This window comes from Podarcis erhardii, assembly GCF_964252035.2.
Source record: "Podarcis erhardii genome assembly, chromosome: 7".
NCBI classification, from domain to species: domain Eukaryota; kingdom Metazoa; phylum Chordata; class Lepidosauria; order Squamata; family Lacertidae; genus Podarcis; species Podarcis erhardii.
Window position 1 is genome coordinate 35,803,865 of NC_138511.1, and position 126,774 is coordinate 35,930,638.

The 126,774-nt window shown below is 41.8% G+C and overlaps 4 protein-coding genes and 1 long non-coding RNA gene across 9 annotated transcripts; 3 read left to right on the forward strand and 2 right to left on the reverse strand.

Moving 5' to 3' along the window:
• Window positions 1-16,988: 16,988 nt before the first annotated feature.
• LOC309347573 (uncharacterized protein) lies at window positions 16,989-36,398 on the reverse strand. 3 transcript variants are annotated; one of them, XM_081872237.1, is made up of 11 exons: window positions 36,320-36,398; window positions 31,970-32,036; window positions 29,459-29,491; window positions 28,822-28,902; window positions 27,475-27,557; window positions 27,103-27,229; window positions 23,480-23,679; window positions 22,547-22,822; window positions 21,340-21,552; window positions 20,018-20,155; window positions 16,989-17,318 (listed from the first exon to the last, which is right to left on the reverse strand). In XM_081872237.1, the coding sequence occupies exons 1-11, from the start codon at window positions 36,381-36,383 to the stop codon at window positions 17,269-17,271; spliced, it is 1,332 nt and encodes a 443-aa protein (XP_081728363.1). In that variant the 5' UTR covers window positions 36,384-36,398; the 3' UTR covers window positions 16,989-17,268. The 3 variants fall into 3 exon arrangements, with proteins under 3 accessions (XP_081728363.1, XP_081728365.1, XP_081728364.1); XM_081872239.1 differs by lacking the exon at window positions 36,320-36,398 and adding an exon at window positions 34,711-34,986; XM_081872238.1 differs by lacking the exon at window positions 36,320-36,398 and adding an exon at window positions 34,472-34,571.
• A 73-nt stretch (window positions 36,399-36,471) lies between these two features.
• CNEP1R1 (CTD nuclear envelope phosphatase 1 regulatory subunit 1) lies at window positions 36,472-43,583 on the forward strand. Of its 2 annotated transcripts, XR_014158985.1 has the most exons (7): window positions 36,472-36,628; window positions 38,283-38,354; window positions 39,578-39,651; window positions 40,410-40,519; window positions 41,038-41,092; window positions 41,763-41,862; window positions 41,897-43,583. XR_014158985.1 is itself a non-coding variant. In XM_081872240.1 (6 exons), the coding sequence occupies exons 1-6, from the start codon at window positions 36,604-36,606 to the stop codon at window positions 41,802-41,804; spliced, it is 378 nt and encodes a 125-aa protein (XP_081728366.1). In that variant the 5' UTR covers window positions 36,473-36,603; the 3' UTR covers window positions 41,805-43,583. The 2 variants fall into 2 exon arrangements, 1 of the variants encoding a protein (XP_081728366.1); XM_081872240.1 differs by having other exon boundaries at window positions 36,473-36,628; window positions 41,763-43,583.
• Window positions 43,584-47,344: 3,761 nt separating this feature from the next.
• Window positions 47,345-63,717, forward strand: HEATR3 (HEAT repeat containing 3). Its single transcript, XM_081870218.1, has 15 exons — window positions 47,345-47,575; window positions 48,909-49,081; window positions 50,502-50,589; window positions 51,165-51,277; window positions 51,830-51,939; window positions 52,897-53,037; window positions 53,661-53,941; window positions 55,339-55,429; window positions 55,625-55,776; window positions 56,945-57,027; window positions 58,036-58,172; window positions 59,332-59,420; window positions 59,745-59,888; window positions 59,994-60,170; window positions 62,840-63,717. The coding sequence occupies exons 1-15, from the start codon at window positions 47,459-47,461 to the stop codon at window positions 62,951-62,953; spliced, it is 2,010 nt and encodes a 669-aa protein (XP_081726344.1). The 5' UTR covers window positions 47,345-47,458; the 3' UTR covers window positions 62,954-63,717.
• A 7,645-nt stretch (window positions 63,718-71,362) lies between these two features.
• Window positions 71,363-120,329, forward strand: TENT4B (terminal nucleotidyltransferase 4B). Of its 2 annotated transcripts, XM_081870209.1 has the most exons (12): window positions 71,380-72,922; window positions 98,541-98,664; window positions 102,122-102,168; window positions 103,815-103,935; window positions 105,049-105,156; window positions 107,313-107,441; window positions 108,392-108,605; window positions 109,824-109,950; window positions 110,053-110,156; window positions 112,446-112,627; window positions 115,332-115,496; window positions 117,518-120,329. In XM_081870209.1, the coding sequence occupies exons 1-12, from the start codon at window positions 72,132-72,134 to the stop codon at window positions 117,695-117,697; spliced, it is 2,292 nt and encodes a 763-aa protein (XP_081726335.1). In that variant the 5' UTR covers window positions 71,380-72,131; the 3' UTR covers window positions 117,698-120,329. The 2 variants fall into 2 exon arrangements, with proteins under 2 accessions (XP_081726336.1, XP_081726335.1); XM_081870210.1 differs by lacking the exon at window positions 115,332-115,496 and having other exon boundaries at window positions 71,363-72,922.
• LOC309346516 lies at window positions 99,628-101,802 on the reverse strand. Its single transcript, XR_014158657.1, has 2 exons — window positions 100,674-101,802; window positions 99,628-100,581 (listed from the first exon to the last, which is right to left on the reverse strand). It is a non-coding gene; the product is annotated as an uncharacterized lncRNA (long non-coding RNA).
• Window positions 120,330-126,774: the final 6,445 nt, after the last annotated feature.

Consider the following 126,774-nt stretch of genomic DNA (forward strand, 5'->3'; position numbering starts at 1 on the left):
AACAAGGTAAGGATGGGAAGTTGACTTTTTCCAGGGCTTCGCCGACACTGCCTGAACAAAGTCTGTCTGTTGCTAGCAATTCAAAAGGGAGGAGAGAGAGAATGGCAAGTGTCAGATAAACAGGCATTCACATGCACACAGGGTACAAAACTGTCCCCATTCTTTTCCTGCCCTGGCTCCTAGGTCAGTTGAAGGCAATGTGGAAAAATTATAAAGGGATGTACTTGTGGAATTTGAAAATGGCTATCTGAAAGGCAAATGTGAACCCTGAAGGTCCTATTGTGCAACTGAAAGCAATAGATGCAACACCGGCCCTACCATTTGGGAGCATGAAGCAGCTTCCTCAGCCGGCAGGTGCAGAGCAGAGCTGTGTGTGCCAATGGTCCATGGCCAATATCACAAGTTCAGGCAAGATACAACATAACAAGACATGAAGACTAGACTTGGACATTAGAACCCAGGAAGGTTCAAAGAAGAGGCCTCATATACTCAGGCCTCCTAAACTACACCCTAACCACAGCTGCTGGCCATGAAGGAGTATCTTGCTCACGACAGTGGTGGGATTGCTTACTCATGAATAGACTGACAGCTCTGGGTTCACGAATGCATACTGTTCCATCACTCATGGGTAGAAGCTTTTGATATCCGTGCTCAGAAGGGCTGGGCATGGAGATGCTCCACCTCTTCCTCTGACAGTTCCAGGAATTCTTCATTGATAACAACCTATCCTCAGGTGCCTTTTGACCTGTGGCGTATCTGGTTCATCCTGTGAGGACTCTTAAGTCTGGTACCAGGTCAGGGCTGGGCATGACATTGTAATATGAAACTAACTATAGTAGACTTGCAGCTTATGTGGTGTTTATGTTCTGGGGGTGGCACATAAAGCCAAACACACATTTAGTCAAAACTGACACCACATGAGCAATCTTACCTTCCACTGCTTTTAAGCTCTCTGCCTTGCCTACCAGGCTCTGGGAGGCTCCCATGAGATCAGAGCCTTGGTGAGCTAAGTACTGTAGAGAGCTTAAAAGCTCTTTCTGTGCTGGGAAAACCAAGTGCTTAATTTGTACAATTTCAACTGGCCTATCACCAAGCGCATAAAGTTGAAATCACAAAAGTTAAATGCACAATTCATTACACAGCACATGACGTGAAACAGCACTATCCTTTGAAGTTCAGATTTTGCAATGCAGTTCTCCAATCAAAAGATGTTTAGGAATGTGTGAGTATTGGAGGAAAATATGCACACAAATGCATATACTAGTGAAAATACCATGCAAAAGTGCATTATCTTAGCAGAAATTGCTATCATAAATATGTGTGTATTAGGCAAAAATTGTGTATGGAAATCTGTATCAGGAGAAATGCACAGAATATACTGATGAATTTTCATGATGACTTTTTTTTTTCCAATTAAAGCAAACTGATGAAGAAATGTGCCAAACTCTTCTTAAAACTGGAAAAATGAAAAAATTAAATTGACGGATTTGAGTCCTTATTTCTGTAGCTTGTCATTCCACCAACTGACCTCCCTCAATGAGGGTAAAACAGCACTTGCAGAGTTTTCGAAATCTCTTTAGACAACCTCCTGGGAAGGTTAGTATTGCAGCATCAATCATAGCCCTCTTCAAATTTCCAAACCATTTTTCTAATTATTTTGTTATCTTATTTTTTTCCCCCTTTTCCTTTTCCTGTTTCTGAGTTAATTTGATTTCCGCCCTTTTTCCTCTATTATCAGAGCCACGTTTCCCTTAATTAATTTTCTTCTTTCTTTTGTACCCCTACCTACATGGTATTAAATTTGATAGTGATTTACAAGAGATACAGTTTCAAACTCTAATACAACAAATTAAATATTTACCCAAACAATGAAGATTTAATTGCCTTCAAAGCATGTCAGATATATTTATTCATCAGCAAATTAGAAATAAATTTCATATTAAAACACAGGGGCTTATAAGTAGATTTAAAAGCAGTGTATATATTAACAAATTGTTCCGGACATTAGAAATGAATAATATTGTTTTTTATCTTAAAGTCCAATTGTTACTAAGTGCCACAACCCTGGCCTAGGCCTTAAACTCAGAAGAGGAACCTGGGAAGATTAAGTCTCCACCTGCACTCTACATTTAAAGCAATACAGTGGTACCTTGGGTTAAGAACTTAATTTGTTCTGGAGGTCCGTTCTTAACCTGAAACTGTTCTTAACCTGAAGCACCACTTTAGCTAATGGAGCTTCCCACTGCCCCCACACCGCCGCCACATGATTTCTGTTCTCATCCTGAAGTTCTTAACCTGAGGTCCTATTTCTGGGTTAGCGGAGTCTGTAACCTGAAGCGTCTGTAACCTGAAGTGACTGTAACCCAAGGTACCACTGTATTATACATCCTTTGTGGGATCCTGGTTATTGCAGTTTATTAAGGGTGCTGAGAGTTGTTAGGAGACCCCTGTTCTCCTCGCAGAGCTACAGTTCTCAGAGTGGTTTAACTATCGATCCCTCAATGCAGGTAACTCTGGAAATTGCAGCTCTGTGAGGAGAATAAGGTAAAGGGTAAAGGGACCCCTGACCATTAGGTGCAGTCGTAGCCGACTCTGGGGTTGCGGTGCTCATCTCGCTTTATTGGCTGAGGGAGCCAGCGTACAGCTTCCAAGTCATGTGGCCAGCATGACAAAGCCGCTTCTGGTGAAGCAGAGCAGCACACGGAAACACCGTTTACCTTCTCGCTGGAGCAGTACCTATTTATCTACTTGCACTTTGACGTGCTTTCGAATGGCTAGGTTGGCAGGAGCTGGGACCGAGCAACGGGAGCTCACCCCGTCGTGGGGATTCGAACCACCGACCTGCTGATCGGCAAGTCCTAGGCTCTGTGGTTTAGCACACAGCGCCACCTGCGTCCCATGAGGAGAATAGGGATCACCTAATAACTCAGCTTCCCTAACAGAGTTCTTTGGGTTCCCTATCAGAATTCTTTGGGTGGGGGAGCCATAACTATTTAAAGTGATGTGATACTGCTTTAAAATGCATAGTGGAGATAGGGCTCAAGTCTGCCATGCTACTGACTGGGGAAATGAACCAGGCTCCTGATACTGAACCTAAGGCTGGTGATTGAGGCTGTGCAGAACTGGAACCAAGACCATCACAAGCACCTTCCCCTGCCCCCAGGAATCTGAGTCCCTCTTGCACTTCTGCTCCTGTCCAAAAGCATCAACACGATTTCCCTGGGAGAATGTTAGCTAGAGCCAAAAACCTACAAAAGACAGAGCGTTGCTCCTGTGGCCTAACACGGACAGCAACGGAGGTGTTTCGATTTGTTCAGGTTGGGGCAGGTGGCCAGGATTCCTCCTGTGACTTTCTGTCTCAGTAAAGGCAAGGCACACACCAGCCCAGTTCACACATAACAGTGAGTCAGTCTCCTACAATGCAAACAATGCAATGATCCTTAAGAGCATGTGCCCCCCTTCTCATTATCTTTCGTGTGCCAGAGGAGATTGAAATCTTCCCGGTTCTCTTTTAAACAAGGCACAGCTGCTTGTTACATCTCAGCTCAGGGAATTGTGATTTAGTTAAATTTAGCCCAAAGGTAGGGAATCAGTGGCCCTCCAGATGTTGCTGGACTCCATGCCCTAGCCAAAATGGCTGAGGATTATGAAAGCTGTAATCCAAAAATATCTGAAGGACCACAGGTTAAGCTCTAATTCTCTAGCTGTTGAGGAGCTACAACTCCCATCATCCCTGACCTTTGGACATGCTCAAAGAGGCTGATGGGAATTGGAGCCGATCATATCTGGAGGGCACCATGTTGCCTAGCTTTGCTGTAGCTGATGATAGCACATCGGGATCCAGCTCTGGTTCCTGACCATGTTTGCATTCTGGTTTTTTTTTAACTAACTTCTGAGTCACAGTTGAGCAGGGATTTGAACTTAAGGGATCTCAGTCTCTTCTCTCACAGGCATAGCAAACCCTAATGACCTTTGATATTCCTTCCCCTCCTACAGTTCATCTGCCATATTTGTCAGCTATATTAATTATGCCAGTCTGGGAGCTTCCTAGCAAATGCTGCCACTTGGACGTCAGTAGTTCAGTAATAATGATGACTGACAGCAACCAGTTCCACTTCACACAGGCGGCCAAGTTCTCGTAAGCTTCATTTGACAAGAAAGCAGTTAAACAAATCAAAGGCCTTTATAACTGCCCCCCCCCAATGTTCTAAACATCCACCCACCACACATTTATTAAGAATTCACTGCCATGCCATCATTGGATATTCAGGTGAGAATTTAAGTGAACACCCTGAGAGCCTTGACAGTAATTCAGTATTAGTTAAGCATTATTTGACAGCTGTACAAAGCAAAACCATTATCTGTCATATATTCTGCTGGGACCTCCTTTTAAAAAAAACACACCAAAAACACCTAAGACCAGACTATTGTCATTCTCACCCACTGAACTGCATCCCAGCAGGTGATCCAGGCTAGGAGCTGCCAAGAAAACAATTGGTGTCAATTATTCTAGCGTTGTTCTTTCTTCAGAATTTAGGGGTTCAAACTTCCAGGATAATTGTGGGGGGGAATTGCTTGTGTACATGTTTTTTTCCATTTGCCTCTTGGCTTGAATTGTCCACTCTCTCCTCCTCTCTTATCATGTACCGGTATTTATATTTTCAGAACGTAACTCAATCCGGAGCTAAAATACAATCATAAACAAAGTTGTCAGGTATTATTGGCTTTACTAATGCATTACCAGTGGTTTTGTTGTTGTTGTTTCTTCTAGATGGATGTTGTAGAGATAGGTGTATTACATTCAGTCCACTTAAAACCCTAGATTCCAAATCCTTGCTTATGCTCCTTAAACTTCCTCTTTCTTTCTTCCTTTCTTACTTACCTCTTTAATACACCACCTTTTCATCAAATGAGCTCAAGGACCCGTACACATTATGCCCCCTCCTCATTTTATCCTCACAACAAACCTGAGAAGCTGGTTAGGCTGAGAGGCAAGTCATCCAGACAGCATCATATCTGAGTGGGGATTTGAACCACCATCTCCCCCAGGTTCAACACTCTATCCATTAAACCACACTTGCTCACTGGTTGTCGCTTGACTTGCCAGTGCACAAAATAGATTTGTGCCAGTCCACAGAGAATCTGTATGTTTCTTACCTTTTAAGAATGCAATGATTGAGTGAGCTTTTTCATTAAGTGTGATTTGCAAAACTTTGGCACCATCTTGCTTTGCGACTAGGCTACCATGGGTGGAACAGAGTTGCCTGTGCCACTCTAGAAAACAGTAAGTCTGGGAGTGGGCAGTGGTGGTTGGTGCCCTGTGTGTGCGCTTTTTAATATTGCTATTGAAATATGTGTAATAGATTTTCCCATCACAGTGGAATTTGTGTACTAAGGTAAAGCAACACACAGCAGCATTAAGAGATTTCTGCATTGCAGGGGGCTGGACTAGATGACCCTCGTGGTTCCTTCCAACTCTACAGTTCTATGATTCTATGTATGTAATAAATTTATGAAATTCAGCTGCTCCCCACTCAACCCAAAATTTCTTTACTTTGTGGTGCAGTTTTGGGCACCATACAGAAAGGAAATTTTAGAAATGGGGGAAAAAATGCCTTTAATAAACCTTTCTCCAGCTCGCTTGCTCCTTTTTGTTTACTTTTACACACAAACTCAGTGGAACAAGAAAATCAATTAGGCAAAATTAGCTTGCACAGCTAAGCCATAACCATTTATTGAACGGTTATGCTCAGAGACCTGAGTTCAGGGGATGACCTTGAAATTCCCAGTCTGTTGGCTAGTGGAAAGCCAGATAATTTTGGAGTTTAATGTGTTTGATTTCCAGGAGGATTAAAACACAAAGTATTTTCAGATCATTTCCTAGGAGTGTATAACAGTACTGCATGAATGCAGTTCTTAAAGAGGCTGCAACGCCTTTGGACTAGTTAATACTAGAGATGGTGGGGAAATTCTGTTTGGTTTGGTTTTTAACGTGAACCTACCTAATTCACACTTCCTGAAACAATACACAAACCAAAAACACAGCTATCCTTCAAAATCAGCACTTCTCTGAATTGTGTGATGCAGCTCCCCCCTTTAAAAAATGCACAAAAAATTGTATATTAGAGGAAAACGTACATAAAAATAATTTATAAAATAAACTATATTAATTAAAAGTCATTGCAAAAAATCATATATAGGGCAGAAGTGAATGCAAAAATGTTGTATATTAGGAGAAATTTGCACTAAATTCCTGACAAATTTTCAAAAGGACTTTAAAAAAAAAACCAAATTCATAAACTGCTGCAGAAATGTGGAGAACTAAACTCAAGGGTGGAAAAATTATAAACTGGTAGTGTGTCATTGGACTCCGATCATTCCTCTCGCTTGTCTCGATGGAGGCTAGAGAGTGATATGTAGAAACTAGCTGACTGTAGAAAAGTAAAATTTACAAGTGTTGTTTTACCCAGTTTTTCTTCTGCCTCCACCCACCACTGATATATGGCTCTTGGAAGGTTGCTCAGAAGGGAATGTGGCCCTCCGGCTAAAGTGGTGCCTTCGCCCCTGAGCTAAGCTCTGCTTGTATATTTATGAATAAATAAAATACTGTAAAAGACCGGTGTGTCTCTCATGAAGGAAGCCAACTCCTGCTGAGTGCTGGTTCTAGAATTTGCAGGAAAATGGGAAGATGTAACAGTATATAACTATTATGTAACTGATTGTTTAATTATACAGTGGTACCTCGAGTTACATATGCTTCAGGTTACATTACGCTTCAGGTTACAGACTCTGCTAACCCAGAAATAGTGCTTCCAGTAGCACCTTAAAGACCAACTGAGTTAGTTCTAGGTATGAGCTTTCGTGTGCATGCACACTTCTTCAGATACCTGAAGTATCTGAAGAAGTGTATCTGAAGAAGTGTGCATGCACACGAAAGCTCATACCTAGAACTAACTCAGTTGGTCTTTAAGGTGCTACTGGAAGGAATTTTTTTATTTTGTTTTGACCATGGCAGACCAACACGGCTACCTATCTGTAACCAGAAATAGTGCTTCAAGTTAAGAACTTTGCTTCAGGATAAGAACAGAAATCGGGCTCCGGCGGCACGGGGGCAGCAGGAGGCCCCATTAGCTAAAGTGGTGCTTCAGGTTAAGAACAGTTTCAGGTTAAGAACGGACCTCTGGAACAAATTAAGTACTTAACCTGATGTACCACTGTATCGCTTTCTTGCTTCTGATTAGGGACGAGAGAGAAATCTGGTTCCATCTGCATTTTCATGCAAACCTACTTCATTCGTGCTTCCCAAAACTATATGTGAACTAAATCACAACTTATCTTTCAAAGAGCTATAAATTCTGCAGCATCAATTACCATCCCTTTCTGCATTATGCTCAAAACCCATGCCTGTGAGCTGTGTGTGGCATGAGGAGACTTGAAGCACTGTTTTCAGAAAGGCCTGGCTATTTGTTAACAGTGGGGTCTGCACGGGAACTCATTGAGTAGAGGTGCTGCAGTGTCCATTGATGTGTTTTGTTGGGAGGAGACATGAGGCCATCCTGGGGGTATGCCCCTATTATTCTGAGCTCATTGTCTCCCTCTCTCTTGTAGGTGGCATGTGGATGTTGTCACCACACCACAACAGCCCCTGAAATTTGCCTTGATCTGAATATTGCTTCTCCCATCAATGATAAACAACTACCTGACATTCAGAAGACATCTGAAGGCAGCCCTGTTCAGGGAAGTTTTTAATATGTGACATTTTAGTGTACTTTTCATCTTTGTTGGAAGCCGCCCAGAGTGGCTGGGGAAACCCAGCCAGATGGGTGGGGTACAAATAATAAATTATTATTATATTATTATTATTAATGATTACAAAAAAATGCATATAGCAGGGGGCAGTATGCATAAAAATGAAGGTATTATTGAAAGCAATGTGCAAAAAAATGCATTAAATTGCTTGCAAAAATATGCACGTTAGTCAAAACTGCATTGAAAAACGTGTTTGTTTAGGAGCAAGAATGAATTTTCACAAGGAGTTTATTTAAAAAGGAAAAAGAAAAGAAAATTGCTGCAAAATGTGAATAACTAAATTTAAGACTGGAAAAATAATAAACTGAGAGAACCAAAATGGACATATCATTCCATCCCTATTGTGATGGGAGTCAGATGTCCAGCAACAGCTGGCTCTCTCTGCTGGATAGACTTGGGCTGTTGCACTAGTATCATGGTGGCACAATTCTCTCACCCCCTGTAAGACTGCTCATCTGGTGGCAGCATTTTTGCCATCGTCAACCATTGGATTAAATTCACCCACAGCCATTCACCCCACCCCCCACCCCAAGTTATCGCTCCATGAAATAACAACATCCTCTCATCCTAGAAAGAAGATCTCCGGGAACCACAATTTCCTCCTTACCACCATAGCTTAGTAATGTTTTCATGTGGCTCAATTTGCAGCTACAAATGGATAAGGAACTTACACTTGGGATGGGTACGAGTTTTTCTTGTACCGAGACACCGTAATCGCTTGCATCCCAGCGATGCCTCAAATTGTCTAAGTGATGGCGTCTCCGCCAGGCAGATGCTTTGAAGCATAGCAGAAGGTGATTCTAGTAAGATCTTAGCAGGCTTTGGTCTAGGAAAGAGAGGTTTCCAAGGGCAGCCTAAGAGGAGACAGAGTAAGTTATAATGAAGGAACTCCTGCTCTGGAGGGAAGGAGTATTCTGGGAGAAGTGATCCCCGCTGAATACAGAAGGAGTTTCAGACAGCTGTGAGTGCTGAAGGAGAGAACTGATGGTCGTCTCTTCCATGACCACAGGGTCGTCTCGAAGGAAGATGTCGCTCATGGACAACCTGACTCTAAATGAGGCTCTCTCTGCAACAGCTGCAAGATGCCCCCAAAGAAGGGTTCAACTTCTCAAAACTCAAAAAGTGATATTTTCCATTCCCCTTTTCTCACCCACTCCTGCTTGGATTTTCATTAAAGAGGAAAACAGACAGGAGACAGCTTCTTTTCTCCTTTTTATATATTTTCTCCAGCAGCACTTGCCTATCAGCAGCCCCACCCAGGGTTGGCAAATGCAACTGCGTTTGTGTCTTAACTACGGACTTCTGATAACTTTTGGCTAATTATATTCAGTCCGTTAACAAATCCAATGACCGTGATGCTGTCCTGCAGGCATTAGGAAATGTTTTCACAGGGAAGTCCTAACATTTAATTGTGTCAGCTTTTAAGAGAAACTCAAAATGCTCCTTAAAATAGTGGTCATTTTAAAAAAATAAATAAATTGGGTCTTCCATTTGCATTTACAGCATCACCTGCAAGTTTCCACAGGAACATAGAAATCTGACTTATACTGAGTCAGGCCATTGGTCCATCTAGTTCAGGGGTCAACAAGGTTTATCTTGCCTAAGCTGGATCAGTCCCGCGAAGATCCCTCTGTGTCCCTCTGTATCATGTGCATGCGTGAGCACACATGCCCGCAATTTTCAGTGTCTGTGCATGCCGGTTTAGTGCAGCACGCAAGCAGGCAGCTCGGTTTGGGGGCGGCTCGGGGGCCAGTCAAACAACCTCTGTGGGCCAGTTCCGGCCCAGGGGCCTTAGGTTACTGACCCCTGATCTAGCTCAGTACTGTCCACACAAACTGGTAGCATCTCTCCAAGGTTACAGCCTGGGACCTCTCCCAGCCCTACATAAAGATGCTGGAGATTAAACAAGGACCATTGAGCTGTGGTCCATTCCCACGACGACATCACACTAAACCAGGAGGGGGAGCCTGCGACCCTTCATATGCTGCTGGAGGACAGGTCCTACATGTCCTCTCCCAGCCCTACATAAAGATGCTGGAGATTAAACAAGGACCATTGAGCTGTGGTCCATTCCCACGACGACATCACACTAAACCAGGAGGGGGAGCCTGCGACCCTTCATATGCTGCTGGAGGACAGGTCCTACATGTAGGTTGTGTGGAAGGATCTGACACCAGTCTCTCTTCCCCTCCCTGCATCTCCATGAATTTCCTCAAAAGTTCATACAGCCCCTGTGTGTTTTCTTTGAGGTCACCAACCCCATATGCAAACTGTAAACACTTAGGGAACATAAAATCAAGTGAATGTGTGTAGAAGAGAGTTTGCTGCTGACACCCAGGGTCAGGTCACCCATGAAGTGGCCTGAGGCAGCCACCTCAGGTGACAGAATCCCATGGGGAGACAACCCCTTGGGCATCCCCACTGGCCCCAGACGCCGCCAGAGAAGCAGTGGCGATTTCTTGTGAGATCTTGCAGGAGTTCTGCAAGATATTTCCAGAACAGCTGCCATGCTACTCTAGTAAGTGAGAGGCAGGAGAGGCACTTTCTTGTTTTGCCTCAGGCAGTGAAATGGGATGGACCAGCCCTGCTGCCAATCCTTCCCATGTTTACTTCATGTGTTAAGATTCATGTGAGCAGCATCCTTCAACAGGGCTAAGGACATCAGTTACTTGTCTTAGAATAACCTCGTTCAGCATGAGCAGTTTCCCAATACGGGCACATAGGGGTAAATCTCCTAAGAGGAAAAAATCCTATTTTGCCACGGAAGGAGGCAAGTCTATGATGGGAATAGCCAAAGAGTGGCTGGTTCCATCTGAACTGATGAAGATCCCTTGGTGTCTCCTTCTTCTTTGGAAGCATACAGGTGGAACAGCTGCTGATAGTGGCAGTTCTGGGATGGGGGATGTTAAATGGTAGTTGCAGGTGTTTGGTATGGTCAGCATGTTTGCTTGTTCTTTTTGGTATTGCTCCTTTTAAATGTGGTTTTAAGGTGGTCCATTGATCCAACTGGCCAAAATATTGGGAGATTTTGGAACAGGAGGGTGACAAATTGAAACTGCAGAGTTTCGAGAAATTAAAGGATAAAGTGCGAGATTGGCTTCATTATTTTCAAATAAGGGAGGCCTATAATTTAGATTTAAAAAATTGGCTTCCAGGTGGAAAAATCAAAACTAGAAACAGAACTGTTAGAACCCAAAGCTAAGATACTATCAAGAATGTATAACTTGCTGTTGAAATGGAATACTGAGGATGAAACGGTAAAATCTGCTATGATAAAATGGGCACAAGATATCGGACATGACATTATGTTTGCTGACTGGGAACAGTTGTGGACCACAGGTATGAAATTTATGGCATGTAATGCCTTAAGAGAGAATATTATGAAAATGATATACAGGTGGTACATGACTCCAGTCAAGCTAGCAAAAATCTATCATTTGCCCGATAATAAATGTTGGAAATGTAAAGAGACTGAAGGTACATTCTTTCACCTTTGGTGGACGTGCCAAAGGATTAAGGCTTTCTGGGAGATGATCTATAATGAAATGAAAAAGGTATTTAAATATACTTTCTTGAAGAAACCAGAGGCCTTTCTCCTGGGCATGGTCGGCCAATTGGTGCCAAAGAAGGATAGAACTTTCTTTATGTACGCTACAGCAGCAGCAAGAATACTCATTGCAAAGCATTGGAAGACACAAGACCTACCCACCTTGGAAGAATGGCAGATGCAAGTAATGGACTACATGGAATTGGCGGAAATGACCGGCAGAATCCGAGATCAGGGAGAAGAGTTGGTGGAAGAAGATTGGAAGAAATTTAAAATCTATCTACAGAAACACTGTAAAATTATTGAATGTTAATGATGTTGGAATGAAACGAAGTGGTTCTAGCAATAAGGCAAAATAAGGATATGCAAGAATAGATTGATATCAGAGGAAAATTTGAAGTTAGAATATGTGAGGATAAACAATTAAGCGTAAATTAAGAGGGTATGAATTTGCTGAACAAATTTTTAAATGGAATACAAAAAAGGGAGATGCGAGGAAGTCATGAAAATAACTAAATGAGTGGCAAGATATTAGAAAGTGGGATTTTTATTTTTTATTTTTTATTTTTACGTTAAATTTTGGCTTTTGTATTTTCTTTGTGTATTCTTTGTGTATTGTTCATTGTTTTGTAATCCTTTTTTTGTTGTTAAAAACTTAATAAATATTATTTTTAAAAAATAATAATAAGGTGGTCCATTGATATCAGTAAGATTCATACAACGTTTTTGTGCAGTGATCATGTCCATGCGGAACACCAGCATCATGAAATACAGAGGGCATCCAATTCCAGTTGGCAGTTCCAAGGATGTCCCGCACCACCACTCCACACAAAGTCCCTAACAAACTACAGTAAGCCCGCAACTTATGAGGAGATTATGTTCTGGGGATCATGCCTAAAGCCAAAATCGTGTATAGTCAAAGCCCATTGAGTTCAATGGCAGATGGGATTGCCAAAGTCATTTTTCCTTGAACCTCATCCCCTTTTAACCCCTTTTAAGTTGTTGTTGTTGTTGTTTGTTGTTTTGCCAGGTGCATAAAGCTGACTGCACACAAGTTTAAATGAACACAAGTTGCAGCTGTAACTGAACTGTAAACCCTTTATTTGTCTAAATTCTAGAATATTACACCTGCAATCTACTTGGGAGTAACTTTCATTGAACTCAATGTTTTCTTCTGAGTAAACATGTGTAGAGTATTAATACTCTCAATGTGCTGTTTTTCAAAATTTCAGGCTGGTACTCAAAATGGATTTATTTCCTCCTAATGTCTAAATGGATTATTTATGAAATACCTTTTCAGATTGCATATCCGTACACAACAGAAGGGAGGGTGTAACCTGCTTTGTCCATTTTTATTCTATCTTCTATTTAAAAACAAAAAACCTCAATATATTGAAGAGATGTGTGCTTGTGTGTTTCAGGGTTCAATTTTGCAACAAATCTGCATCTGAATAGCCTATTTAATTCTCTCTTATGTCCTCATGATGCACACTGAGTCATCCCAAAGCATCCTCCTCCTTCATGTGAGGATTTGTGCAACATATCTAAGACCCCGGGGAAATAAAGCAGTAAGATCAGGGTGAATCTATGACAGGTTCCCAGGAGCAGATGCAATGCAAAACTGCTAAAAGGCTCTGCCTGAGGCCATCTGCAATGCACAACTCCTACAACATCTAAGCCCATTTGGCAGGAAGCAACTGGAAGCCTATAAACAAGTGAGAGTTTTAATTGACCACCATCTGAATGAAGTGAGCTTCTTAAAAATGCACCTTGGCCATAGTTAGGAATGAAGAAAACTGTCTTCTACTGAGTCCTTAAGTAGGATGTGGACAGACTGGAATGTGCCCAGGGAAGGATGATGTCACGGGCTGGCTGGACACAGAGGAATGGTGGGAGGAACCAGCTGGGGAAGAAGGCTCAGAGCCCAGGGATTGTGGGATGACAATAAGTGGTCAGAGGGAGAAGAGGGAAAAAATCCTGTCAGGTGTCAAAAGAAATAAGCAAATGACTTTTAGAAGACATCTGAAGGCAGCCCTGTGTAGGGAGGTTTTTAATGTCAGGTGTTTTACTGTGCTTAATGTGTTTAATTTGTTGGAAGCCACTCAGAGTGGCTGAGGCAACCCAGTCAGATGGGAGGCATATAAATAAATCATTATCATTGGAGGTGTTGGAAGCTGAAGAGGTAACAGGGTTTAGTGAGCAGGGAGAGTCTGTGGCAGAGATAAGTCTAGCATCAGAATCAGAGGCAGAAGTAGAAGACAGCTCAAGAGGCAGAGTTGGCTCAGGCTGGTGAAGAAGCCAGGTTTCTCCCCTGCGTAGTTTCACTTTGCCGGGGAGGAAATTTAGTCAGCTGTGGACCTTCAGCCTCCACAACTGCCTCATAGAGGCAAGACCAACCAAGAAGAGTTGCAGTACTCATTAGGCCTGGCACTCCTGAGCCAGCCATGCTTCTTCTAATAAAGAGTTAACTTCACTCACCCTGTGTTGCTAACTGGCTCCCTGACAGATGACAAATATGGTGAAGGCCTGGGAGACCAAGTCCTATGAAGAAAGGTTGAAAAAGTTGGGTATGTTTTGCATGGAGATGAGGTATAGGAGAGGTGATGCTAGGCATATTCAAGTAACCGAAGGATGATGGAGGAAAATTGTTCCACAGGGTCCCAACCAACGAGTGAAAAAGACAAGCAATGAGATTTTGGAAAAACATCAGGAATGGTCTGGAACTGATTGCGTCAGAAGGTGGTGGACACTCATTTGTTTGAGGTTCTTAAGTAGGTACCAGATGGCCACCTAGCAGGGATGCCTCTAGTGTTGGGGTTTGATCTAAATGACACAGTACCTTTTGACTGTCTGATTCTGAGTCAGCTCATGATCCATCTCACCCAGTATTGTCTGTAACAAGAAGCAGCAGTTCTGCAACATTTAGGTGAGGGATCTTTCAGAGTCCTACCTGGAGACTGAACCTAAAACTTTTGCACAGAAAGCATGTGCTCTACGAGTTTATGGCCAGGATGAATGATGGTTATATAGAACTTCCAGCTTCAGAGGCAGCATGCCACAGTACCGGTTACCGAGGACCAGCGGAGATTTGAACACAGCCATCTTCAAGTATCTGAAGGGCTGTCACATGGAAGATGGAGCATACTTGTTTTCTCCTGCTCCAGAGGGTAGAACCCAAACCAATGGATTCAAACTGCAAGAAAGGCGATTCTGACTAAACACCAGGAAGAATGTTCTGATGGTAAAAGCCATGTGGCAGTGGAATGGACTCCCTTGGAAGTTGGTGGACTCTCCTTCGCTGGAGATTTTAAAGCAGAGGTTGGCTGACCACCTGCTGTGATTTCTTCATGTGCGATTCCTGCATTGCATGGGGTTGGAAAATACCCTGGGGTGGAGTGAAGGATCCTGGGCTAAACTGGCTTTTTGGGCAGGTTCCTGCCTTATCTTCCCCAGGTAAAGGACAATACACAGATGAGGACACATTAATAAAAGGAGTTGGAAGAATCTCAAGTAAGCTAGCTCGGTGTAAGGTATAGCTCCCCACAATATTATTCTAGGCCCTAGAACAATGTGAGAGAGGAGCAATTTACAAGCTAGGGCAAAGGAAGAGAAAGGCCTTTTACCTGATGACTCTCCTCTGGCCCATCAGCCAGTTTTTCCATAGACTCCTTTCATAGATAGTTGAAAATACTTAGACAGCTGCTTAGAGATTAGCAGAGACTCTATGTGCTGTATAGTTCCACATGTTTATTTCTATTACTTTAGCTAGGTTTCTTTTTCATTTTGCATGGGTTTTTTTAATGTTCTTGTGAAGCAGTGAGAAATATGTATTGTTTGTATTTTAAGACTCTTGCGAACCATCTCTCAAGAGCGTTCTGCTGAAAAGCAGTTTATAAATAGCATGAATAAAGGCAGAAAAAGCATAATTGGTCAGTTTAAGACACCTGATTTTATATACAAATCCCGTGTCTTTGTTGTTACTTGTAAGTGCAAGATTACATATTATTCGTATGATGGTTGCTGGAACAGAAATGTCACCTTTTCCTCTCATGCCTACTACTTTGGCAAATTTGGGGAAAATAGTTTTTTATTTCTTCCAGTTAAAGGATGCCCCCTTCTGGAGAAAAATAAGTGGCCCAGTAAGCTCAGAAATGCAAGAGGAAGAGAACATACCTTGTTTGTGATTAATCTTCAGGATGATTACTTGTATGAACTACAGCTCTTCTGTCAAACTAAACTGGCACAGTTTGACAAAGCTGTACTATGCACAATGGAAACTGTAAAATACAATGCCAGTGATTCTTTAAAATGGAGATTGGCTGAGCTGTAAGTTCTGCTGGAAGGGAATTTCATGAGAAGTGGGGGGGTGGGGGTGGACAGAGATTCTTCTATTGTTATCATATGTAAAATGTAATTGCGAGTCCCTTTGGGATTTACCATTTATTAAAATGGCGGGGCAGTGTGGCACCCTTATTCTTAATCTCTTCTAGGCATCAGCAACAGCGATTGTGCTAGTCGCCTCCATATGTATCACAAACCAGCAAGCCATATGTCAGACTGAATGCATCTGATGTGTGTGTGTACAACAGTAGCAACAATGCAGAACATTAGTGGTGGTAGCTCCTCTGCTCCCCATGGCAACAGATGCGTCTTTTGGGAAGCACTTCCTGCTTCACTTCCAGGTATGTAGCTACCATTGCAAGGGGACATGTAGCAGTCCTTTCAAGTGAGGAAGGGTATGTAGCCAACAATCCAGTTTAAAAGCAGCCAGGTGTCAACCTTAATGCCGTCTGGTGCCCAACTGTATGCACAGAGAGCTCAACAAGACCACTGTCTTCCCCAATAAGCCAGTGCAACATCCAGGGGTTATATTCAGGTTGGAAAGTACTTTATAGGACATTAAAACATCATGATGCATGAAATGTAGTAGGGCTGGGAATTAAGTATGAAACAGAGAAAACTAATAAAGTGTTGACACTTGCAAGTGTCCTGTGAAAATTTACGGTACATTTTGAATGGCAGTTAACACCAATAGTAGTGCATCAGGAATCAGCAGCCTTCAATTTGTTGAGTAGAGGTTTGGAGCAGTTTTTGTAATTTATTTTTTTATTATTTTGTGTTTTTAAGCACTGAATGCATCCTTGAATATTGCAAAAGCAGCCCTAAAGTATTTGTTTGTAACAAACACTGCCTTAAGAAAAAGAAAAAAAACCACTGTTCCAACTGTTACCATTGGCCAAATATGTGATTTGTGTTTAAAGAAGGCAAAATAGCAAGTGGAATTAGAGTATATTATTTCTTGCAATGCTTGAGAGAGCAGTAATGCATGCATATATATATATATTGTAATATAAAGCAAGTTGTGGCAATGTTTAGTTTTGAGAGTCTATGGCTAAATGTCTGTGAGGCAAGTTATTCCATAGTTTTTCTGAATCTTACAATGCCACATCAGACATAGTGGAAACTAATTTATCTGGATCTCCTGGAAAAGCATAATGAGTGGCCCAAAAGCTAGCGAAGTATTCATAACGAGTGTTCAAGTCTGGCTAGGAGCTTACATATACAGAGGAACAAGTTTATCACCAGACAAATTATCTAAGTGGAGCTTAACTCACAAAGAAATTAAATGACAAACTGTGGAAATAAGTCCTTTATTCTGGGATGATATTGGTTTTTTAAAAAAATGTTAGTACTGGGAATCTACAATACTGATAGTTCCACAAACACCTATTTTCACTCTGCCACTTAAGTAAAAAAAAAGAAAGAAAATACCCAGGAAAGTGTACAACAAAAAACAATACACATTTAAGCTTGTCTGGTGTACTAACACACATTTGTCAGGTGCTGCCGTCTTGCAAGAGGGATGATGCAAGCAGGGACTGCCGTGTACTCCATTTAATCCAGGTGTCCAGTCAAGCTAGGAACTTTGGCTTGGGTACCCAATGATGCTGTGCCTTAGCAACTGTGAAATGAAGAAGAGTTAAGTGGTGAAACACTCTTAGATTTTAATTTTTATAGAACATGTTTAATGTTCAAAGTGGCCTTCTACATGCGAGAAAACAGCCTCTTGTCTGGATTAAAATACAATTCAAAAAACAAAAAAAACCAACCATTCCTTTACTTCAGAACTTAGCAGTGCAAACTGGAAAACTGAAACCAGAATAGGGCAGATGTCACTTTCTGCATGCACTCGTTTTTCCTACAAGCCTCTCTTCAACTCTCCCAGAATCCTAAGGGTGCTGAAAATTCACTGTATTTTCTCATTTAAATCAGTGTACTTCTCTCATTTATATTAGCTTGGACTCAGAGACAGAAAAACCAGGACCAATGAACAGTTATGGTTCAGTCACACTTGAGTACAGCCTGGATTGTGAAGGCTTGGGATCTCACAAAAGTTGCCAATGTGGACTTAAATTTGCACAATTTACTCCAAAAGTCATTTTGGGGCACTTCACAGAATTTTGAATGGATCTCTTGGAAAATGAGGTAGCATTGGGGAGGGAGGTGTGGATATGCTCCAAGAGCAGCAATTCCCCGTTTGACCTTTTGAACTTTAACAGACACTGCCGTGATATTTCTTGGCAGTCATGAAGGCTGCAGGCATGGACTGCACACAGTCCTGGCCCACATCCACAGGACTGTACAGTTTGGTGTTCTCATATGCTACTTGATATGAAACATGAACTGCTGTTAGTGCAGTATAAAGAATATATGCATGCAAAAAGAACTGGCTCCTAGCTTAGCTCATAAATGAAGTCTGCTTCAGTTGACAATTACTAAGAGTTCAGAGCTTTGCAAAGCTTTTGGACTCAGGAGAATATCTAGAGAAGCAAGAGCCATAACAAGACTGAATAATATTCATCAAGCCAGGGAACTGTATAACTGGATAAAAAGAATACCATAGTGGCCACAGCAATCCTGGTCTTTGAGGCTCCTTATTTTATTAATCTTAGACAAAAGTCATGAACCCTGAAAGAAGTGCCAAAGTGTGAGAAGGATTGCAAACTATTTGTTTAGCACCTCCCTCCACTGAGCTTCAGAATAAAATTTTCTTCCAGCTTCCAAGTGAGCACAATTCTCTATCCCGTAAATTCAAGGATTTACAGCCCTAGCTCAAGATTCCAATCATTATGAAGAAGTAGGCATGAATGGAAAAAAGAGAGATCTACTTTCTCAAGCACTACCTCTCCCCAGTCCCCGGACCATGCAATCATCCAAGGCCCTTCTTTGTGTGCCCCTACCATGGGAGGTCCAGAGGGTGGCAATATGAGAATGGGCCTTTTCAGTGGTGGCTCCCCAACTGTGGAATGCCATCCCCAAGCACCACTGTTACATAGCTTAAGTGCCAGACAAAAACATTCATCTTTCGTCATGCCTTTGGCTTTTAATTATCTATGGTCCTTTTATATGGATGGAATGTATTAATCTAGTTTTTAAAAACTGACTTGTCTTTTAGATTGTTTTTTATTGCTAGTTTTAATGTGTGTTTGCACTTATATGTTTAAAAGAACTGCAAGTGGTTTTTAGTTGTCTTGGCAAAAAAAGTGATCAATAAATTTAATAATACCACTTTGAAAGTAGTACAGAAGTTTGACTTTAAGGTTTTAAACACACACAAAAATAGTGGAACACCCTCCTTAGTCCCCAACGTGAGCCTCTCCAGATATTGCTGGTCTCTGAACTCCCTTCAACCCCAATCAGTGGACAGAGATTATGGTAATTGTAGTCCAAAACATCTGGAAAGCACCAGAAGACTGTGCTAGAGCATCATGTTTGCAGTTGCTGAATTTTGCACACTTAAATTTTGCACGCATCTTCTGCAAAGGTCACCATTAACCCAGCCAGTCTCATCAACATCTAGAAATGAGACATCTACATTTGAAATCTTACTGAAGTTGTTCCAAATCTATTGGGCAAGGATGGGGAAGCTTTTTTGCTCAGATAAAGGGCCAGATCTTTATCAGAATTGCCCTCAGTCCAAATATGACAAGTGGGTGTGGCTGCCTACCAGTCAACACCCTTATGGTGTTCCCAAACATGCACTACTGCTGTGTGAAGAGCAAGAAAAAAATCTTTCCAGCACTTCACATAGCAGCATCAGGCACTTGGGAACCCCATGAGTTTCCTTCTCACCCTTCCATTGGGGAGGGGCGGGATGACAATGAAGCTTTCTTTCTGTCCTTCAGCTCTGACAAAGGAGGGAAAGCAATCTCTCCCCACACTCCCACAGAAAGGAAAGCAACATAACAAGCTATAACATGTGTATAGCATTATGCACCTCGTATAATGGATGGAACACTTTTAATGACTTGTTCACACATAATGCCAAGTTTGACTTGCGATCCTAGCTCTTGGAAAGGAAGTGCCAACCGTGATTTACCAGTTTTTATGCAACAACATAATACAGTTTGCTCCAAGCAGAAAATAGCAAATTGAATCGAAGAGCCGGGGTGGATGAAGAGAATGGATGCTCAAGGGTAAGGCTCCTTCCTGCAGTACCAAATGTGGGTCACCCAGGAGGTATTTGAACCCTTGGTGAAGTTCACCAGGCTGCCCACTACTCCATACCCCATTTCATGAATTGGGGAAATATTTATTGGAAGTGCAAAATGACCACCTTTCATTCCTGTGCATTCAGCACCAAGCTTACTCAGCTCTCACCTGGTGTTGGCAGCAAGCCCGGTCTGCCACTAAGCAGTGGCCGCTTTGCAGGCAGATGTGGAGATGGAGGTAGGTGGACTGGTCTTTTAGCAGACTTTATCAGAAGTGGCGGAGGGTTGCCCTTTGGGCCAGCCAGCCCTGTTTGGAAAGAGGGAAGAAGAAAGCATGGAATGGGGGGAAATGGCCAACATTTCTTTATTAATTGGTCACTCAAACTAGAAATTATTATTTAATTTCACTATGTTTGTTATCCTGCCTTTCCACAAATATGCACCCCATGCTGCTAACATATATCAATGATTAGTATGTAATAATATACCAAGAAGTTGCACAACTAGCAGCTAAGAAGCAGGGTAAGATAGAAACAGCAGCCGAGTATAAAGCACCTACTATCGCCTACCGGCAGAATATAATCAACTCAACAAGCAGTAGGCCTGTCTTAATAAATGTTTTCACTTAATGGTCAGCGGTCAGAAAAGGCACCAACCAAGGTTCTCTAGGAAAGAAGTTCCAGAGTGTAGGTGCAACCACTGAAAAGGCCCTCTCTCGTGTGCCTGCCCAACTTGCCTCTGGTGCTAGCAGATGCAGAGAACAGCCTCTGCTTATTAACTACAATATCTGGGCATGCTCATATTGAAGGAGATAGTTTTTCATATACAGTGGTACCTCCCAAGACGAATGCCTCGTAAGACGAAAAACTTGCAAGACGAAAGAGTTTTTCGTTTTTTGAAGTGCTTCGCAAGACGAATTTCCCTATGGGCTTGCTTCGCAAGATGAAAACGTCTTGCAAGTTTGTTTCCTTTGTCTTGCAAGTTTGTTTCCTTTTTCTTAAAACCGTGCATTCAGGGGGTGCAGTTGCAACTTGACTTCGAGGAGCAACTCATAGCACGCGGTGTGGTAGCCTTTTTTGAGTTTTTTGAAGACTTTGGTGATTTTTGAAGCTTTTCCAAAATCCGTGCTTCGCAAGACGAAAAAATCGCAAGACGAAAAAACTCGCAGAACGAATTAATTTCGTCTTGCGAGGTACCACTGTAGTTATCTTCCAGTAGGCCTTATCCAAAGGATTTTTTGTTTTTAAATAAATTGATTCAAAGAGTGATATTACACTGCATATGTAGCATGTATGTATGTACAATGCATATTTTAACATTTCTGGTGGACCAATTAAGCTTCACTGTTAGTTACCCTGGGTTTCTCATCTCACCTTAGGTCTTATCCCAGAGTTAACCATCAACCACACCCACCCTTCTATTTCCACTTTCCTCTCCCTGCTTCACTGTAAATTTTAATAAAACATCAATACAGTTAACAGGGTTACCAACCTGGTGTGGGAAGAAGACCTGTCAACGGTCTTTCACCCAACAAAGCTGGCTTAGCTGAAGATACAGATAACACAGAATTCCGGCCAGGAGTTGGAAGAAGGGGCGGGGGTTTACTTAGAGTCTGGGGGAGAGCACTAGTGCTTGGCCGGACACTTGCTGGATACACCGTGTCTTCAGCTGCAACAGCTAAAGGGTCTGTTTCTGCAACAAAGCCTGGTTTAGGAGAACCAAGAGTTAGCAAGCAACACACAATGATTAGTGAACACCCGATTTATTAAAAGCAGACTGTAGTTTGCCTCTGATTTATGGGAATAACACACTCTTTAACTACCTACTTTTCCCCCTCAGGGAAATACCTCAGATCTTTTAAAGACACCTCAAGTTAGATTTACAGACGTAAGTTTAATTTATTTTAAGGACTGAGCTTCTGAACTCTTCAGTTTGCAGAACATAATAAAGGGGTCGAGGTCTGCCATTGTTTTCGCGAATATTAAGGTTTCATATTTTAATTTAATAACTTGTTATAAGTGTAATGTCTTTTTGCCACGTGAAATGTGATGGTTACCAGAGGGTGGCAACGAACAATGGAAGTGCTTGCTCTTTAAGACTGTTTTTCCACACTGGCCTGGGGCTCTTCCATGGAATACTTCTTGTCACCCCATAATGTGGTTGCTGCTCCTTAAGTAGCTTAATTCCTGCCTTCCATCATTAAGAACTTAGCAAGCAACAGTAAAAGCCCTGCCACACGATAAAAACACGCAGTTTCCCCCCGCTAGTGTATGAATGGGACTTTTAAAAACTGTCTTCTTGCACAGCAGTAGCAACATGCTTTGAAGGCCTAGCTGGAAACAAGGGTCACTGTGTAAAGAAGAGCTGTGTGCATGCGTGTCGTGTGATGTACATGTGAGAGTCTGGATTCATTTTAACCACCAACACACACCCAGGCAAGACCTGCTGGAAATATTACCCACCAATACCACATTATAAAACTATGTCTACAAAGCCAAAAAAAGAGCAAGGTAGTTTTAAGAAGTGTTCACATTCCAGTAAGAAGTAAGATTTTATGGCTTGGGGATGGGGTAGGATTAACCTTTACATTTCATATTTTGATTATTATTTTTAATATAAGTTTTAACCAAGAGGCCGTTTTAAAATAGTGGGATTTATAGGGACATTCTTGGGGAACAGGTGGGAAAGTAATGAATACCTTCAAGCTTATTTCTCCTGGTCTTCAGGAAGTCACTTATTGAGTTCAATTCTTCCATATACAAATGTTTTCCCTCACTTAACAGAAAGAGGAGATGTCTAATGCCTAGAGGCACATGGTAACTGTCAAAGAGATCCCGCTCTAGGTAGTCATTCGCCAGATCAGCTGCTTTGTGTGAAATCTCTGTGCGTTCCTGTTGTTCGCGCTCAGCACAAATTTTCTCAAACGCCTTAGCTATCAGAGCCAATGCATCCTCCATGGGCATATTACGGTGTACTATAGAGAAGAGAGATACCTTGCTTTTTAAAAGGTTACATCAAGACAAAACCAAACACAAAACTGCTGTGTTCCTGAACCATTATTCTGAAGTTCAAAGTCAACGTCTGTTTCAATACGAGCAAATTTATATTTTTAACTGAATGTTATATGTTCATGATTCAACACAAACATGCTCAGTTCTATTAAGTGTAATGTGCACATTTAACTATTGAGATCTCATTCGTGTGTTCATTTAAAGTAAGTTAATTTCATGCTTGGAACAATTTTACAAAAACTTTTCTAAATAGAGGAACAGTTCTAAGAAATTAGTGTTGAAGGTGGGTTTGTTTGCTTTTTAAGATCCAGAGAAAATACCCAATCCAATGGTTTACTTTATTGTTTCAGACAGAAGGCGAAATCTGAGAAGTGTACAAAAACACCCTCCAGTAAGATGAAATAAATTTTGCTCAGTGTAGAAAGGGTTTACAACTGTATGAATATTTAATAAATGTAAAAAGTGTTCCTCAGCACATTCAGCAGTTTTGTGAAGCAGTATTAATTTTCAGTTAGAAGTATTATTCCAACTTGTGACATGTTTTAATATTGTATATGTGTTGAGGAGATCTAGATAGCATATTATGAATGGGGACCGTTTCTGAATGAATCTAAACTTACTTTTGATAGACTGATGAAGCATGATTACGGTGCAAGAGGAAAGTGTTACGTTAGATGGTTCAACAAGAACACAGAATGGGGAACCATCATTTTTAACTTCTTGTAGGGCACGTGTAAGACCTGATTCAGATGTAAGGTATATCATTTCCACAACAAGGCCATGATCCTGCAACCGATGGCCTATGGCTGTTGAATATTCCCTTGAAGGAAAAAAAGAAGAAGCAGGTTATTTTACAAATAATTCCTCCCCAAATATTAGTGCCAGTGTTCTAGTCGCTGCCATTATGTGTGCACGGAGAAGACTCAAGAGTACCAGACTTGTTATGTCAACAGTATTCCTTTGGGATTCAGGCAACCCACTGGAACTGGGAAGAGTGAGCAGATCTGGTTTGGATGGTGGACTTAAACAATAACTGAGCAGTTGTTTATGCAAATGGAAGCTTCATTGTGAACAAGGCCTATCCCAACTGCAGGGTATATACAGAGCTTAGGGTTGGAAGCTGTAATTGAATGTTAAGAGTGTCTGACAACATATTATGATTTTCAATTATACTTTTTAACTATATGCTCTATACTGACATACACTTGTTGGTGAGGCAATACTCTTCTTATTTTCATTTAGTTTTCCCTTTTGGGAAACACAGATTTCTTTATCATACCAAACTGAATAGCAAAGCCTTTGGCTGCCTGAGGAATCCATTCAAGCAAGGCTGCATAGAGTCCTGAACTGGGATACATGGGTTCAATTTTCCAGTTACTGTTAAGCTGCAAAACCGCTTGGCGTCAAGGAACATTTGGACAAAATACACTTAAGTGTGGACTCATGAACACCTGTAAAATAGGAATTTGTGGGGTTGGGAAACAGGTGTGTATGGAAATTTGTTTATCACTGTGTGATTAATTGCACCATAATTGATAATGCGTATGTGAAGACATGTCAACTTTATATTCTGTTATTTTAAATGTATTTTTGAATCCAAATTGGTAGGACAGCAAGAATTAAATATCAAAGTAATTAGGAAAATTACCACCTGGTTATGACAGTACATGTATTCTTTGACTTTTACTAGCACTTTATAAACAAAAAACACACCTTTCGTGTTATGAAATCATGGCAATGCAACTAGGTTCTCAATCTGGGTCATTCCGTGCTAAATATGGACAGGAAATCAATTTCAAAGGCTTTAATTTTACAACCAAGATAAAAAGATAAAATCATGTGGGCAAAACACTCAAATTTATCCAGTTAGATGGCACTGAGTGTCAGCCAGGATGATATAATGTGATTAACTATGGGTACCCCAGCCTTTGTAATATATGTTGGTTCACATACCTGGAGCTTCAGCAATATAAAATATAGGTACTATGCACAGAACACGCACTGTGATGTTAAAAGTCTGGGTCCATGAAGTGTAAAATGAATTGCCAATGTTGAAATTAATAGAAAGTACAATATTAGAGAGCTTTAAAGACATGCATTAACCTCAGCTACCTGAGAAAGTATGAACAGTTGCTAACTAACATTTTATTACATTTGGGCAAACATTTTAGTAAGTGTTACTTTGCAATAACTCTTCTGGATTTAAAAAGGGAGGCGGTCATTCAACCAGAAAGGAAGGTGCTCGTGTTCTGAAGATTGTAGGAAGAGGTCTAACGAGAGACCCAAATGATTGATATCTCCAATATATCCCGCTCTATGGACTCTCAAGATCTGCTAGTGATATTAGCGGCCCAATGGATGAAAGGCAGAAATGTATTCAACATTTCCATGTGCTACTGGATGGGAAATTAGAAGAGGTCATGGAAATCGCTTACTAAAGCAAAGCAAAAAATCTAATACAACCACCCTATATTTTTCTTATTAGTATAATATCCAAGGGAAAGTTAACAATATTTAAGGCATGCTTAAACATCATCACACAGATTCAATATACTTTCAGTGAATAAGGTGTTCAAATTATGCTGGTAACTTTTTCAGTGAAAGCCTACAGCTAACTGTGGCACTTTAAAAGAGATGGCCATTACTGTTTTGACTCAAAATATGCTTGACCATTATGTGGAGAATCAGAAAATAATTTTCAGTGGGGTGGTTTCAGAGCAAATTAAGAAGCTCTAGTTAATATTATAACAGACTGAAGAGTCAGGTTGGAATGACAAAGTGAGAAAGACTTGGTTGAAATATCATGGAAATTTCATTGCTTAGAAGCAGAAGCATCATATTTGTCTTGAACTGATAGACACCCTTTGTATTAGAAAATATTCCGGGCAGGGGCCACACCAAAATGTTAAAAACAATGAAAGGTTTTAACAAGTAGTTGAGTACAAGACTATAAATATGTATTTTGTTTTAAGAAGAATATAAAAGAAGTAAAAGCTATTTTAAGAAGCAACCTAGAATGTTAAATATCAGGTGCTGATATGCTTATTGAAGATCCTAGCATTCCAAGTCGGCTTACATAAACACTCAGTACTCAATAACAGTACAATCTAATTGATTAAACAATCTTACAGGCTGCCAGACTACCAACTTTATGAAAACCCACAGTCCTGTAAACCTAGAGTATGCTTCGTGAACAAGATTCATTCAGCTTAGTTTGTCATTCAAACGTTAATCTTAAAAAGTGTTGAAATATTGAGAAAGTGTGTTGCTGTTTTTTAAAGTCTAATTACCAGACTACATTATGGGAACATCAAATTTCTGTTTGGGTGATCAAGGAAAAAGTGGGTTTATAAATGGAAACTTTAAGATTGCAGAATAATCTCTTAATGTAAGCACTTATAGTATTTAATATACAAAAAAAGAGAAACTTCTCTTGGTTCGTATTGTACATTTAAGATTCAGAGAGGAGTATGGGGTGGGATATACGTGGAGAATTGGATTCAAAATTAATTATTAATGTCATAAAATTTATAGACCGCTTGGCTGTAAAAAAGCAAAAAAAGCCTCAAAGCGGTTTACAAAAAGATACAGTAAAATCAAAGGGGGGGAATACATATATGCAACCTGCTAGTTGATGGATAAAGACTGTATTTACCGTGATACAAATTAACAACACTGCAACACTGTTTAAAGTGACCTTCCTTCTAAGTATAAACTGGTAATCAAAAGTAACAGCTTCAAGAAGCACACGAATTAAGCTCCAAACTGCACTGGATCATGGCAGGCCCACATCTTTAAATGAAAGTCTGCCACACTATACAAATCAGTTTTTGGGGGGAGGGGTTGTTTAAAGGGCACAAAGAGTGTGGGTGGTAGGAGCTGACCCCCATTACTTTTATCCCCACTGCCCATGCCACTAAGTGCTTTTCCCAGGGAGGCTCCAATACCAACACAGCTAAGAAGAACCTGAGGGAAAGTTTTGGCATGTCCCTTTAATATCTCTCCTTACATGCAAATAAGGCAAGTCCAACTTTAAAGACACACCCCTGCTGCTATCCCATGTAATACAGGCTTTAGGCTTGCATAACTGTCACAGCTGGTACCATTTCAGGTAAAATTTTGGTATGGAAGCAGAGAAATCCTAAAAAGATTAGCTGTATTTGCTCAAAACCAAATTACACATTAAGATGTTAGTTCACAGCTCAGCTCGAATCCTTAAGTACATCTTTAAAAACAAACTCACGCTTGATCCTTGCTGATGGAAACAATGACACAGTCTGAAGGTCGGTCTTTGTTGTACTCCTTCTTTAACTGCTGGTAAAACTGCAAGTACAGCTTGTCCCGAAGAATGTCCTTTGTGTAGTCGTCATCTAAAGAGATACCCAGACAGGCTGAAGTGGAGTTGCTTAAAGGACTGCAGCCTCTCCTTGCTAAGACAATTGCAATTTCAGGGTAGGCAAGTCAACACATTTTAATAGCTCCCAAGTAAACAGTCAGAATTTAGGAATACATAACAGGCATCTTGGGCCCACAGGACTGAGAAACAGAAGCCAACAATATTTGACATGCCTATCACTGATCATCGGTGCAAGCCGCCAGAGAAACTCTCTCTTACCTTTCTGAGAATATTGGTATCTCTCATAATTATCTTCATTCCCTGTTGATGGATGATATTGCTGCCCAAAGAGTTCTTCAAAGCTAACCATACAAGACACAAAAGTGAATCAAGCAGAGTTAAAATAAAACTTCCTGTTTTTGAAGAGTACTCTCTCTCTTTACCTTCTCATACTGGGGCGTGTGATTAATGTATAAACATTTTTCTTGATGAAGCACGCTGCTGGTCACTTAGTGCAATGCTTATACCAGTGAAACAGAGGACAAGGGCATAGTGGGGTGTCCTGGTAATATTGTTGAGGGAGGCATTTGATTGAACATTTGAATCAATGTTTAATAATATGAAGGTATAAAATAAAGAATAAATAAATCACATGGCAATATATATATATATATATATATATATATATATATATATAAAAAACGTGTGCATGTTATGTGTACCTGTGGCTCTTGGGCTGCTGCCCCCCCCCCCATTTGATTCAATTTGTTTAGGAGATTAACTGCTGGTATTTGCTTCAAACTGAATTGTAAATCACCTTCTAAACTGAAAGTATATAGCATATATCTAGGTGCAATTTTAGAGCACAGGAAATTTGCTTGTAGCAGGCAAGACTCAGGTACTTATTTGTCGGCATCATCTACTTTGATTGGCAGCCACTTTCCAACATCTCAAGACAGCAGTTTTACACACCAACTGCTATCCTTCCTTTTCTTACTGGAGATGTCAGGAAATGCACCTGTGACCTTGTGCATGCTGAGCATGTGCTCTACCACGGAGCTGTGGTCCTCCCAAATTTAGGGTACTCTCATGGCATGAATAACTGTCTGGTCAGTGTGGTGCTGGGCATGCTATGCAAAGGCCACAGCTTCGCATGGAATCAGCGCCTGCCTAAAGCCACCATGTAAGAGCCATATGGGCTGGTTTTAGCAGTTATGCTCAAAGAGAGCTTGAGATCAGCCACTTCTAGGTGTTGGGAATAAATATATTATGGAAATTCAGCCTTTTCTAAAAGCTAAAAATAAAAGTGTATGTATGAACTTCATATGTTATACCCTTAAAGTGAATGCATAAAGAGCCAAGTAAAAAGAAACCATACTTAAATCCTACATTCTAATTGAATACACTGAACTTTCAAAATACTGTTACGTGCTGAATCCATTGGTCTGTATCTGTTTCAAAATAGTATATAGCCCTGTTTTCCTGAAATGTCTCAATATATCTGATGAAAAGAAGAAATTTTAGGACATGAGCTTATTTGTTAACATTGGGTTTCACATCTTCTTTGAGCTTTGGGGATGGGGTCAGGTTATTATTCAAATAAGTACTGAGAAAAACCCCTCTAACCTGTTAGCATCTTCATAGTCCTTCGAATAACCCTCTGGAGACGAGTAAGAGCTCTTCTGAAAGGTTTTGTAAGGATTTATGCTGTAAGGCACAAAAATTGTAACATATTTAAGATGCTGGATTGCCATTGTTTGCACCTCTTCTGGAAAGCTCAGTTCTACTTTTACAATATAGTACAAGATTGCCAGGTTCATCTATGTGCAGTTATTTACCAGAAATCCCACTAGGTGGTTGATTCCTCAGCCAGCTTTGCCTGCTGGCCACTTATGGATACTCATGGAAATACAACCACACTCTGAAAAGAGAAAGTGTGATAGGCTAATGAGCTGCTCCACTGTACTGACTCTTTGCACAACTGGTATTGGCTTCCTATGCTTATTTTTCTACCCAAAAATGTAACTGCCGGAGAAATTGTGTACTCTTTCCCCTCAAAACAGAACCACAAAGTTAAACAACTGACCTAGGATAACAAATGCTAGTAGGGTGAATCAGAGAAGCTAATTCAAAAGAACAACAACAGCACAAGCAATGTCTCCTTTTTATATTTAAATGTAAAAAGACAACATAACCATCAAACTATTTGAAGGTTTTTTTTAAAAAAGTATTTTAAATGATTAAAACATTGAGGATTACTTACTCTAGAAGTCGTGGAATCCATCCAGGTCTATGCCTAGACCCAAAATGGAAAAAGTAGGTTAACTTATGCAGAAGATATGCTGCAAGCATCTGTTATTAATTACATCACTGTAGAAGTAAAAGGTGCAAATTGTCTTAGAATATGAAGACCTTATAAATCCCAAATGCTTTAAGACAGAATGATAAGCTGAAAGGATAAAATATGAAATTATGTATTTTTAAAAATGGGGGAAGAACAGAAGCCAGTATTGCCTGTATTAATATTCTTTTTTATTATTACCTACCATTCACCCTAAAAAAAATATTAAAAACAATTTAAAAAAACTTAAAATCAGAAAAATAAGGTGCATGACTCACATACACATAGAAGTGCACAGAAATTCACCTAGAAGTATATATCATAAATGTAAAATGTAAGAAAAAAATCCCTCAAATAATTATCAATGAAATATTTTGATGCTCTTGGAGGATGGGAGGAATTAAATATACAAGATAATAAAGGTGTAATAGATTGGTCTATGAAAAGTCTGAGAGTATCTTACAAAAAGTTACAACCCAAGACATACTAAATTCTGATCTCTTAACTGAAGAAATACTTAAGTGCATTTTTTTTAACAATGGGACCATCTATTAAAAGAAAAAGGTGAAAACATGATGCATCAGAAACCCAGTTGGAAGCAAGGCATCTTAAGAAATGCTTATTCTGGTTCTGAACAGGAAGGATAATGTTCAACAATCTGATTTCTTGGGAAAGAGGTTGTCTGAACCTAGAGAGGGATAGCTATAGAGCAACTCAAACATAATAGACTTTCAACAGTGTAAAGAAGAAACTATTTAACATCATAAAGCATTAAGAAAAGAAAAATAAGTAAGAGATATGATGATTTAAGGAAGCTGCAGCATGCTACTCATGTCAATGAATTATGTCAATGATTCCCTTGAACCACTACAATGTAGTATTATATTTTAAGTCTACAAGCCATATCACGGGGAACGACACAAATAGTGCAACCACCCTTTCCTGCCCCCTTCCAGATGAACTCAGCAATCCAGCTGTGCTACACATATTTGTTTAAGCTGCTGGATTTGAAGTCTGCACAGGTTGGGTAGAGAAACCCATCCGAAAGAAAAAAGGACAACAGATGTATAGTCTGGAAAGTTATGTCAAGTATCAGAGACAGCATAAGGATGACAGCTGCTTGGTCTTGCCTCATTTGCTGTTAACTATAGCTAAAGGACAGATAAAAACAAATTCAGTTCTGATGAAGAAACTAGCTTAACTTCGAACATAAGAAGCATCGTTCTGAACCCTTTAAGCAGAGCTTCCATCTAAATACACAAACATATAAAGCCCAAGAGGCCAAGAAACTCAGTGTTCATTATACTGCCCAACAATGTAATGGTACTAAATATAGCACACAACTCCAATCTTTTACTCCAAATAAAGTTACTCTTCAAGTAATCCTTGTTGGTACAGAAGTGTCCCACTGTGCAAGAGATTTATTTGGCATGCGCTAGTTGGTGTACTGAAGAAACTAGAAAACAAGGTGGGATAAACCCCCCAGGACAAGCAGTGTTGCCAAGGAATATGTGATAATAACAGCCATTTGCTGGTGCAAAGCAGCAACAGGGAGCTGCTTTTTCACGTAAGAAATATACTTGAGGAAACTACTTATGAGGTTCTATCTTAAAATGTCAAGGTTATCTCATCAGTGCACCAGTTGCTAGCAATGAGCTGAGAAAACTATTATTAGCTTCTAAAACAGAAGGGAGATTGGTAATATTATTCAGTAAACCCAGTACAGCAAATGCTTTTTCTTCTCACCAATAATTTATTTCAACTGCCTCAAATGTTTCTTACTAAGGAAAGAGTCTCATTTTTAAAAATTCCACTTGCTTTCCTCATCTCACTCAATTCTAGAAGAGAGAGTAGTTGCAGAAGGCCAAACACTGTTTGGTGCTTGTTTATAACCTCACTGTGTGGTTACCACTAATCATGGCAACTGATCATGCCATGAGATAAAGGCTTCAAGTGGAAGCCCTTTAAGTGAATCTGGCCTGTAGTTTCTAAAGGTTTTATAATTGCACTCACATTTATGTGCAGATTTCGGAATGACATCAACGGGATTATCTCTTGTATTATTAAATGTCAACTTCAAAGTATCTAGCAGAGCACTTAGAAACATATACTGTGTTGCTTTTAAAAGGAAATGATCATTAAATTGGGAGTAAAGCAGAGGCAGGGAAGTTCTGCCCCTCCAGATGTTGCTAGACCAGCTCTCATCATCCCTGAATATTACTCATGCAGGCTGGGGCTAATGGAAGTTGGCATCCAATAACATCTGGAGTGCCACAGATTTTCCATCCTTCGACTAAATAATTAAGAGCATTTTACTAACTCTGAAGTAGAAGTAGTAGTAAAACAATTTAACTACAGCTTCTGGGATTATTAAATTCCAACCAATCATTTTTAACTGTAGAAAAACAAACAGATAATGCAATTTTATTTTACCTCTTTTCTGGAACAGGTGTTTGTGCTTGATCTGTGGTTACTTTGACCCACGAAGACATTTCAGTTTCTATATGAGGAGAAAAAACTATTATTTTCATCAGGGTGAATTATTTCCAATAAAAATATTTCACAGACCTTCTCTTCACATGACAACCATTACACCAATAAAGATGCAGTTAACCAAATGTTTCCTTCAGACTATCACTTTATTCCTGAAATGAAACAAAGGCCAAATGTTCAAGACATTTTCTTACTCCAAATTAACTTGTTCATTAACCATATACACCTCTTCACTCACAAAAGAGTGAAGGAACTGCAAAAAATATTACCAGGATACTGGGTCAAGTAGACTTGCTTTCTAATGTCATTTATTTTGAGGGAGTCTCCAGGTTCACATTCAAAGTCTATTGATATTTAGTATTAGAAATGTCTTTTCCCAAGTCAGGGTAACTGAAAGGTTTGTGAATTTAGAAATTCCCCCATGGTATGTGACCTTCTTGAAACTATATTTTTATGTGTTTATGTACCACGATAGTCTAGCTTACATGGGATATTCTTTGGGGGTGGGCAGATCCCACCTAAATGAAGAGACAGGTTGTGGACTGAACTTTCTGTTCTTTTCCACTCCCCAAAAAAAAAATTGCTTCTCCAATAAGGAATGATGCCTTATGTTTTTCCATCACAAGAGCACAGGGGAAAAAACACTCTTACCCTCTCTGGGGAACTTCGGTCCACAAAATGCTACATATAATTACAGGCTACCAGTTCAAACACGATTACATACATTGTGCAAAAAAACACACAAAGCAGTGCAAATATAGATTAAGATAGCAGGGAGGGATTTGGAGATTCTTTGATTAAGCAGAAGAAGAGGACATGTAATACAAATTCTGCCAAATATATAAATATTGTTACAAAAGCCGGGTGCCTGCCTCCCTCTCTCTGCCAATGGGTGGCAAGAGCCCATGGCTCACACCTGGGGCAAGAAGTTCTATTATATTTTAATGTCCTTTATTGTTCTCTTGATAGCCTTAGCTCAGCCAGGTAGGTTTGCATAAGCCAGCCCAGGAATTTGCTGTTAACAACTGCAATTAGTCCTACAGGAAAAAGCAAGGGATAGTATGCAGATGATTAGCATATGTAATGAGACAGAAATCCAATATCTCTATTGAGACCAGGTCTCTCCATAGTTTTCAGTTTAGTGATAAGTTGACATTCAGCAACTTCTCTTTCAAGTCCGTTTCTGAAATTATTTTGTAATAAGACAGCTGCTTTAAGATCCTGTATTGAATGTCCTGGGAGAGTGACGTATTCTCCTACTGGCTTCTCTGTCTTGTGATTCCTGATGTCAGATTTATGTCAATTTATCCTTGGATTCCTGTTCACTCGTTAACAGTCATCAACAGTCAAAACAAAATAAAAAAAATCCTTCCAGTAGCACCTTAAAGACCAACTAAGTTAGTTCTTGGTATGAGCTTTAAGCTCATACCAAGAACTAACTTAGTTGGTCTTTAAGGTGCTACTGGAAGGATTTTTTTTATTTTGTTTTGACTATGGCAGACCAACACGGCTACCTATCTGTAACTAGTCGTCAACAGGTTACCTATCTGTAACTAGTCGTCAACAGGTTTACCATACCCATTGAGTCAATCATCCATCTCCTACTACGCTCCTGAGAAAACCCCCACCCCACCCTCTCACTATATATCAGGGTCTGGTGACTTCTGTTTCAGTGTATCTGAAAAAGTGTACATGCACACGAAAGCTTATAACAAGAACAAACTTAGCTGGTCTCTAAGGTGCTACTGAAGAATTTTTTTTATTTTATATATATATTTTGACTGTGTCAGACCAACATGGCTACCTACCTGAATCTAACACCTAGAAAAGGCAGCTTAAAATAAAAGTAGCAATGGGTGGGTGGGTGTTGGGAGGGAGAGCAGGAGTGGAGCACTTCCCACTCTAAAGCCACAAGGGTATTTTTGCCAAAAAATAATTATTTTTTAGCCAATTATTTTTTAATTTTTAGCCAAAAAATTTCAGTATGGGTGTGGAGGAGAAGAATAGGAAATGGTTCACGTTGAGTTTCTTCAAAGGCTCATAGTTGGGAAAGATTTGCAAGAGTCGCATTCTGTTTTGGATTTTTAATGGTAGAGCATCTTAACAGTTTTGCTGTGGATTGTGCGTTTGTGTGCCTCCCCAATACCAAATGTTATTGAGAGCCAGCATGGTTACAGCACTGGACCTGGGAGACCAAGATTTGAATCCTCACGGGGTAACCTCAGCCAGTCACTCCCTTTCAGCCTAACCTACCTAACCTACTTCATGGGGGTAAAAAGGGAAGGAGGAGGAGGCCTAGGTACACCATTTTGAGCTCCTTAGAGGAAAGCTTGGATATAAAGACTAAAACAAACAAATAATGAGCCGATGCACCACTTCAGTTAAGCATGTGAGACTAGGAACAAGAAGACCCAGCTTCAAGTCCCTGTCGCATTCAACTACCTCGTAGGAGTGTTGTGAGAATAACATGGTAGCGAGGAAGGGAGAAGGAGGAGGACCATGTTATGCCACCCTGAGTTCCTGGCATAAAGGACGGATGAAGAAAAACACAATGGTGATTATAAACAACCCAGAGACCCGGGGAGTAATGCGGAACAAATATGCAATCCACTTCCCCACCTCGAATCGCCGTCTTGCTACCCTCTTCCCAGTCGAGCCCCCCCCCCCCCGTCCCAACTCACACGTTCAAGGCTTCACGAATCTTCTTCCGCCGCCGCCGCCCCCCGAAACGGCCTCAACCTTTTCTCTCCCTTCCCGCAGATGAAACACAGTCAGGAGGAAACTGGGAGGGAGCGCGGCCGGGGCGACAACAACAGCGGCGGCGTGAATCAAAGACAAACCCGCTACCGCCCATCCCCGGCTCCTCCTCTTCCGCGGGGCGGAGCATCCTTCGTGCGCCTGCCTGCCAGCCCGAGGGCCGAAAGCGAAGGGCGGCCATCGCGCGCGCACAGCGCCCCCGGCGCCGCGGCTGAGCTAGGTCCCGGCCTGCTTGGTTTCCATGGCAACGGCACGGCAGTCTGCGGCGACTCCCCGGCCTCAAAATGCATCCCTATGTACGCTTAGCTGGCTTGTTGATTCGAAATGTTTCTCAGCCGCCTTTCTTCCAGTGGGGGCTTACAAAGGACAGGAAGGTCATTCAGTCAAGAGTGCGAATACAGTACAATAACAACAAAGGATCTGATCCTGCCTCTTCTTCCCAGTCCTAGTCCAAAACAGTGTTAAGAAACTTATATATGAAAGCTAGGGGCTAAATGACACCTTAAACCTAGGGGGTGGGCGCAACAACGGAATGTCTAGGTGTGTTTTTTTCATAACAAGGATAGAAAGCTGAAAATGAATGAACTGCCCCTAAAATATTATGTTCGTTTTTCACATGGTCTCTAGTCCTTCCCCTGCTCAGCCCCCTAATATTCTTAAGAGGACCTCTTCTCCAGTCTTCAGAGTAGCTGGAAGTGGGGAGGCAGAAAAAGGTCCCCCTTTCCTTCCACTCTGCAGTTTTAATCTGAAATCTTAGGCGCAGTACTACGCCCAGAACTCAGAAGCTGCTCCCGCTAATGAAATTCCATGTGCAAAATCCCCCTAGAACAATGGGAGTTTCAAACACTGGTCCAAAATTATAAGCAACTAGAGGACATGGCTGCATGGCTCCAATCCTGTTTTTGCTTCATCCTGGGGGTATAAGTTCCAGTGAGGTTTATTTCTGAGTTAAAAGTAATTCAGTGTTGGTTTAGCCTGAGTTAGAACTTACTTTAGCCTTAGTTTTCTTTAAAAAAAAATTAAGTTAAATAACAATTAAGCTATCAAATAATTCAGCGTGACACAGCAAACCTCACAAAGGTCAAATCAGAGATCCCTTATTTTATAGTGAAGGCATTTGGTGCTTTTAGTGAAGACTGGCAAGGACTGTCTTAAATTCTTAATTTTTAAATAGTGCCTGGGTTTTTCTTTAACACTGTGGGATAAACAACGGCAGCAAATAATGTGCAGCACCAAGAAATCCAAGCATTGTTGTTCCTGCTGTCTCTTACAGTAGTAGACCTGGCTAATAAGCATTGTAGTGGTGCTGATAGTGGTAATAATACCTTACAGAAGTTTAATGTGATCTTTTAGAATTTGTTTGCACTATTTTGTGAACCACCCTGGAAGTGCAAATATATAACGTTCATCGGTCAATTAACTGTCAGTGAAACCTCTGCAAAGACACAGCAGGAACGTAAGGATCTTTTGCAGCAACTTCTAACAAATTCTAGGGACCAGACGATGGGTGGTCGACGGCACAACGCTACTGACCGTTACGCATGCGTATTCTTCTTTGCCCTTTCCCTTCACCTCCCTTCTTCAGCCTCTTGCCCATACGTAGCCTGTCCAATGAAGATGAGGTTTGTTGGACGGCGGGCGCTTGAGGGAGAAATTGCCCAATAGAAAGAAGCGACGCTTTCATTGAGTTGAAGGAAGTTCGAGAGCTTACGGCGCTACATGAAAGGGAGGAGGTGGAGGAAGAGGAAGGAAACTATAGACTTTGCGTCTGTGAATGGTGGTAGTCTGCGAGTTCTCCTTATTCCCTGGCCCTCACAATGAACTCGCTGGAACAGGCGGAAGGTAATTCGGGGTTCCCCTGAGGCGGGGTAGGGGGCGTCATAAAGGCACCAGCCTCCCTCCAGGGAAAGGACATTTTGCCTGTCCTGTATCCTCCTTTCTTCCTCTCAGTGTCCCCAAACGAGTTTCTGAGGCAGCCGCCGCGGAAGAGAAAGAAAGCGGCTGGACCTGCAAAACTTAGTCTTCCCGATTAAATTGTCCTCCCGCTGCAGGGCTGACAACTATCCAACTGGCCCATGTGGTTGTGCCTTGAAACAGCAGACTGGTCCTCGAGAGACGAGTCGTACCGTGACAGTCTTGTTGCAGCACCTTGGCACTGGGTAAGGATTAACAAATGTTGTTGCTGTGGCATAAGCTTTTGTGAAGTGGATTCAGGTCTGCAGAAGCTTACACCATAATAACATTTTGTTAGTGCTGTACCCATCGAAGCTTGCGGCCAGTTTACCTGTGAGAGCGCCTCACCCCCATATATGCCCACTTGACCAGTCTGTGGAACTGGCACCGTTGCAGGTGCCACATAATACCCGTTCTGCATTTATAAGAAATAGATCTTTTAGTGTAGCAGCACCTACACTTTGGAACTCCCTGCCTATGGATATAAGGCAGGCGCCTTTCCCTATCCAGGCATGTAGAATGTTGATGTATGTTTTAATCTGTTTTTAGTTTATTTGCTTATTTTATTTTGGAATATTTTGCATAGTTGTTTTTAACTGTTTCTACTGATAATTTTATTTATGGTTTTATTCTCTTTCTAAACTGATTTGATTTTTTAAAAAATAAATAAGTGGTATAAATTTTGTGAAATAAATAAAATAAATAATATCTGTTTGGCACCAATTCATGACCTTCCTTTTCCAACAAGCCTCTTGAATTGAGGGTTTTGTTTTTGTTTTTAGATCCCAATCTGTATCCGTAGTGGAATTTAAATTGTTTTTAAATACAATTCCAATGTTAAATGACTTCCGGAGGTTTCATGGAAAATGATAGATAATACTGTCTTATACTGATGTCTAAAAAGGAAAGTGTTTTGTAGCACTTATTTATGTTATCTAAGTGCTACAAAACACTTTCCTTTTTAGACAGTATTATTTTTTTTATCTCCATGCCTTCAAGTTGCTCCTCAATTGCTTTCTGCAAATCAGGTGGTTGTTAAAAGAACACAAGCAAATCGTTTTGAAGCCACTAGTAACTGAACTTTTGTCAAAAAGAAAATTACTGAAGGCAGGGTTTAGGGGATATTTCACAGGTGGTGCAATATGACCTTATTTTAGACCTATTATTGGTACTGTTTATTGTTGTTATAGAGGCAACTATGCCGAGTATTTTGAAAGCCTCTCCTTAATGTCTGCAAAATGTGTATGATGGGGATAGTCAAACCTTTTTTCAATTGTGTGCTGCATTCCCTTTGGGTAAACTGTGGAGAGCTGTATGCTGGTGGTCAAACCTAGTGAATGTGTTGTTGATTAACTAATCTGGAATAAAGTCTGCCCTACTTCATATTTTTCACTAGTGTAAAGTAAATTTAAAACAGTCTAACACCACAATCCAATACTTGTCTACTCAAAAGTAAGCCCCATTTTGTTCAATGATGCTTACTTCCAGTAAGTATAGTATTTCAGCATAAGTCTAATTAGATGGTTGCCTTTCTTTCTTTCAGATCTCAAGGCTTTTGAAAGAAGGCTTACTGAATATATAGCTTGTTTACAACCAGCTACTGGACGCTGGAGAAGTAAGTCAAGCTCTCTAAGAGCAGTACAAATTTGCCTATAAATGCTTCGATCAAATTGTACCTACATAGTGTGGTATTAACATTTCAGTAGCTTTTATGATATATTTGTGATGCAAAATTCTGCATAAGAAAAGAAAATATAGGATAAATAATACTGTCTTACTGCGAAAGAGAACTATAGTACAGTGGTGTCCTGAACTTCTGAAAGCAGTTATTTTTGGAACTAAGATGAGAACAGCAACTTTTTTTTTTAAGCATACCAACAATCCTATAAAGTAGGTTAGGCTTAGAGATACTTACTCAAGACCCTTGTGATTCCTTTACAGCTGAGCAGGGTTTTATTCTGGATTTCCCACACGAAAGATCTCTATTTAAGTGCATCTGCGTCTCCTATGTGTTCACTATGCGTTTGAACACCTCTTAAGATATTGCCACCAAAATTTGCATGATGATTCCTGAGATCAAGGAGCAAACATCTATATTTGAATACAATTGGATTCCATTTTGAACGAAGATGGCAGACTGAACCTTTCAAAACTGCACTGATTTTTTGATTTATTGGAATTCCATGTACAAGGCTGCTAGTTAATGAATACAGTCATGCTAATTCTAGAAAAACAGAAGTCCTCTTCAGACATTACTTGCGTGAAGAGGGGCAAACTGTTTTAGGGCATAACTTCTGTAGCGGAGAGTCTGCTCTTTGAATGGAGGCATTCTGTCTATGGAGCAGCACACAGTGGCAGAAATTGTGCCCCAGGACATTAGGGATGGGGCTAAATGCACAACACTGCAGCCCCCTTTACTGTGCTTCTATTTTTCATGTGAGGAATGCCTGAATACTGCTATAGTTAATGGTTGCCTACTTCTGCTCTGAATACCCATGTGTTGAAGAAGTATTTATTGAACTTGGAAATTTGCAACACATTTAAATTACTAGCTAACCTAACAAAAGACAGTTCTTCTGACTTTTTGTGCCTATTGAATATTGCATAGAATTATCTATTGATGGCTGTTCCTGTGCAGATATATATATTTTTTAAGGATGAATGAGGTACAGGATGTGCTGTTCAATGAACTGCAGGTTCCACTTATTTCAGTGGAACGTAAATCGCCCAATTTAGTACGACTGTCATGTTCTTTGAGAATAACTAAGACCTTTTTTAGAAGTTATCCCTTATATGTTGTGCAAATATATTGCTTCTAACATTTTCCTTTTCCATTAGTAATACTTATAGTCGTATCGGTCTGTACAGCAACTGGTGCCTGGAACTGGTTAATAGATCCTGAAACGCAGAAGGTGGGTAGTAGCATTCTCAAATGTCTTGCTACTGTGTTGCTTTCCTATTTAATCTATTTGAATTTGTGGCATAAATTCATCCGTAATGCTATGCATATATTAACAGGTTTTATAAACTGCTGAAAAGTTCCCCATGGTATCCTATAGCCGAACCTAGACATCGTGTTTAGTGTCAGTGCAGTATTTCTATCCAGGGTGGACTAGAACAATGTTTGTGTCACAACCAGGGATCTGGTTGCATCATGATTTTTGGCTTGTTAGGTTATAGCTTAATCTAGTAGCTATAATGTTCTTAAGATCATATCTATGTGCCTATTCTTTGGGACACTGCTAGCCTTCATAATTGCAAAGGTAGGAAGTTGGGACCTTTATGTCAGTCAGAGCTTATGAAGAGCCCTGCTGGATCAGACCAAAGATCTGCCTTGTCCAGCATCCTGTTTTCACAGTGGTGAATGAGAGAGAAATCAGATCTGTTACTTTATATATTAATTTCTAAATTAATAATTTATACCCCCTCTTATATTAGTGTTAAAATTAGTAACTTGTTTGCCCCTCATTCTCGACTGTATAATATGCTTCTTTTAAAATCAAAACAACTTCTGTAGGTTGAAGCAGACTTGTGGACAGATGCCTTAAAAGTTAGCAGTGGAGATTCTTTAGCTGAGTATTGTGCTCTCCAATGAATATTTTAGTTGTATTAATTTTATTAATTTCAAGCTAATCGTGTATTCATAAAGCGTTGTTTGGTTTTCTCCTAGGTTTCTTTCTTCACATCTCTATGGAATCATCCATTCTTCACAGTTAGCTGTATTACTCTTATAGGTTTGTTTTTTGCTGGTATACATAAAAGAGTGGTGGCACCCTCAATGTATCCTTTATTCAGTACCTGGCATATATTTAACCATGATCACACTGGCAATAATTTCAACTGAAGAAACTTTTAACTACTGTTCTATTCTCTCTGAGAACAGAGTCAAAGAATGGAGAGAGTTTGAACACTTTTCTTGAACGGGGAGTACGGTCGTAAGCTCCTGTATTCCCTCTTTGTGGTCACATGTGAATAAGATAATCTCCTCTCAGGGTGGCGCTTTCCACAACATTGTGTGTGACCCTACAGCCACTCTGCAAAACAACTCTATGGTAATTGTTCCCAGGATATAGCTGGAGTGCAAGGGTAGTCACAGAACTTTGCTACCTATTACTTTACTGATAAAAAAACACCACAGAGAGCATACAACTTGGGTGGGAAACCACCACCCAAGGGCTGAATGCAGCCCGAGACCTCCCCATCTGACCTTTAGTGCCCCTTCTCTCTAGTGCAATCACTTTGCTTTGCTTTGCCATGACTCTAGAGACTGGTATGTTTCTTTGATGTTTTCTGTTCAGCATAGCAGCGCGATGTCGAACAGTCCTGGCAGAATACAACATGTCCTGTGATGATGTAAGTGGCTTTGGTTTCCCTGGCCTAATAATCTTCCAATACACATTGTCTTACATCCTCTATTGTCTTTAAGTTCCCAGTTTACTCAATGTGCTTCTAGTTTCTTCCTCCCATCAGTGTGCTCGAGGTGGTCTATTCTGCATGGGACTAAGACATTAAGGATCTTTTTGCCCTATATCCTTCTATAAGAAGTGGCCTAAATATTCCTTATAATGTTGCTAGTAGACAAACCTGAGTTCCCTCCTTATTTGACATGAAATCCTTACATTATTAAGAAATGAAAGATCAATCAGGGTGCATATTGTGCTATCTTTGATCTGTAGCATGCAAAAAAAAAAAATTCTATAAATTCTGTAGATTCATTGCACAGGGGACTGGGAACCTATTATTGTAGTTCGCATATAAAAAAGAAAAGAATTATTCTACTAATAACTGACTAATTAGATTCATAATCCTTGCAAACAAACTCTGTTCTCAGTTTCCACTCTTTAAGCTAGATCAGCCTTTGTTAACTTGGCTCTCTCCAAATGGCCATGCTGACCGGGCTGATGGGAATTGTAGTTCAAAACATCTGGACAGCAAGTTGGCGTAGGCTTAGCAAGACGACAGAGAAGTAATCCCAACATAGCAGGAGTTGCTGTAATGTGAAAGTGATTTCTTTCTTCCCCAGACTGGAAAACTAATATTGAAACCCCGGCTTCACGTCCAGTAACCCACTATCTCCATTCAACTCTACTCGCTGCTGTGGAAATGTAAGAAAAGAACTTTCTTTGAGAGAGTGAGGCCAAATAGGATTGTGGGGTGTTGAGTTGACAGCAAAAGCGTGAAAACATCTGGTTTATTTATTCATAATTTCCTTGCGTTTTCTTGTCTGTTTTATGCTTTCAATTCCTTCTCTGGCAGCAGGGCGCGAGTAAGCTGTAGCCTTCCAAATGCTGGGGGACTCCGACTCCCATCAGCCCCAGCAAACAGAGGTGTGGGTAAGTGATAATGGGAGCTGTAGTCCAATAGCAGCTGGAGGGACACAGGTTCTCCAACCCTGCCAGACAGTATTAGTATGTCTCTGGGGCTTCATCTTCAGCAAGGTGGGATCCTCTATTTAGAAAAGGACTCAATGGGTTTTATGATGTGCAAATCACTGTAAATAGAAAAGGGAACCAGTATTTGAAGAGATACTTAAACCTGCCATTCACACAGCGTTTTACCATTACATTTGTTCATTAATCATGGCTATCTCCCTCCCCACCCAACGCTGCATTTTATATATAAAAAATTCTTCTGGCAGAACTCTTCTTGGTGCGTATTACTTTGAATTTTGTCACAAAAGCTCCTGTTCTTCAGTTCCTTGCATTAGCAGTAGCCTATTTTCAGCAAATTCTATGTTTAGGCTTTTAATATTTTAAAACCTCTGTGTGTTTGGGGCATACAGTAATGATGTATTGTATCTGAAATTTACACTGTGGTAGTTTTGCCACGAAACTAGTATTGCTTAACTTCAGATTACTTGATAAAAAGAAAGTGCCACCAATGTAACAAAGCTCAAGGTAGATTCAGACTTTCCTTTGGGCCCAGTCTGACATAATGCTGCCTGAGTCCTTAGGCATCATTAGGCAACCTGCAGACCTGTGTGTGCTTTTCCCTCTCAGGTGAAACTTCTTTTCAGTTTCTGAGCTAGCGAAAGTTACTGCTTCCTTGGTGCCAGCGTTTTTGCTAACCACATTTGGTGCCAAGCCAGTTTGCAAGCCTGCTTCGAATCACTGCTGCAAACTGTGGTTTGACATTAGCTAGGGTTGGCAGAAATGTTAGCATAATGCATTAATTCACTATGCAGTGGAGCATAAGCTGCATTATTGATATTGCACGAGAGGGTTAGATGCCCGGAGGAGGAAGAGTATGCGAAGCTGTGGCATGCTATCTGATTATATGAGCAGGCAGCATGACACTTAATGCAAGACCATCTATTTCCCTCCCTTTGCCCAGTTGGATCATCATAATCAGGCATGACAAATGCATAGTAGCAACTGAGTCAAATTCTCTATCCTTAAATGCCTGTGGAACTTGGTGGGTTGGGGATGGCAATTGAAATAGCTTTGTGAAGAGGCAAAATCAGCCATCTGAATCTACCTTTATTGCAGAAAAGTGTTAAAACTTAAAAGTGGCTGTTACGCATAGTATGACTTTGAAATACTGACACAAAGCAATTTAATTTTAAATCCTTCCTGTGCCTTTTTACAAGACCTGTTTCAAGCTATTTTAAGAAGAGTATAAAACTTTAAGAGCACAAAGCAACTGGCAGTGTAGGAAATGCTGCACCACAAGGAAGATTTTGTACATACAGAAAACCAAAACTACACTTGTGTCAATGTTTAATTCTCCTTTGAATGCTGCAATTAAATCCTGTGCTCTCGAAGTCTTCTCTGCATTTCTTGCTCCACCTGTGTTTTTAAGTGCTGTAAATTTTTGTGTATAAAATAAACATTTTATTTATAATATGTTTGCTGGCATTTGTATTTGAAATTGCAAGTATATAAAAGTTAGGAGTGCTGAAATCTATTAATTTCAAATTTAACGCTTCTCATGTTACCAACTTTTGAAAATTCAGTTTTTAAAAACTCTGCTTCAGATATATAGGGTTGGTCAGCTTCTGCAATTCTGCATCTACAGGACAGGTGTGGAATTTTATACAGTACTATAGTTGTATTCCTGCAAAATTTCAGACAAGACCCAGAACAGCCATGATAGTCTTTAGCAGACTGGGGCAACTTAGAGATGGATAACTTAATTGGATGAGACCTTTATTTAAATATAGTCATATGAGTTTTCTCATTAATGGTATTCACTAATACCTTGGGCTTATTAGAACAAGTATTTGGTACTAAATGCTGACCCACTGACATAACAAGTAAGAGAACAAACCAGAAAGTATTCCATTAACCATAGTTTCCTGTGGCTTCTGAAACATGAAACTCTGGTTAAGGGGTTCAGAACAAGCCACTGTGGTTTGAAGTTGGTTTAATGTCTTGTCTTGTTCTGAAGCCATTAATAACCAGTTTCTCAGTTTGGTGTAAGTGGTAACCTATAAATGTTAAGGGAAGACTTTCTGGTTTGTTTGCCATGCATGCAACCCCTTCATACAAGAAAACAATCACCTAAATTGGCAGTTATTAGATGCTTTGATACTGAAGCAACTAAAGGAGGACTTGATGCTTAGTATTACAGTACTGAAAATCTTTTTAATATCTAAATTACAGATCATGTGAAGATGTAAGTAAGACCTTTGAACATTGCATAAATCTCAATTTTTGTTTTCCTAGATCAAGATAGGTTCTGTGTTTATTTGGTTTTAAGTCTATACAGCAGTGTTATGCATTTGGGTTCATGTTGCCACCAGCTTGATTCCAAAAAAATCTGCAGTCTGGCTTTCCTAAATTGCAGAAACTTTCAAGCTGCAGAAATCCAAACCACAGCTGCCCTCCACAAACCTCTTCCTCCCTCCACCCCATTGCTTAGGACAGTCAGTATGAGTCTAAGGGATCGCCCTGGTTTAATTACTCAGCTTGACCACAGTAGTTCAGATACTGGTAACTTCAATATTTGATTACTGCAATGTACTCTCTGTGGGGCTTCTCTGTGGATCTGGAAATGGTACTTAATGTAGAATGCTGCAACACAATTGCTGATGGGTGAGACCCTATCAATCATTTAGTATATCAGCACCTACTCTTTGGAACTCCCTGCCTGTTGACATCAGACAGAAGCCTTCGCTGTACTCTTCAGCACCTGCTTAAAACATTTTTGTTTATGTATGTATGCAACAACGGCAGCAAGGATTCTCATCGCAAAAAACTGGAAAACTCAAGATCTACCCACACTGGAAGAGTGGCAGATGCAGCTGATGGACTATATGCAACTGGCCGAGATGACTGGCAGAATCCGTGATCTGGGAGAAGAGAAGATGGAGGAAGACTGGGAGAAATTCAAGATGTATCTACAAAAACATTGTAATTTGGTTGAATGTTAAGAAGGATGCTAGATTATAAAAAATTGGCCACCACTAAACTAGATTTAAATTTGATGATAAGTGAGACTAAAGAAAATATAAAATTTTTTGGAAGAAGTGCTAGATTATATTTGAATGAGTGGACATGAGATTGTAAACAAGTTGATAATTTGTTTGGAAAAAAATTTTAACGATGTAAATGGGAGCGGGAGACGTGAGGGAGTCCAAAGAAGTGATGAAATTGTTGTGATAGAAGTAAGATCGTTTATTATTTGTGCATTTATATTTAAAAACTTTAATAAATATTTATAAAAAAATAAAATAAAACATTTTTGTTTATGCAAGCCTATCCAGAAATGTAGAATGCTAACATGCATTTAATCTTTTCATGCTTACTGTTGATATTTGAACGTTTTTAAATAGCTGTTTTTAATAGTCTTTTGTTGATAATTTTACTGTTTTGATTTTATCTTTCACAAACCTCATAGAGGTTTTATTACAATCAAACACCACATCAATATTGTGAAATAATAAATAAACTTCTGAAATCTTGGTGGGGGGCAGAATGTAACATTTTATGTATTAGTACCAAATTATTAGCTTTACAAAATGTTTATTCTTGTTTGAATTTTACGGCTGTTATGATATAATGATTTTCATCAAAATCAGGCCCATGCAACCCCAGGGGCTAGTCTGGACATGTCTAACTTTCCGTAAGCATGTAAATGAACACTCCCCTTCCCCTTCTGGATAACTGAAACCGCCAGTCTTCCCCAGCCTTTGCTGCAGTCTTACATTTTGAACCGAGACAATGGAAGAGGAAACTTCACAGCAGGGAATATGTGGGAAAGATTTTCATCAAGACAAATATACTGGAGAACTTGGGGTATCATTTCTCCCCCTTCTGCGCAACGAAGCAATTTCCTAACAATTCCATCGATTTTTCCAAGACTGACACTGGCGGATCACCTAATATGTGGTATAAGAGACCTTTCATTTTCTAATTATTTTCTGTGGGAAGCAGCTTGCATTTATTATTTAAGTGTTCGCTTTGCCGTACTGCATAAATAGAAACTAATGCTTCAGTCCTGGGCTCGATTTCCTAGGAGTAAGTCCCAGTGAACTTGCTTCCGAGGAAATGTGCATAGCACTGTGCTGTAAGATATGCTTGAGGGGAACACGTGTTGTTTCACGGGCTTCTAAAACCTTAATAACATGAATGTTTTTATTCAGTTTTAAGCCTATGCAGCAGTGCTCTGCATTTGGGTTCATGTTGCCACCAGCTTGGTTCTGAAAATCTTTGAAGTCTGGCTTTCCTAAGTTGCAAAAACTTTCAAACTGCAGAAAGCTAAACTATGGCTGCTGTCCGCAAACCTCTTTTTTTCTTTCCATTTCTTAGGACAGTCAGTATGAGTCTAAGGCGGCAGTGGTTTTCAACCAATGTGCTGGGGCAACCCACGATGCCTTGAATGATGGTCAAGGGTGCTGTTTGGCAACACTGGCCTCTGTCCCTCTTTCCTTCCCTCCCATCTCTTGATGCCCTCTCCCATCTCTGCCTCACAAAGGCTTGCACAGCTGTTTGTTGCAGCAGCCCTGATTACAAGCTCTCCAGGCGAATAGTGCCTCTAGGGCTGGCCAGAGGGTGCTTCCCAGGCCCTTGTGGGGCAGTGGGAGGAGGCACCTCTCTGGGGTAGGGTGGGCCCTGGGTTGCCTTCCAACTTGGCCATTCTAGGATCCTGTGATTAAGGCACCAGGCGAAAACGCTTCTCTTCAACCAGGCATTGAGCTCAGGGTTATTGCTTTGGTTTTGGTTATGTATTTTGTGTTCTCGTTTTTTATACTGTGAACAGCCCTGCGATCTTCAGGCGAAGGACAGTATACAAAATTAATTATTAATTAATTAATTAAAGTAATTAAGTAATAGTAGTAACAAATAATAATAATAAAGCTTCCTTGAACTGCGACATAATATTTCAACATCCCTGAAATGATTACGTAGCTACGTAGAAGCGGCTGGTGCTGTATATTTGCAAATCTTTGCATACAGTACAGTACTTACTTGGGAGCAAGCCCCTCTCTACTCCAACCAGCGTGCTGCGGAGTTAAGCACACAGCTGGATGAGCTGGGTGGAAAGGCTTTTCCCAGCTTATTCTAGCTGAGATGCTTCTCCCTCCGTCTCCCAGCTGCTTCTAGCTGCAGCCCGGCCCCCCGTGCAAGCGCATCCGGGGCGGACGTTTCCCGGGGAAGCAGCAGCAGCGGCGCCTGCGCCGGAGCCGCACACGTGGGGGGTGAAGGCCAGGCCAACACGCCCCGGTTCCTCTCCTCGCTTTCCTTGCCGTGGAAGCGTCCAGGGTTTGCAAAGATCATGGGCAAAAGCAAGACCAAGCGGTTCCGCCACGAGCCGTTTTCTCCAGCGGGGACCCTGAGCGTGCAAGACGGGGAGGCCGGAGCAGGATCCCCGGCCGCGGAGTTGCTGGAAAAAGTAAGAGCGGGGCGGGGAGGGAGGAGGGAGAAACCGGTTTCCGCCTCCTTCCCTCTCCGAGCCCGAGAGCGAAAGCAAACCGCCTGCATGCATAATCGCCCGCCAAGGGGTTTCAACTCGGGTTGCCAACTTACCAGGAAAGATTCGACCTGGTCTGCTCCTGCGCGCGGTCCAAGGGAGCCTGAATGGAGGTTGCCAACTGACCTGGCCTGCTCCCTCCCCCTCCCCCCGAGAAATCAGCGAGTGAAGCTTCTGATAAAGGGCGTGAAGCTGAAATGTGATCGCTTGCTCGTGCCCTATAAGAGAGCAAGCTCTTGATAAAGGCAGATATAGGGTTCAACTACGAACCACGAGGAACCAGACAGATCGGTCTTCAACCTACCTTTTCTTAGGGTGCTTTGTTGTTACTGCAAAGAATAAGTGCTTTATTCTGTTGTCTATGCTCTGTTAACCTCTAGGTTATGTTATTGTTGTTGTTTAGTTGTGTCTGACTCTTTGTGACCCCATGGACCAGAGCAGGCCAGGCACTCCTGTCTTCCACTGCCTCCCACAGTTTGGTCAAATTCATGTTAGGCTGTCCAACCATCTCGTCCTCTTTCGTCCCCTTCTCCATGTGCCCTCAATTTTTCCTAGCACCAGGGTCTTTTACAGGGAGTCTTCTCATCTCATGAGGTTATATTACTGCAAATCATTATAGGTAGAGCTGCCTCTAAAGATGGTTTGGAAACTTCAGCTCATGTAGAATTCAACAGCCAGGTTGCTCACCAGAGCAAGATGGTTTGAGCATATAACACCAGTCCTGGCCCGACTGCACAGGCTGTCAAAAAGTTTCCAGACCCGATTCAAATCGCTGATTTTGACCTATGAAGCCTTAAACACCTCCGGGCTGCAATTCGTCAAAGTCCACCTCTTCTCATGAACTGACCCAGACCCTGCGATCCTCATCTGAGGCCCTTCTTCATGTGCCTCCTCCATGATAGGTCTGGAGGGCAGCAACATGAGAACGGGCCTTTTCTGCGGTGGCTCCCCATTTGTGGAATGCTCTCCCCAGGGAGGCTCGCCTGGTGCCTTCCTTACATATCCTTAGGCACCAGGCAAAAATATTCCTCTTCTCCCAGGCCTTTGGCTAATCAAATAATTCATGGCTTTTTAAATGCTCTGTGTGTGGGGTTATTGTTTTTGTTTGTCACTATGGTGTGTATTTTTGGGCTTTTATATTGTAAACTGCCCTGGGATCCCTGAATGAAGGGCAGTATAGAAAATAAATAAATAAAATCTGTCGGCGTCTCCCACCCTGTGGTGTTCTAACCTCCCTCTGTGTGCCTCTTTCTAGCTTCAACACCCCAGTGCTGACATGCGAGAATTTGCCTGTGCCAGCATCTCCAAACTATTGCAGCAGAAACAAACAATCCCAGCTTTTCTGCAGAGGGATGTTGTCCGGTGTTTGGGTCCCATGCTGCTCGATAAGAGTTTGGCAGTTCGAGAGACAGCGGCAGGAGCTCTTCGGTGAGTTACAAATGGTGGCAAGCTGGAAGAAAGCAGTGTTTTGAAGCATGCTCAGGAGGGCATGTGGGTGGTGGGTGCTGAGAATTCATGAGCATCTGCCCCCCCCCACTTAAATGCATAAGACCATGTCTTTTTCAGTCACGCTACAGAAAGCAGCCAAATCAGGGAATGGAGATAATGAGCCTTTCCCTGCTGTTGTCCTCAGCACATGATATTTTGTGATATACTATCCCTGAACAATGAGGCTCCATTTAGTGATGGCTGTTAGCGGTTGATGAATCTGTATAATCCTTTTTTTTTTTTTAAGCCATCTAAGTGGCGATACATTTCATAGGCAAATTCCACCAAGTGTAAAGAGTACACCCCTTAGGAACATAGAATATGCCTTCTGCTGAGTCAGACCATTGGTCCATCTAGCTCAGTATTGCTTGCACTGATTGGTCTGGTTATACCAATATGTCCCCCGGACAGAAACCATTGTAGCCTGTGGTAGATAGAGTACCAGATCACAGCAGTTGTTGCTTTGAGGCAAATAGTCTCCATGCCCAGTGACAAGCTCATAAGCCCATCCTTTCCCCATCTCGCTTCCCTGTTCCTTATCCTCCCCTGTTTATTATCATTCTGTTTCAAATATACAGACTACAAGCACTGTAACTAAAAGAGTAGCATTCGTGGATAAAGGGCAGGGACAAGCAATGTAGGAGGAACCCCTAGGTTTTTGTAGAAGAGCAAAATAAACTTTTTGGGCGGAGAACCTCAGAAAAAAAACTTCCCAAAATGACCCAGTGAGACTGACTGCATTGTGGACAGAATGCCGACAGTATGGGGGGCAGGGATGTAATGGAGGGGCAGGTACCCTGAATAAACATTAGACACTGCAGTATTTTGTTGCAGATCCCACTTGCCTGATAGCGAGAACCAGATTTTCTGTTACTTTGCAGAGGTCCAAGAGACTAACAGCAGCAGTATAGTTTGCCGAAGTTTAATTATTAGAATACTATTTTATTTCCAAATGTTTTGTACCACCCAAGTGACAATGTATGCATCTACAGATAGGTAGCCGTGTTGGTCTGCCATAGTCAAAACAAAACAAATTCCTTCCAGTAGCACCTTAAAGACCAACTAAGTCAGTTCTTGGTATGAGCTTTCGTGTGCATGCACACTTCTTCAGATATCTGAAGAAGTGTGCATGCACACGAAAGCTCATACCAAGAACTGACTTAGTTGGTCTTTAAGGTGCTACTGGAAGGAATTTGTTTTGTTAATGTATGCATCTGTTATTCAAAACTTTTGGTTCTTGTTTTAGGTGAAATTTCTCTGATTATATATTGTTGTTGCTACAGATGATGATGATAAACCTTAATCTGTTATAACTTATTTTAACAAGAATCTGAACCCAAAGTTTTTGGCTGTGTTACAGAAATCTCAGTGCTTGTGGAGGATTCGACGTCTGTGACGACATGGTCACTAAAGATATCATGACTCCTCTTGTAGCTTTGCTGAAAGAGGTATGTAGCCAGCATGGTGGTGAAAGAACTGAGCAGTGAGCCAGGAAGCTCCCATTTCAAATCCTACCTCCGCCATTAACTTACTAGGCAGCCTTAGGCTGCTTTCATATGGCACTGACCAAGGAGTGCCCATCTAGTCCAGCATCCAGTTTAGCACAGCGCGCGAGCAGGCAACTCAATTCAGGCGCTGCTCGTGGGCCGGTCAAATGACCCGTGGGGCTTAGGTTGCTGACCCCTGGTTTAAAACAACTTAACATCACAAAATTATATATCTAAAATTATATACACCGTGTGCTGTGATACTACTTTAAACAGTCACGGCTTTCCCCAAAGGATTCTGGGAGCTGGAGTTTGTTACGGGTGCTGAGAGTTGTTAGGAAGCCCCTATTCCCCTCCCAGAGCTTTACTTTCCAGAGTGCCCAGGATTGGCTGTTAAACTACCTCAGGAATGTGGTACTATAGTGCTTTTAAATGTGTGGTGTGAACATGGCTCAAATGCCTTCTTGCCACTAGCTGTTTGGTCTGATTTGTTCTGCTTTTACACCCTCATCTTCGTAACCCATCTTGCAATGCAGTGTCGAGCAGGACTTGAGGAGAGCAACGGCTCTCTGAAGGAAATCAAAGATACACACAAGAACTGTATGGAAGATATTGCCAACGAGGCTGTGAACCTCCTCTGGAATGTCTGGTGAGCGCCATCTTGAAATACTTGGTGTCGGAGCTGGGTCCAATTTTGATGGCCCTACTGGCCGTGGCGGCTGCTGCTCACTGAGATTGGTGCAGTGGAAAGCAAGGAGAGCCACAGTAGGCAGAGCCAGAACCAGTGAGAGGCAGAGGCAGCTAATTCTAGTTTTGTATCCATCCTTGTCCCCTGCTGAGTACTACAAAGGCGCAACGCCAAGACCAAGGAGAAACTGACAGGCATGGCCTTTCCCTGCACTCTTTGTAAATAAGAAGGCAGGTGGAAGGTTGGTTGGTGGGGGGCAGACTGCGCATGGTGGTTGAGCTATGGAACTCCCTCAGGAAGCAGTGATGGCCACCTACCTACATGGCTTTAAAAGAGGTCATGAGGTGAAGAGGGAGCGTACACACTGGTATTTCCTTGCAATGCTAAAATGTGGTTTAGCCTTACATTGCTTTCTTTGTTCCAGGATCAAAGAAACATAGATATTTTTTAAAATTAAGTTTTCAATGTGCTTGCCAAGCTGGTTTGCTAAAGATCCTTTTGTGTCTTTGTTAGCGAATGTAACAGTACAGCGGTCTCTATATTCAACAAACAAGGTTGCTTGGATGTTGTGCTCCAGTATCTGAAGAGATTTCGCAAAAACGTGGACTTGGCTATCGCAGTGGGTGAGTAAAGGGACATGTTTATGGGAGGTTTTCAGCCGCAGAGAGCCTCTGTCAGGTGTCTCTTGAAGATATGAAACTCTCTCAGGTCCACTGGTTCTGGGGTTTCTGGGCAAACACATCCTCCAGAGCCTCTCAGCAAGCTGGTTGGTACAGTGGTACCTCGGGTTACAAACACTTTGGATTACAGACTCTGCTAACCCAGAAGTAGTACCTCGGGTTAAGAACTTTACCTCAGGATGAGAACAGAAATCGCACACCGGCGGCACAGCGGCAGCGGGAGGCCCCATTAGCTAAAGTGGTACCTCAGGTTAAGAACAGTTTCAGGTTAAGAACGGACCTCCAGAACGAATTAAGTTCTTAACCCAAGGTACCACTGTATTGAATTCCAGTTCCACAGGTAGAGCTGTGGTTGGCAGAAACCTGTTGCAGCTGAAGAAACTCATATTGTTTTATTTCTTCTTTAGCAGCATTTGTATACTGCTTAATTGTTACAAAGCTTTAAGCAGTAGACATGAAATATAAAATGCAAATATTAAAATTACTGATGGAACTCGAAAGGCAAAAACAAGTTAAGCTAATTCCCCCCAATATTAATAAAATCAACAGCTTAAAAATATACATTATGAAATAATATGGTATATTAAAATACATGTAAGTCTTACCTAAACAGACAGACAAACAAACAAAATATTTTAGGATGCTCCAGAAACAGTACAGAGAAAGCAGCTGCCTTATGTCATTGTGCAGGGAGTGTAGCTGCTGCCTCACTGAAGGATCAATTTCTTTACAGAATTATTTGCAGAAAGAATGCTGTATGGCACTGGTAAAAGTGACAGCTCCACAGATTGAATTGGTTGAGTGGGCATATATGGGTAAGGTTATCTTGACAGATGTGTTTTAATGAGTGACATCTTGGAATTGCAGTCTCAGTTTAAATGCTTTCTTCTATCTCCACAGCATCATGTTTACAGGCTGTGACAGAAGATAATCCAGACCTGCTGTCGTCCTTTGATTCTTCTGCACACCAAGTTCTGGAAATGATCTTATTATCATCAGAGAAAGGCATGGAGGACATTCTTTTACGGACTCTGGTGGCAGGTAGGTTTCAACTGGGTAATGAGTACTGTGTTGTGGCAGTAGCGTAATGGGAAATTCAGAAGTGCAGGGTCCCTTCATGATAGTCACATCTGCTCTCCCTTCTCCTGAATGCCATTAAAGAGGAGGACTGCCTGATTTTCCCTGGGAGTTCCATAGCTGGGGTCCCACCACAAAGAAGGCCCTGTCTTGGAGCCATTCCTACCAATGCGATCACAAGCAGGGCCTCTCATCCCAGATTTCAGGTCATAAGGTACGGGTGGAGGCACTTTCAAGGATTTGGGTTCCAGTTCACCTAAGGGCAGATACAATATTTGTACCTCATCTTTATCTTTCCTGATCTGCATATTCATCAGAATGATGTGATAGCAGCTGTTTGTGGACTTGAGTGCCTTCTGGCAGGTGGGGAAACTGCAAGTGTTTTGGATATTCTCCAATGTGGGAACTCCCCGCATCAAGAAAATTAGAATGTCAGGGAGATAGCTAGCCTAGTACTCTTCTCCTGGGTGATTTTCTACATGCAAGGAATTGTTTTTCATGGAGGAGCACTTGCACTTTATTTGCTCCGCAGATACTATAACCAGGGTTTATGGCTTTTATCTATGTTAATCTCTTTCTTGTTTAAGGTGTCACTTGGAATATAAGGAACACCCTGCCATCTGGTAGCCAGGCAAGCACCATGAATGCCATCCTGAAGATTTTCTCAGAGTGCTTAGCCATTGATGCTGGTGAGATGATTATTCAGATGAAGGAAATGGAAGTGGAAAGGTTGAAAAGCTCAGCTGAACCAGAGGCTGAGGGAAATCTGGGCGATGGGGACCTCTCAATACTTAATAATGATGAGGAGATGGAGGAAACTCCTAAAGGAGCTACCAAACAAGAAAGTGACATTTCAGATCTACTTCCTGTAAGTGTGGCTGATCTTAGCCCTAGATGTTGCAAGCCAGACTTTCTTTGCTGGAAAAAAACACATACAAAACCAGTACTGTTTGGGTGGGGGGGGTTCACTTTTCTAAAGGAACTGAGTGTAGGGTGAAGGATGGTAATAAATTTTTTAAAAGCATCATCAACCTCAGCCAGTTTGGTGATTCTAATTAAGTGCTTTTTTTGGTAATATTACATGCTTTGTGGGTAATATTTCTGAAATTTGTAAATTGTAATTATATAGCATTTCTATGTATCATTTGTACACAGTTTGCTTTTCTGGCAGTTCTTTGTGTTCATTGTTGAAAGGTTTATTTATTCACATCACTTAAAATGCAGGCTAATTGTTAAGATGATGGTGATTGGTAGTACAGTTTGCTGCTGAATGTGGGATTTGTATTGTGTTTCTTATATTGGTTCTTTTTTGGGGGGTAGAATTTGTAAACTGCTTAAGGAAATATGAAGGAGCACATAAAATAAGTAAATCGGCCATACTGCCTGGGGCTGATGGGAGCTGTAGTCTAACTGCATCTGATAGGCCCCATGTTGGCTAAGCTTGGAGGTAGGCAACCTAGTGCCAGATAGGGTCATTGTCTTTGAGACATGTGAGTTGGTGGCACTGTGTTGCACTGGTATCGCTCCTTCCTACGGGTCTGGGTTCTAAGATTAGGGCCATATGCACACCATACATTTAAAGTGCCATGATACCACTTTAAATAGTCATGGCTTCCTCCAAAGAATTATGGGAGATGTAGTATGGTACGAGTGTTGATGGTTGTTGGGTGGCCTCTACTCCCCTTCCAGAGCTGCAATTCACGGAATTGTTTAACATTCAGTCCCTCTTCACAGGGAACTCTGGGAATTGTAGCTCTGGGATGGAAAATGGAAATGGGAGGGGTCCCATTAAACTACAGCTCCCAGAATTCTTTGAAGGGAAGCCATGACTGTTTAAAGTGGTATGACACTTTAAATGTGTGGTGTGGTGTCGCCTAGCATTGAGGGGATTATGTGTCCACCCCTTGGCAGTCGTACTATGGAGTGGTGCTGGGCATTATTCTATCCTGAGTGTTGTTTAATACACACACACACGCACACACGCACACACACACACACACACACCATCCGGCGATTTGAGGCTCTTATTTCTCAGTTACCTCTGAATCAGGCTATTTTATTTGTTTTTATGCTATTTTTATTGGTTTTAGGTGGCATTTTTGTGCTAATGGGTATCGTTTTTATACTGTACACAGTGTACACCATGTAGAGATTTATTAATTTTTTTACAGAAAGTTGTTTAGAAATGCCTTTAAATAAATAAAACAAATGGGCAAATAGCATGACCCGGTATATCAAATATTTATTGTGTTATTTGCTTTGTAGGGCAGTAAGCAGGAGGTGAAGCAGGTGGCAGCTTTACTCTTAGCTCAGCAGACAGCCCTGGAAATCATTGTTAACATGTGCTGCAATGAAGGTATTCTGTTGCCCTCTTGCTCAGGTGGTATCTGGGCTTCTTTTTCCTTCCTCTTGTAGAAACAACAACAAAAACCCCACTATCTTTGGCCCTGGCTGCACTATACATTTAAAGCAGTATCATACCACTTTAAAAAGTTATTGAACAAATGATCCCGTTGAGATTTTTTTAAATGCCAGAACTGCATGTTTTCAGACCCCTCCGATGACGAATGGGAAGAGTTATCCAGTAGCGATGAAAGCGATGCCTTTATGGACAGCTACAACGAAGGTGGGAAGCTTCTGTCACCCCTGTGCCTTTCGGCTGAGCTGCACACAGCACTTCGGAACCACCTTGTTCCCAAGAAGGTAGAGTCCTCCTCTTCCCTCCCCTCCCCCCAACACCTGTGTGCCAGGGTCCAGATGATCACGTGACCAGTTAAGTTCTGTGTTTCCAGATACGGCCTTTGAATTGCATTTCTGGAAAAGTGCTTCTGTGACACTGGGATGTGGAGTTGTGGTTCACTTTTCATAGAAAGAAGTCTACCTATGTATCTTTTGGTAAAGTAGGTATTAGGAAGACAAAATCCCTTTTGGGGTGGGACTTCCCGCCTCCAAAAAAAAAAAAGAAAACCCAACGGTGGCTGCAAAATAGTGGCTGGCTGTTGGAAGGGAAATGCAAGGAAGTATCCTGGATTGGAGGCATGGCCGGTTTTCTGCTGTTCCACGGGGTAATGCCCACACCAAAGAATTTGAATTACAAGGAAGGAGATTCTGACTAAACATGAGGAAGGACTTTCGGGTGGTAAAAATCACCTTCGTTTGTGTACTTTTCACTGGAGGTTTTTAAGCAGAGGTTGGCTGGCCATCTGTCAGGCATTCTTTAGTTTTGATTCCTGCAATGCGGGGGGTTGGACTAGATGGCATTTGGGGTCCCTTCCAACTACAGTTATATGATTGTAGTCCATCATCTTGTTCGCACAGTGGCCAACCAGATACCTGTGGGAAACCTACAAACAGAATATGAGCACAAGAGCACTCTCTCATCTGGTGGTTTCCAGCAACTGGTGTTCAGAAGCATTACTGCTTCCATCTGTAGAGGCACAGCATAGCCTTTTCCTCCATGAATTTGCCTTTTAGAGTTATCAAAATTGGTAGCCATTACTGCTTCCTGCAGGTATTCCGTTGATTAACTATGTGCTGTGCAAAAAAGAACTTTCTTTTACCTGTTCCTTCCTGAAGTCAAGGATGCTAACATAACTGTTGTGAAGATTATCAAGGCAGTAAAGCACTGAAATTCTGCATCAAAGCAAGAAATGCTCAATTCCACAATCTGTATGAATTACAAATTATGCAAAGCAAGAAAAATTGCATATTTTGCATAATTTATCCTGCCATTAAAACTGTTGCCCATGCACTTCTATGCAGCCATAAGGACTAGAAACATTGTTTGTTTTTTAAGGAAAACTGCTGTTCTTAGGAATTTGAATTTTGTACTTGGTGGTGGTGAAGCATAACAGCTTTTTTCTTTTCCTAGATACTTGAAAAAACTGGGTTTCCCAACAGTGTTGCTATTGATGTCTGCATGCACAGTCCAGCTTGGAAGCCACTTATTAAAAAGTAGGAGTTAATTCACTTTCGTTATGTTTCCAGTCATATTATTAGGAAAGCAATGTGTCTCCTCATTTGTGGGGTTTCCAATGGGATCCAGGCTCACTGCTATTGAAAAAAAGAACTGGGACTAAACGGGGCTTTATTCTTTTCCATTAAGACAAGAGCACTTTTGTTATTTAAGAACTGTCACTTAAACATCTGAGCACTTGCCTAGTTCATGATTATAACGTTTTTATATATACAAGGACATACTAATAAAGCAGTCTGTTTCAGTGATCTGTATTGCTGCACTTCAGTTAATTTTTCCTCCGCTCCCCCCCCCCACCCCACAACCCTTTGAAAACATTTGAGGTGTTTTTTTGGAACAAGAAAGTCTTAGTTATGTTCAGCAAGAAAGTTCAGCAAGAAAGGTGCCTGTCTAATCTCAATTGGGATGGAGTTCCACAGGCTTGGTTCCACTGCACAGAATGCAGGACATTGGCAATATATAAGGGGCTGCTCTTTTGCTCATTTCTTATTTGCACTGTCTCACCCTTTCCTACTTTGAACGCATCCCTTTAAGCATGCCCACATTTCAGTGGAGGCTGGGGTTGGGCACCCTTCCTCCCATCTGTTCTGAATAGAGGAGGGGTTTCCAGAGCCCCCTGTGATTTGAGTACAGCATTTTCCCTGAAGGGACAGTCATGTCTCTCTCTTTCTCTTTTATTTTAGATGTGGCACCCATTATGCCATACCTCGATGGCAGCCATTTCGTGTTAGGACATGGCTCCCCCCCGGCAGCCATTTTGTCATTTCCCATACCTCTACAGGAACCATTTTGTGGCTAACACCCACAAAATTCCACTGGCTCAAAAAGGCTTGCAATCCATGATGGAGCACATAGCCATATGACCCCTAGGAAAATGGGGGCTGGAAGATCCATTCTTTTCATGGGGGGTTGTATTGTTGGTGTTCCTCTTCTCTGCTTTATGGCTCTTGATTAGGGGCTGTGCTGAATGTTCCATTTTCTTACAGGTTGAACATGGTCCAGTATAGAGCCCTGACCTGTCTCCACAGCATTTTGTTGGTGTCTGATGTGGAATGTCTTGGGGGTGCTTCAGTGCTTCAATCGCTCTCCCAGCACCTGTCCCAGTTAATATTTTCTCAGCCAGGTATGTTTCATGTGCTACAGTCATGGCTACCTCAGCAAATCTCTGCCCTTTCCCTTCATATTTCTCTCCTTTTGCTTCTCCTTCCCCCACCCCACATCCCACTGCTGTTCACAGTTGCTACCAGCATCCCACTTTTATTGTATTTCCTTACATCGTTCTGGTTTACATGTGGGCAGTATGGGTTTTTATTTATTTATTGACAGCAGGGTTTCTCAAACTGTGGTCTTTGAAGCTTCATTCTAGCAGTCCATGATGTATCTGTGAAGAACACTTAAAACTGGAATACAAATGGCCGTACAATAAAATGAATATGAGAAGTGAAAGAAGCAAGAAAAGTACAATTAAGAATCATAGACATACACCCTAAAAACAGCATAACACAGTAGGCAAACAATTCTGGAGGAAAACCGAGAGCGAGGACATACTGGATGGCAGCCAGATCAGAGTCCTGTTGAAGTCTGGACACTATCAAGGAGGAAGCCACACAGATGTCCTGGGGCAGGGAGTTACGCAGCCTGGGGACAACAGAACAGAAGAAGACCCCTACAGGAGAAGTCCAAAGGCCCAACTCTTGTTTCCCACAGTGGCAAGGCCATGAGCAGGACATGGGGCAGTGGATCTCTCTTGCTGACGTTCTCCATCAACACCCATATTTGAGGTGTTCTAAGCCTCCTGTGCCTGGCGTTCTCTGGTCCATGGGGTCACGAAGAGTCGGACACGACTAAACAACAACAACAACAAAACCTCCTTATTTAAACTTGTGGAGCGTAAACTTAAAAAACTAGCTGGCTGCCTTAGAGCATCCCCAAACCCAGCTGAAAGTCTTTTATCAATGAGTCATTGATAACTATAGCCAATGTTGATTAGGCATAGTTTCTTGAAGACCTTGGCAAATGGTTGTCCTTTGAAGTAGAGCTGGTGGGTAATTTGGGGACGAGATTGCGATGAGGTGGGGATGGCAAAAGTGTGTAGACAAATGCTGAACCTCTGTAATGTGGGGCGCTACTCAAAATAATTAAAGAGTGTTGATAATCACCAACATTTCCCCAGACACCATATGTGTTTTATCTCAATGAAATTTGCCTCTATGTAAGCATGTGTAACTTCTTGGGTTTCAAGCCCTGAACAACTTGATTGGGATTTTTTTCCTTTTGTGCAGAATTTTCAAAGGAAATGGAGTTCCTGGAAGCCGTAACCAGCGCCTTACGAGCCCTTTTGCAAACACTAGCGTCTAATAATATATCTCAGGTGAGACTGCTTTTTTCCCAGGGGTGGAGGTGCCAGAAGTGGGATAAACTGAGAAAACTGGGTGAAGGAGAAGTATGGAAAGGCTGTTCTCCTAACATGCAGCCAGTGTCTCCAAACATGTACAGAGTGCTTTTTGTCTATATCCGTTGCTTCTGTGCAACCTGTTTGTAAGTAGCCTGAGGTGCTAGCCCTCCACTTTTATATGTTTGATCTCTTAAACACTTGAATTAAAAAATGTTCTTTGGCATTTGCTTTTAAACAACTTGGATGCTGAGTGTTTTATCTCTTCCCCTCACCAGTCCCAATTTTTATTCTTTTAAACAGAGCATGTCTCCTGAGCAGCTGATGACTTTATGTGAAGCCGGTATTCAGAATACCAATGTTAGTGTCCGAGTAAACGTGGTTAGCATTCTAGGAATTGCTGGCAGTGTGCTGGCCAAGGTGGAAGACACAGCAGAAACACTAAAGGTAAAACTTCTGTATGGAAATACCTATCTCTCACTTCTGGCAATGACATTACTGCTTGTAAGATCTGTAGTGATTTTGGGGGTACCTGTTTCTGTGTCATTTCAGATGATTGGGAAATTCCTCCTTGACGTTGCAACGAAGGATCCTTCCCTTGTGGTGGTGGGGGAAGCTCTGGATGCCCTCTTTGATGTGTTCGCTGACGGGAAAGAAGCCGAAAAGGCAGGAGAGCAAATAAAGTTGTTATATGCACTTAAGGAATTCCAGCCAGTTTTCAAATCACGGGTAAGCCTATTTTATTCACTGTGAGAGGGAAGTACTTGAAACACTAATATGGTTTGTGACTTCACTAATGCCACCAGTTGGGAAAACTTTTAATTACCGCAGTTGCATCCAAGATTCATATTGAATGCCTAAAAAAAAAAAAATTCTTGTTGAGGGAAAAAAAGGGGAGAGCAAGTTTCTAGTCCTCATTGGTTCAATAATATCTCCCCAAAGATGGAGGCAAGTCAATGTTAGAAGTGTTAGAATGCTAGTGGTGAGAAAGGAAGGTGTTTGGTTTCCCCCCTTCTCTTTTTGTTGAGCCCTGTCTGTCGTCATAGACCTGACCCAGCTCCGTGTCGGCATCTCATAAGAGCCGTTCTTTGGGTCTGTCCTCCTTCAGTGTCATGTTGCTGTTAAGACAAGCTTGCCTAGCTTTGCTCAGATAATGTGTGTGCTTCTGTCACAGCTGAACAGAGTTTAGTAAATATGACCAGGTGGTTTTTATTAGGTCAGGCCAGTGCTAGCTGTTTGGAATCTCGGAGAATTTGGCTTTTTGTGGGGATTGAATTTTAGGTTTTGAGGGGTTAATGCAAAGGCATCGTCTGAGAAATAATTGCAGTGCTGTACCTGCCAGCCCCAGAGAACATGTTGCTCTGGAACACAAGGAAGGAGCTTGTCTGCCAGCCTGGGAGGCAGATGCTGCTTAGTCATTTCCTAGTCTCCCGAGTCAAAGTGTGCTAGTGTGGGTTCTCCAAGGAAGAGAAAGGACTAAGGGGTTGAGTGAACACCTATGTGTTCATCACTGGGGCAGGGGGAGTCGCTTCTGAATACTAGTTGCTGGGAGCAACAGGAGGGGAGAGTATTCTTGTGCTCGGGTCCTACTTGCAAGTTATCCTTAGGCATCTGGGTGGCCATTGTGAGAACAGAACTCTGGACCAGATGAGCCATTGGCCTAATCCAGCAGGCTCTTCTTATGTTCTTAAGGTCAAGTAAAGACTGGCGCATGTGTGAATGAGCTAATCAGTGGTGGGAGTTCACACATTCAGTTCACATCTAAACCATCTATTCAAAGCAGCAACATACCAATTCAAACCATCAGCCCCCACAAAGATTCCTGGAAATTGTAGCTTGTTTAAGGGTATGGAGAGTTGCTAGGAGACCCTGAACAAACTACAGTTCCCAGGGTTCTTTGAGGGAAACCATGACTGTTTAAAGTGGTATAAGAGTGGCTTTTGAATGGATGGTGTGGTTGTGGCCTTGGTTGCAAGTTATCCATGACAAAAGTAGCAAGCAAGCCCTAGGATCAGCACACGACAGCTGTTGAGGCCTCAGCATCCCTGTAGGCGCAACTCTGGTGCCTGTCCTGAGCCCTTCTTGAAGCAGAAACAAAAACCCACCCACAATCAGCTACTGTAATCAGCAGTGACCAGCTTGGTTTAAAAGCTGTCGTTTTAATTTCCCATAATGCCTACACTAGGGCATTATGGAAAATTTTTAAAAGGCGACTTTCAGCTGCCCAGTGCTGTCTGCTGATGGTGACATCAGATGATTCCACTAAGACTCACCTACACAGAAGAGCTCCATTGATTAGGAGGGGACCCAACAGTGGGTCTTGATATTTGAGCATTGTACGCGTGTGAGTCTGCCGCTTGGGTTGTAGCCCACTAAGAGGTACTGAGATTAGACCAACTTCAACTAATGAAAGTAAATCATGTGTGTTAACTTCAGTAGGTCTCTGCTGAGTAGGACTAGCATTGGATACCACCTAAAGTGTTGAATTATCAGAGGGAGGGAGTGCTCACCAGCATTATAATTATTATTTATTCCATGGTTTTATAGCCCACCTTGATCACTGAGATCATCTGCAGGGAGCATTGTTGGACATTCCCTGTGTTGGTGAGGCTCATTTGACCGTAACAAGAAACCAAGCCTTTAGTGCAGAGCTTACTAAATTGTGTGTCGCGACACGTTAGTGTGTTGGCGCGTCACACAAATGCTCCCTGTGCTCCTCCTGGGGCTAGAAAAGGGTTGATTTTAACCTCTGGTTTGCTAGTAAAACTGAATTACTGTCTTGTGAAATGATACATGTCTAAAAAAGTGTATCACCAACGTGGAAAGTTTGGAAAGCTCTGCTTTAGTGTCATCAGCCCAGTCCTGTGGAACACTTTGTCACTAGAGATTCAGCAGGCGCCTTCTCTTCCGACTTCTAAATGCCTGCTGGAAACGTTTCTGTTCTGTCAGATTTATACAGGCAATTGAGAATACATCTTTCCATAATAGCTGCTTTCTGATTTTTAACTTTTTGCTGCATGGTTCTATGTATAATTGGTGTAAACTGCTCCGATTTTTTTATGAATAGCTGAATAGAAATATTTTTAATAAATAACTAAATCCCTGTTGGTGGAGCACTGTCCATTTTAAGCTTATGATATCTGAGTGAGTGAAGATAATTTAGTTATTCTTGCCATTCACTCCAACTTGTTACCTTGGGCAAGAGACATCAATGCCCTGGTTTTGAAAGGACTGCATACAGCATCTCCTTTTGCAGAGGAGGACTTGGGTGTTTGTTTGTTTGTTTGTTTGTTTGTTTGTTTGTTTGTTTGTTTGTTTGTTTTTGGATGGTTTAGGATTCCTCTCTTGTAGAATTTCAGCATAATACATCTGTCTTTTTTTCTCCTTTTGAATTGCAGATGCGGAAAGAAGGGAAAGGACAGTACAGCTCAGATCAATTATGTGTGCTTGACAATGTGAAACTGAACTTAAGAAGATTCATTGCCTATCAAGAGAAATTGGAGAGAGAATAATAATTTTTGAATAGAAAAAAAAAGACTGTAAAGCTATATTTTTATTATTGTTTGTTAAATACTTTAGTTTGGGATTTTTATATAGCGCCTTGCAGTGATTGGTGGCAGGAGGAGAGTTAAGAAATTGTGGAGTTACGGAGTCGTTAAAACTGGATTCAGCATCCGTAAGTGCCGCACCATTTGCTTTTGATTCAGTGTTGACAGTAGCCAGAATGTGCCCTTAAATACTGGAAAAAAGTATATGTCACCCATCAGTCTCTCAAGAACCAGCATCAGATTTTAGGAGTAAGCTCTGCTGAAGGCGTAATGTAATATTCCTAGTCTTCCAGCCATCATTAGAAGATTGGGAAGATCTTGCTTTCCTTCCACTCTCCCTATTTCATCTACACATGGTGTTTCTCCCTGCCCCACTTTTCAGAGATAATTTGTGGGTAGTGTTGGGCCATGGTTAGCTCAAACTGGAGTTTGCACACCAACTTCTAACCATGGCTGCCAGCTCTGATTTGATAGAATCATGGTTAATGTTAACATAGGTGCAGACATTAAAAGGGAAGTGAGGGAGCATGCAAGCCTGTGGAGTACTCCCACTCTCTTAACCATGGTTAAAAAATCTAGACTATTACATTGGTACTGGCTTGAAATCTCTGGATTTTATTTTCATTGTGTGGAAATATACATGCCTTCCATGTACAAAAGCATTGTTCTGCAAAGGAAATGTGAATTTAATTTATGCTGGAAGACTATTAAAAAGGTATGCTTTTATAGACTCCTCTGAGGGTATAATTCCCTTAAAAACCAATATTTGCTTTTAAGTTGATCTACTTTAATACACTTAATATTCTTGTGGATTAGACCCAAGTGGCTTTATCCTAGGGGTGGCTTTGTGCCAACTACGTATTAGCTAACTGCACTGCAAAAACATACCAAGATTCTTTCAACCTGTAATATACTCTTTGCCATATGTATCAGGCTCAGACTAGCAGGTGGGGGAGCCCTCCCTAAGTACCAGTTTTGATCCTATAGGTGCCAGCTGTACGCAAGGTTGGAAAAATATTTCCAGCATCTCCTTTTCTAGGCAGCGCCTTGCTTGGGATTTTTCCAGCCTGGGCTATATAAATGATAGATTGCTATTGACTGCTACTGTTGAGCAGCTACAACAGGTGTGACTGTTGTCACTCTGCAAAGTCACCCACACCTGTCACCTTGAAATGTGTTTGCTGAACAGTTGGGAAAATATAGATAGCGCAAAACCAGCTCGAGATTTCCTTCGAGTCGATTAAGTGGATTGAAAGCAGGCATTAACAGAAAGCAGCAGGTTAGCCATGTTGAGCAATAGAGTCATGCGGCACCTTTTGTTACCATAAATATGTGTATGTAGAATGTCGGCTTTCGTAGGCAAGTGACTACTTCCAGCAGCATCAGATGAAAAAGGGTATTTCCTTCAGAAGCTCATACAACAATATATTAGTTGGAGTATAATTCTGGCCTCTGTTTGTGGACGGGAGGGCATGGAAGCTCCAGGAAAGAGAATATGCTGTGCTGGCATTCTTCCTGCCTTACCCAGCTCACAGGGTGCCCAGCTTTAAAGCTGCCTCTTCTACCAAGGCATCAACTAGCACAGGTCTCATTCTGTGACGCAGTTCTGCTGGCTCCTGACAGGTGTGCAGCATGCATGTGTGAACATCCGAAGAGCCCTGCTGGGTCAGACCAAAGGCCCACCTGCTCCAGAATCCTGTTCCTACAATGTCCAACCAGGTTCCATGGGGATGCCTGCAAGCAGGATGCCACATGTCATCAGGTGAATTGAGGTTTTGGGTGGCTGTGCCCTGGTCACCTGGATCCTCTGCACTTCACCCTCCATACAGCAAAGGATTGTACACATAGGTCTTCTAAGGTGTCAACTTGCGGAAGGCTTCCTGAGCAACACAGCAGAAGAATCCTCAGCATATTATTCCTTTACCATTTGTAGCATAGACTGTTGTCATATCACCTTGAAACTGTTATATACCGTATTTTTCCGTCTATAAGACGCCCCCATGTATAAGACAACCCCTATTTTGGGGGACTCCGATTTAAGAAAATGGGAGGAGATGGCCCTTGTGTATAAGACACCCCCAAATTTTGGACATTATTTTTTAGGGGGGGAACCTAGTCTTATACACGGAAAAATACGGTATACTAGGGTAATATACAGAAGCCAAGAAAATACACTATATTTTGTTTCTTAATATCTCCCCTGCCCAAAAATCTATGAGGGTTTTTCTTTTTAAAAAATTGTGTATTGTTGGATAGAGAAAAAAGGCTATTTGATCAGTGTCTCCTCCCCACCTTGTATAGAATAGGCAATCTGGTGATGTTTCAAATGGGTGGGTAAATGAGCCACATCATATACATATCTCTGTTTTTGCACTAAACTCGGATGCATATAAATAAGTATTTTTAAAGTATTTGCAGTTCTACTAAAATATATATTGTGGGGATTACAAGTTGGAAAGTTGGAACGATTCTGTTTAGTAAACCAAGTTTTAACTGAATAGTATTTTATTTGAAAAGTGATTCAGAACTGTTAAGTATTTGTCTTAAGTTGTGGGGGTGGAGGGGCATGACATGAATTGCAATCACACAAAATACGTAAAATATTGGAAATGCTGAAGCCCTGTAGTAATGGGGAATTTCTGATTTGTGTTTATATCCCTGGCTGATGACAATAATCACACGACTCCAGATCTAGGAAATAAACCGTAACTCTAAAGACATGATAAACTGACCACCTTAGCCCCGCTTTCATAGGGACATTTTCTCTCCACAAACACATTGCTAGTTCTGCATGAGGGTGGCAGGAATCAGAGAGAAAATTCTTGGCGGTGATTGTTAAGTGTTTGCTTTCTCTGCTTTCCTTCTCTTATACCTTTTGGGTTTTGCCATGGTGTGATGAGAAAGGAGGAAAAGTTGCAAGCGGTGTCTGTTGACAATATCAGACCGAGCTGTAGGTAGCGTGAAGGCGCCACCTGGAACTTGTTGCTCTGAAAATCTCAGCATCAACTTTTCTGGGATAAGAGAATCTCATGCTGAGGATTTACAGAGGCCATGCCTCTGTCTCTTCATATTGTTCAGGCTGATAGCACTTTCATGTTGCTAAATACAAACACAATATAAACAGTACCTGCTGCTGGATAATTTCCTGCATTGTTTTGGTGGGAGGTGCTACACATTTAGAAATCAAGCTTCCACTTAGTACATTTTTACACACCATCTGCTCAAAGCAATTTTAATCATGCATTCAGAGATGGAAAATCTCTGTGAGCCATTGGTAAGCGAAACAATTAAAACCTTTTTTTATATACAATCGGAATGAGGAAACTCAAATGAAAACAAAGCAATCTCCCTTACCCAGTTAATTGAGACCTGTGTTTATTGCTTCACTACCTTTTGCCCGTTTGCCCTCCGACGAAGAAATGACCAGTCCATAATTTTAATGGTAGGTTTATTGTAGCTGTGAGAGACAGAATAACAACAAATTGCTTTGAAGCAATTTGATGTTATTGTTGGGGCAGGTTCCCTGGGAATCTCCATAGGACTGTACTTCAGATTCCTTTTTATTCAGCGAAGTGTGTATGTATGAGAGAGAGAGAAAGAAAATGTTATAGTATCCAAATAGTAATAACTCTCACCTCAGATTCTTATTTTGATCAGACCAGATGATATGCCTTGCTGAGTGAAGGGTTTGGATGCTCAGTTTAGGCAAGACAAAAAAGGTCAGTGCTTCTAGTGGAATATATTTGTCTTTTGCTACTGAGCAACACTAATGCCTTGGGTTGTGGGATTCACCTTACAATTGTCATGTGATGTCTTTGGCAATAAGTGTTTTCCCGCCCCCCATCTGTAAAACAAATTCCCAAAATTTGGGTGTTTGACCATTCTTTATGGGTGCAGTTTTCTTCATAGCTATCTACAATTTCTGCAAATGCCAGATTAGATTGCTGCCAGGCACGCCACTGTAGGTGGTATGGTCTAGCTCAGGCTTGCTCAACCTTGGCCCTCCAGATGTTTTGAGACTACAATTCCCATCATCCCTGACCACTGGTCCTGCTAGCTAGGGATCATGGGAGTTGTAGGCCAAAAACTTCTGGAGGGCCGAGGTTGAGGAAGCCTGGTCTAGCTCAGTGAAGGGGAGCGTGGCCTTCTATATGTTGTTGAACTAAAGTTCCCATCATCCCTGACCATTGGCCATGCTGGCTGGAGTTGATGAGTGTTCTAGTCTAGCAACATCTAGAGGGCCACAGGTTCCCCATCCCTGTCAAGTGCAGAATGCATTTGAGTGATAGAGGGGCACAAGCTACAAGTAAATAGCGTAACATTTTTTGTTACTCGTTCAAATATTTTCAACTTGACAAACTACTTCTTCGTTTATGTGGCTTCATAGTGATTAAGATTCTGTGAATTATTTTTGGTAATGGTTTTGATGAACTTTTGTTTGTGGAGGAAGTGGTAGCAAGGTGTTCTCCAGAAAGGACACCCACATATTTAGCACTTAGTATGCTTTTAAAGGCCTGAAATAGCTGACCTGCAGAAACTAGTTCAGGCCCCGAATACTATGTTGAACAACATTATTATTATTAATTTTTATTGAATTTATATACCGCCCTATACCTGGAGGTCTCAGACAAATGTGTTCTGAAACACATTAGCAACTATAGAAGTTTGCACTTGAAAAGGACTATCCCTTTAGTCAACCAGACAGTTTATCTGGTTTTCTAATACATCTACCAGTTTGCTAATACATCTACCAACACTGTATTCACTTACTTGCATGCTGTATTGCTGACCTCAGGTCTTTGGCTGCCCCCTCCCAGCATTTAATAAGTGTGTGTGTGTTTATATAACACACATTTCTCATGTTGAAATAATGGTTCAAAAAAGGGACCCGCAGAAGTCCCTTTTTTGAACCTGACCTTGTGATAGTGGAAAAGGGGTGCCCATTTAACATTTAAAATATATTTGTGGGGGTGGTGTGGGGACAAAGAAGTAATCTCAATGGATGTTCCCATAGTAAGTCTCATTCTTTCACTGCCATCTAGTCTGGGCTACACACTTCTTTCACATTTGTGAATAATTGCAAAGATTTTGTATACTACAAAATATGTGAACATGATTAATAAATCTGGGAGGAAAACTCATGGATAAGAGCAGAAAGGGAAGATAACCAAAGCACAACATGAAGAAACAATCAAGTATCTGAAAAAGGAAGGATCACTCTAATGGCAGTGAGTTTGAGGATGACCATATTCTAGAAAGTGAATTAAAAAGCAAAGAAAGGTGGAGAAAGTTGGAGCCACTGTGTAAGTCAGAAAAAGGCATAATGGTTATAAGCCAATCTACAGATTGAAAGAAGCCGGGGGAGGGGCGGGAATCGGAAGATAAAGCTGGAAAGTAAAAGGTGCTATGGTCTATGTATTTCTGGAAGCAACATTGTAAGACAAGCCTGCAGTGCGGTTGACCCACGCTGAATATAGCCTGTTAGTCCAATACTACAGACAGAAAGAGTTCAATAAAGCTTGCTTTCCTTACCTGCTTGGGATTGTAAAAATGAGACTAAAGGAGGAAATGGTGCACTTTTAACACAAATTAGTCTCATTTTATTGAATTTTGCAAAATTAGTCTCTTAGTACCAAAGACAAATCATTGTTTCCAGATGGAAGATAGAAAGTGGCTTTATATTGGTCCATGTTGCTCAGTATTGTCTATACTGATGGCAGTTCTCCAGGATGAATGTTTCCCAGCCCTACCTGAAGATGCTGGGCATTGAAGCTGGGATGCTTTGCTACTGAGCTTCAGCTGTAAGATTATTTTCCATTTAATTAAATGATTTTGTCAGGCTTGGTTATTGTTCTGTCTTGACCAAGTCCTTAAATTTAAAACAAAATTGGGGGAGCTGTCAGGACCTGGGAATGTGAATTTGGCAAACTGTTATCTAATCCTATATGTGTTGGAGAAGCGTAGCATTAGTAGGTAAGTAGAGAGCTGAACAATGCGCTCTACTCATTGTCAAAGTGACTATCTTTAGTATTACGGTACTTCACAAGTTCCACAGAGGAGGCATGGTATGAAAAACCAATTGGTATGGTGGATAGAATGCAGGCAAACCTAAAGGAGAGATGGCACGTCTGTTTATGAAGGTAGTGGACACAGACAGCAACTGAAGGAGAGTGTGTGTTGTTGTCTCTCCAGCAAAAGGTTTGCGTGCATGGAGGTGTGTGAGAGCAGTAGGTTGTGAGGATAAGGTACAAAGCCTCTTACAATGTAAAGTGACATAAATGAACTTTTAGAGCAGGATGGTCTAACATGCAGTCCGAGGGCCACATGAAGCCCTCACTGCCTTTTTGGCAGCCCTTGGAAACATTTGACACCCTCCCCACAGCTTTTGCACTGCCTTCCCAAAGCCGGGAAAACAAGATTATGGGCTTTGGGAAAAAGGTCCTAGGGGCCTCTAGCCTAAGGTTACCAGACATCCCCGTTTCCTGGGGACAGTCCCCGGATTTACAAATCAGTCCCCATACAAAATCCATTGAAGTTGAAAAGTGTCCCTGGATTCATTGAAAAAAATCTGGTAACCTTACTCTAGCCTCCTTTCCAAAGCCTAGTTAGTGCTTTTCCAGCTTTGAGAAGAACATGGGAGAGCTCTAGGACCCTGCCTGACCCTTGTGCCGCCTCCTCAAAGCCTGGTGCCTCACTTATCCCTTTGGGAAGGAAGCATGGTGGTCTGGTGGGGCGTCAATTTTTGGCCTCACCGCCTCGCCCTCTGCACAACAAGGCAGTGTGCAGTTTGCAGGTTCCATGTTGAAGTGCTATTGTGGTCCACTTGGTATGAGAAGTTAGACTGCCCTGTATTAAAACAATCATAGGGATAGTTGGGTTGACAGATTTGGGGTTGGGGTAGCATAAAGAAATAGCAGTTTGTCAACAAATCAATTTATTATCGTGTCATTGCAGGCAACTCTCCTATGAAGAAAGGTTGTGATGTCTTGGATATTTTAGTTTAGAGAAAAGATGAGAAAGAGGTGTCATGATCAGGGTCGTAGCTAGGGGTGGTGAGGTGGGCCTCCGCCAGGGGCGCAAGCGATGGGCGGGGCGCAAAATCGGCTAAAATGTGTCCATAAATATTGATTATTGCCTCATAAGAAATGGTTTTCAATAGAGAGTGAACTGAATGGGGGGGGGGGTTGGAGGAGAGTTGGAAAGAAGAGCTAATTTGTCCATGGCTAGGGGGTGCAATCTGGACGGTTCTGCCAGGGGCGCAAGATCACCTAGCTGTGGCTCTGGTCATGATAGAAGTTTATAAAAGTATACATGGCATGGAGAAAGCGGATAGAGAAAAGTTGTTTTTCCACTCTCGTAATAGTACAATTTGTGGACATCCAGTGAAGCTGAACAGTGGGAGATGTAGGAGAGATAAAAAGAAGAACTTATTCATGCAGCACATAGTTAAACTATGACACTTGCTCACATACATGAGGCAGTGATGATAGCTACAGACCTAGATAGATAGATTAGACAACTTCATGGAAGTTGGAGGCAGCAATGCTTCTGAATACCAGTTGCTGAAAACCACACGAGGGGAGAGGGCTCTTGTGCCTGAATCCTACTTGCAGCAGGATTCCCACAGGCATCTGGATGAACAACAGGATGCAGGAATAGTTGGGTCATAAACCTGATTCAACCGGAGCTGCTTTTGTTCTTAGAGGAGTACTGTTGCTAGGATTTTTAATGTTCAAAGCACCAGCTAGTTATGGTGAGACTTAGGCTGAACAGTCGAAGTACGCCGCTGGTGTAGCTCCCTGAAAGTTTCTGCAGCATTAAGTGAAGCAGTCCTTTTAAGGTGCCACAAGACTACATTTTGTGTTACACATATTTGAAATGCCTCGGATGTGTGTGTGTGTGTTCTGATAAAATGGCCTCTAGTCTAGTCCATAGAAGCCCATGCCGCAATAAAATAAAAAAATCAGTTTCAGCGCAACCCTGCGCCTGCCCCGCTCAGGAGTGAAGTCCTTTCCGGTTCAAATGAGACTCGCTCCCAGTTCAGCGCGTATACACAGGATGGCAGCCCGAGGTCTCGATTTTGGCGCTTGCCGTAACCAGGACTTAACATGGCTGCACCTCTGGACTCTTGCCATGCTGGGAGTTGCGTGATGGCCCCTTTCACGCGGCGGAAAGAAATGGGACGCGGGGGTGAGGGTGGGGGTAAGACGACGCGACCAGCCCCATGATCCCGGGTCAGCCCTTTTAAGGGCTCCCCCTTCTGTGCCCCCAGAAACGCGCCTTCCCCTCCTCCGGAAGAACGCGGGAGCTTCTTCGCTGTGTCTGTGTCCCCCCACCCCATCCCAAGTGAAAGAACGACGTAAGAGCTATTGTTATATCACGAAATAACGATGGTGATGGTAACAGTAATAATCTCGAAAGGAGAGAAGAAGCGTGCGTGCTTAGTGTACAGCGCGGCCCGTCGCCACGGTGCGACTGCCATGGTGGAGGATGTAACTCCATGGACTGGAGCGCGCCTGAGGGGGAGAAGGACGACGACGACGGCAGAGGCAGGCTGAGCCAGGCCGGGCCTAGCCGAGCCCTGAACCGCGCACGCTTTCGGCAGCAGCCAAGCCCGGCCACAGCGCGGTTCTCCCGGCGTCGCCGCCGCCGCCTGCTCCTCCTCCGTCTTCCTCCCACGCCTTTATTACGCGCGGCCCGTGCGGCGGCGGCGGCGGCGGCGGCCACCTCTTCGCCAGGGCCCCGCCTCGCTCGCCGAGAGGGGCGGGGGTTGCTGTGTGCTGGAGGCGGCGGCGAAGGAGCAGCGATAGTGGGAGCAGCCCAAGCAAGGAGGAAGCCACTCAGCGCCTGGCCGACCTCTCTCGCCCCGGACCGCCAGTCATTTCACTGGGCAGAGGAGGAGGAGGAGGAGGAGGGCGCCGCCGCCGCCGACACAGCGCAGCGGAGGAGAGTCTCCCTTTTCTCTCTCCATTGCTCGCCGCCGCCGCCGCCGCCGCCGCCTTCGTCCGCCCGCCATTAGAGCTGCGAGCCGGTGGGCGCCGCCGCGCTCTCGGCCGGCTGGGCTGGGCCGGGCCGGGCCAGGCGGGGGAGGAGTAGCCGCCGCCGCCGCCGCCCAGTCTCTCGAGGGCCGGGTCCCCGTTTGATGGATCCCCGGATCGCCTGGTTCCAGCCAGAGCAGCTCGGCCCCTCGAACCGCCTGTGGATGCAGATCTGGGAGACCACGCAAGGGGTCCGCAATCTCTACTTCCAGCAGCAGCAGCAGCAGCAGCAGCACGAGCAGCAGCGCGCCCAGCAGCAGCAACAGCAGCAGCAGCCCGCCTCGGCCGCCTCCAGCAGCAGCAGCAGCAACACCGCCGCCGCCGCCGCCAACCCCGGGGTCGGCCCGGCCTCGCCGCCCGGCATGTCCCGCGGCCCCCGCTGCGACCCTCAGCCCGACTTCCTGCCGCTCGAGAGCGCCAACCACCAGCAGCACAACCACCACCACCTCCACCGGCGGCAGGCCTCCTCGCCGCAGCCGCCGGCCGCCACCGCCTGGGCAGGCAGGCCCGGCGCCCGGGCAGCCTCTGCAGCCCCAGCACCTCCCGTCGCGGCCGTCTCTTCCTCCTCCTCGTCTTCTTCTATTACTTCTTCTTCTTCCACCGCCGCCGCCGCCGCCGCCGCCTCTTCTCCTTCCCCGGCAGCTGGCCCTTCTTCGTCTTCCACTTCATCGCCGCCCGCCGGCTCGGGTTCTTCGGCCGCCAGCAACAAGAGGAAGCGCGACAACAAGGCCAGCACCTTCGGGCTCAATTACACCCTCCTGCTCGGGCCCGCCGGGGAGAGCGGGGTCCCGGCGCCGGGGGACGGGCCCCTGGGGAGGCCGCAAGCTGGCCCGGACGAGCCCGCCTACACCGGCACCCCGTGGAAGAAGGCGAACTACAGCCAAGGAGTGGTGGGGTGAGGAGACCAACATGGGGGGGGGGGTTAGGCTGGCGCTTCTTTCTCCCTCTCTCCCAACCCCCAGTATCTCTTTTTTCCACCGTGGAGGGAGGCCTCGGGAAGGGGATCACATCGGAGAGGGGGAAGTGGGGTTAGGGTAGGGAAAATAAAAGGGGCGGGTAGTGTGACTAGGCCCTAGTCAAGGTTATGAAACGGTGGAGCAGTTGCTTCCCGGCAATGTGTACTTAATGTATCGATTGGTAAGAGCAAGTATTCCAGGCAAAGGTTCATTCGTTCACTTTTCCTTTTACCTCCTTTTTTCTTTTTAAGTGTTTCTATACCTTTGGACCTAGAGGTAGGACCCACAGGTCGAGTCCCAGACGCCTAGGGTGGCAGAAGTTACTCAGTGGCCAGGCTGTGCTATTCCACATGTGCTGGCAGATTCTTCTTTTTTAAGGATCCTTTAGCATTGAGGTTTCCATAGTTGTTCTCCAGTGCTGTTTGAGGCATCCCCCTCCCCCATTGCTCATAGGCTAGCATTGAGAAATACTGGACAGAAGTACTGTAGAAACTTGGCCAAAAGCTCATACCTACAAAATGGAGTGAAGAACTTGCGGCAGTGATACCAATGTCAGGAAGGTGGTTGGGATGCTAGCTAGGTTAGGCTGGAAAATATATGGCGGAGTAGGTTTGTTGAAGGATTGTTCTTGGGGGCTAGTCTGGATTACATGATTGCCACTCAAGGCAATGCTGCTGTGCCTTACTTTTTGGCATTGGGGCAGGGGACAGAGTTGTCTTGCTGCAGAGGTCTGAAAGGGCCTGGAGTGTGTTTGGGGATTGGCCAGATTTGTCAGCTGCTCAGGTTTGAATTTGACAGAATTTGGGGTGCAGTTAGCATAATGGCCATTGGGTGGGTGCATAGGGGAGAACATGTGACCACCAAGACCCCTGTATTACTGTTTTATTTTTTAATCTGGAGATCCACAATAACTCATATGAGTTGCGTATGTGAGATTCTTGTAGCATTTTTCATTTGTTCTGCAGCAAATGATGCGCTTTAATAGGGGGTGGTCTCTTTAACATGCTGTCTGGCAATCTTGGCCCAGGAGCACATGGCGTGGGAAGCAAGAATATGTTCCTGTTCCTATCTGAGATGCAAGTCAGTCTCTCCCTTTCTCTCTTCCTTCTCTCAAATTGGGATGTAGTGCACCCCTTTCTTTGTTTCTTTTGAATATGGGAATTCCTCTACCTTTGTGTGCTATGTGCATCCAAGTTGAAATGCAGGAAGGGGGGGGGAGCTTTCACATCTCCTGTTACGCAGATTATATATTTTTGCTGTAGTGTGCTATTTGGTCATTGCACATGTAAAAGGGTGGAGAAGCACTCAGGTGCATATTTTTTTCTCTGGAGGGAAGAAAATTAGTAAATGCATGCTACTCATGTTCTTGAGTACCACAGCAATAGGTGCACATGTGCACGGTATCAAAGGACACGCTGAGGGTTGAGTCTTTCTGTGCTGTCGCAGCATGTGTTCCAATGCATGGTAGTGTGTGGGCCAGGAAGCCTACTACACACAGAGAAAAAGAGCATGGCATTCAGGGGCTATACATTTGGGTTTTTACCAAGGCCTGTGTGTTCAACACATCAGGGAAGGGGATGTTACCTCATCTATCGGCTCCTGCAAAGACTTGATTTTCTGTACAATCCACATTTTCTAAAGAGAATCTTTGTCACTCATAATGTTACATTATGCAAGGTCCCAGGGGATAGGTGCCTTTCTGAATACAAATGTTTTGCCTGTGTGCAGTACAAAGAGGGCGTGGAAGAAAGTCATCTGCGCAGTTGATGCACAACTCCTCCATGGCACGTTACACACACGTTTGTTAAATTAAATGTAAGGTATTTCAACGTGTCTTAAAATGCCCCACCTGTGCACAAAGCCCCATTCTTGTGCCTCCATCATATCCTGTCTGCTCTTTTTGCTTTTATTTTTTGACATTGCTAGCATTTTAAAGTTCTCTAGGAAGTGGCCATGCTGCCTGTTTCTTCTGTGCTTGGGAATTTTTTTTTTAACTGTAGTAGCATTCCACATTCACTGTGTTTTAGTACACTTCAAATGATTTTTACAGCAATATGTAACATCTGTCAACAATGTGTTAGTCATGCCCATTTAGTTTAGGGGGGTCTGTTCTGGGTAGAGCTAACATTAGTTACAACCTGCAGTGTTCAGCAAAACAATTTGGCTTTTGGAGTTTCAAGGTAGTTTGCAGCTTTTACTTGTTTGATTTGTGTATCTTTAATCGTAATAATCTTGTGTATATATGGAAACGGTTCAGTGATTTTTGCCTTGACTTCTCATTACTTTCTAATTTTACAAATGCTGGTGCCATTGCAGAGTCAGCATTATTATTTTTCATTGCAGGGTGGACACATTGTCCCATAATCACAGAAGGTTAGAATGTGTAGAAGAGATATTTTAGCTGCATATTTATTGCTGGCATTGCATGTGGATTTATTCAGGTAGCTGTATATGTCTCTCTTAGAACCTGCTTCAAGGCATGTGGGACCCATATGAACCTTTGCAGTAAATGTAATGTTACCTCTGGAGTGCGAAGTGTTTGCTTAAACTGAAGAAAAGAGTTCCATTTAGAATTCCCAAACTTTCTGTTGACAAATCTGGTTTCAAAGAATGGAACTCCTGTAAGTTTCTCCTGCAAAGCAGATTATGAAAAATCACCTCCCCTTCCATCTTGCAGACAGGTATAGAAGTCTTACTTTGCATTTTTATGATATAATATCAATTACCATTGTAGAAATTTGTAGTTTAATGGACAAACCTTTTCTCCATGTGCACTGTTTTCTCTTCTGGGGAATCCTGTAATTTTGAGATAGGCTTGTACTGTACTTCTGAAAGTGGCTGAGGCTTGATTGTCTGTTAGATGTTGTTTTTGTGCATTTCTTTAAGTACTGTCCCCTGTTTTAGTGTGGGTATTAAATTCAGCAGTTTGATGCTCTGCGATAAACATAGTTTAGATCCCAAGCCATAGTTTGTGCTTCCAAACATGTAACCAAATCATGGTTTAGAGCTGTGTGTCTACTGTCATTTAGGACCATAGGAAACTGCCTTCTATTGAGTCAGACTGTAGGCCCTTCTAGTACAGTATTGGCTATACAGACTGGCAGCCGTTCTCCAGGACTTCAGACCAGGAGTCTTTCCTATCCCTGGCTGAACAGGATTTTACCTGGGACCTTCTGTATGCAAAGCAAATACTCTTAACATGAAGCTACAGCCCTTTCTATCAGCTCATCACTACTGTCTCTAGGCATAGCAGCCCCCAGATGCCAAGCTGTAACTACACTCTGTCCATTCATACATCACATCATATCATAGTTCAGCTCTTTTTCTGGGGTGGATGCAAGGAGGAGATTGGAAGTTTTGCTTAGTTAACTGTGTTCTGTTATTTATTTTATGTATTCAGGGGTATTTATACCCCACCTGCTAACCAAAGTTCTTGAGGTGCCTAAGCTCAGAATGTGGTTTGTTTCAACTGTGGTTGGGAAACAAGTCAGAATCATAAACCACATTTTGAATTTGGCTTGTTTCCCAAATAATACTTCAGACTAACCATGTAAATGGAAATGAAAGCTTTTGGTCATGCCAGAGGGTAGAGCTAACAAGCCCAAGGGTCATGCACATAACTCTAAGCCATAGTTGAACATTACGTCCAAATGCAACCACAGTTGGGCATTGGGTGTTGAGAAAGCATAGGAAATAGTGTGTGCTACTCAGATGCATTGACTTGTGAGGTAAACTAATATTGTGCTCCGTAGTTGCAGTCAGAATAAGGCTGCATAAAAAAAACAACCTCAAGATAATCATCACCTCAGATTAGTAATCATTGCTCAAAGCAGATCTCATGATCTTTCATTTTGGCAACTCCTGTGTTGACCTAAGTGTTATAATGATGATCATTTAAAATGTAATCCTAACAAAAATATGATTATATTTATAATTTTATTTGTTAATACTCACTACATCTTCAAACCTTTGCGGATAGCTTTTGGATCTCAGAAAACTGGTCAGTATAATACTTGTGGACAAAATCTTCTGATGTTTTTGTTATGGTTGTAGAGAGCCTTGTAGGCCATCTATTCAAACTCCCTGTTCATTGCAGGAAATCAGAGCTTGAACATTCTGTATGGCAGAACCCACCATTCTCTCATGGGCTTCAGTGTTGAAATGTTCCAACTGTTGTGTGTATGTCCTAAACGCTAGTTTATCACATAGTTATTTATTCTTACAGAACCTTGTTTCCCTAATAACCTGTCTATTTTGCAAAAATAAATTGCTTTCATGTTGTAGCATTATAGATAGATAATTACCCACTGCTCTGGCCAGCACTCTGATCCCATTACAGTTACAGACGCTTCAGGTTACAGACTCCACTAACCCAGAAATAGTACCTCGGGTTAAGAACTTTGCTTCAGGATGAGAAAAGAAATTGTGTGGTGGCGGCACGGTGACATTAGCTTCAGGTTAAGAACGGACCTCCAGAATGAATTAAGTTCTTAAACCGAGGTACCACTGAATATCTTTCCTGACTGCAGTGTTACAAGATGCTAGCAGTGCTGGCTACTTAACCTTTTAGCTTGCTCTGAGTAGTATTAGTATATTCTGCTAGTGGTGCTCATCCAGTTGCAAGCTTTGGTTAAAGAACAGTCTTACATTGGGTCAGGCCATTGATCCATCTAGTCAAATGCTGCATGCCTTGACAGCAGTAGATCTCCAGCATTATGGGTATAGAATTATTCTGTGAACCGCCCTGAGACCCTCAGGTATAGGGCGGTATATAAATTCAATTGATGATGATGATGATAGGTTTTGCTCTGCTATCTCAGATCCTTTTAAGTAGCAAGATCAGAGATGGAAATTTGGACTTCACACATGTGAAGCATGTTGTACCCCCTCCCATTGAATCAAAACCATTTCCTACCTGTACTGTTTCTCAAGCTGATCAGCACTACCACTTACAGTGGTACCTCGGGTTAAGTACTTAATTCGTTCCGGAGGTCCGTACTTAACCTGAAACTGTTCTTAACCTGAAGCACCACTTTAGCTAATGGGGCCTCCTGCTGCTGCTGTACCACTGGAGCACGATTTCTGTTCTCATCCTGAAGCAAAGTTCTTAATCTGAAGCACTATTTCTGGGTTAGCGGAGTCTGTAACCTGAAGCGTATGTAACCCGAGGTACCACTGTACTAACAGTCCTCCTCCAGCACTGGAATTTCAGTGAACTCAAGCAAGCTTAGCTTCCTTCCTGGTCACCCATCAAGCTACAGGGTCTGATTTAGACATATGAAAGACATGTTGAGTTTAAAATAATAAATTGTAGGATTGGAAGGCCCCAGCCTTTAAAGCAGGGTCATCTCTTTGCCAAAATGCAGCTGAATTTACTGGCCACCGTTACCTGTACTTCATGGAGAATATAATCTTGCAGTACTTTTTTGCCCATAAAAGTATTGTACTATGTTCTTTCACACCACCCATTTTAATAATTTTCATTTTAAAAATAGTTTTTCATTGTGCTTTGAATTTATTATTTAAGGGTCAGAAATAAAATACATGAGACAGTAGCTGGTTTAGCAAGGTGCATCAGCAAAATGCATGTCTTAAAATAATTTGTACATACCACAGAGCAGTTGAACCCATTCTGTATCGCTAACTAATGGAACAGCTGTAGACAAGGCGATAAAGTTCTTATACAGGGATATCCAGAGAGGCTCCTGAGTAATGTTATCCATTAGTTGTCTACCAATAAATTGAAAGGTAAGACAGTCCATTTGAATCTTTGCACAATAATCCAGTATCAGTTTTCCTCACCTGTCTAATTGTATGCTTCTTTTCCACAAAATTGTTCCTCAAGCGGCTCACCACATATCAAATTAACAATAAGTATAACAATTCAAAAACATATTGGAAATGGTCATAATGTCAATAAGTAAACAAAAAAATCCATACAGCACTGTATAAAACAAGACAAGCTGAAAACTAAACAGAGAATAATGCCTAGCAGAGAGAAAATGTGTGTTGGGCAGGGTGGGGGGGGAATTGCCATTCCAAAAGGGTGTTTGTTCCACAGAGGTTCATTATAACTAAATTGCATGCATTGGATGGGAACCACACTCTCATGTGTGGCAGTCTTCCTTCCCTGCTCTCATGTGCCTCTCCTCCCCTCTCTGAACATCCCCGTCTTTCATTTAGGAAGGTAAAGATTGCAGCTGCACCTTCAAGCTCCACATGCAGTCATAGTTTCAATACTGTTCGCATTCTCCTACATCCTACATCACTTTCCAGGCACTTAAGAAACCACAAGCCAAATTTGACTACCTAGACTTTTGCCTGATAGCTTGTTGCCCAAGGAAGCCCTCCTCCTCTTTGCCCTGCACTTCATACCAGCCTTGATCCAACAACTTTCCCTTGACAGCAACAGCAAAGAAAAGACAGTGTGGACAGGGATTCCCTATAACCATGTTATCCGGTAGTTGAGATCCAAATTTTCCAAACATCCAGGGGACCCAGCAGCATCTCTCATCTGGGATGATGCAGATGTTCTAGCTCTCATCCGGAGGGCCCTTATGCCTCCTCTTTTTGTAGGCTCTCACACCACGTGGTGGCCAATAACTTTCACATTTGCTCATCAATTCAGGAGGCGGGTAGGTCTCTCGTGGTAGTCTTTGAAGTGGCAACACCTCTTCCCTTAATTCCAAAAATACCTTCTAATCTAAATAGCTGCCTTAGTAACCAGCATTTATATTTTATACAACTTAGTGACAAAAACAATAAGGATTTCACTTTATTATGGCCTGTTTCTGACATTCTATATGTGGAAATCTAGCAACATAGAATCAGCTGTCATGCTACTACATTTTGAAAACGCTTTGGGTCAGCTGTATATATTTCATTATTCTCCAGAATGGTACAAGTAGCTATTAGGGTGATTTTTTGGTAGATGGACGATATATGAAAAAGTTCACAGACCCATCCATTGATATTGCCTTGAGATTTATGGGTATAGTATGGTATACAAATTTAATAATAATAATAATACCAGTAACCATTTTTTACCCAAATTAAATCACATTGAACACATCCCTGCCCTACTCATTGTTTGATGACAGAGTACTTCAGCGTATTTCCCCCAAAATATTTATTTCTTATTGTTAATTCTACCAAAGCACATCACCTTGCTTTCTCTAAATGTAATAAAATTAATTTGCAATAACCATGCATTTTTCCCCATCCAGAGTTCATTGGTGAAAATGAGCAAATTTTCCAGTATTGCAGTGCAAGTAAACATGAAGTTGCTATAATAGATTGGAGACAAATTCATCTTTCCTTCCTGTAGCATAGTTCAGCAAAAAAATCAGTCCACTTTGGGGAAATGAGATGGTAACAGTCTGAAATCTCTTTAATTTCCTCATTTTAAGGCCAAACGCGTAAACTATATGAATATTTTGCTGTTTTTATTATTTGATCTCCAGCACCATTGGTATTAAACATTTTTTTTCAGCACTGAAAGAGGGAGACAACACTATGTGATAATAGTTTAGTGTTCAGTAATATGAACATGACTGTGAACAGTGTCAAAAACTGGGATAGGAAAGCTAGGAGCCAAATGGCTTCTGAAACCTGGATTGTGAGCGCCAAAACAGAATGTCTAATCACCATGGGGTGGGTGTGTCAGCAACACTTTTTATTTATTATTTTGATCAAAATGAATTAATACGCAATTCACTTAAGTGACACATTGTTAATATCACATTTTTAGCAGAAATGGTTAATACATGTTTAATTTGGTGTTTACAGTAAGAATATCAGTACCATACTTCAGTTTTCAAAACACTCTACTCTTTATTGTTAAACTCCTTAACATACTGTCGATCCTTAACATATACTTTGAGGCTTCAAAGAAAATACATTTCAGTAATTCTTGAGTGTTAGCCAGGTGCAAAAAATGGCACCCAGACTTCTGGAGGTACTCACAAATGGAGAATGTTTAGGTGCAAAATGCACCTGGCACCCTGCTAATTTCAAACCCTGCCTGTGAATAATCAAGAGGAGTAAATGATAGGGAAATCATTTCTCCTACTTTAATGTGCAATAGGGCCCAGGCATAGAACTAGGACATCTGTGTCTGAATCTTCCAGTGGAGTGTCTGAAATGGGTTCTCTCTCACTAAGCTATGAAGTCTCCCCTAAAATGCATACCTGAAGGTGCGCAGACTCTTTAATTCCTGCCCCTTCCAGAATACTTCAAACTGCTGAATGAGTGTGCCCCATCCACAGCTTAACTAGTCCTTTTAAGGGTTGATCTGTTTTAAGGGAACCATTTATCTTTCCAATCCCTCTGTACCCTTTTAAAGGAATCTTGAGCTGGAGGGTATCGTGGTCATGATGCAGCCCATCAGTGTTAGGTTCCAGCTGCCAATATGAATAGTCTTGTTTTGTTCCTACAATCTGCTGTCATGCTTTCAAAAGTTACAGGGCAGCTTGAGAGCAATGCACAGGTGTAGGTGTCAGCCTTCCCTTTATCCTTCCACACTTCCCCATAGGTCTCTTGAAACCTACGTGTACACACATACACAACTTTTTCTGCATACCTGGAGTGCCTCTTGTGTTTGCAGGAACTTTTCTCTCTTGGAGGCTGAGTTTTGCTGTTGTACTGGTAGGCAGGGGCTGCCAACTTCACAATTAGAAGAAATGATGTTGAGGTTTTTCATCATTTCCCATATATATTCTCAATCTGAAGGGCTTTTGAATTAGCTACACTGTTAACAGGGGGTCAGCAACCTAAGGCCCATGGGTCGGAGGTGGCCCGCGGAGGTCATTTTACTGGCCCATGAGCCGCCCCCGATCTGAGCTGCCCACTCGCGTGTGGCGCTAAACCCACACAGCGCAGGGACTCGCTTCCGCGGTGTCAGAAATGGCATCTCCACATGTGCAGATGTTGAAAATCACAGGGGTGTGCGCACAATCCAGCCCACAGAGGGATCTCCGCAGGACTGATCCGGCCCAGACAAGATAAACCTTGCTGACCCCTGACTATTAATTTTACCTTTCTCCAATCCTGTTAACGTGTGGCAGATTTCTAGCACTAGCTAATCCATTATTGCTATCAATCTGTTGGTGCCAAAAAGTACTTTGCAGACTTTCACCTTCAAGCTAGCTAATTACCAGCAAATCTGATAATGCCACATGTCCCAAGCTAGTAGTGCTTTTCTTACTGCGTTTCCCATATAGAGTAACTTAAAGCCTTCAGATTGTCCCATTTTGAGTGTAAGCTTTTCCATAACTTTTATAGCAGTTACCTTACTCTTTCTGTGCCAGCTATGTATTTATATTCAAAGATATACGTGTACCAGCCTTTCAAATAATTTTCAAGGCGTTATATATATTAATGAGATGTAAAACAATGTGAAATCCAATATAAATATTTTTTTTAAAAAAAACCCGAACACCATAAATGACACAGCAGTTGATAAAGTTGAAGCCAAAATTCAAATGTGAGCAGCAATAAAAGTTCTAATGATTGAAGGCCTGGGCAAATAAAAAAGTTTATATGGCAGCTAAAGGTCATGAAAACGGGTACCAGGTGAGCCATCCTGGGCGGGGGAGAAGCATAGCTGAGATACCAGCACCAATGAAGCTCTCTCCCCAATACCCACTTGCCTCGGATCACTATAATTGTCATTCAGGTTCATGTGGTAGCGGATTCCTAGGTTTCATTCTGTATTCCAGGGGTCAGTAACCTTGATGGGCACATTTGGAATTTTGAGAAAGTGTCACAAAATGGATGCTATGGGGGTGTGGCATAATACAAAATGGCAGCCACATCTAAAGAAGCAGAAAAAGACAAATCATGCGAGTATTTCCTGCCCACCGACACCCTTCTTTAACAATGGAAAAAAGGCACCTATATCAGCCACCACTGTACTTGCTCACATGAAGAAGGTCTTTATACCTCTCCTATGTTCGGAGTGGGAGGGAGGGTGGATGAACAAACCTAGCATCCAGTGAAATTCAGGCATGTTTAAGAGTGTGTGGTCCATGTAGGAGAGGGCGAGCCAGTGCAAGTAGGAACTGAGCAGAAAGAGCAAACACTTTCTGGTGCATTGTTGAATTTATGGGGTTATATTTACAGAGACATTTTGCAGGCACCATATTTGGTACTGGCTTTGGTGCCTGCAGGTGCCATTTTGGGGACCCCACTGTATATTATTATTATTATTATTATTATTATTATTATTATTATTATGCAGTATACAGGGGTTTAAATATTAAAACCAGCACTTTGAAACAGTCAGGAAAATGCTGCAGTTGATCCAGAACTGATGAGATTTACAGTGGTACCTCAGGTTACATACGCTTCAGGTTATAGACTCCGCTAACCCAGAAATAGTGCTTCAGGTTAAGAACTTTGCTTCAGGATGAGAACAGAAATCGTGCTCTGGCAGTGCGGTGGCAGCAGGAGGCCCCATTAGCTAAAGTGGTTGTAATGGTTCTAGGGGTTGCTCGTGCGTAAACCGGCGCCACACCTGGCTGGGTTGCCTGAGTGAACCTTTTCTGTCCGGACAGCCACTCGCCCGTGGCTGTCTCAATCACTGGCAGAATCCGTCAGTGGGCGTTTCTTGAACTTCTTCCAGCAAAGAAGCTCTTTGACGCCTAGTCTCCGCCTACTCTCCCTGCGCGGAAGCCTTCTGCGCAAGGAGGGTGTGGGCAGCGGAGGACCCCTACTCTCCCCGCTGGTCCCAGGCAAGGAGTCATGGGACCGCCTTGCCGATTCCCTCATCTGCCCCCCCTCTCCACTGGTGCTACGCTGATTCCCTTCCCCAGAAGATGGGCTGCCTCTCCCCATCCCGGGACGCTCTCTGGAGTCCCTCTGGAGCCCACTCTCTCCCTCCGGCCCTGATGGCAGTTCCCTGATAGTGGTGCTTCAGGTTAAGAACAGTTTCAGGTTAAGAACGGACCTCCGGAACGAATTAAGTACTTAACCCGAGGTACCACCGTATTTATTTTTTAAAAAATAAGATTTTATTAAAGTGTTTCATAATACAATAAGATAAAAGAAACCAATCTAAATAAAAACAAAAACACAGAGAAAAAGGAAACAGAAAATGCAGAGTCCTCTCTTAACCCATGTCTCCCACTGAGTGATGGACCCTCACAGCTCTTACCTGGGAGCTTTCCTTTCCTTCTCCTAGTCTCTCATCCTGGAAGGTCTTCCCTTCCCTGCCTCTCATTCAGGGTCCTTCCACCAACCATCCACCCCCTTCATGTGTGTGTAATCCTTAGACCCCAAAAACGGCCCAGAGTAGGGGACACCAAAGGAAAACCTAAAAAGAAAATAAGAAGGACTTCTGATTTTCTGTCTGTCAGTTACATGCAAGAAATTATTCAAAATATCCACTTTACAATGACATCCAACTGATCTACTTTCTGTTAGACAGTATTTCCTCAATCCTCTGACCCAAATGTCTTGGATTATTTCCTTTTCTTTTTCACACAAATGTCAGCAATGGTTTTTCTCTTCTCAAACCTATCTGCTTTGTCTCCAGTAACCTCAACAACCATTCCTCCATATTAAACAATAAGTCTTTCTATCTTTGTCCACACAAGTCTCTCTGCTGTAATATATTGAGATAATATTCGATAGTTCTTTTCTTGTTATGTAGTCTTTAATTCACACCCAAGAACTGGTGAGATGTGTTCCGACTGGCCAGTTACATGTTCTGAATCAATTGTAGTAGCCTAGTCTTCAAAGGTATGTACAACATCCATTAAATATGACTTGGATGTTTTAGCGTTATGGGTCACAATGACAAGCCGGGGTTTATCTAAAAGGGGCTGCAACTTGTGCTGCTTAGCTGCTGAAAGGCCTTTTGTACCAGAGATGCTACTCAGACATTTTTGAAGATACTTTTGAAGCCTCTGGGCTAGTGTGGTGCGTGCCGCAGGCTCATAATGTCTTCCTTTGTCTACATAGGAAGGGGGAGTTGAGCCTGGGAGCTCATGAGGAATCATGGGAGTGGCTCATCCCAACAGCTACCATTGAGGTGATGCTTTTGTGGCCAGTTACATAACCTGATTTAGTTGTCCTATTTCACTTCACGGGCAATACTTTCTCCTGAAACTGGCGTCTGCGCTGACAGGTATAGCCGTTTCGACAGAGAGCGCCAACAAGGGAATGATGAGGTGCAGCTATCACATAAAATCAATGGTGTGATAATTATGGATTTTATGGTTTAGGTTTCGTTAGTTTTTACCTGCTGATAGAATACTCACTCACAGCAGAAAACTGCCTGTGTTGCACAGTTGTCATTGACTTGTCATAGTGTGGTTCCAGTTATGGAATGCATTATGCTCCTCTGTGACTTCTGCCATGTAAGCTACTTTACTTGGATGCCAATCTGTCTGTTTGTCTGTCTCTTTGACTGTCTGTCCCATTCAGGCAGTAATTAGTCTCCTTTATTACAGTTTATTTTTGTGACTCTATTATTGTGAGTTCTCTTCCAAAAAATGGGAGCTCATAATGTGAATGCAGTTGTACTTTTACACAGGAGCAAATTAAAAACAATTATAATGAAAGTCTGGCTACTTGTACATTGCTTTTTCAACAGATAGTGTGAATTATTCCTACAGATCCTGCTTCAGGAGATGGTTACTGCACCGGGGAAATGAAATTAACATTGCCTTATGTTCTAATAGGCTACAAGCCATGCCAGTCTTCGTTTGATTGTTTCCCTTTGCTGATAAGGAAATATTTATCAAAATCTTGATACTTTTGCATGTGTACATGGAGCAGGGCAGTTAAAATTTTAACATTTTTCTTTATAGTAGCCTATGCTTTTGAAATCCACATCACGGAATGCTTTTGAAGACTGGATTCCTATTGAGCAAGTGGATTTTGCTCAAATGATAGCTGATAGCTGCTGAATATTGAATGCATGTGCCCTGGTGCAAAGATATTTGGTCAGTTGGCAACCCATATTTCTTATATGGTTGGTAGTATGAGGCCAGTCAACAGTGGTCTTCAGAAAGAAGGGCTTTTCCTTAGCTGTGAGGAAAACCCAGTTATTGTTGGACCTGAAAGAGAGTAGTATTCTTCTGGGATACATTGTAATTGTCGTTTGAAATGTGCAAGCATCTAGGTCATTTGTGCTGGCTGGTCACGCAGTTGTGGATACTGAGAAATATGTGTTGATTTTAGTTTCCAGGTCCTAAATCGGGTAGGAAAATGTTGGCCCTTCAGAAGTTTCTGAACTTCAGTTTCCATCAGTCTTAACCCGCATGGGCAATCAGGGATGATGGGAGTTGTTATCCAGAAGCACTTGGGGGCATGGCGGCAAAGGTTTTCCAGCCCTGTCTAAATGAAAGAAGTGGATTGCTGTCTAGGAAAAATGTGCCTAAAGACTGATTTTATTTTATTTTATTTTTTTAAAAAATGTATTAGATGTAAATTGTTAAATCAACTACTATGCCTATGAACAAAAATACTCACATGATTGCCTGTGGTGTAGAAATATTGCTTTCCGGTGGCTATGGCTGTCCCTAGTTTCTGACTGCACTTTCTGCTGCTCTTTATGGCTGGGGGTGGTGGTGACAGCAGACAGGGAGAGAGAGCATGAGCACTGCAAACCCTGCTCTGTTTGTCCACCTGAGCAAACACAGTAGGATATCTTGGCTGCACTTTCTCTTCTCCACTGTTGCTCCAAGTATAGATGGACACAGAAAGTCAGCTCCATGTTCATTCATAACAAGGAGGGCTATCTTTTTCTTCTTCCAGCCTTTGAGTCTATAACCATAAGTTTGAAAGGGTGGAAAAGCAATTGTTGTTAGCCATGAAAACAATGTAGTACAAATGGCAGCTGTTGTCCTTGGACACCCCCTTGTTTATTTAGCTAGTCCTACTGATTAATGTCAATTAATTTCATTGATTCTACTCTGAGTAGACCAAGCATTAGCTACCACCCTTTATTTTTACAAGGCAAGTTTCCTAATTTTCAAAGTACTTTATAGTCTTCATATTTGTACCTGTAGAAGTAGGACTATTGTTTCCATTTTACAGATGGCAAATGTATATCATGGCAGAGACAGGAGTCAATCTCAGGTCTACCAGATTCAGATTTGCAATACTATCCACCCACTCATGTTTGCTTTCACTGTCCATTTGGCCTTTGACATTTTATTTCATGTTCAACTTGAAATTTGTGCCCTACAATGACCTTCAGGGCAAATTCCAATGTTGCAAAGTTACATAACTTTACAAGTGTGCAACTGCTGTTTTTGGGGTGTGCACAAGGGTTGCAAACTGAAGGAATAATTTGTGTTCTTTTGACAAGTTACTCATGGAGATTTTAATTGCATTCTTATATGCCCAGAGGAGAGATGAATAGCTCAAAAGTAATGCATACTACTCTCCATCATGTTTCTGCAAGTGGAAATATTTTCAAGCAATTGGCAAGGCATGGTTATAGAAACTTGGCCTTCCTATATTTGGCAGTGCTCCTTTCTTTGTTTATTACTAGAATTATATGGCTACTTATCAACACATGTTCCCTGGGTAGCATATGGGGCAGAGAATAAAATGCAAGATAATAATTACAAGTATCAAGAAAAATAATAAAATGCAGCATAGAGCTTTTTAAATAGCTCAGTAAAATAAAACACACTTACACAATGAGAGCCCAGAATTTGCAAGTTTAAAATGCTAGGTGTTTAAAAGGCCTGGATGGCTATGAAGATCTTCACCTGCTGCCCAAGAGACAATAAAGTAGGTACTAGGAGGGTCTCTATTTGGAGGTTATTCTACAGCAAGTGTTCTACAACCAAGGAGGCCCTCTTCCTAATAGTCACTTGTATCACTTTACAGGGGCACACAGACTCCAGTTCCATCAGCCAGCATGGCTAGTGGTCAAGGACGATGAAAGTAGGAACCCAACTCCACCTGGAGGGCCTCATTTTCCCAACTCCTGCTTTAAAGTTTCAAAACACCACTTTAAATTCAGCCCAGAAGCTAGTGAAGCTGATAAAACACTGGCATAATGTAATTGAAATGGCCAGCTCCAGTTAATAATCTTATGGTCCTATTTTGAACCAACTACAGTTTCTAGATAATCGTTTAAAGGCATTGCAGTAGCTGGAGATTACCAGTGTGTCTGTATCCATGGCCAAGCTATCCCCATCCTCATATGGCCATAGCTGGTGTATCAGATGAAGGTGATTAAAGTTGTTTTGAACCACATAAGCTCCTTGCGCTTCTAGTGACAATGTTTGATTCCCAAACACTCTGATCCTTTGTGGGGAGTGCAGCCCCTTTCAGAACAGTTTGAACACCAACCACCAAGAAACACCCACCAGCAATACCTCCTTGTCCGAACTGAATATCAGTTTAACCCCTATCCAGTCCTTTACTGTACCTTAGCACTGCTTCTGGAAGTGATAAGTCAGTGTATGTGAATCAAGTGTTCACCAAGATTTCTACCCTGACCCATACAAAGTCCTGCAGTTGCATATGACAACTCACTCTTTGGCTAAAGGCTATTCCAGACGAAATTTCTTGGCAGGCAGTATGTAGCCTGTTGATAATACATTGTTTATGCCTAGTTTAGAAGGTTTCAGCAGTGCTTTGTCTTACTCATTTTTGTTGATTTTTCTGCAAATTGAACATCTTTCTTAATCCTTCTCCTTTCCCAAGGAACTTGGCATAGTAAGAATGAAAAACTCAGCTGACTTATCCCGCTGGGCAACACATTGAGCTATGTAACCTTCCAGTTCTTACATTCCCAGGGATGAAATTCCTAAATGACCTTGTCAATTCTTTGAAATGAAACTTGATAACAATCTGAGCTTGGGTGTAGTATTAAAAGGCTTACTAGACTGTTTTAACATCAAATATCAGTTGATCAAGATTGCCCAAACATTTCTTTAAACTCTGCTTTTAATAATAACACAGTAAAGAAATGTAGTTCAAAATAGCCAAAATAGGTTGAGTCTGTCGACGCAACCAAATATCATGGCTTAAAAGGACAAAATTGAGATGCAAATCATGTTTTGGCTTCTTTTGGCCATACAATTGCATTGATACGCAACTAGGGATAATTGCAAATCATGTGGTCACTCACTCACTCACTCACTCACTCTCACTCTCTCCGGTAGTTCAGTATTAGTACAGGGGTTCCTGGCTGCCACACGTGCCAGTGCGATGGGTGCAAATCCAGTCCATCCCGCTCTGCTGCGTTCTGCTCCCACCCTGCTCCCTTTGAGTGCTGAACACTGCATGTGTGTCAGCAGTCATGCACATGCTGATCGCACACGCAGGTGGGAAGGTGCCTGTATTACTTTAGGAGGCATGGCAAGAAATATTTTAAATCCTGTTATACCAGCATCAAATGTATAGGTGACAAGCTTACTACACAGAGATGATGAAATTCATAAGCTTCAGTGCCAGGGATTTTTCCAGCGCTGTTGTTACAATACCAGTACTATCTACTTCTAGTGTTAAAATTGAGCATTGGTTAATCATATCTATACTTTTGTCAGGAGTATGTACTGCTAATAACCATTAATAACACAAGGCCAGATTTTTTTTTAAAAAAAACCTATTATTGAAGTTGCATGTAAAAAAGATGCATTTAAAGATACAACTATTGACTCAGTATAGAATTTATGGGGAAATCCGCTTTTAAAGTGGTGGCATTTATTTAAGCATTTCCCTCGAGTCTAGCTTTAATGAAGAAAAGACCATTCAAATGGAAATATTTTGTGAGGTAAGACGGTGAAGGTTAGGGTGTCGGACTAGGACCTGGGAAACCAGGGTTCAAATCTCCACTCAGCCAGGAAGCTCCCTGGGTGACCTTGAGCCAGTCATTGCCTCCCAGCCTAACTTCCCTCACTAGGTTGTTGTGGAGATTAAATGAGGACAGGGAGAACCACGTACGCCACTTGGAAGTCATTGAAGAAAAAGGTGGGATACAAATGCAATGAATGAATGAACCGCATGATAAGAAAAACTATGCAAATAGCTTACATAGCAACTGTTGAAAATTATGCTTTTTTTTTTTGCTTAAGTTATATAAGAATTAATGCTGTAAATGCTGTATTGGAATTGTCCTTCAGATCACTGATATGTCGGTTTCTCTGTTCTCCCATTGGTGAAAGTCATATTTAAAGAGCTGATTCTTGTCTGCTGAGACCAAAAAAATTTAAAAATTTGACCCTTCTCTAGCTAAACTTAGTAGTGACTAAGACCCAAACCAAATGTAATGGGCCAACCATGTTTGCATTCATGTGTGTCCCCTAGTCACACTTAAAGCAAATGTGTGTGTCTTTTCACCCCTTTCTTTATTATTTTTGCATGAAAAAAATGTGTGGGCATGGGGAGCAAAATCACACACCCCACCTGCCCTCCTCTATTCAAGTAGCATTTGCACCAGCCTGACTCACTTTCCTTAATTATGCGATTGGTTGAGTGAAAAGCACTTGAAGCATCAGAGCAAAGTGAAATATGGTGGACTAAGCACATGGGGCTAAGCTTCATTCACCTCTTAGTTCCATTTCATGTGGATAAGGCACCCCGCTTTATTTGTGAATAAAATTATTGCATTTGTCTGGTGGCATGCAATTTAGCCCCAAGTTCCATTGAAACCAGTGGAGAAAGTTAGTTGCCACTATCCCATTATTTTTTGTAGGACTTTTCATTGGATGGGCTTTTAAGTTCAAGGTGTGTTAAAATGTGCTCCTGAGTTTGAAAGACGTACCGGTAATACAAAAGTAGAGTACACAGCAAATTCTCAAGATGAGCTGTGAGTCTGGCTTCCTCCCAAACAGACATGAATACTGACAAATTGAATGCTGGCATAGCTGTCAGTCTTGACTCTTGCATGCTTTGAGTAAGCTATCTTCTTTTTTTTTTTTTTAAGTGTAAAACTGCTTCAGGCACTGGCGGGGAAGGGGGACAGAGTTTCTTCGCGTCACTATAGGGATCAGGCAGTTGATACAGTGTGTAGCCAGTTGCTGTGTTAAACTTCCACAACTGTTTTTTTTTAGAGCCTGACCCCAGTAACCGATAGGTGTGTTTGTATTAAACAAAAGCAATTATTTTCTAAAAATACCACACAGGTCTTTTCACTAAAAGTAAGAGATTCTTCTTTGTGAACGACAAATATCATGGCCTTCAGTGAGTCTTTCATGTAATGATAATAACTAGCTAAAGGCTTTGTAAGAAACTCTTACAAATTGCTCCAGAATTCATTTATATTCAGTATTCTTTAAACCCAGCATTGCCTTCAAAATGACTTGCAGGCCGCTTACTTTTCTACAGCCGTCTTTTTTGAGTTTGAAATAATACATTTACTGTGCAAACTGCACTAAAGGCAGCTTGGGGAACCTTTTATGAAGTTGAAATAAATAAAAAAATTGTCCAGTAGCAGTTGGTCTCTAAGGTGCTAAAGGCAAAGGTAAAGGGACCCCTGACCATTAGGTCCAGTCGTGGCCGACTGGGGTTGCAGCGCTTATCTTGCTTTATTGGCCGAGGGAGCCGGCGTACAGCTTCCGGGTCAGGTGGCCAGCATGACTAAGCCGCTTCTGGCGAACCAGAGCAGCGCACGGAAACGCCGTTTACCTTCCCGCCAGAGCGGTACCTATTTATCTACTTGCACTTTGAAGTGCTTTCGAACTGCTAGGTTGGCAGGAGCAGGGACCGAGCAACAGGAGCTCACCCCATCGTGGGGATTCAAACTGCTGACCTTCTGATCGGCAAGCCCTAGGCTCTGTGGTTTAACCCACAGCGCCACCCGCGTCCCCTCTAAGGTGCTACTGGACAATTTTTTATTTTTATTATTTATTTCGACTGTGTCAGACCAACATGGCTACCTACTTGAATCTTTTATGAAGTAATACTGAAAGTATTCTAGAACACTTGTGTTTGAACTTCTAACTTCTTGGAATTATATTATTTATGTAGGTTTCTTTTTTTAAAAAAAAGGGAAACCTTAAATTATAATGAATTATTAGTGAGGTAGCAGAAATAGTTGGGGTTGGTGCAAATGACCCTACAAGCAGGGCTCCGCAGCTGCTGGCTGAGCTCGGAGCTCTCAACATCCCCTTGTTGGTTGGAGCTGCTGTGCAGCCATTATAATTACTTTATTATTTATTGAATTTCTATACCGCCCTATACCTGGAGGTCTCATGCTTGCCTCCTGTCTGCTTGCCTTTCTGTTGCAGGAAAGGCAACCAGAGACCTTGCTGATTTGGCTACTGTGCAGCTGGAGAAGCTTCCTGCCTCCCTTTCTTGAGGAAAAAGAGGCATAACAGTTGCTACCTTGGCCATTCAACCATGCAATGGTTCAACCAAGTGCTGCCCTTTCCTGCTGGGTGATTGGGGAGAGGGCTTGCCTGTTTGGTTCTACATTGCCAGAGCACTCCAGGTGCCTCACCAATACATCCAAAAAGACCCTGGCCTTCTTCCCAAGCTTGGAGCTTGGGAGGGGGCTGGATATCTCCATGCACCTGTTGGGGCAGAAATTACGCAGCTCTACAGTTCAGGAGAAAAGCTGGAGGCTCACCATTCTTGCCAGACGTTTACAGCACACTTATCATGGTGAGGGAAGATGTGGAAGCATGATTGCTATGTTGTCCTTGTCAAAAAGGCTCAATCCTTCTGATGAATTTTAGTTTTGTTGAAATTAATCTTGAGAATTAAGACAATGTGCCACTCTTCCGTTTTCTTTACGATTCCAGTCCATGCAATACTGGCGGCACTGTTCTTGTTGAATGGGTGCCTCTGTGGCAGACATCTCTGATCAGGAAAAGGAACACAAGTAGCCATCAGTGTCAGAGATTGTTACCTAGGACAAGCACTGCTGTCTCCATAGCCCAGCTACCTTTCATACTGAGATATATTGCTGGGTTTTTTGTTTTTGTTTTTTTAAAAAGGTAAATTAAGAGGTGTCTGACTCAAGTGTTTCAAAAGCAGCAGCAGCAGCAAAGGAAAGAACTGTTTTGTGAATTCTCCAAATTTACATAAACCTTAGTTAACATTGTTCAGTTATAATATTGCATTAATTACATTTAAAAAATACATTGTTTCACAATAAAGGTTCACTAGTTCGTGTCTGTATCTAGGAGATGTAGCAGATCTCCTGATAAAGTATCTTTTTTGTTCTAGCAAGAGGTAATGCTTTCAAAATACTTGATCAGCATATCAGAATGTTTATCTTTAGTAAGTTTTAAAAGCAAGACTGAGGGAGTTTTTCTACAAAAACAACAACAACACACCAAACGTTTTGATGTTCTGATTGAGGAAGTAAAACACCCTAATCCTCAAGATTCCCATCAGTCCTAGCCAGCATGACCAGTAGTCAGGAGTGAAGGGCAATGTAATATTTGAGGGAGCCCCTGCAAGAGCATCTGCCTGGATAGTGGTGCCTGCAGCAAAAGTGAGGTGGAGGCTAAATCCAGCAACTTATCTGTAATTGATGAAGCTCATCATCATGGGTTATACAGCACTGCCTTATGTTGAGGCAGAATACAGTGGTACCTCTGGTTGCGAACGGGATCCATTCCGGAGGTCCGTTCGCAACATGAAAAGAGCGCAACCTGCAGCGGCGCGTCTGTGCATGCGCGGGTTGCGATTCGCTGCTTCTGCACATGCGTGTGGCGTCATTTTGCGCTTCTGCGCATGCACGAGCGGCGAAACCTGGAAGTAACCCTTTCCAATACTTTCGGGTCGCCGTGGGACGTAACCTGAAGGAACATAACACAAAGCGGACGTAACATGAGGTATGACTGTAGTGTCCAATAGGAAACTAGTTTGCTCCCCAAAGGAAGTTCATTTTTCTGCCTTTGTGGGTGGTGTGCAGCAACATCTGGAGAACCACAGGTTCTTCACCCCTGCCATAATTCAGCCAAGTTTGACATGTTTGGAGGAATGTATAGCATGCTAAATGACTGTCAGTTTATTATATTTTATGCTGTCTTTTTAAAATACACATGTCCCCATTATGAGCTGTGCTAGAATTAGCATTTCTGTGTTCAACTTTGGATATAAAGATGTACTTTGGAAACTATAAGTGGCACCCAGTGCTAGTCCTACTTAGAGTAGACCCATTGAAATGAACAGACATGGGTAATAGGCATCTGCATTTTGAGAAGATGACTTTCACTCAGTAAACTTGCTGCCAGTGCAATCTCCATACTCCGTGTCTATTGTGGAATAAATTATTTAAAGATAGGAACATATCTGCCAGAATTAGGAGAGAAGCAAAATCACAAGATGTGGCTTTCTACTGACATGCATTCTTGGGCTGAAATAAGTTTAATGAGTAGCAACTTGAACTTTAATCAGTTGGGAGAAACTGAATGCTGAAAGAATAATCTTCTTACCGCTGTTGTGTATTGACAGGTTTGAAAATCATATGTTTCTGGCTATTTCAGATTAACTATTAGTGCTGCTATGCAGGATTAGGATTCTTCAAGGTTTTGTTTGTTTGTTTGTTTGTTTTGTTCAAATACAGTTTGTGTGCATAGGTAGTAAAAAAACCTAAAAACTTAAGATTTAAAAAATTAAGATTCATAGGTGTCACCATCATATTTTTAGGCACCTGCAAAATATTTAGTCCACACCTTAAGACGTTTGACTAAAGCCTACAAATTATAGAGGAGACAATTTCCCATTTGTCCCCAACCCAGTGGTTATAGCAAAAGCTATAAATGCATTTAAAAAATACACATCCAGGCATTTTGGCCAGTTGTGAATCCTGTGTGTTTGCCAAAATTTCCTTTGTTAGTATTAACTTTCAATGCCAAACTTGTGTGTGTGTGTGTGGATGTGTGGATGTGGTGAATCTTTATAGCTGAGCAGAGTGTGACTCTCAGACATTTTGTATGTTCCTCAGGGTACTGAAATTCAGAGAAAAATTTACTGATTTTTGGCAGATACCTTAGAAAATGCTAGTTATTTCTGACCAGCACTGTTTAGCAAGGTTTCCTGAATTAAGAGTTGTACTTACTATACTTGAAAGAACTGTTTATATCAGTGGCTGCTAGTTTTGTACTCAGAAGTATTAAGTGGAAGTTGAAAAGAGGGGGTGGTGGAAACTTGATTGAAACTGCTAGTTGGATCTCCATTCCTCCATGTAACAATCCAAGTATTTATGACTGAATTAGGATATAGTTGTTTGTCCTACAGATTGTGGGTTCTGAATGTTGAAGGATGACAGAAGACCCAACTGACTTGTCATAGATGGTCACTTTAGGGCTTCCTTGGAGACAAGAAGACTTACTCTATTGTTGGGAACACACTTCTACACTCTTCTTCTGCTATTGCTAGTAGATATAGGTTTTGACCCTTTGTGGTTGGTTTTCACCATAAAGGCTTGCTGAAATCCATAATAACTCTTGCTTGGAATATGTGATTGCATTTGATGCCCTATTGTCTTTCGAAACATGAAGATGATTGAACTACTTTAACTGAGGAAAGCCAGTTAATTATCTAACCAGCTTTACTGAGTTTAAAAAAGTAGTTAAATCCAGGTTGTCTACCCCAGACTAGAGCAATGAAATTTACAGTTTGGGGGAACTTAATACATATATTACAGCAGTTCTTAAAGAGGTAATCTTTTGTAAGTATCAGATCTCACATTGAACTGCTTTAATATTGACAAATGTCCCCCAAACTGCAGTTTTCATTGCTCTAAGCAAGGAGCAAACAACCTGGTACCCTCCAAATGTGCTGGACTACAACTTCCATTATCCTGGACCATTGAAGCTGGCTGTGGCTGGTGGGAGTTGGAGTCCAGAGCATCTGCAAGGTGCTGGGCTGCCTACCCCTGTTCTAATCTGTGCACGACTGCTGCTATTTGGAAATTTAGGAAACTTGTTCATTGGATAGTGTTACGTGTGAAGAAGTTACAAATAAAACTAGCATGGTAAAATAGACCTGAGTCAATTGAATTTTATTGATGTTCAGTTATATTATTTAGTTATATTTGTTTCCTCTCTTTTTTGTGAGTAGATCTTTGCAGCTTCACAACTTACCTGTGAAAGTAGATGAGCCTGAGAGAGAGCAACTTGGTCACCTTTTAAAATTATCCCTCTGCTGCTAGAATTAGACCTGAAATGAGTCTCTAATACAAGGCTTTTTGGAGTTGGGATCGGATTTTTTTGGCATGAGGGTCACAGCTGGAGGGGGAAATGGTTAGCCCTCACCTTCCCAGCTGTGACCCGCCCCCCAATTCCCCCATGCTTCCGTCAGCCATGAAAAAAGCCTTGCCTTGACTGCAGTATAGGGTGGAGGAGTAGGGTGAAGTGGGGAGCCTGGGCACATGCTTAGTGTAGATGCTTAGTTGGCAACTCATAAACTTGACAATGAGTACTTTGGAGCACCTTTAATAAAACAATTGCTCAAGTAAACTCTAAACGGTTTGGGTTTTTTTGGCTTAGTTCCATATCTTGATAATTCCCATTGTTTGTGTATCATGGTGACTTGTAACATTTTCAAAAAATAGAATACTTTTCTTATAAGCTTCTCTTTTTATTTGCATTTTTTCTTGATTCTGAAACTTTTGGAAAGCTTTGCATGTTTTCACTTATGGTGAAGTGGACCACATAGTGAAAAGGAAAAAAAAATTGTTTTTTGAACAATGTGATATGTAACCTGTGTGCTTTTTAAAATTAACTCGGGAAAAGAACTCCTAGAAGAACATTGTAGACATTCCATAAATATAGCTAGTTAACTCAAGAGAAGTCTGCTTTTTCATCAAAAGGAAGCAGTTAGATGCACTAGTTCTTGCTTGAGAAAGGGAGAACTGTGGGTTCTTGTGGAGTAGACAAAAAGCAACCAACACTAACTTGGCCAGAATTTTTTGCATTCTGTATCCTGTGGCTACAGCATCTCTGGATGTGTGTGTGTCGCTAACCATTTATATTTATCCCAGAGCCTGATGTGGGTGACTTCCATGCTCTTTAGGCTCAACTTCTCCGTAATTTTTAATGCTGATAATTGGGTATAGACTAAACCAGGGATGGGAAACCTCTTACTCTCCAAATGTTGGATTCCAGCTCCCATTAGCCCCAGCTTGTATAGCCAATGGACAGGTAGGATGGAGCTGTGGTCCAGCAAACATTTTGAGGGTTCAACTGTTGTTACACTGGCACAAAATTTAGAGTAGGTCCCATTCCCTCTCCTTCAATCCTTTCATAACACCCTTTCCAGGGAAGTGTTCCTGCAGACATGCAATAGGCGTAAAAGCTGGCATATATTTATTTAACTTATTTCCAAACTACAGTTTGTATAATTACCTGGAACATAACCAAGCTTTGAGTTACTGCTCAGAAATGTGATGTAAAAAATGGCTATTCACCCATTCCTCATAGGGATGACACTTCTTACTGGAAGAATCAAGCAGGGTCCTCAAAAGCCATTTGCCTAAGAAATGGCTGCCTTCGTCTGAACAGTCATAAAGGTTGGATAGTTGGTATAGGGTTCCTCATATACTCTGAAACACTCTGCCCATTGATACCTGGGGTGACACCTTTGCTGCATTGTTCGAATCCCCACGACGGGGTGAGCTCCGGTTGCTCAGTCCCTGCTCCTGCCAACCTAGCAGTTCGAAAGCATGTCAAAGTGCAAGTAGATAAATAGGTACCGCTCTGGCGGGAAGGTAAACGGCGTTTCTGTGCGCTGCTCTGGTTCGCCAGAAGCAGCTTAGTCATGCTGGCCACATGACCTGGAAGCTGTATGCTGGCTCCCTCGGCCAATAAAGCAAGATGAGCACCGCAACCCCAGAGTCGGCCATGACTGGACCTAATGGTCAGGGGTCCCTTTACCTTTAAAAGCTTTTGCTTTTTGGGGGGGGGGAGTAGATCAGCTTGTTTTTACCATTTTTATTAGTATTTTTAATGTGTGCTTTGTTTTATGTAAACTGCTTAGATGTTTTGATGGTTTAGTGGCACGCAAATATGGTTAAATAAAAAAACAGAAGGAAGTCCTGTTGAAATCTGTGAGACCAAAGACACAACTACACTTACCCAGCAAAGATAAGTTTCCAAGTGTGGATGTCTGGATGAGGGGCAGTTGTGGGTTACCTGTTAACCCCAGGATTGCCTCCTCTCAACCCACACCTCCTGCACAGCCTGCTTTTTATCTCAGAGCTTGAAAAAAATAAGATGAACATTGTCCAGTGGAAGGAGTTGCAGAGATGAATCTTGGGGTGACAAAAGTATTAAAAGAGCCCCTCCTGCCTGCTAGTATCCTGCCTGCCAGTATTTCTCTGCAAATACTTCGCCTCAGCATAGCATTTTGAGGCAAACACTAGTTTGTACATTTCCTTTTCCCTTAATGAGTTGTAGGTCTGCTCTTATAAGTGATTTTAAATTGGTTGAGACTGTTATCCTTACCAGACTTGGGCTGTAATCCAAAGCACACGTAATGTGGATGCAAGTCCCATTGAACACAGTTGGACTTACTTCCAAGTATGCATGTACAGGATTGGTGTTAAAGATTACAACTGAGACACTGTTCTTATTTTAGTCATATTACTGTGTAATTAGTCTAACTCATCTCCCTCTTCTTTTTCAGTCTTCATGAAGAAATCATTGATTTCTACAAGTACATGTCACCCAGACCTGAAGAAGAAAGAATGCGAATGGAGGTGGTGAATAGGATAGAAAACGTTATAAAGGGTCTATGGCCCAATGCTGATGTAAGGTTAACAAAATTCTGTTGTACTTTACTATTTTAAATATTTCTCTTTCTGCTTGATGATTAGGATGTTCCTCCCCCCAAAAAAACAATCCACAATTCCACAACTAGAAAATGTAAGCCCTAGAATGAAAAATATGGAAATGAGGCAAATATGAACAATTTCAACCTCAGTTGATATTAAGGTTATGATTTGTTGTGCACTTATTCTCAGACTCAGTGTGTTAGGAGCATATTAGAAGAAAGAACAAATTCCTGTACTGAATGGAATATCACTGGAGATTGGAAGCTCCAGCAGCCAAAGTTTAGCAGCAAGACTGATGCCTGGTGTTTTTGTGTACTAGCGGTTGTGGGTCCACAAATCACCCCTTACATTCCATTTCACCACTTGCATGCCTTCAACTGCGTAGAAGGAAAGGGAGCAAAGGTAAGGGGAAGAGAGATAGATATGCCCCCAAATAATTGTAAAACAAACAAGCTGCTGAATTTTGGCTATGATGAGCTTTGGGTTTTATTCTGTAGCTGCATATATTCTGTGACTTAAGTGATTTGCAAAAGAGTAACATGTAAGCAAAACTTGGGGGACTGTTTAATATGTCCTTTACATAAGGTAGTGAAAGCATGCTCTGAAAGCTGCTTGAGAAATTCATTTAGTTGCTTACTGGCTTAACAGACAAGCCATCTTCGCTGGCAGGAAGAGCACCTGTACAAAACCTGCCTGCCCCTTCCCTCTACTCATTCCTAAATCCATACTTTTCCTGTTAACTTGATCCAGTCATACTTGCCGTCCACATCTGGACTGAAATGAAAACACTGCAGTCTTATATTCCATAGAAATATTTCCTGTGGCTGCACAATTCATAGAAAGCTCTTGAACCCTGCCTCCTTTTTAGGGAAGAGGATTTCTTTCTTTCAGGAGTTTGCGTACACTCGGTGTGTTTAAGAAAAAAGATAAAACAGGATCGATGGCATTAAGCAAGCATTTATTAAAACTATGCCTTTATTTATAGAAGCCAGCAATTGTGTCATTTGCTCTATTGCTCCAGGGAATGTGCTTAGACGGAAACATTCCTAGTAAGTGAGAACTGTTCTTGGCATCAGCTGGGCTCCACCATAAGAGTGGCTGAGAGAGGCTTTAATTATCCTGGGGTTGGGACGACAGCACAGCTGACATGAAGAGGAAACATGTTAGATTGGTTTTGAAAAAGAAAGTAAACCTTGTTAAAAAGAACAAACAGTACACCATCGCATTTTAAAACTCTAAATTGTCCTTAGCATGACGCCATGCAGTTTCTTGCATAGGAAGCCTGGCACATGCTTACAAACACTGGTATTAAATGTGGGGTGGCTAGGAGGGTGTGCACATGCCAAGAATCTTTCGGCACCTATCACAGTGACTCTCCCATGTCCACCAAGGAGCCTTGGATCAGGAGCGCAGCTAAAGTTATGCCTGGATTTGCATCACAGAGTCCTCATAACTTAAAGGGCTTTCTAATCTCTGCACACTAGTATTTACACTAAGTCCAGGATCAGTCTTATCACTGATCATTTCTATATAGCTGGTTCCATTGAAAGAGAGTTTCAATTATAAGGTGACCCAGGGTCCTCAAAGCTGAGCAGAATTAGCTCTCTCAGATAAAACCTTGTGTTGTTTTGACCACATTGACTTCACATTGTGTATTGCGTAATTACGATAAGAGTGTGTGAAAGTTCAGTACAGGAAAACCTGCTGGGTGAAAGAGTTTGGCCTCTGAAAACTGACCGGAGGAGCCATAGCTCAGTGGTTCAGGTAATGTTTTGCATGGAGGAGGCCTGTGGTTCAATCCTTTATGCCTTCAGTAGCAAGAATCTGGTAGAAGGTAAAAGATTTCTCATTGCCTAAAATCCAAGAGAGCCACTGCCAGTCAGAATAGACAATCTTGGGCTAGATGGGCAAATAATTCTGGCCTAGTAAAAGGCAGCTTCCTATGTCCCTAAAGATATTAGCTTGCAGGGCAAAGGGAGAGCTACCTGGGGGAGTTGTGCAAGATGGGTGGATCCTGGCTTGCTTTGTCTGTTTCAGTAGAAGGCAGCTTCATAAGTTGATTTGGCAAATACTGTGCTCCTTCTTAAAAACAAAGGTTGAATACGCTTTACAAATCCTGTGGGAAAGGGGTGGGACATATGACTGGCTATTTGGATCCCGAAAACCACTGGGTTCAAAATAATCCTGAAGGTCACTTCAGGTTCTGCAGAAAAACTTGTGTGCTGCTGTGGCCTTCCCCAAAGAGCACATCTTGTCAATTTAAATTGTAGTTTGGAGAACCTGCAGTTACTGTGATTTGTTTGTGCTGGAGCTGTTTTCACACTGTGTGTGTGTGTAGTGACTGTGTTTTCTCTGTTCTGCACAGCTCAGCATGATGATGACACAAAATGTCTAGTTAGCCAATCTGTTTGAAGAGAGCTGCTAAATTATGGCACGTGAAGGATATAATTGAAATTCAGAATTTTCTTAGAAATAAATGGCAGTAGGCACATTGTAGAAGGCTGGCATAACCTGATCAGACTATTTGCCTACCTCAGTTTTGTCAATTCTTGGTGGCACCAGGTGCCAGCTCTCAGGCACCTGATATTTTTATTTAATTGAACCTGGAACCTCCTTCATGCAAAGCAGATGCTCTCACTGAGCTTTGGCTTCTTCCCATTTGTCCAGTCTGGGGGGGGGGGGGAATAGATAAAGTTATACTCATCTCATTTTCCAAGTGTGGTTGAGAGCTTACTTTTTCTTAATATGGGCCCCATCTATTCTATCTAAAGCAGTATCATACCAGTTTAAACCAAATAATCCTGGGAAATGTAGTTTGATAAGGGCACTGAGAATTGTTAGGCAACACGGTCACCTTCCAAGAGTCCCAGTTCTCAGAGTGATTTAACAACCAGTGACTCTTCCCAAGGAAATTGAGGGAATTGGAGTGCTAACAGCTCGTGGCACCTTCACCCAACCACAGTTCCAAGGATTGTCAGGCAAGCAATGAGTGTTTAAAGTGGTATGATGCTGCTTTAAATGTATAGTGCAGATGGGGCCATAAACAGAAACTAGGTTTTGAGTTGTAAAGGCACCAAAAGGAGCAGTTTATTTCCCCCTCCACTTTCAATTATTTTTGTAAGGGTTTGTAAGTTTTAAAAATTGAGTGTAGTGTCACTGTTCTCAATCATTACAATTCAAGTGGTATTTGGAATATAACAGTTATCTAGTTTTGAAATAATTTTGTTAAAGTGCCTACTTAACAACATTACTTTTTAGAATTGGCAATTAGCTGCTATGGTGTTGAATATTCAGAGTTCAAACTCATGTCCTATATTATTCTTCAAGCTTTTCCAAAGTCTGCCAGTTGAGGGCAGCACATTCAATGTTAATTTTTTTCTCCATATGTTTTTGGTGAAGGATTTTAACTTCCTACTTGCATGTTTTTTTCCAGGTACAGATATTTGGAAGTTTTAAGACTGGTTTATATTTACCTACTAGGTTAGTAGTCTTTAATTTCCCCTTATTCTTACACTGAATATCACATTTTTCCTTCCCTGCTTATATTTAACTTGTAAGTCATACTGAAATTGCCTAACAGCTGTTTTGATGTGATGGAGATGAAAAGTTATATAATTTCACCGGAAAGCAAATTTGAAGTTCAAGGGAGTCAAAGTCGCTGTCAGCATCACTTTCCCTTTACTGACCTGGCTGTTGACAGAAGATAGTCCTGCACATTTATAAATTATTGTTTCTAATTATGTATTTCCAACCTTTACCAGTGGAAATCTGGCCAATGTGACTTGCAAGTACAGTCAGAATACAATAATAAAACCGCAGTAAAATTTATTGAAGCTCATCAGAATCCAGGAGAAGAGAGTCTAGCTGGAGCAGACACCCAGTTTATCTTTTGTCTAGTCCCCTCAATCTCCTATTCGTTTCAGCAGGACATTTTGTGATCCTGTGGAGAGGCAGTCTACTTGGAGTAGGCATTGGTTGGTATATTTGCATGCCTCCCTTACTGTCTCTCACTCCTTTCCACAGGGCTGCTTGTATCAGGCAATGCCCTGAGTAGACACTTCAGAGACAGCTGCTTGAACTGTCATTTAGTATTTGACCTAGATGATGCTGTGCAATAAAATACCTACCTGCTTACCTACCTGGCCACCTACTGTGTTCTAACACCAGGCTGGTGATGCATTTAAGCTGGAGGATTAACTGATTTATCGATGCTTCTAACCCACATTTCAACCGTAAAACTCATTGGGGCAGTTTAAAGTTAAAAATCACAATAATAATAAATTCCAAAAACAAACAATGACAGCGGTGTCAGAAAAGAATCGACACAGGGCAGAAGTAGCAAAATGAAACCATTAAAAGCCATGGATGTGAGTTAAAAGCTCAAGTAGGTAGGATGTACTCAGCCTGGTATTTTAATGGTAACAGTGAAGGCTCCAGGCAAAGCTCCCGCGGAGGGAATTCCAAAGATGGGAAGCTGCCATAGAAAGGTCCCTTTCCTGCAGTTGATACTTGCTTTATATCTGAAGACAGGGGAATTTGGAGAATGATCCCAGAAGGTTCACTTGGGTCATGATGGTATTTCAGGTACTTGCTCCCAGATTCTGTAGAATGGCACAGGGGGTGGGTTATCTATGTTGGATATATTTGTGTCATGTTGTGCCTTTGCTGTGGTTATGATTTTGTACATTCCCCTGCACATTTAGTTATATCGCCTCTGTGGCTGTGGTTCAGGGAGTCATAGCGTGTTTCCCGCCCCACCCTATCTTGGATCCTGCAGCTGAGAAACACTCTGTTCCTACAGATTTCCTCATAACCTGTGAGCTGGGAGATATTTGCCTGAGAGCCTTGGGGACTTCAGAGCCATAAGCCACCAAACTATCAGAGATATTAGTTTGTATATTAGCAGGTGGCCATAGAGTGCCGTTTCTCGAACTCTCACTGCCAAGAAAAGTGCTTTGAGTCACTTCTGTTCACTTCAGAAATACATGGCATGAACAGGATTTTAGATCCCTGCCCTAGAAAAGCTTTGTGTCAAATTTAATCACAGTTCTGTGATTAAAAAGAAAGGTCTTTCTGAATTTACTTCATAGAGAATCATCTATTAATCTGCTGCCTCTTAATTTCAGTGATATAGACTTAGTTGTGTTTGGGAAATGGGAGACGCTGCCACTTTGGACCCTGGAAGAGGCTCTCAGGAAACACAACGTGGCAGATGAAGGTTCAGTAAAGGTTTTGGACAAAGCAACTGTAAGTTTTCTCTCTCACTCTCTCTCTGCTTTACTAAAATTAGGTATTCTTTAACAAAAAGAAAAAAGAAATACACTAAAGGAACTTTGTACTGTACAGCTGCCCTTGATCCCTGAAAGTTGCAAGCCAAATAAGTAAATTATTGTTGCTTTTTAAATTCTCTGTATCTGTTAGAAGTGGGTCCTCACACATGCAAATAAGCCCAAAAGATTGAGGAAGCGGCAACAGAGAATGGGCTTGGTAAGGAAAGTTCTCTTCCTCAGCAAAACAACTATGGGGGAGGCTGAAGAACACAAACCATGAATCCTTTCCATGGGCACAAAGTTACTGCAAATGTTGCCAGTGGGATAATTTGCAGCATCCTTTTAAAAGAAGCCTTTCTTGCTTTATTACTGTTCTTGTCCCAGAATCCAGAGAAGCACACAACTGGTTGTGCATGCCCAAAAGAGCTTTGGGTTTGCATTTCCCAACAAACACATCATTTTGCACAGCAAAAGGACTGCCAAAACCAGTTTGGGAACACCGCATTGGGGGTTGTTGTCATTGGTGGTCTGCAGTTCAAAGAAAAAGTCTGGTTTCAAAGGGCATCCTCAAGCCTCTGGTCACAAGTGTTGTTGCATTCTGGCCAAATAATCTAGACTTAAAAATATATATTTAGAGACGAATTTCAAATCCTTGATATATTTTAGCGCTATGAATTTGAGTCTAGTTGCTATTGCTTTTTTCAATGATATTTTCTCAAATCCTTACATGTGAATTCAGCTCCTGATGATAAAGCCACATTTTCTTTCTGAAGTAACATGAGAAGCACCTCTGGGATGTGAATGGCTTGCTTCTTATGTCAGGCCTTACGTGAAGAATAGCTTTATTCTGTGGCCTCCTATCTCCCCCTGCTGCCTGTTCATGACTGAAAAGCAACTGCTTTGTGATTGGAGTACTATTGCATCCCTCCATGGTTGTATAAAGGACCTCTTGTATGTAGCAAAAGGCTGAGCTCTGTGAAGATTGTTTTGTTTTAATTTTAAGTGTGTGCTGTCCTTGTCCAACACTAAGCGTATAGGAGAAAGAGAGTTCACTCTTTGAGATAAATGTGTTGTTTTGCTTTTTCCTCAGGTCCCTATAATTAAACTGACTGATTCCTTCACTGAAGTAAAGGTTGATATCAGTTTTAATGTACAGAATGGGGTAAAAGCTGCTCTTCTCATCAGAGATTTTATCAAGGTTAGTTGATACATGGAAACATGGGCTGGATCTAGACACATCAAAGAAGCATTTCAGTAAAACGCGTTGCAAACTTTGTATGAGAAATCGTGTGAGCAAAAACAGAACTCCACAGCGCCTTCTGGTGTCACAGTGTTAGAATGCATAAACAACGCATATAAAGTGCTTTTTCTTTGCCAGTGTACCTGAGGCCATGGCTAAGCTTCAAGAGATGTAGGCAACATCTCTTGAAAATGTTCTTGAAAATTCATGTTGTTTCTCCTCTCTCCGTTTCTTAAAAAAATTCATTGTATTTCTGATGGTCTCCATATGTTATTGGACTCCTTTCCTCCCATCAGCCTCAGCAAGCCTGGCCAGTGGTTGGCATAGATGAAACTGTGCAGTCCAATAAAATCTGGAGAGCATCAGGTTGGAGAAGGATGCTGCTAGAAAACCTCATCCCAACCATGTTTAAAAGAGAGAAAACAATGAAACAATTGAGAGGGCCAAAGCATTTATATAGGGTATCTCCAATGGTAGATTTGCTCTAATAGAAGCTTTTGCAATCTGCCTGCCTTTCTCCAGGCCTTCCTACATCATGTTGTCTCCCAAAAGCTTCTCCTGATTGTTTGAGAGCTCTTTGGTACAGTGTGATCTGTATTCTGGTGAAAAAGAAGCCTTAAAATGGGAAATGGACTTAATCAGAGCCTGTGAGAAGTTGTATGGAAGGGATGGTAGTCCTGGGGTCAGACCTGGCCTACCCATGAGGCAGGGTGAAGCAGCCACCTCAGGCGGCAAAAGCTCAAGCAGTTGCACCCCATCCACCCCACCCTTTTTGCTGCCACCGGAACACCCCCTCTCACACAGTTTCGGGAAGAGGGAGGCGTCCTGGTGCTAGAAAACATTGTGCAACAATGCTGCTTGTTTTCCCCACCCCTGGAAACACCCCCTCATCTCAATGAGTTTTTGGTAAGAGGGGGGCATTCTGACAGCAGCAGAAGTGGTGGGATGGGCGGAGTGGCAGCAGGAGGCAGGAGGTGGCACATTTCTGTTTCAGGTGGCGAAACGGGACGGGCAGTCCTGCAACTACAACCAACTTGAGCCTGCCTGCATGGCAAAGCTATTCACAAAAAAATGAAATGGAAGTGTTAGCTTTTTGTTTGCCAAAGTGGTCCTTAGCACTTGGCTGCCTAGCACCTCCTTACACACTGCTCATGCTTGCATCCTGGGGAGGTCACTCCGGTGCTGCTAACGCAGCGGTTTGACTTCAACCCCGGAGGCACACTCCATTGTCTCCCAAGACAGAACACCTGACCCTGAATGGTGTTGCTCCTTGTTTTTAATTATTATATCACTAGATGGCACCAGAGGATATGTGTGGATCTGTCTGTGTCTCTCCCCAGTTAAGTAGACTTTTTGAGCAGTCTTCCAGGTTAAATTTTTATTAATTACCATATTTGATTGTACAATTAATGCAAGCATTTGGTAACTCATACTATTTCCAGTATAGAAAGCTCTTATACCTTTAGCATTGGATGAGTTTCCAGAGGAGTTTTGTTTGTTATTAGACAGACAACCAACAGGTTGTACATTTTATGGTGTGTCTGAGAGTACCTGTAAGGTGGCTTAGGGCAATAAGTATGAAGGCTGATTTCACATTTTGTTAGCAAACTGGAAGTTAAAGTTCAGTATGAGAAGGAATCTAGAAAAGGAACCATACAGGCTTGCCCACTAGTCATGCTAGTCCATTATCTGTTGTTTCAGCAAGTAGCAAATCAGCAAATTTGCTTTTTTCTCTTGCAAGGTATGAGTACTTTGAACACCATTGAGTGACAGTTCACCTATTAAGCTGTCAATATCTTCTGAGATCACAGACCCATATTCTTTGTGGAATACAGTGGTAACTCGTGTTAAGAACTTAATTCGTTCCGGAGGTCCGTTCTTAACCTGAAACTGTTCTTAACCTGAGGTACCACTTTAGCTAATGGGGCCTCCCCTTCCTGCCGCACCGCCGGAGCATGATTTCTGTTCTCATCCTGAAGCAAAGTTCTTAACCCGAGGTACTATTTCTGGGTTAGCGGAGTCTGTAACCTGAAGTGTCTGTAACCTAAAGTGTCTGTAACCTGAGGTACCACTGTAAATGGAAGTCTAATTCCCATCTCCTTTTTCTCCCACAGAAATATCCTGTATTGCCATATCTAGTTTTAGTATTGAAACAGTTCTTGTTGCAGAGGGACCTGAATGAAGTGTTTACAGGTGGAATTGGATCTTATAGTCTTTTTTTAATGGCCGTCAGCTTTCTCCAGGTAAGTTGGGAGGAATTATTATGTGCTAGGTCATGAATGGCCTTTCCCTTCTTTTAAGTGTAATATCACTTTAGTAATAGCAGTTCTAAAACATTCACTTGTTTAAACTAATTATTTGTTTTGAATTATTTTGTACCATTTCTGCCAGATGTTTTGGGGATATTTTTATCTGCAAATTAAAATGGCAAAGACACATAAAGGAAAGGGTGTGGAGGGAAGAAGACAGAGGATGAAGATCAGTGTGATAACATCAGAACAATGTGGTGAGGTAGCCTCACCCCAGATACACCCATTCGGCTGCTTTGAGCTGCTGAACTGCCACTGTTACGGGTGCTACATAATTCTTGTTCCGCATTTTGTTAGAAATTGATCTTTTATTGTGGCAACACTTAACAATTTGGAACTCCCTTCCTACTGACATCCGGCAGGTGTCTTCACTGCACTCCTTTCAGCATGCCTGCTTTGTTTTGTTTAAGCAAGCCTATCCAGATATGTAGAATATTGACAAGTGTTTTAGTCTGGTTTTGCATATCCCAGGTCCCAACTTCAGCTCACTTACTATTCAGTGTATTTCATTCACAATCTTGTTAGGTCTTTTTCTGTGTTAAGTGTACATGTTGCAACTTTCCATTTCATTCCTCCTTCAGAAGAATCCTGTGAAGGTTGATCATTTATTTTGTTCTATTTTATAGATTTGGGGCAGGGAGCAGAGTAAGGTAATGACTTGCCCAGACACCCACAGAGTCTGAGTGGAAGTCTTGGGGCATTTTGCATCGGAAATAATTGAGTGATGGGATATGTGCAAAAGCTTTTTGTGTTTTGTCCCCTGAGCCAGCTATTAAATTGGTTGATTCTTTAATTTCACTATTGATTTTAGTGTTTACATGGATTGTAAAGGAATCTGGAAATTTTTTGCAAATAATTTTTTGTTCTTGTTTCCCCTCCAATAGCTACATCCCAGAGAAGATGCTTGTACCCCCAACGCCAACTACGGTGTCCTTTTAATAGAATTTTTTGAATTATATGGGCGTCATTTCAACTACCTGAAAACAGGAATCCGAATAAAGGACGGTGGCTCATATGTGGCTAAGGATGAAGTGCAAAAGAATATGCTAGATGGCTATAGACCATCAATGTTGTATATTGAAGACCCACTGCAACCAGGTATTTGGGCTTTTCACTAGGCCGTAAACAATTTCTTGGAGACTTTTAACCCAAGGATGCAACAAAGCAGCAGTAGTTCCTGAATTGTGTACAATCTAGTTTCAGGTGATTCCCAACAAATTGGGGGTCTAAATGGTACAAAATGTAGTAATATAAAACTGGTATTAAAAAATGATTTTATATCACAAATATATATATAACACAGATGACCCACGAAGATGACCCTAAGACCAAAATGTGTCTGAGTTTATTTTAGAGTTGAGTTAATTTCAAGTTATGTTTGTTTGGAATTGTTTATATTATATAGAGTTTTAGAGTTGAGTAATATATATACATAAGCCAAAAGTAATAGCACGTATGTCTAAAAGTGACCCACCTTATATACACATGCTCACATATTTGTATACATACATACACACATGCTCTCTCTATGTGTATAATGTGTGAAATTTGCAAATATCTATATTGTGTGTTTTAATACATTGCCATTCCGTAGCTGCAACTTGTACAGTAGAAGCTGGAAAGCAAAAAGCTGATGTATATATATGTATATGTATGCAGGTTTTGGTGTCCTCGGGTGTCTTCCCGTGTAAAAGTTGGGGTGTCTAGGCGACGTTTCGACGAGGTCTCACTCGTCATCTTCAGGCTGGTGCTTTCGGCTTCTTGTTACTGGAACAGAGCAGGATCTAAACGTCGCCTAGACACCCCAACTTTTACACGGGAAGACACCCGAGGACACCAAAACCTGCATTCCTGTACCCGTGAAAATCTACGAAAGCATGTATATGTATATGTATATGTATATGTATATACATATATATACATATATATACATATATACATATACATGTGTATATGTATATGTATATGTATAAGTATATGTATATGTATATGTATATGTATATCCCTCACCTTAAGGAACACTGAGGAAGACCATAAAGTCAAAAAGCATTTGGGATAATTTTATTGAGTTGAATAATTTCAGGTTATGTTTTTAACTGTTTTTATATTTGTGATATAAAAGTGCAATATTTGTGTAATAAAATTGCTTATTACTTCATTTTGTATTATTGGGATATTTAGATCCCAGTTGATTGGTAAATTACCTTGTTTTGTTTTGTTGTGACTAATTTCCTTTTTGCAGTGTAAAATCATATTATATTCAGAGAAAATGTTTACCCGTTACAATCACCCTAATTGTTGTTTTCTTCTTTTAAGGTAATGATGTTGGCAGGAGTTCTTATGGTGCCATGCAAGTGAAACAGGCCTTTGATTATGCATATGTTGTTCTGAGCCATGCAGTATCGCCAATAGCTAAATATTATCCCAACAATGAAAGTGAAAGGTAAACATTATATATCCCAAGTTGGATCCATTAGTGATGTCACTCCCCCCCCCATCCTTTAAAAATCCAGTTAACCTTTCCTTTCTCTTAAAATGTTCACAGTATATTAGGAAGAATTATCAGAGTAACACAAGAAGTCGCAACATACAGAGACTGGATATCAAAGCAATGGGGAATGCAGAATAGCACAGAGACGTCATGCAATGGTAAGATTTTCCTATATGTAGGTTTGCAGAACCCTTGAGGCCAAAAGTTCACTTTAGATCCTGGCAGGGAGGCCTGTAATATAGGTATAAAAGCTTCTTCCGATTCAAGAAAGTTTGATTTGCATTATGGGCAGTGGCACAAAAAGCTTCAGGCATAATGGAGCTTGCTTCTTAGTAAACATATATAAGATTGCATGGACAGATACAGAAAAGCACAGGCAAGAGGCCTGCAAGCATAGGTTCATGATCAAGAGAGAAAAAGTTGACTTGATAACTGACTACTTTGGTAGAAAGAACACAGGGAGTAATAAATAGTGACATTCTCAAATAGAATAGAATATAGGCTGTGGAAGTTCCATAAGCAGTATAAGATACTTGGGTTGTATTTGGCAGATTTTTTTCTCAAGAGTAGGCTTGCTGAAGTCAGCAGATGTGATTTAAGTCCATTAATTTGAGTGGGTCTACTTGAGTATGACATACTGTAGTTGGGAGTTCTCATTTTAAAACAAGTTGTTAACCCTCATGTGTTGCAGACTGAAATGTTGACAGCAGAATCTGCTGAAGGCTTGATCTGGCAGTAGTCCCTTCTGTTGTCATAACAAGTCAAAAAGAAAACCAAAGCTGCATAAACTTAAATTGGCCACTCACTAAATCAAGGCCTGTTATTCCCAGATATTCTTAACAGCATAAAGCCTGTATGGAAGCATGCAGACTCTGATGATCCAGACTACAATATTATTGAAAGCAGAGAACAGGAGGTAGAGGAGAAACAACAGTGTCAAAGAAAGCTGAAAGAAGTGCAGTTGACTATGCTTTTCAAACCACCTGTGGCTGATACCCTGTGCCCATTTACTTAAAAGTAAGCCCCATTGAACACAGGAGTTGCTTCTAAGAAAACATGTTGTTGGGATGCACTGGAGGGATGAAAGAACTGTTGCAGGCAATTTACTAAATACTCCTATTCAGCAAAGGTTGATTTGTTTTATTGATATAGACCTAGGCCCCAATTCTAAACACACTTACTAAATATAATGGAGTTTGCTTCTGAACAAATGTGCATAAGATTGCACTGATGGACACAGAGAAGCAGGGTGGAGAAGCCTGCAAGGAAAAGAAAAATCATGGTCCAGAGAGACCAGAAAGGTTATTTGATAGCTAACTATTTCAATGCAAAGAACTGAGGAATAAAAATAAAAATGAATTGAGATAAATGATCATATCTATACCTTGACAGAGAGTCCTTGTTCTATGCAGCATGTGTCAAAACATGAGTCTCTGAGGAGTGTGTGTTTCTGGTTACAGAGATAATGCCTTCCTCCCAAGAGTAGTATATGTGTTATAGAGAACCACTCTGCCAAAGAGTTGTTTGTGCAAATCATGGATTTTAACCGAAGTTTTAGCAAATTCTTTTGACGTAGCATTAACTGAAAAGTTCCATGTCTGTAATAGGCACTTGGAGCACTGTGTCTCTGACAGCAATCTTTGTTACACCATTTATAAATACTTTATGCAACTTTCCCAAAAGCTCAAAAGTAATGTACAACCAACAAAAATGCTCCCAAGTTCTAAAGTTTAAAATGACATTTCACTTAGCTTTCCATCATGTCATCCTCTTTCAGCTATGCCATCCTTGGTGTGTCTTTAATCTAGCAAATCTTATTAATCTGTCCTGCCTTGCACAAGCTCTGTCAGGATGAAGCAAAGTTAGATCAGACCAACACTTGGATAATTACCTACAATATTTTAGAGAAACTTAACTGGATTCAACTAAATACCCCCCAATCCAGCTAAAGTTAGTAATGAAGAAATCCCTTGGGGAGTAACAGATCTACATTAGTTGTGTTCATTGTGTTAACACTGGTTTCAGTAGTACATAGACATGGCGGAGTTATTTTGTTAAAAGCCACGGTCTCAGACTGGATTGCTGCCCTGAATGCCATTTAACACCTATTGTCATTCAGGGCTATGAAACAAATTAAACCCATCTTGCATGTCATTTTTGCACTAAATGCATCTCAGCTGCAAGCATGATGCAAAAGTGGAAACTGATTTTCTTTACAACCCATTGTTGGTCTGAGAAGGGAGCACAGTGTGTGTTCATCTAACACAGGGGTGGGGAACTTGTGGCCCTCCTTATACTGCTGGTGTACATTTTCCCCAGACTGTTCACCATGCTGCGTGGGGCTGGACCACATATTCCCCGGAATCCAAAACTCTCTATACTGTTGTGAGCAACTTCGTTGTTGTGAAAGAGTGCTTATGTGCTCACTATTCTGTACTTTTTAACAGGTAATGGGGTGACCTTGATAGACAACCAGCAGTTGGACAAATGCAACAATAATCTTTCCGAAGGGAATGAATCACTAGGGAAACCTAGAAGTAAAACAGAGACACCAAGCAAACACTCATCAAATTCTTCATCAGGCCCTTTATCATCATCATCTTCTACACTCTCCAGCTCCAGCGACGTAGTAAGTATCGTGCCCTGGTCACTGTCCCATTGGATTATTGTAATGCACGCTAGCTTCCCTTGAAGCAGTGTAGTTACCCCAGCTGGTCCAGAATATAGCAGCCAAACTATTGTCTGGAGCTATATGGAAGGCCATATTATGTAATTCTTGTGTTGTCTTCACTGGCCACTGTTTCCGGGCTCAGTTTGAAGTGCTGTGGCTCTGGTCTTTTAAAATAAAAACCTAAGTTGTCAGGGAACATGGTATCTTGGGAATTACCTTGTCCCATATGAACCCATTCAGAAACATTGCTCGTTTTCTGAGGCCCCCCTTGTGATACCACCGCTGGCAGAAGTTCAATTAATGGGAGCAAGAAAAATGACCTTTTAAAATTGTGGCATCCAGGTTATGCAATGGCTTCCCCATAGAAATGTGCCCACCCCTCCAGGAACACCAGCTTTTAAAAGGGCTCTAAAGACAGCCCTGATCCAAGGGACATTTTAGTTAAAGATTTCAGAATTGGATAAGTTATTCCTTTTGTCTGTTTTGTATTGTGCCAATAGTCTTTTTTATAGTAGTATTCCCCCCCCCCCTTTGCTGCTTTGTGTCTTCATGCAGAGAAAGGCAAAATCAAACTGCTTTGCTCAGGAAAACCCCCTCCCACCACCACAAAGTTGTTTTGTGTATTTAGGGATGGGCCGCTTTGAATTTTCCTTGCCTCAAATGGTATCCTTATAGCAAACAGTTTAAAAACGAAACAAAATTGTGAAGAGTTGCAAAGGCATATTTGTTTGCACTCAGTTATAAACTCATTCTTATCTTTTAGCTCCCGAAAGCTGTGCTTACATTATCAATTAAAACAAGACATAATAAAAAAATGAGATACAAACCTGTGAGAGGGGCAAAAAAGCATAGGACAGTTCAAAAGTTTGGCAAAACACAAAAGCATGTAACAAATGAATAAAAAGCCAAGGCGAAGGCTAGTAGTCTGCCTTCTTCAGAAGAAATTCTGAAATCTGGATGCCCTAGTCAAAAACGCCATTCTGCCAGTCCCAGCCACCTAAACCTCCAAGGCAGTGGGAGATGGAACATGGCAGTCCTCTGAGAAGAGTGCAAAGGGTGGTTAGTGACACCAGGGTTTATATGAGTCTGATCTTCAAGGAACATAAGTTTTAAAATGAAACAAAACCATACAGAGCAAGCACCTCTAAGCATACTTTAAAGCAGCACCTTTGTTTATGCAGCCCAGCGATTATGGCAATACCTGCTTTTCTATTTTATGTTCTTAGAAACTATATAGTGGTGCCTTGCAAGACGAAAAGAATCCGTTCTGCGATTCTCTTCGTCTAGCGGTTTTTTCGTCTTACGAAGCAAGCCCATTGACGGATTAGCGCTATTAGTGGCTTAGCGGCTTTTAGCGGATAAGCGGCTTAGCGGCTTAGAAAAAAGGGGGGGGGAACCCCGCAGGAACTCGCAAGACATTTTCGTCTTGCGAAGCAAGCCCATAGGAAATTTGTTTTGCGAAGCACCTCCAAAACGGAAAACTCTTTCGTCTAGCGAGTTTTCCGTCTTGCGAGGCATTCATCTTGCGGGGCACCACTGTATATGTTAGTTTCAGTGGATGCCCTAAAATTTGGTGAGCGCTGATTGTTCACATGGGAATTCCAAAAACCACAAGATGGAAGTTTAAAATTTCCAGAAAGGGATATACTTTCCCCTACTACTCATACAGTAGTGAATGCTTGCAATAATTAGGCAATTGTCAGGATTCCCTGGTGTACCCTTGCACACATTCAGCATCTCCCGGACTGAGATGGTCTCAACCTGGTTTCAATATGATGCTTTTGCTTTCTGTCTTTTGGGTTTGATATAAGCAGCATGTGCTTGTACAGCTGCACTTGTAACTGGCAAGGCATATAGCTCACCAGCCCTGTATCCCGGCCCAACAGAGACTAGGTGATTCTCCAGCTTTCACTGCCTGGGACAAAAAACCAACCCAATGGGTGCTGAAGCTCCCAGCAGCCCTTAGTACATTGCTGGTGGGTCAGTAGTTGTGCAGGCCTAGCCTTCTAGATCTGGGTTTCCTGGAAAGTGTATTGGCATCTGTAGGATATGAAAGAAATTTATGTTTGTAAAGGACCTGCCTCCTTAGGCATTCCTGGTGCCAGACATGAGCCAAAATGATCAGGACAGCAAATATTTGCCAGACTTGCATTAGCCTCTGAGATAATTAAAAAGAGGGGAAACGGTGTATGAGTTGGGATTGTCTTAAAGAGCTCTCTCTCCTCTAGCCTCATGGCTTCCATAGAAGCAGATTATCCAGAATATGCAAAAAGAGCTAATTCCTTAGGCCTCTCTAACACGATAAAAGCTAGTTACATAAAGAAAAGGCGGGGAAGTATTGGATTTTATGCAGCTGTTGGTGGGTCTAAAATAATTAGATGGATGCTTGCATCAATCCAGCATTTTAAAAGCTCATTTTTGTGGAGAATATTTGCATAGTACATACATGAAATGTGATTTGGGAACATTCCCTCGGTACAAATGTGATTCTGATAGGTCACTGGATCTGGGAGCAATAAAGCGCCCTTATCACGTCTTATATTTGAGAGCAGTAGTCCCTTACCTGGTTGTAGTTTTGAAGGTGCTGACCATCTGAAAGAACCGGCCTCTCCTGTCTTTCCCCTTAACTGACATGTTCCTGCTGATGCCTGTTTCCCAACAGGAGTCTGATGGAACACCATGCAAAACCTCTAAACAGCTGGGCTGCCGCCAAACTACAGCAAACAGAATGGCTACTCAGGACATATCACTGGGATCCACGCAGTTGAGTGGGAAAATACCAAGTGGCCAAACAGTGAATGCATCCAGTGTTGTAAACAAGTCCCAGGTTGGTAGGGCATTGGGCTCAATCACCTTGGTCCCCTTCCTTCTTCCACTGCCAGCATTATTATCCTTAAGTGGCATCCCCACCCTGCCCGGGATTTCAGTACAGCATTTTGTTGCTTGCAGAAATTCTGTAACCTCACGCTTAACACAAGCTAGCATATTTTCCCATGAGGTTGAAATCTGGAGGGATGGGGTCTCTTCCCCCTGCCCCTGACTCTTCAGAGATTGATGGTAATGAGGAGGCTACTAAAATAAGACTTCTCTAGCAATAGGAAAGGGATCTATAAAAGGGGTTTCAGTGGTCACGAAAGAAATGTAGAGAAGTACATTTTTAGGCCGTCGTTCTGAGCAAATGCCTGTCCAGAGCGACGTACAATTGAAACCTAAGATAAAAAATAGTGCAAAATTTAAAACTCTAAAAGCTCAGCTATTGTAAGTCATCAGCACCTGACACAGAATGTTCTGCCTATATGCTTTGAATCGTTATGATGTGTTCACACACATTTTATGGGGTACCTGTGTAACATCCTAAAACGGTTGCCTTATTTGCTTCTTCAGTTTTTTCTAGGCCACAGAGAATCAAATGTATTTTGGGAGCAATGGAACAGTAACACAGTCTCCGCAGGTGTAGATCTCCTTAGGGCTTTTGCGTATTTTTATTTAGAGGCATTGTTTTGACAAGTGCAGTGGTGCATTAGGGTGAGGCTATTGCCATTCATCTATACCACAGCATACCTTCATTGAGATTCCTGCATTGCAGGGCGTTGAACTAGATGACCCTGGGGGGGGGGTGTCTCTTCCAACTCTATAATTCTTTCCAGTGAACATCGTTTTAGCTGTGTATTTTCCCCCAATCAAGTAGCTATTTTAATTACTACTTATTCGCCTATATTTTTTAAAATATTTGATGGCGCAATAGCACAGAAATGAAAATGCATTTTCAAGAACTTATTCAAAAGGGATTAAAAACCACTGCCTTTTGCTTCTTTCCTGTCAGTGCCATGCCATTTAATCTTTAAAATGTGGATGTGCTTTTGCTCTTCCTCCTCTTCCTCTTTTTTAACATGATTGGAGTAGTTGCACAATAGTGCTGAGATTTTGAAAACTCCAAGCCAAAATTTTAGACATCACTTTTAACAATTGGTCAGTAGTTCAAAAAATGGCATTTGCCCACTAGCTTGAATAGCAAGTAATTGAGGTGCATTCAAAGAGATTCATTCTATATACCCTCTGAAGGGTGAGAAGTCTGTTGAGATTCCATATGTAATAATAATAATAATAATTTTTATTTATACCCCGCCCTCCCCAGCCAAGGCCGGGCTCAGAGCGGCTTACAAGCAATAATAAAAACAAGATGAATGATTACAACTTAAAAACAAAATTAAAATACAACATTAAAATATTGAAACATTAAAATATTAAAATGTAGCCTCATTGCAGGAGGAGAAGGAAAGGAAAAAAGAAGGAGAGGGAGGGAATCAAATTGCCTCCAAGCCAAAGGCCAGGCGGAACAACTCTGTCTTACAGACCCTGCGGAAAGAAATCAGGTCCTGCAAGGCCCTGGTCTCATGAGGCAGAGCGTTCCACCAGGCTGGAGCCAGAGTTGAAAAGGCCCTGGCTCTGGTTGAAGCCAATCTAACTTCCTTAGGGCCCGAGACCACTAGGGTGTTGCTATTTATGGACCTTGAGGCTCTCCGTGGGGCATACCGGGAGAGGCGGTCCCGTAGGTACGAGGGTCCTAGGCCGTGAAGGGCTTTAAAGGTCAAAAGCAGCACCTTAAATCTGACCCTGTACTCTACAATGGAAGATTAATTATAAAGCTGCTAGGAGCTGCTAGTTTGGAGTAGCCCTGGAAACTTCACATAAACTTTCCTGATCTGTATGTGACTTCATTCCTTGTGTGGAAGTACCATGGGGTTCTTGCCTCTCTGCTCATGTAACTGTGGCTCATGTGTTGCGAGAGCAAACGACCTGTATGTAGCGAGGGTGCTCACACTGGCTTTCTCGTCTTCTCCTTTGCAGCACGGATCCACGAGGTTATTCCGCACTTCTTCCAACAAAGGCTTCCAGGGTCCAGCAAATTCAAGCCATGGCACCTCGGTCATGAACAAACAGCACCAAGGCAGCAAATCACACCAGTTTTTCCACGGCAAAAAGAGGAAACACAAGAGGGACGTGGTCCTTCCAGACCTTTGTAGATAGTTCTCCTATCTGACAATTTTGACTGTTCTTCTGTGTGCAATGATCTCTCTCATGCTACAAGAGTAAGTTGGGACAGTGAATCCCCAGACCTCATCTGGAGTCTCAAAAGACTATGGGAACGTTGATTAGCAACGCATTTTAGTTTTTATTTTTTCCAGCTCGCCACGGAACAGATCATGAAGACTGATAACGGCAAAAGGGGGGGAGGGAGGGAAGAGGGAGCAGCAAAAGGCCACTTATGTGGCGAGTTATATGCTACCACAGGGTTGTTTAGGATATAAAAGCTTGAATGTAAAATAAATATTTCCCATCAGCTTTTATGCTGACCTGTAAGGGGGGGTAGTATTCAGTGTGTTTAAGGGGTTGGTAATGAACTAAAATAAAAGGATAAAAAAGTGAAAAAAAAATACTATATTTTGAGGGAAGCCCAAAGTTCAAAGGAGAGTGAGTAAATTCACGCATGATAATTTTTAAATTATTTTTGCATATATTTACCATTTTATTGTGTATCTATAGACGACCATATAGGAAAACTGACATTTGTAATAGTGGATTTGTTAATACTTTTTACATAACATTGCCATTTAAATTGTAGAAACATCCCCCTCCTTTTCCCTCAGGACTAGCTTAAAAATAATAATAATCTGAACTGTCAGCTGAACATCGGACAACGTAGTGAGTTATATGGCTCAGAAATTGTGGTGTGCTTCCCCCCCCCCCTTAGCATTGAAATGATTTAATAGCACATTTATGTGTCTGTACATGTTGCTTCTCTGAAGGAAAAAAGGCAGATAAGATGCAGGGGCGCAAAGACTTGTTTATAAAGTGTAAAAATGCATCATGTGTCAACTTGGAGCTTGTATTTCCTCTCGCACAAGTGGAAAATGAACTCTTCACCTTCTTTCTGATGTGCCATCTTCTCAGGCAAAAAGGGTTATTCCAGGTTAGTTTTCATCAGAAACCTTAGGTTTTTTTTATTATTGATAGGAAACCAAGCTACTTGAGGGGGGACAGGGAAGGAAGCACTTTGCTACATGAAGGAAAACATCTCAAGTTCATTGGTGATGTCTACATTTTGGGACCTCCTCTAAACCTTATGTCTTTTTTTGTGCCTTCATCCCCATTTTTTTTCTCCTTTACCTTGCAACTTTGTATCTTTTTCTTAAAAAAAAAACCTTGAGAAATGGAACTGTTAAGGCAGTTGGGAAAAAAAATTCCCTTGTTATCTCATTCCTTTTTCGGTATATTTTTAAATCCACTCAAAGAATTAAACGGTCTTCAATAATGGAAATAAATTTGTATTGCTGTCTAAAGAGCTGAAACCTTTTTCATATCCAAGTACTTCTTTGTCAAAAATCTCCCATCCCACCTTTTAAAAACATTTGAACATTTCCTAAGCTCAGCCATGGGTTTTAAGACTGACAAGAAGTTCATGCGATGAATGCAAAATGGGACATGTAGGTTTGTAGTCACTTGCATTGTTTGCAAAAAGTATTTGGAGCACTTTAATTGATAGAATGTAAAGTGACTTTTACTGTAACATTTTTCTTTGAAGAGGAAAGTGTGTTTGCGTGCGTGCGTGCGTGCGTGCGTGCGTGTATTCCGTATGTAAGACTGTTCAGTGTATCCAGTCTGGAGAATGATGATGATCCTTTTATGAGGAATAATAATTAGCTTTTAGATGTTTTCTTTTATAATTGCAGACCAACTTGACCTTTAATAAGCACTGATCTAGTGCAAAAGCTTTTTAAGTAAAATAATGCAAAACGACCAAAAACTGTCATCACTGAAAACTTAATAAAACACACACTCTTGATGGTAAAGCATTTATTTAACTTCCAAGGAAATGGAGGAGGGAAACACAACCCAGCCCACCCTAATGCTCAAGAACACTAAGCTTAAAGGAAAAAGAATGTTAACCTGTCAATGTTTTCAATTTTAGATCCATATTCTGTTATGATCAGTTTTTATCAACAATATTTTTGTTACTATAATTTGCTGCAAGTACATTATGCATTATTGAAAAGTATTTATTTTGAATTTTAAAAATGTTTTATAACTGTGTAGGCCTACCTTCACTGCTTTGGGAACAAATTCTAAATTATAGTAATCCAGTATTACTAGCTGCTGTTATCAAACGCTGTTACAAATGTGTAATACATCGATCTGTATTACTTAACCACACTGAAGGGTTGTTGTTATTATTTTTATCATTATTTAATTTTTCTTCTTCAAAGAATCACCCTCATTGTTGGAAACAAATGTTCTGTCGGGATGCAGAGTTTGGTGTTCCAATAAGCATGTGATTATTTTAATGTGGTGGTAGCGGGAAGATAATCTTGATTCCGTTGTGAATCTTAGGTTTGCCTCAATTTATGGTTTTCATAAATTTTAATGGAAAATTAGCTTTTCCTGGACTGCTCAAGTTTCATTTTGTAAACAGTATATTTCTTAACAGAAGACAACATCGAAGAAAAATAAAGCATGAAGGAGAAATTGAGGTATTTACTTTGCCTCAGATTACCAGCATTGTATTCATGAAACACTGTATGTCTAAGCAAAACTTTTATTTAAACTGGACAGTTGAACTGTTCGCCTTTTTCAATCTGAAGTAAAAAGAAAATAGCTTCGAGTTTTGCCTGCTCATTTATCTTGTACATTTCATCTTTGTATTCAACTCAAGTCTAATTCCTTTTTTGAGTTTGAATACTTTTTTGTGAACATTTTGTGGAAATATATATAGATATAAAATAAATGTTTAAACACCCACATTTTTAAAAATCATTCGTGACATCCATTTTCTTTTGAAAGGCATGCGATTCCACCCCCACTCACCCCCCATATCCACATGCGCACAATCTCCAGCCACCCACTGCAAACTCCAAATGGCCAGACTACATAGGAGCATAGGAACACTGAACGAGACTCGGCTGGCCTGTCTAGCTCAGCGTTGCCTACAGTGACTAGAAGCTCTACCTGGAGATGGCACCTTCTGCATGCAGAGCAGATGCACCACCACTGAGCTATGGACCTTGCCCTAAAGACTACACAATAGTGGTGGTAAAGTTGGGGCTGAGGGATGGCATGGAACAATCCCAGGAGTTGAGTGGCAGCCGATCCCCTGGGCGTGAGTCCTGAGACTGTGCAACACAGCACATACCTGCATTTACCCGTTCACTCCTCTGCTTGCATGAACGGCAAAACAATTGCAGCTTCCAGGTTTAACACAAGCCTTCCATTATGTACAAACTGGAAGATAACAGTTAATGGCTTCTAAAGGAGCCAGGGTTTGGAAGCAAGCTTTAAACCAGGGTTGGATCCTGGGTTTTTTGTCTCCCAAAATAGTTCTTGCTTCTCACGTGGAACAGGAAGCTTGTTCGTGTGATTGCTTTGGTGCTCGTGAAAGGGGAAGAGTGAAGGAGCTAATGCTCCTGGGCTGATTGAGCCAGGATTTGATCTCTGAAACATGGCTGCTGTGCAAATCATCTACTGTAGCGTATGTGACGTTTTGTTTTGAATTTACTGAGACTGGCAACAGCACAGTACAAGAATGGCAGGTAGGTGTGTAGATCTTTTTATTATAGGGAAGCCCACATGCTTTTGACTTATCTGTATCCGCAAATGCTACAGCAACCCCACGGCCTTCAAGTTGCCTGCTTATTGTATAGTACATTTTATTTCCCACTCCATCTCCTACAAGGGCCTTTATATCTGTTGACAACCTACTTTGAGTGCAGTAATTGCAGAAAAGGGTCTATAAATAGACCTGATTTTATTTGTGCCTGAATCCAAGAGGCCAGGAAACATTTCATAGCCAAACTGTCTCCTTCAGCCTTGCAGTTAATGGGGTTGGCAAGGAAAGCAATTTTTGTGCATGTGTCACGCATGTGGCCTTGGTACAGCAGTTCCTTGTTGAACTCTGTTGTGTGCACAGGGCCACCTATTAAGTGTATTTTTGTTTTTGTTTTGTTTGTTTTTTGACGAAAGGTGCATCTCTCTGTATGCAAAGAGAAACCCCACCATAGGCAAGGAGGACTCTGTAAGCAGTGATATGTATATGGAGCAATAGATTGCAGTGGGGGTGGGGGCACTGTGTGTGATCACAGAATCACCTGCAGAAAAAAGTAAGTCGCATTATAGTTTACGCTAGTTCAGTTTTTAACAATGGGTTATGCAAGGAAACAATTCTCTCTAGTCCAAGACTGAATGCACACTATGTCATTAAAGCACATTCAAAGCACATTTCCCCCCTCTAAAGAATTCTGGGCACACTAGTTTTAAGGTGAGTGGGAGTTGTAGCACTGTCAGGGGGAAACGACAGTGCCCAGAATTCTTTGAAGGGGGGAAATGTGCTTAAAATGTGTTGTAAGGTGTAGTGTGTACAGAGCCCAAATAGTTCATTAGGTTTCCACAGAAGGAAAATGATTTGTCTTTTACATGGAAGATGAGAGCTTGTTTTCACTCTTCATTGTCTCTTGCAAACTGCTAAAACAGTAAGAGAGAAATAAAAAACATGTAATTGACAAGAGCTAAACAACATGTGCATTAAAAATAGTCTCTGGTCGACAGTGGCTTGTGGGCAGGCTTACAGCTTGTTAAATCCTGGAAGAAAGTTGAAGAAAACATTACATGAGGAGGTTGAGAGAGTGCATGAATCCCATGTTTGTTTTCCTACACTACAACGTAATACCAGAGCATGGTTTGGAATCATCTGAATCGTACCACAGACAAGTAGAGGCAAGAAGCTTGCGGGTATAGGTTTGTGGTGTATTATAGAGTTTATAATAGATAGGAATTGGGAGGCACCCCAAGGGTCATCTAGTCCAACCCTCTGTAATGCAGGAATTACAGTTAAGTAATTCTTGACAGATGACTATCCAACCTCTGTTAAATCTCCAGTGGAGAGGCCACTACCTTGGAGGTAGTCTGTTCCACCGTTGAACAGTTTTTGATGTCAGAAAGTCATTCTTAATGTTTAATCATAATCTCCTATCTTGTAATCTAAACCCATTGGTTCAGGTCCTACCCTCTGGAGCAGTAGAAAATAGGCTGCAACAGCCCTTTAGATATTTGAAGATGGCTATCGTGCCCCCTCTTAACCTTCTCCAGGCTGCACATACCCAGTTCCCTCAACCAGTGTTCAAAACTCGCATTGTTCTAGGCGCATTTTGTGAAAGGGAATTTCATTAGTGGGAGCAGCTTCTGAGCTCTGGGCGCAGTTCTGCACCTAAGATTTCAGATTAAAACTGCAGAGTGGAAGGAAAGGAGGACCTTTTTCTGCCTCCCCACTTCCAGCTACACTCTGAAGACTGGAGAAGAGACCCTCTTAAGAATATTAGGGGGCTGAGCAGGGGAAGGACTGGAGACCATGTGAAAAATGAATAGAAGATTTTAGCTGCAGTTCATTCATTTTCAGCCTTGCATTATTAAAAAAGCGTGCCTAGACATTCCGTTGCTGCGCCCATAACCTAGGTTTAAGGTGCCATTTAGCTCCTAGCTTTCATATCTGTTTCTAACACTGCCCTCAACCCATCCTTCATAAGGTTTAGTTTCTAGACCCTTGATCATCTTGGTTCCCAACCCCCCTGCACACGTTCCAGTTTCCCAAAATCGTTAAACGGGAGGCGGGGCGGGGAGAACTTGGCACATTACTCCAGGTGGAAATATTCTCTGAGGGTTGTCATTCTCACAAGGAACTGAGACAGTATATAGGGATGGTAACAGTCTCAAAACATGGTTATGTAAATGTTCATATCTAAGTGACTGCAGTGAGCCACGGAGGTGTTTCTGGTTAAAGAGATAAATCCCTCTTTCTAGGAGCAGATCCCGTGCTTTACACTCATCTGAGTGTGCATACCATGATTAACAGAAGTTTTGGGAAATTCGTTTGACCTCGCATGAACAGAAGGTAGCTGTTTTGCCTCTGCTGAGGGCACTTCGCCTGCTGCTACTTAGATTAAGAAAGGGGGGGGGGGAGTTTGTGTGTGTAAGCAGAACAAGTGCAAATGGCAACATCAGTTCATGCTTTTTGTTTAGTTACTTGCTCTGGCTCAGGATGCTGCGCTGTATACAATGGTACCTCAGGTTACATACGCTTCAGGTTACAGACTCCGCTAACCCAGAAATAGTACCTCGGGTTAAGAACTTTGCTTCAGGATGAGAACAGAAATTGTGCTCCGACGGCGCGGCAGCAGCAGGAGGCCCCATTAGCTAAAGTGGTGCTTCAGGTTAAGAACAGTTTCAGGTTAAGAACGGACCTCTGGAACGAATTAAGTACTTAACCCGAGGTACCACTGTATTGCCTTCTGAATCAAGTATTTATTTTACGTTCCCTGTAGTGGGGAGCCTGTGGCCCTCCATCTGCTGTTGGACTTTGACTCCCATCGGCGCCAGCACTTACAGCTAATGCCCACAGATGATGGAAGCTGTAGTCCAGCAACATCTGGAGGGCTGCAAGTTCCCTGCCCCTGTTTTACACATCACATTCATCCTAGATTAGCCTCCAAAACAGCTTGCAATTAAAATCCATACAAAAGAATCATCAAAATATGCATACAGGGTAGCATTTTTTGCTATCTTTTGTGGACCACCAGAATCTGTGGAAGATTGGCAAGTAAAGATGGTTGAATACATGGAGCTGTTGAAGCTGACGGGGAAGATTCGGAATCGCTGTGATGATTTGTTCCAAAAGGACTAGCGCAAATTTATACTCTATATGAAAGAAAATTGCAAACAGTTGAATACGTTTGTAGGTTTAAGTTGAAATGTTTGGTAATGGGAAATTAAGGAGCTGATTTACTTATAAGTAGGTGATTGTTAAAAGATTGATTTAAAGTAAAAAAGTGAATTTAGGAATGTGGAGAAATTGGTAATGAGATATGGAAGTCTGTTAGAGGGAAGGAAGGAGGTTGATGCTTTATTTAAGCAATGTCTTAAGTTATTTTTTGATACTGAAATGTAATAAAATATGGAAAACTTAATAAAAATTATATTAAAAAAAGAAAACAAAGTACGAAGGCATTTGCAAAAATGCAAGCAGACAATAAGGGATGTAAAAGAGAGAATCTGAGACATGTAGTAAGTTTTTAGCTTAGTATAAAATGGTGTGCTGTTCTGGTGACCTTGCCCCAAAAGAATATTGTACAGCTGGAAAAGGTTCAGAAAAAAGCATCCAAAAGGATCAAGGGGGTGGAGCAATTCACCTATAAGGAAAGGTTCCAACATGTTGGCAGAGACCCTGAGGGTCACCTAGTCCAACCCCTTGCAATGCAGGAATCTCCACTAATGCGTCCAAGACAGATTATCATCCAAGCTCTGTTTAAAAATCTCCAAACAAGGAGAGTCTACCACCTCTCATGGGAGTCCATTCTACTGTTGAATAGCTCTTACTGTCTGAAAGTTCTTCAGAACGTTTAGTCAGAATTTCCTTTCTTGCAACTTGAATCCATTGGTTTGGGTTCCAGCCGCTGGAGGAGAATACAAGCTTACTCCATGTGACAGCCCTTTAGATATTTGAAGGTGGCTATCCTATCTCCTCTCAGTCTCTGCTTTACTAAGCTAAACATACCCAAACGTTCCTCATAAAGCTCAGTTTCCAGACCCTCGATCGTCTTGGTTGCCCTCCTCTGTAGACATTGCAGATTGTCAATATCGTCCTTAAATTGTGGTGCCCAGAACTGGACAGAGTATTCCAGGAGTGGTCTGACCGGGGCAGAGTAGAGCAGGACTATTACTTGCCTTGATTGAGACACTATACTTCTGTTGATGCAGCCTAGAATAGCATTAGCTCCCCCCCACCCCCAGCATCACACTGTTGACTCATGTTAAGGTGTGGGTCCTTTTCACTTGCACTAAGGGCAGTCCAGGTGTCCCCCATCTTATATTTGCGCAGCTGGTTCTTTCTGCCTAAGTGCAGAACCTTAGATTTGTCCCTACTGAAATTCATTTTCTTCGTTTCTGCCTAGCTCTCCAATCTTTTACGGTCATCTTGAATCCCAAATCCAGAAGTGGCTTTTACATCATGTGAAAGCTCAAATATAATGTGGAAATTAACCATTCGGAAAATAAAATTAACTCCTTTGTGAATGCAGCTTTCGTTATTTGGGTAGAAAACATAAGTTTCTAAAAAAAACCTCCCACTCAGTGTCCTTTGGTTCTAAGAATTTTATTTGTGGTAAATGTAGTCTACCTATTCTGCACGAACTCCACTTGCGACCCTAACAGCCTCTCAGTATTCACCACCCCACCCCAATTTCCTGTGCTCTGTAATCCAATTTAGCCTAGTTCAAGTTTCTTGTGGGGGGGGGACTTCTAAAGGTTTGGGGGGGCAGAGGTAACTTCCTGGATTTCTTCCTTCCTTCCTCCCTCGCAGTCAGAATATAAGCAGGTGTTTTTTGTTCTTAGTAAAAGAGTGACACTTTGTGCTTGAATTGCTTTTTTCTTTTTCACTAATCTAAACAAGCTTCATATGAATAAGTGCTTTGTTGCTACACAGCCATGTCTTTATCACGGTAATTGCACTGGGAAACTGCAGCTGAGCTGGCACCAGAAAAACCCAGTGTGAAGATAAGAACCATAGTTTCTCGTGTCTCCACCTTTCTTTGTCATTTTCTTGTTTTTGCATGCATGCATGCCCTCTATGAACACTATATATCGCAACCCTCTCAGTGCTTTGTGTTACCGGTACTTTGTCATTGTTTCACCCAATGAATCCTGGGAACTGTAGTTTGAGAAGTGCGTGGAAGCACAGAATTACAGAGCTGTATGGTTCAAGACCACTGGAGCAGGAGTGGCAAATGGCTGACCTGTGAGTGAAGTTTGGTCTGCAAAGCATTTTTTTTTTTTGCCCCCAGTAGTTTCTGCCTCTGTGCTGGTGATTTTAAAAACAAAACAAAAAAGCACCAGTTGTATGTATGCAGCACTCTTGCCAAAAGCTTACTGGCTGCTGTGGCTGCCCAGATGGGGAAGCCAGATAGCTTAGTGGTACAGCATCTGCTCTGAATGTGAAAGGTCCTAGATTCAATTACTGGCATGTTCAAATAGGTTACATTTCTTGCCCTATGAGAAACCTTGAAGAG

What these genes read in the sequence shown, in the direction of transcription:
- LOC309347573 (XM_081872238.1), bottom strand. Translation starts at nt 34,556, where the DNA reads ATGCCAGGAACTCAGGGTGGCATAACATGGTCCTCCTCCTTCTCCCTT. An exon ending in ACACCTGTTCCAGAAAAGAG is followed by an intron (nt 29,492 to 31,969) that starts GTAAAATAAAAT and finishes TTTTGGGTCTAG; the next exon opens with GCATAGACCTGGATGGATTC. An exon ending in AGGTCTTCTTCCCACACCAG is followed by an intron (nt 20,156 to 21,339) that starts GTTGGTAACCCT and finishes CTTTCCAAACAG; the next exon opens with GGCTGGCTGGCCCAAAGGGC.
- CNEP1R1 (XM_081872240.1), top strand. Translation starts at nt 36,604, where the DNA reads ATGAACTCGCTGGAACAGGCGGAAG. An exon ending in AGCTACTGGACGCTGGAGAA is followed by an intron (nt 38,355 to 39,577) that starts GTAAGTCAAGCT and finishes CTTTTCCATTAG; the next exon opens with TAATACTTATAGTCGTATCG. An exon ending in ACAACATGTCCTGTGATGAT is followed by an intron (nt 41,093 to 41,762) that starts GTAAGTGGCTTT and finishes TTTCTTCCCCAG; the next exon opens with ACTGGAAAACTAATATTGAA.
- HEATR3 (XM_081870218.1), top strand. Translation starts at nt 47,459, where the DNA reads ATGGGCAAAAGCAAGACCAAGCGGTTCCGCCACGAGCCGTTTTCTCCA. An exon ending in CGTCTAATAATATATCTCAG is followed by an intron (nt 59,421 to 59,744) that starts GTGAGACTGCTT and finishes TCTTTTAAACAG; the next exon opens with AGCATGTCTCCTGAGCAGCT. An exon ending in ACACAGCAGAAACACTAAAG is followed by an intron (nt 59,889 to 59,993) that starts GTAAAACTTCTG and finishes GTGTCATTTCAG; the next exon opens with ATGATTGGGAAATTCCTCCT.
- TENT4B (XM_081870209.1), top strand. Translation starts at nt 72,132, where the DNA reads ATGGATCCCCGGATCGCCTGGTTCCAGCCAGAGCAGCTCGGCCCCTCG. An exon ending in TCATCAGAGATTTTATCAAG is followed by an intron (nt 105,157 to 107,312) that starts GTTAGTTGATAC and finishes TTTCTCCCACAG; the next exon opens with AAATATCCTGTATTGCCATA. An exon ending in TGAAGACCCACTGCAACCAG is followed by an intron (nt 108,606 to 109,823) that starts GTATTTGGGCTT and finishes TCTTCTTTTAAG; the next exon opens with GTAATGATGTTGGCAGGAGT.